The sequence below is a fragment of the Pleurodeles waltl genome, chromosome 9 (genome assembly GCF_031143425.1).
Source record: "Pleurodeles waltl isolate 20211129_DDA chromosome 9, aPleWal1.hap1.20221129, whole genome shotgun sequence".
In the NCBI taxonomy this organism is placed as follows: Eukaryota; Metazoa; Chordata; class Amphibia; order Caudata; family Salamandridae; genus Pleurodeles; species Pleurodeles waltl.
In genome coordinates, this window is record NC_090448.1 from 929,173,268 (window position 1) to 929,317,446 (window position 144,179).

Sequence of the window (144,179 nt, forward strand, 5' to 3'; positions counted from 1 at the left end):
TATGATTTAATTTTGGAATAATGGTTTATTATTTTATGGTGTAAAGGTTAGCAATATTAGAAGACTTTTTAAAAAATAGTTTCACTATATATAGTAACAAGCACATATTGTTTTATTTTAATATTTACATTTGTATATACAGGTTTGTAGGTTAGGGTATTTTGTTTTAGATCATTTATTTATTTATTTTATACTGGACAAAATGTGTATGAGTCTGCAGCATTAATTGTGTTTTGAAGTTGCCCAATATGTACTACCTTGTTTAAAATTATTTATATTAAAGTGCCTGTTGTAAAATTCACCTCTTTAGTGCCCAATATCTTTTTCAAATAGCCTTAAATTGGAGTGGATTTTCGTCCTGATTATGAGAGCAGTAGTCCTGGGACTTCTGTTCTCACTGTGGCGGGCCAACCGCCACATCTTCGGAAGTCCGACTGCCAGATTACAAGCATTGAAGCGATATATAGAGTGCGTCCTTATGATCTGGCAGGGCGTGAAACTATGCTGACAGAATTATGTCACTGACTCAATTCCATTGGCAGTGCTCTTCGATTTACACTTACAGGTAAGATGATCAGAGATTGTCTTTTTGGACCTCCTTATAAGAACACATGATGGTGAATTATTCACATCACTACAGTGCAAACCCACAAAAAGAAACACTCTGCGTTCATACACCATCTGAAAGAATTGACAGATTTGCTACCGTTCTCTCAGTTCCTTTGTATTTGCAGGAACTGTTTTTTGAACAGGACTTCTTTGTGGAGGCAAATACCTTGGCCAATAAACTCCATACCAGAGGGTATCCACGTAAATTAGTGAGACAATCTATGAAACAAGCATGGTGTTGCCCAAGATAAACACTCCTTACTCCTAAAATAAAAGTGAACAATAACTGACCACTTTTGCTTCAGTTTTAAATCAGTTGAGAAAATGTATTCTCAAACACTATTCTGTTCTTAATGCTGATGAACTTAATCTCAGACGCCTTCTGTTCACATTTTGCAAGGTTAAAAACATTAGAAACCATTTGGTCAGAGTGAGGTTACCCCCCAAAAAGGCAATCAAACACTCACTGTGGCCCCTTGTGTTGGTAAATGTGGTAAATTGTAATGTATGTTAATTCACAATTGAGACTAGAGAGTTTGTACATGACAATATTAGAATTATTTTGAATTAATTTTCAAATGGCAATACTGCTAATGTTGACTATGTGATTAAGTGTCCATTCAACAAAATCTATATTGGCCAGACAACTCAGAAGGTTCGCATTTGCATCTGGCGACATAGGAGCCGCTTCTGCTGTGAAGTTGCCAATGCACACCTCCTTGACCATTTCATGGAGAAAGGACACACTGAAAATCATCTTCAATGGCAGATAATCACATAGAGGTGCTGACATCACAGCTATACTCAACAAGGAGGAACTTAACCATTTCAGTGAGGGCGTTGTCCCACTGTCCCACACCCGCACTGCCTCCCTGGTGTGGGTCACGACCAGAAGCCGACAGCAGGGAGGGGGTTAAAAAATCCTCCGATGCATCGCATCATAGGATTTTTTAAAATTATAATAACCCTGGGAGACACAGAAGATCTTCCCACTGTACCATCCTGGGGAGTGCAAAGCCACAGTCTCTCAAGTCTCTGCAGTGGGTGGTTTGCCCACTGTACCATCTTGGGGAGTGCAGAGCCACAGTCTCTCAAGTGGAAAACAGTCTCCACTGGTTCTGGAGGGGGCTTGGTGCCCAGAGTGCTTCATCCTGTGCAGGACAGATGTAGTGGATGCCTTCCTCCACTGGTTCTGGAGGGGGCTTTGTGCCCAGAGTGCTTCATCCTGTGCAGGACAGATGGAGTGGATGCAAGTCTCCACAGCTTCTGGAGGGGGCTTTGTGCCCAGAGTGCTTCATCCTGCCAAGGACTGAGGCAGTGGATGCCTTTCTCCACTGGTTCTGGAGGGGTCTTTGTGCCCAGAGTGCTTCATCCTGTGCTGGACAGACGAAGTGGATGCAAGTCTCCACTGGTTCTGGAGGGGGCTTTGTGCCCAGAGTGCTTCATCCTGCCAAGGACTGAGGTAGTGGATGCCTTTCTCCCTTGGTTCTGGAGGGGGCTTTGTGCCCAGAGTGCTTCATCCTGTGCAGGACAGACGGAGTGGATGCAAGTCTCCACTGGTTCTGGAGGGGGCTTTGTGCCCAGAGTGCTTCATCCTGCCAAGGACTGAGGTAGTGGATGTCTTTCTCCACTGGTTCTGGAGGGGTCTTTGTGCCCAGAGTGCTTCATCCTGTGCAGGACAGACGGAGTGGATGCAAGTATCCACTGGTTCTGGAGGGGGCTTTGTGCCCAGAGTGCTTCATCCTGCCAAGGACTGAGGTAGTGGATGCCTTTCTCCACTGGTTCTGGAGGGCGCTTTGTGCCCAGAGTGCTTCATCCTGTGCAGGACAGACGGAGTGGATGCAAGTCTCCACTGGTTCTGGAGGGGGCTTTGTGCCCAGAGTGCTTCATCCTGTGCAGGACAGACAGAGTGGATGCCTTCCTCCACTGGTTCTGGAGGGGGCTTTGTGCCCAGAGTGCTTCATCCTGTGCAGGACAGACGGAGTGGATGCTGTTCTCCACTGGTTCTGGAGGGGGACTGGTGCCCAGAGTGCAGCACACACCCTGTGACGGTCCCAGTTGCGTAACTGCCCCTGCCGCAAATGGGCAAGCGGTGCATTCCATTGTGGTCTTTGCCCTGTTCAGCGGTCACTGGCCTTTTCAGCGATGCTTGAGTTGCCAGTGTCAGACCTGTTCAGCGGGCATTCCATGGCGGTCTTTGCCCTGTTCAGCGGTCCCTGGCCTGTTCAGCGGTGCTTGAGTTTCCAGTGTCAGACCTGTTCTGCGGTGCATTCCATGGCGGTCTTTGCCCTGTTCAGCGGACCCTGGCCTGTTCAGCGGTCCTTGCCAAGGCGGTCCTTCATTGCCCAGCAGGGCTGTGGCTGGCGGTCCTTCATTGGTCAGCTGGGCTGTGGCTTGCGGGGCCCTGCTGGCCAGCTGGGCTGTGGCTGGCGGTGGCCTTCTGGCCAGTGACGATGGGGCTGGCCTCCTGGGCAGTGACTCTGGCGGTGGCCTCCTTGCCAGTGACGATGGGGCTGGCCTCCTGGGCAGTGACTCTGGCGGTGGCCTTCTAGCCAGTGACAATGGGGCTGGCCTCCTGGGCAGTGACTCTGGTGGTGGCCTCCTGGCCAGTGACGATGGGGCTGGCGGTGGCATCCTGGGCAGCGGGGATGATGGCGGTCTTCTCCGACGTGCTGCTCCTCCCAGACTTTGGAGATTTCTTCTGCCCCTTCCCCACCTTGGGAGGAGTCACAGCTGAGTCGACACTCCCCCCGGGACCCTTGTGAGTGGCTTTGCTGGGTGGAGTCTTCCCCCTCTCCCGCCGGGCACTATCCAACTTCTGGTGCTTCACAGGGGGGGGACTGGCTGTGCTGTGGTTCCGTGCCACACTGGCTGTCCTGGTGGGCGGTGCACTCCACATACCTGTAACAACAGGCACCACTGGTCACGGAGATTTTTGGGCCGAGGTGCTAGTACGGGACCTATGAGTTGGAAGGGGGGGGTGGTGGGAAATAGGTTAAGGGGGACAGGAAAAGTTTTTGGGAGACACTGGGACGGGTAGCTGGAGGGGGTTTGGGAGTGGAGGACGAGGTGGTGGTTGTAGGAGGTGTAACTTTTGTGGATTTGGGTGCAGGTGCATGGGCTGGACGCTGTCGTGAGGTGGATGGCTGTTGGGTGGGTGTCTGCCTGCGTTTGTGTATCTTCGGAGGGGGCGTCACAGACACACTGGGAGAGGACACAGGGGACGTGGAAATGGTAGTGGGGGTGGTGACTGCACGTGAGCGGGGTGTGGTGGTGGGTGTGCTGGTGCGGGATGTAGTGGCTATAGTGGTAGTGCATGCAGGTGTGAGTGTAGACGAGACTGGGAGGGAGGAGGGAGACGAGGAGGAGGGGGACACAGTGGAGGCAGTGGATGTTGGTGTGTCTGTATGTGTGTGATGCTTGTGTGAGTGCCTGTGGGATGTGTGGTGCTTATGTTTGCCTGAGCTTCCCTTGTGTGATGAGGTGTGTGCAGGCTGGTCTGATGGTGTACTTGGGATAGGCTGGGGTACAGGGGATTGGGTCTGGGTGGAGGAAGTTGGAGGGGGGAGGCTAGATACAGGGACAATGGCTGCTATCAGTGCTGAGGCCAGAGTTTGCAGGGTTCGATGAAGGGCAGCCTGACCAGAATGAATGCCCTCCAGGAATGCAATTGTGTGTTGCAATTCCCTTTCTACACCCCGGATGGCATTCAAAATGGTAGACTACCCAACAGTGAGGGACCTGAGGAGGTCAATGGACTCCTCACTGAGGGCAGCAGAGGTGACAGAGGCTGAGGTGCCTGGGGCGAAGGTGATGCCCACCCGCCTGGGTGAGCTGGCACGGGGCGAAGGCTGAGGGGCTGCTGGGAGGGCGGTGCTGATAGGGGGAGTGGCGTCTGTACCTGTAGAAGTGGGGGGCACAGATTTTGCCGCCACCACAAGGGAGCTCCCATCGGAGGACAAGTCCGTGTCGCTGGTTGCAGATCCTGTGACCGCCATGGTGCTCCCCTCGCCCTCCGTCCCACTGGTGTATTCTGAGTCCGTAGTGTGGCCCTCCATGGCCATGTGGGATGCAGCTCCCTGGTGCTCCGGTGCCACTGTACCTCCGCATGATGATGCTGATGCACACAAGAACAGGGAGACCACAAAAAGGGTGGGACGACAGAAGAAAGACAGGTTGAGTGCATGGCTTACCGCTACTGTTGGCGGACAATACAGACACAGCAGCCCCCTGCACTACGTCGCGCTGTTGGGCTCTACAGATGCAATTCCTGGGATATGGCCTACATGGCTATGGACGACATCTGCACACATAGATGACACAGGGGCATGAATACCTGTACTTGACACTCTACAGAGGTGGGGTGGTGTGCCACATGGCCTGCATTACGGAGGGGCCTAGCCTACGGAACTCGCCCTGGCCTAGGGAAACCCACAGCCCTCCTCCCCCACCTAGACACCTTCACTGCGCACAAAGTCCGCTGAATGATGTTGTACGCACCCCCTTGTGTCTGCTGTGATGCCCTCAAGCGCCCATCCAACTCAGGGTAGGCCACCGCCAGGATCCTGAACATCAGGGGGGTCATGGTTCGAGAGGCACCCCTCCAACGTTGGGAAGCCATACCCAGCTGAGTCTCCGCCGTCTTCTTGCTCCAGCGGCGAATGTCCTCCCATCTTTTCCGGCAGTGGGTGCTCCGTCTGTGGTGGACCCCCAGGGTCCGGACTTCCTTGACGATGGCACGCCAAATATCTTTCTTCTGGTGGGCGCTGACCTACATGACATGTACAGGGGAAGAAGAGAAGTCATTACCAACTGCACCGTCTAAGTGAGTGGCCCACATCCCTACCCTTGCCATGTGGCACATGCATTCACAGTCCTTCATGCATGCAGAACTGTGCCCCCTTCATTCTTACAACCAGCCCTCTCCACACAGGCATTGCCCATACAACGTGCTCCCTGTGTACTTACCTGTTGGTCTGGAAGTCCGTAGAGTAGCGTGTACTGGGGGAGGACCCTGTCCACGAGCTTCTCCAACTCCTCTGCAGTGAAGGCAGGGGCCCTTTCCCCAGACGCACGAGCCATTGTCTCTTCCAGACCGAGGTCACAGCAGCACTTGCAGTGTAGGTCCTCTCCTGTCGAAGATCAGGTATTGAGTGACTGAACAGATAGAAAATGTCGGTCACGTCCGCGGCGGTCACGTCCGCGGCGGTGCGTACCATCACCGCCGGCGTACATCGTCATTGGCTCCTGGGACCTATAGGGTCCAATGTTAACCAATGCAGCATTGCGCCACGGTCTTCGACCGCCTACCGCGACGGTGTACAACGCCAGCGCAGTTACCTCACATACCATTGTCCCAGTTTAGAGGTCAGGCATCCGCCATTTCAGGGGCCCACATGGCCTAATTACCAACTGCGTCACACATACCTAGGCCTTGTCTCACAACACAAATACAGGTCACATTTTGTGTATGAATGGTGTTCTGTGTAGACTGTGGGTACATACCTCTGAGTTGTTTGACTCTGTGCTTGCTGTTGTCCTTCCGAGGCACCGTCCGCTGGGACATGTGAGGAGATGGCAGAATCCTCCGGTGTACCGACCGCTGGTGGACCTGTCGACAATGAAGGAAATAAGTTTGATCATCACCTACAGTTTGACCGTGCCACAATCCAGGAACTGTGTGCCCAGTTGGAGCCTGACCTGATGTCAGCAATCCGCCATCCCACAGGAATCCCACCTCAAGTGCAGGTGCTATCAGTGCTCCACTTCCTTGCAAGTGGGTCATTTCAAACAAGAGTGGCCATGGCATCAGGGATATCCCAGCCTATGTTTTCCAACGTGTTGTCCAGAGTGTTGTCTGCCTGTGCTGAAACACATGCAGAGCTACATCGTTTTCCCACAGGTGAAGGATTTGCCTACAGTTAAAGGTGACTTCTATGCCCTTGGACATATCCCCAACATCATAGGTGCCATTGATGGGACCCATGTAGCTCTGGTCCCCCCCTACAGGAGTGAACAGGTGTACAGGAACCGGAAGAGTTATCATTCGATGAATGTACAGATGGTATCTTTGGCAGACCAGTACATCTCCCAGGTAAATGCTATGTTCCTTGGCTCTGTGCATGACGCCTACATCCTGCGGAATAGCAGCATCCCTTATGTGATGGGTCAACTCCAGAAGCACCGTGTGTGGCTATTAGGGGACTCTGGTTACCCCAACCTGTCATGGCTACTGACCCCAGTGAGGAATCCCAGGACCAGGGCAGAGGAACGCTACAATGAGGCCCATGGGCAGACTAGGAGGGTGATCGAATGCACCTTCGGCCTCCTGAAGGCCAGGTTCAGGTTCCTCCATATGAAAGGTGGTTCCCTATTCTACTCACCAAAGAAGGTGTGCCAGATCATCGTGGCCTGCTGTATGCTTCACAACTTGGCTTTGCGACGACAGGTGCCTTTTCTGCAGGAGGATGGTCCAGATGACGGTGTTGTGGCAGCTGTGGAGCCTGTGGACAGTGATGAGGAGGAAGCAGCGGAAGAAGACATTGACAACAGGGACTCAGTTATCCAGCAATATTTCCAGTGACACACAGGTGAGAAATCATTCCTGCCTTTCACACTTCTACCTCTATCCTGTCTGTCGATTTCAACCAGTATATGGTCACTGAGTTGTACATTTCCCTTACGGTTTCACAGGTGTGGTTTCCAAAATGTGTCATCTGTTTAGATTCCTCATGGACTTGAGATATGTGAGATAGGTATGTTGACATTACATTTGAAAACGCATTTTGTCACTGTCATTGCTAATACACATTTTCGAAATCACTGACTGACTCCAGATTGTTTTGTGCTTCAAGGGTGTTTATTGAAGTGCTCAATATTGGAGGGGGGTTGTAAAATGGTGAGGGGTGATGGTGGAGGAATGTCCATGGCAGAGTCTCGTCTATTAGTCTCACAGGTGCATTGCCCATATGGGCTTAGGAAATGGAGCTGGGGAAGTTCCAATATGGACAGGGTTACAAAGTGGGACAGTGGTTTGACAATCAGGGTGGTCTCATTTCTTGGCGGGGGTCTTGGCATCGTGCTCTGTCTTGTTCCTGGATCTCAGGGACCGCTTGCGGGGTGGTTCTCCGTCTACAGGGAGTGGGGTGCTGGTGTGGTGGTCCTGTGGTGGTGCCTCCTGTCCACTAGCGCCGGCGGAGGTGGTGGGCAGTTCATCGTCCATGCTAGTGTCAGGGGCCCCTTGGAGTGCCTCAGTGTCCCTCCTGGTGTTAAGTATTTCCTTCAGCACCCCTACAATGGTGTCCAGGGCGGAGATGATGGTTCTGAGTTCCTCCCTGAACCCCAAATACTGTTCCTCCTGCATGCGCTGGGTCTCCTGAAACTTGGCCAGGACTGTTGTCATCGTCTCCTGGGATTGGTGGTATGCTCCCATGATGGAGGAGAGGGCCTCGTGGAGAGTGGGTTCCCTTGGCCTGTCCGCCCCCTGTCGCACGGCAGCCCTCCCAGTTCCCCTGTGTTCCTGCGCCTCCGTCCCCTGGACCGTGTGCCCACTGCCACTGCCCCCAGGTCCCTGTTGTTGTTGGAGTGGTGGGTTATCCTGGGTTCCCTGTAGTGGTGGACACACAGCTGATTGACGTGTCCTGGGGACGGAGGTATGGGCCCGCTGGGTGGGTGCTGTGCTGGTGTTACCAGAGGGTGGAAGGTCTGTGGTGGGCTGTGCCTTTGTGAGGGGAACCGACTGTCCCGAGGCCCACGATGGTCCGGGCTGGTCATCTAGATCCAGTTGGACAGAGCTGCTGTCATCACTGTGGGCCTCTTCTGTGGGTGGGGTGGAGATGTCTGGACCCTCCTGTCTGGTGACGTTGGGTAGTGGTCCTGCAGGGGTGTAAAAGCATGATTATTGCATCTGTGTGTGTCATGGTGTGCAATGGGTGGGTGACTGTGTACCCCAGTGCTGGCATTCCTGTGTGGGGGCTTGTGTGATGATAGTTGAGGGGGGTGTTATGGGTATGTGCAGTGGGCATGCTTTAGTGATGGGTGTCCATGCTTTGTTGTGTCATGCAGGGCTTGGTGTTGGGATGTGTGGTTTGTGTTATTAGTACATTTGTGAGGAGTTGGAGTGATAGGGGAGGGGGTGAGGGTGGGGGTCTGTGATAGCATGCAGGTAGGGTGGGGGATATGATAGTTAAAGGTTTGACTTACCAGAGTCCATTCCTCCACCGATACCTGCGAGGCCCTCAGGATGCAGAATAGCCAAGACCTGCTCCTCCCATGTTGTTAGTTGTGGGTGAGGAGGTGGGGGTCCGCAGCCAGTCCGCTGTACTGCGATGTGGTGTCTTGAGACCACGGAACGCACCTTCCCCCGTGGGTCGTTCCACCTCTTCCTGATGTCGTCCCGATTTCTTGGGTGCTGTCCCACTACGTTGACCCTATCGACTATTCTTCGCCATAGCTCCATCTTCCTAGCTATGGAGGTGTGCTGCACCTGTGCTCCAAATAGCTGTGGCTCTACCCGGACGATTTCCTCCACCATGACCCTGAGCTCCTCCTCCGAGAACCTGGGGTGTCATTGCCGTGCCATGGGGTGGTGTAGGTGATGTGTGGAGTGGTGTGTGTGGTGATAAGTGTGGTGATATGTAGTGGTGTGTGGTGTTTTGTGCGTGGAAGTTGTGTGGGTGATGGTGTTGAGTGCCTGTGGCTGCTAGTTTGTTGATGGTGGTGTCTCTGGCCTTCTCTCTGTAATTGTGGTCGTAGGGGTTTGTGGGTGATGTGGGTGTGTGTTTTATATTGTATTGGGTGTGTGGGAGTGGTGTGTGTATGTGTATCAGGTGTGTGTATTTCAAATTGTCCAATGTGGTGGTGTTTTGGAGATGTGTGTGTATTTTGAGCGTGGCGGTGTGTACCGCCAATGGAATACCGTGGTTGAAAGACCACCGCGTGGATTCGTGGGTCGTGATAGCATGGGCGTATTTCTGTTGGCGTGACGGTGGAGGTTTTGTTTTCGCCAGTTTATCACTGACCTTTGGTGTGGCGGACTTGTGTGGGTTTCTGGATTTTGTCGGATTTCGAGATGTGGGTCATAATAGCTGGGGGGGATTTCCGCAGCCACGGCGGTGTGTTGGCGGTCTTCTGCACGGCGGTAAGCGGCTTTTATCGCCAATGTGGTAAAGACCCCCAGAGTGCTTTTTTCACATCCCTATTAGAAAATATCTGTATTGTTAGACATCCAGAACAGATGTATTTATGCATTTATATGAATGGCTTATCCTAGTGCATGTGGTGTTCATTGGTCCTAACCCCTCTTTATGGACTTGTATCGTATACAGAGTTCTTAATATTGGTGAGTGGAGTAATATGCATGAATGTTTCTGTACCCCTCTAGCATGGTGTGGCTATTGACCCTAAACCTTTATGGTTCATTTTTTTTTTCACTTTGCTCCCCCTCTACCCCTCATTTCTCCTGTCTGTTTTTCACTTATTTCCAACAGGCATCTTGCGGTGTCTCTCAAGAATAATTTCAAATGTTCTGATCATGATCCCCATATGGTGTTAAGGGATCGAAATGTCATTGACAAAAGTACTTTCACTAAGACCATCCTATTTTTTATATGTTGACATGAGCATGGGTTCTGTGGATTAGTGACTTCAGTATTATGTTATTTGAGTCAGTTGTGTAATGCCTGAGTATGGAATTCTTTTATGGTCTTCTGTGTGTTACCCCCACTACAATGTTTTGATATTCTGATCTAATAAATGCATAAATGTGTCCGTTTAGACAATTTTGATAGATTTCATTGAATTTCTATAGTGATTATTTTCTATTCTTCACACTCAAGAAATCTTATTTCCTTCAGAAATAATGAGAATAGCATATATCACCCATTTAGTGCCCATAATCGTCCTCAAATTGGTTTAGGTTGAAGTAGGAATAGTAAGTGTCACCCAAGTATTTTCCAAGCCTTCCTCAAATTGCTTTAGATTGGTGTGGGAATAGTAAATATAATTCCTACAGTTTCCAGCACCTTCTACAAATTGGTTTATATTGGAGTGGGAAATGTAAATGCCACCCCTTCGGTGTCCAACGCCTTTCCCAAATTGGCTTAGATTTGAGTGGGAATAGTATAAGTCACTCCTATCATGTCCAACACCTTCCTCAAATTGTTTCAAATGAAAGTAGGAATAGTAAACTGAATCCCTTTAGTGTCCAGCACATTCCCCAAATTGGTATAGATTGGAGTGGAAATAGTAAATGTCACCACTATAGTGTCTAATGCCATCCCCAAATTGGTTGGATTGAAATGTACCCCTTTTAGTGCCAACACCTTTTTCAAATTGGGTTAGACTGGAGTGGGAATAGTAATTGTATAACCCCTTTAGTTTTCAATGCCTTCCCCTAGTATGGTTTGATTGAAGTGGGAATAGTAAATGTCACCCCTTTAGTGTTTACCGATGTTTTACTTTTATTTGCATATAGTACAGAAGTTTATGCTATTTTTTTTACTATTGTTGGTGATTTTAAATCGAATAAAACATAATTAGTTGTTTGTTTGTAAACAATACTATTGTTAACCCCTTCGCTGCCAGGCCTTTTCACCTCAGGGCCCAGGCCTTTGTTTGGCTATTTGGGGCAGTTTGCGCTTAGGCCCTCATAACTTTTTGTCCACATAAGTTACCCACGCCAAATATGAGTCCTTTTTTTCCAAAATCCTTTAAAAAAAGGGAAAAAATGCTGCGGAAGAAGGCTTGTGTTTTTTTAATCTGAAAATGGCATCAACAAAGGGTTTGCAGTGCTAAAATCACCATCTTACCAGCTTTCAGGCACAGGCAGACTTGAATCAGAAAACACAATTTTTCAATACAATTTGGGCATTTTACTGGGACATACCCCATTTTTACTATTTTCTGTGCTTTCAGTCTTCTTTCAGTTAGTGACAGAAATGGGTGTGAAACCAATGCCGGATCTTGGACAGCTAAACATTTCTGAAAAGTGGACTAAATTCTGAATTCATCAAGGAGTAATTTGTGGAGATCCTATAAGGGTTTCCTACAGAAAATAACAGCTGAAATGAAAAAATATTGAAATTGAGGTAAAAAAACAGCCATTTTTCTCCACGTTTTACTCTGTAACTTTTTCCTGCGATGTCAGATATTTTAAAGCAATACACCGTTACATCTGCTGGACTCTTCTGGTTGTGGGGATATATAGGGCTTGTAGGTTCATCAAGAACCCTAGGTACACAGAGCCAATAATTGAGCTTCACCTTGCAATGGGTTTTCATTCTATTCAGAGTTTACAGCAATTAATTTGATTCACGGAATCAGAGCACAGAACAATGCCCTGAAAGACACCACTCAGCCATTTATAGCATGTCTACTGCAGCATCAACACAGATCCCAGATACAATTTATTTCTAGGAATCATGAACTCTATCACTACAAAGATCATAGGATTTTTTTGACAGATTTTTCTTATGAGACCAATATTCTTCATAAGAAATTCTTGGTGCTACATCCCTCACTCATGGCAACAGAAATTAAATATGGATTACGGAGGCCTGCTACAATGTTAGTGAATGTGAATAGAGTTACAAGAGGCTCTGTGATCCAGAGGAAATGGAGAGGGTACTGGAACCTCCAGAGCACTGCCTACAGATATGAAGAAACCGGTCCGAATTATGACATCATCATCCACCACGGCCAGAACATTCCTCAAGTGCAGAGATACTAATCAGGATTGAAACAGGGGTGGGTCCCCTGCAACTAAAGAAAGAGACAAATCCAGGTCCTCTTTGAAAGTTTAATCCCTATACGATTATAAGATATGACCTGCTTCAAAGCCATGATAGGCTGGGTTTTAGGGATTAATTCACATCCCTTTCCATCCCACTCCCTTTCTCCTCTGTTCATTCAAATCTGAAACTTTGTGAGAACGTACATTGCTGCTAGTTTGAGTTTTGAAATGTAGACATCCTGGAGACGGTCATTTCCACTCTCCAATAAAAATTGTTTTTATTTTCCTCACTGGCAAGTGTTGCCTGGGAAACTACCTACATTACCCAATTTACTACACAGCTTTTAGTCTCAGATGATTTGTGAGATATCCAGGGTCTCCTTTCTGAGAACCATATCCGCAAGACAGTTAGAAATATGACCTCCCACGTGACAAACGCCCTCAAAGTATATTTGATTTATGTAAACAGAATGATCAATTTTATGAAGAGGAAGAAAGTGCTCTCCCAGCTAGTATTCAAGAAATCTGATGTTGCTCTCTTACAGGGGATCCACCTCTCCTGACTAGAATACAATAAAAACTGGTGCTTGGACCGAATATCGGGAAAAAAATATTGTTATGCAAAAATATTGTGCCAAGAATATCAAGGTATCAAAAATATCGTCAAGAGGAATACTGAAGGTAAAATATCATTATTAGTGTTGTTTCACATTTCGTTATCAAAAATATCGTAGCACATATCATTGTAATATCATTGGACAAAAAGAAAAAATGGAGCACACTGACTCAAACTCCAGCAAAAAGTTAGCCCCAATGCATCATGGTAAATGCAGACACTTTGTTTTGTGTTGAAAAAGTAATCAAAAGTCTTTCACCTAAGTAGGTGCAGCAAGTGCTGTGTATCTCTGGACACGTGTTTCTAGGTTTAGCCCGTCATCAGCAGAGAGCAGCCAAGTCAGTGGGGTTGCTTGAAATGCCGCCAAAAGTCTTCTCAGGTTTATGTACCACTCACTGGCGCACAGGGGCCTTACCAGAGCTCGTCAGCTCGTTAGCTCAAGGGAGCTGTCATTGGACAAAAAGAAAAAAGGGAGCACACTGCCTCACACTCCAGCAAAAAGTTAGCCCCAATGCATCATGGTAAACGCAGACACTTTGTTTTGTGTTGAAAAAGTAATTAAAAGTCTTTCACCTAAGTAGGTGCAGCAAGTGCTGTGTATCTCTGGACACGTGTTTCTAGGTTTAGCCCGTCACCAGCAGAGAGCAGCCAAGTCTGTGGGGTTGCTTGAAATGCCGCCAAAAGTCTTCTCAGGTTTATGTACCACTCACTGGCGCACAGGTGCCTCACTAGAGCTCGTCAGCTCGTTAGCTCAAGGGAGCAGTCATTGGACAAAAAGAAAAAAGGGAGCACACTGCCTCACACTCAAGCAAAAAGCTAGCCCCAATGCATCATGGTAAATGCAGTCACTTCGTTTTGTGCTGGAAGAGTAATCAAAAGTCTTTCACCTAAGTAGGTGCAGCAAGTGCTGTGTATCTCTGGACACGTGTTTCTAGGTTTAGCCCGTCATCAGCAGAGAGCAGCCAAGTCTGTGGGGTTGCTTGAAATGCCGCCAAAAGTCTTCTCAGGTTTATGTACCACTCACTGGCGCACAGGTGCCTCTCCAGAGCTCGTCAGCTCGTTAGCTCAAGGGAGCAGTCATTGCACAAAAAGAAAAAAGGGAGCACACTGCCTCACACTCAAGCAAAAAGCTAGCCCCAATGCATCATGGTAAATGCAGTCACTTAGTTTTGTGCTGGAAAAGTAATCAAAAGTCTTTCACCTAAGTAGGTGCAGCAAGTGCTGTGTATCTCTGGACACGTGTTTCTAGGTTTAGCCCGTCATCAGCAGAGAGCAGCCAAGTCTGTGGGGTTGCTTGAAATGCCGCCAAAAGTCTTCTCAGGTTTATGTACCACTCACTGGCGCACAGGTGCCTCTCCAGAGCTCGTCAGCTCGTTAGCTCAAGGGAGCAGTCATTGGACAAAAAGAAAAAAGGGAGCACACTGCCTCACACTCAAGCAAAAAGCTAGCCCCAATGCATCATGGTAAATGCAGTCACTTCGTTTTGTGCTGAAAAAGTAATCAAAGGTCTTTCACCTAAGTAGGTGCAGCAAGTGCTGTGTATCTCTGGACACGTGTTTCTAGGTTTAGCCCGTCATCAGCAGAGAGCAGCCAAGTCTGTGGGGTTGCTTGAAATGCCGCCAAAAGTCTTCTCAGGTTTATGTACCACTCACTGGCGCACAGGTGCCTCACCATAGCTCGTCAGCTCGTTAGCTCAAGGGAGCAGTCATTGGACAAAAAGAAAAAAGGGAGCACACTGCCTCTCACTCAAGGAAAAAGCTAGCCCCAATGCATCATGGTAAATGCAGTCACTTCGTTTTGTGCTGAAAAAGTAATCAAAAGTGTTTCACCCCACAGACTTGGCTGCTCTCTGCTGATGACGGGCTAAACCTAGAAACACGTGTCCAGAGATACACAGCACTTGCTGCACCTACTTAGGTGAAAGACTTTTGATTACTTTTTCAACACAAAACAAAGTGTCTGCATTTACCATGATGCATTGGGGCTAACTTTTTGCTGTAGTGTGAGGCAGTGTGCTCCCTTTTTTCTTTTTGTCGATTGACAGCTCCCTTGAGCTAACGAGCTGACGAGCTCTGGTGAGGCACCTGTGCGCCAGTGGGTGGTACATAAACCTGAGAAGACTTTTGGCGGCATTTCAAGCAACCCCACAGACTTGGCTGCTCTCTGCTGATGACGGGCTAAACCTAGAAACACGTGTCCAGAGATACACAGCACTTGCTGCACCTACTTAGGTGAAAGACTTTTGATTACTTTTTCAACACAAAACAAAGTGTCTGCATTTACCAAGATACATTGGGGCTAACTTTTTGCTGGAGTGTGAGGCAGTGTGCTCCCTTTTTTCTTTTTGTCCAATGACAGCTCCCTTGAGCTAACGAGCTGACGAGCTCTGGTGAGGCACCTGTGCGCCAGTGAGTGGTACATAAACCTGAGAAGACTTTTGGCGGCATTTCAAGCAACCCCACAGACTTGGCTGCTCTCTGCTGATGACGGACTAAACCTAGAAACACGTGTCCAGAGATACACAGCACTTGCTGCACCTACTTAGGTGAAAGACTTTTGATTACTTTTTCAACACAAAACAAAGTGTCTGCATTTACCATAATGCATTGGGGCTAACTTTTTGCTGGAGTGTAAGGCAGTGTGCTCCCTTTTTTCTTTTTGTCCAATGACAGCTCCCTTGAGCTAACGAGCTGACGACCTCTGGTGAGGCACCTGTGCGCCAGTGAGTGGTACATAAACCTGAGAAGACTTTTGGCGGCATTTCAAGCAACCCCACAGACTTGGCTGCTCTCTGCTGATGACGGGCTAAACCTAGAAACACGTGTCCAGAGATACACAGCACTTGCTGCACCTACTTAGGTGAAAGACTTTTGATTACTTTTTCAACACAAAACAAAGTGTCTGCATTTACCATGATGCATTGGGGCTAACTTTTTGCTGGAGTGTGAAGCAGTGTGCTCCCTTTTTTCTTTTTGTCCAATGACAGCTCCCTTGAGCTAACGAGCTGACGAGCTCTGGTGAGGCACCTGTGCGCCAGTGAGTGGTACATAAACCTGAGAAGACTTTTGGCGGCATTTCAAGCAACCCCACAGACTTGGCTGCTCTCTGCTGATGACGGGCTAAACCTAGAAACACGTGTCCAGAGATATACAGCACTTGCTGCACCTACTTAGGTGAAAGACTTTTGATTACTTTTTCAACACAAAACAAAGTGTCTGCATTTACCATGATGCATTGGGGCTAACTTTTTGCTGGAGTGTGAGGCAGTGTGCTCCCTTTTTGCTTTTTGTCCAATGACAGCTCCTTTGAGCTAACGAGCTGACGAGCTCTGGTGAGGCACCTGTGCGCCAGTGAGTGGTACATAAACCTGAGAAGACTTTTGGCGGCATTTCAAGCAACCCCACAGACTTGGCTGCTCTCTGCTGATGACGGGCTAAACCTAGAAACACGTGTCCAGAGATATACAGCACTTGCTGCACCTACTTAGGTGAAAGACTTTTGATTACTTTTTCAGCACAAAACAAAGTGTCTGCATTTACCATGATGCATTGGGGCTAACTTTTTGCTGGAGTGTGAGGCAGTGTGCTCCCTTTTTGCTTTTTGTCCAATGACAGCTCCTTTGAGCTAACGAGCTGACGAGCTCTGGTGAGGCACCTGTGCGCCAGTGAGTGGTACATAAACCTGAGAAGACTTTTGGCGGCATTTCAAGCAACCCCACAGACTTGGCTGCTCTCTGCTGATGACGGGCTAAACCTAGAAACACGTGTCCAGAGATATACAGCACTTGCTGCACCTACTTAGGTGAAAGACTTTTGATTACTTTTTCAACACAAAACAAAGTGTCTGCATTTACCATGATGCATTGGGGCTAACTTTTTGCTGGAGTGTGAGGCAGTGTGCTCCCTTTTTGCTTTTTGTCCAATGACAGCTCCTTTGAGCTAACGAGCTGACGAGCTCTGGAGAGGCACCTGTGCGCCAGTCAGTGGTACATAAACCTGAGAAGAGTTTTGGCGGCATTTCAAGCAACCCCACAGACTTGGCTGCTCTCTGCTGATGACGGGCTAAACATAGAAACACGTGTCCAGAGATACACAGCACTTGCTGCACCTACTTAGGTGAAAGACTTTTGATTACTTTTTCAGCACAAAACGAAGTGACTGCATTTACCATGATGCATTGGGGCTAGCTTTTTGCTTGAGTGTGAGGCAGTGTGCTCCCTTTTTTCTTTTTGTCCAATGACTGCTCCCTTGAGCTAACGAGCTGACGAGCTCTGGAGAGGCACCTGTGCGCCAGTCAGTGGTACATAAACCTGAGAAGACTTTTGGTGGCATTTCAAGCAACCCCACAGACTTGGCTGCTCTCTGCTGATGACGGGCTAAACCTAGAAACACGTGTCCAGAGATACACAGCACTTGCTGCACCTACTTAGGTGAAAGACTTTTGATTACTTTTTCAGCACAAAACGAAGTGACTGCATTTACCATGATGCATTGGGGCTAGCTTTTTGCTTGAGTGTGAGGCGGTGTGCTCCCTTTTTTCTTTTTGTCCAATGACTGCTCCCTTTAGCTAACGAGCTGACGAGCTCTGGAGAGGCACCTGTGCGCCAGTGAGTGGTACATAAACCTGAGAAGACTTTTGGCGGCCTTTCAAGCAACCCCACAGACTTGGCTGCTCTCTGCTGATGACGGGCTAAACCTAGAAACACGTGTCCAGAGATACACAGCACTTGCTGCACCTACTTAGGTGAAAGACTTTTGATTACTTTTTCAGCACAAAACGAAGTGACTGCATTTACCATGATGCATTGGGGCTAGCTTTTTGCTTGAGTGTGAGGCAGTGTGCTCCCTTTTTTCTCATTGTAATATCATTTGTAAGTTAATTAGTGTGTAATTTATTGCATTGTTTTTTATTGTATTTTTTATATTTGTCTCCTTAGTAAGGTTGTTTTTTAAGTGATGAAATTGCTGCAATTTGCATATTTAGTTGTTTCAATGTATATTCATAATTGGTTTTATAGTAGTTGGCTTTTAGGGCATAGGGGTGGGGATTTTTTTTTTAATGTTTATGTTATATTAAAATGTATGTTATTAATTTTAAAGATAAATAAATTAATACCTTTGATATTTAAAACGTATTTTGTAATATTAATATTTTTTAGAAATTTTAATTTTCAATTTAATAGATACATGAAATATTGGCAAAAAATATTTTTAAAATAAAAAAATTAAGATTGTATAGGAAAAGTCATAATAACATAAAATATTAAGACTTAAAAAAAAAACATTTTTATTTTTTTGCAGAAAATAAGTGTAAAATGTATTACATCTTTTTATATTTATGATTTCCTTCCACCCAGCGTTCCCCAAAGTCTCTTGATAAAAATAACACCTCACTTGTGTGGGTAGGCCTACTGCTTGCGACAGGAAATGCCCCAAAACACTATCTGGGCACATCAAAATTATCAAACACAAAACTACCTGTTTTTGAGGGGGGCACCTCCGTTTTTGGTTCTGGGCTCAGCAGCCACCTAAGGAAACCTACCAAACCCATACATTTCTGAAAACTAGACAGCCAATGGAGTCCAGAGAGTGGTGATTTGCGTGGATCCCCGAATGGTTTTTTTACCGAGAATCCTCAGCAAACCTCAAATTTAGCTAAAAAAACAAGTTTTTCCCACATTTGTGTGGGATCACTGCACTGGGACTAATTTCCTACCACCCAATATTCCCCTCAGTCTCCCAGTAAAAATGGTACCTCACTTGTGTAGGTGGGCAAAGTTCCTGTGACAGGGAAGAGCCAAAAAACATGTCGAAATTGTGGGGAAACCAAAGCGGGTCCAAAAGGGCAGTTTGAAAAAAAAACAGTTTTAGGCTGACACATGCAGCAGAATTTTTATCGGTGTAGATGAGACAATGTTGGGTGGTAAGAATTTTGTGGATTCCTGCAAATTCTTGAAGGTTCCATCACAAAAATGTGGGAAAAATGTGTGTTTGCAGATGTGTCTAGGTCTTGTGGATTTTTCTACAAGGCAGCATCCCAAAGTCAAAAAAGTTCAGCCCTCACCATTCCAAGTGGGACAATTTTGAGAGTTACCAAGCTCTCATGGCCCAATGTAAAACCAAAACCCAAAATAATCAAATGTCCTCTTGCTTACTGTGGGATAAAATGTTTTAGTGTGCGGGGGAGAACTGAAAGACTGTTACCCCCTTTAGTTGGGGTGGGGGGATAGCCAGGCCCATACTGGTTGGTAGCCACCTGTATTGCTACATGCACTACGTGCAAGGTGAACAGTGGTGTAGTGTAAGGGCAATGAAATATACGATGGACCATTGGCCTCTGCTTCCATTTTACATTGGCTCACGACTCCATCTTGTCAAGTCTGTGTTTTCCCACAAGTTTCTGCAAGCTGCAGGGTGGGGTGTTTTTCTGCTCAACTTCGCTCCATCTGCCTGGTACGGAGGGTGCTATTTACATTCCACGAGCCTATCAGTTAGGACTGGGGGGAAGTGCCTGTACTAAAGGAGAAATGCAAGCTTCACCTTGGAGCCCTCTTCTGGGAATCTGGCCCATTCTGAGGAGACGTCTCGAAGGGTGAACAAGGTACCGCCGATTGCACAATTTGTAAAGGAGGCGGTCTTTTTCTCGAAAAGACTCCTGGGCGTTAGTAAATACTATAAAGGTCAGGAACCCTTATGGACTAGCTCAGGAACTCTCTTCTGGGTTGGACACAACGCCAGGAGGACTGATTGTTTCGAACGAGACTCTCTACACAGGTCGATTTGGGTTCCCCAGCTTGGTGTACGGCGGAGGGATGTAGAATCTCTTTTTGGTGATACCTTTCATTTTATAGTCATTTGAGCATATTGTGTGTGTATGTGTTGTATGCATTTGTTCTTGCAGTTACTTTCAGGTTATTTTTCATGATATCACAGAGTGCCTATAGTCTTGCAGTTATTCTCATGTTATTTTTCATGATATCACAGAGTGCTTATATTCTTGCAGTTACTCTCATGTTATTTTTCATGATATTATAGTGTGGTCAGTATTGCTATATGAGAACTTGTCCCATAAATAAACTTGATTATTCTACTTATTAAGGTGTTTGAGAGTGATTGTTTCACGTTGTGCCCTAAATTTTTCTGAAGTGCATAGTTCTGTTATTCTGAAGTGTCAAGCAACACACCGCCATCCAACAATTTTTTTTCTTTTATTTCCCTGGCATCTAATAGACTTTCTGCCCCCCCCGGGGTTTGGATTGCGGGTAATTGCCCAATCTGCCCACTGGTGGGCAGAACAACTTTGGCCCCATTTATCTGGGGTGGGGTATGGCCATATCCCCACCCTCTTATTTTGAAAACAAATCTTCCCTGGTCTCTGGTGGGCTTTCTGCCCCCCTTGGGGGCAGATGGGCCTTCCAAAAATAGGCTGATCTGCCCTCAAGGGGAGCAGATATGGCCAACAGTAATGTACCCCCATGGGGAGTGACTCTTGCCCAAGGGGCTGCCTCCCACACAAAGCACACACATACACACACACCAATTCCTGGTGTCTAGTGGTTTCTGCCCTCCATGGGGGCAGATTGACCTAACAAAAATAGGCAGGTCTGCCCCCAAGGGGGGCATAAATGGCCTAAATACAACTTATAAAAATAAATAAAAAAACAAAAAAATTATCCCTGGTGTCTAGGGGTTTTCTGCACCCCCTGGGGCAGATCAGCCTAATTATGTTATGCCGATCTGCCCCCAGGGGGGCAGAAATAGCCAAAAAATAATGTGCCATAGCCCGGGGAGCGACCCTTGCCTAAGGGGTCACTCTCCACATATAAAAAAAGATAAATAAACAAAAAACTATTATCCCTGGTGTCAGGGGTTTTCTCCCTCCCTTCCCCCCCGGAGGCAGATCGGCCTAATTATATGGCCTAAAAATGATTTGGCCCCATGGGGAGGGGCCCTTGCCCAAGGGGCCAATCTCCTTATTGAACTCTACAAATCGCGATCGGGCAGCAGTAATGCTTCGAGAGACATGAAAGGAAAGGAAAGGTCTTTCCCTTCATGTCTCTCCCGCCCCACCTCCTGGTCGGAAAAGAAATGCATTTGCATTTGCTTCCAGCGCGATCCAAGGTGACCTCTGATAAGGGGGGGAGGGGGAGTTAAGGGTGGAAGGCCAAGTGATTCCCCTTCCAGCCCTGCCTGGGGAGGGTGGGAGGGAGGCCCTCAGGTGGAGCGCCAGCGCTTCCCCACAGGGCCGGGTAAAGGACGTAATGGTTACGTACTGGGCACACGAGTGGTGCTGCCCAGGACGTAACCATTACATCACAGGCATCCAAGGGTTAATTACATTGTTTATGTAATAAAGACGTCACACATCTTTGTATTTCATTTATTTTTTCAAAACTGTATATTTTGAAATTTTTAATGTTATATCTTTCATGTGAAAAACAAACATTTCCATTAAGTTAAGTAAATAAAACATTTCTTATTTGCAAATAAAAAAATGTAAAATATATATACATAGTATTGTATGTTGTACAAATTCAAGTTTTATTTTACATTGTTTAACAGTGTTTAAACAGGCTTAACATTTTTAATGCGTATATTTTCAATACTGTTTTATCTTATGTTTTTACGTATATATTAATTAGTCGCATAAACTTTATACTATTCTTTAATTTGGAATTTATACATTTCATAATAATAAATTTTGACATGTGTTAAATAGTTCATATTTTGAACATGTTTTTATACATTTATTCAACATTTTTACAATATTTCCTGTTCATTTCTATGGGGAGCTAGCCTTTTGCCTAGTTTTGTTTAGCGGCCATTTTCTACCACTACCATCTATTTTGTAACCTATTCGTGCTATTCGTAGTCTATTTTCCCAGGATGTCGCTGGTCGTCGGAACAAGTAAGTCCTTCTTTAAGTATTTTTTAAAGGTTTTGAGGGTAGGGGAATTTATGCGGAGGTAGTTATACTGTTGTTTTTGAAGATTACCTTTATTGTTTTTCAATAGTTTGTGGATTTGTATTTTTGTGTACTATTTTGGTGATGTTTTGCTTTGTTATATTAAATTAAGCCATGTTAATTATGTTTTGATGATGAACTGTTATGTATATGTATTTTTGAGAGAGTAATGTGTTTATGTGGGTGGGTTGTTTATTATACTTTACATCTTCTTGTATACGATTGTGTGCTATGTCCATTGGAGGTTTCTGTTTTTTTTTAAGGAAATAATTGTTAGTTCATTATAAGCCAATGCAATAACATTTGATTTCCTTTTTTTCGGTTTTCCTGAAGTGTTTATTTTTTTTAACACACTTTGTCAGGTTTCAATGGTTTCCTCATACTTTGGACTGCTTTGACAGACTTTTATTAGATTCATTTCATTTTTGTATTTTTTCTTTGGGCTGTTTGGACACTATTTTATCCTATTTTTTATGATCGCTGATTTTTTAATACTTGGATACAGAAAAATATCTGCAGCTACAAAACAGTAAGTATTATTTATTTTACTGCACTTTGGGTGGGAATGTCATTTTAAAGTGTGTGTGTAAATATTATGTGATTGCTATGTGTGTGTAATTGTTTGATTTATGAGTTAAAATTAATTTACATGACGGATTGAATTAGTTTTTTATTTTTTAGTTGGTAATAGTTGCATTTTGTTTAAATCATTTGTATACAGTTTTAGTATGTCAGTCTTCATTAATACTGTTTTTTAAATTATTTTTTGACTAATATATTTAAATATGATATTTATTATTTAAAAAATTGAAAAAATGGTTTCGAAATTGTCATACTTTTTAAAGATTTTACAATCATTTCTAAGGGCCTGATTACGACTTTGGCGGTCAAACAGAGCTGACCGCCAAAGCCACAGGGAGGATGCTGCCATCATACCGGCGGCTTCCACGCCAGTCGGATTACATTGTTTCCACCGGCCTGACCAGCAGGAATATCATAATATGATGTTTCCGATGGTCAGACCAATAGAAACAGTGCAACGGCATTGGCCTTGACTCCCTTAATGGAGCCGAGGCCAACGCCATGGCACACCAGCATCCTCATAATACGCTCTGTCTGTGGTGCAGACACTGCACATTCCAAGGGTGCTGGCAGGGTGGCTACTGCACCGTACATGCCTTGTGCATTGCCAGTGCTTGGCCCCCCTGTGGCCCCAACCACTGGCTTTCCGCAAGCCTTTTAATGGTGAGGACCCCACCATGAAAAGGCTGGTGGAAAGAGGACTCATGATCAGCATGGTGGCACTGAACTCAGCACTGCCATGGCTGACCAAGGCTCTGACCACTGCCACCCAGTCAGGAACCACATTCCTGGTAGTGATGGCGGTCCCCTGTTGGACTGACCGCCAGAGTCGTAATCTGGTGGTCTGACAACAGGGAATGCGGTGGTCCAACCGGCATCGCAAGGCTGGCAGTCTTATGACCGCCAGACTTGTAATGAGGCCCTAAGTAATGTACTCCTTTGTTATTTATGAAGAGTTTGACTTTAAATTGTAGCATATTGTACATTCTTTTAATTTGTTTGCTAAGTATACGGACAATTTGTGGAACAAATTGTTCCATTCTTAGTTGTTTGTAACTTTGCTCATTTTGTAATGTATCTACAAATATGTATAGTGTAGGATGGGTTCTGCCTAATTTGGATTGGAAGGCATTGGGCCAGACTTTCACTGGGTTGTATTTTTTTGCTTCCTGTACCAAGCTGCTGTCATAGACATACAACCATGTTTTTTGGAATTTGAGTTGGTGTCTGTGTCCTGAGCAATGGAGTTTGCCAAACCAAGTGTCTATAATTTTTTGATTTCAAAGGCAAATAGGCTGTTTGAATATTCCACACAGTGCAGATTTTGACAGGTGTCTCTGTATACTTTGATTGAAATGATACTAACAACCTTGTGGGGGTATAGTTTTAGAATGGTGTGAATCATGGCTTGCTCAAAGTTTATGACTATTTTTTTGGGTTGTAATTATTTGTTTTATGTTTGAAATGGTTTAAAAGGTTCTAGTAAATGCTGCTTTGTTTATGTGGTAGTAGGGCATATATGAAAGGGATATTTGTGTTTTTTACATTCACCATGTATGGTGTATATCCGGGTGAATGGATTGGGACACATTTTGAAAGTTCCATCCATCATCCATGTTTGACCTTGGCTAAGCTTTAATAAGTTATCTTTTGCTGAGAATATTAGGATTCATTTTTCATTGTTTAGATTTTCAGGTGAAAGAAAAGGTTCTTCATTATGGGCCTCATTACGACCCCTGGCAGTCTCACGGTGGTGGTCTGACCACCACCAGAGCGATGGTCTGACTGCTTTGGGGGCAGCCTAACCACCACATTACAACCGTGGCGATTGTGCCACGGTCAGACCACCAACACTGCCAGTTTAACTCTACAGGAGGAACTGGTGGTGCTGGTGGTCCTAATCCTCCAGGGCAGTGCTGCAAGCAGGCCCACCCTGGGGATTACGCCCCCCCTCTCCACCAGCTTTTACATGGCGGGAGCACTACTATGTAAAGGCTGGCAGTGACAGGGTGCAGGGGGCCCCAGGAGGGGCCTGCACTGCCCATGCACTCTGCATGGCCAGGGCAGGAATTCCCATTACCAGCCCCGTCATGCTGTTCACTGTCTGCAATGCAGACAGTGAACAGCGCGATGGGTGCTGGTGCACCCTACTCACTGCAACATTGCCTCCTGCTCATAATTGTACAATGTTGTAGGCTGTTCTCGGCTGGGCCAGTGGATGGAAACAACATTTCCACCCACTGACCTAGTGGGGAACTTGTAATAGGCCCGTGGGAAGACAGCCCCACTGGCGGCAACCTGACCGCGGGATTTTGGTGGATGGCCTTTTCTGTCTGCCAAACTCATAATGACCCCCAATGTGTCATTGTTAGATGCTCAGGTATCTGTATGTCTTGGTATCGTCTAGAGACAGGTGGAGTATCAATGGTGGCTTTTTTAACTCATTAAATTAAACATTTTAAAGGGGAGATGGTTGGCCTGTGATGTGTTCAGTAACTTTAGATGTATATATTTAATAATTGTGCTTATGGGTTCCTATAAGCTAGCGCTTGCCTCTCTTATGTCCTGCAGTATCGCCTTTGTTACATTTGGAGAATGATTGTGCTCTCTTACATGAATTACATCATTGTTAGTAGTGACCCTCCTATAGCATACATTAGAATAATAATTAATACATTTTCAGTTTATAATTTCTATTGTTTTATTTTCGTGGCTATAGGGGTAGCCCAAGTGATTTAATAACTGATTTCCTTTCTGAAAAGGGGTGTATGTGGGAGGCTGGCTCTCTGTGTATTATATGAAAATTATGTGCTCTGTGCAGTGAGTCAAAGCAACCATACTATAGTATCCAGAGGTAAAAAGCAGACCACCTAATGCTCTGTTTTTGTGGAAGTGTGGGAGAGCAGTTAGACTTATCTTGGAGACGTGTTAAACATTTGTTGTACTTACAGTATCAATAAATGTGGACACATGCTCGGAAAAATAACTTGTGACCGATTTACAAAAATACTTCAGATTCTTATTTTAAAAAAAGTAAGACCAAGGTCAACAATACATGGTAAGTATGTTTGTCGTTATGATTTTTCAAAGTTTAGAAATATTTGTTTTTTTGTTCATCAATTAGAACCTTAGGAATGAATGGGAATATTTTTTTAAATGCATAAAAAATCAGGCAATGCTTTCACAAGTATCAGCTTCTATTTTTAGGTCGAGGTCTTTGAGATATCTTGGGGGCCAGACAGAGAAGTTCAGACAGTTCCCAGTTCAAGCGGGAGCAGCCACTAAAGGTCTTGAAGCTGGTGCATAATGGAGAGAGGGACAACTTGGAAACACACTTAAAGGTAAGCCCTGTGAGTCCCCTTGAAAGGTAGAGGTCACAAGGGGTTAGGAACTCCTAGAGCAGAGCTGGTTTGTCAATGCATGGGGCAGGGAGGCCTGGTGTAGAGCAGATAGGTCAACCAGGAGTTGAGTGTCTTGGAGTCCTTGGAGCCAGGAGGAGCTCACTTGGAGGGTGTATTGCAGGGCCACTCTGAGGGGTAGTTCTTAGGTGTCCTGAAGTCCTTCGACTGGTACTTGCTTCTGGACTTTTGAGAGTCCAGAGTGGACTTTGCTTCTGGGTGTCTGACGTTGTGAGGCCAGTACCCTGGGCTATGGTACGTCTCATGCCCTGAAAGTCTGAGTGCGATCAACCTTGGCACACTGGTAGGTTTTGTTCTTTGAGTCTGTCGTGTGGATTGTGGTTGGGCTGCTGGGTCTGGTTCACTGGTTCCGTGCTTCCAGGGTGCAGGATAGTGATACCTTCATTCTGAGGGAGGTTCTTGGTGATTTTCAGAAGGCCAGAAGTGCTCTCGGTTTTTTAGAGTCCTTCAGGTTTCCAGGCAACACCTCAGTGGTGATTGTCGAGTCCTTGGAGTAGCAGGCATTGTTTGGTGCATTTTGTTCTTTGGACAACAGGACTTCTGTTCTTCTGCCGTGGGTCTTCTTTGTTCCTGGTCTCCTTGTTTGCATCACATCTGATCTGTTGGTCTAGGGGTGCCCACTAAATATTGCATTTAGGGGGCTTTAGGAGGTGTACCTGGTAGGTGCCAATGGACTACCTACCCTAGGGTGGCTACAGCCAGTAAGTGAGCACTTCCTGTGGGCAGGGGTCACGTCCCTAACACCAATTGGCTGTTTTCCTGCCATCCAAGATGGAGGAATTTAGAATGGAGTGGTCACCTCACCTGCCACACCAGAGGGGTGGTGCAGGCTGGGGTTGGCCACTCCTCCTATTCTTCTTAGTGTTCCTGCAGGTTTTCCCACCTAAAGTGAGAGCAAAACCATTGGACGGTCATCTGCTGTTAGCAGCAGAGGTGGACGTCAGATTTTAAAGGTGGTAAATCCTTTGAAGCTGACCTCTGGTGCCTGCCTGGAGAGGAGGTGTAACACCTCCACCTAGGGAAGGCTTTGTGTCCTGGTTCCTGGGAACAAAAGGCTCTCACCCCAGGAGTCCAGAATTGTGTCTGGTGGTGGCAAGCTGGTTAGGACCAGTCAGCAACCATGCCAGGGCTGTTAGTTTTTACAGGGGGCACCTCTAAGTTGCTGTCTGGGTGCATTTTATCATAAATCCAACACTGACGTCAGTGTGGGTTTATTACTCTGAGTTGTTTGATACCAAGCAAGCGAGTCTTCAGAGAGGCCATCATGTAGCAGGGGAACTCCAAATGGCCAGTGTCCAGCACATGCATTTGCTACGGCTTCCCTGTACCCTTACTATGTCTGCGAATTTAGCAAAGACACAGAAGATGCATATTTGCTCATGCACACATATGTTCTCACATGCATTATAGTGCACCCTGCTATGGAGTTGTAAGGCCTGTCGGAGGGGTGCCTTACCTATATTGTACGCTGTGTTAGTGGACATGGCACTCTTGGTGTTGAGTTTGCAACTTTTGAATACATTTTGTCATGAACTTGCAATGGCAGTCTCCATGAGGCTGGTGTGGGGCCTCTCAGAGTGGCATAATTGGTGCTGCAGCTCTGGGGGGGGGTCCTCTTCAGTACCCATGTCCTAGGTACCAGGGGTACCATTTACTAAGGACTTACAAAGGTGGCTTGAGTGCCAAACATAGCACAGCTTTGGGGAAAAAGATCTGGCCCTGGTAACCTGTTTAGCAAGAGCTCAGGGCACTTACAGTTTGAAACTACATAATGTTCTAGGCAAAAAATGGGGGCTACAAAATCAAAAGAGGCCCTTTCTCATGGTACACTTTGTAGCTTCTGTCATTCTGTCTGAAATGATTGTTATAGTATAAATATATAGAATATTGTAAAATGTGCATATTTGTTATTTATGTGTTAAACATAGAGCTATGTCTATTTTGTATACTTACATTCATTTTTGCAGTTTTTCCGGTGAGGGTGTTCTAATGCGGAGCAGTTTCTTTCTTTTCTGTTGGATTGAAAGAAATCTTAAGTTTCATTTTAAATGCTAATTTGTTGGTAGTTGGTAGAGGTTGAGGTTATTTTAGCTTGCTATTTATGCACATTTATACTTTGTATTAATTTATTAATTTATGTGTACTTACATTCTGATATCTTTCAGCTGTTAGTGATAATTTGTATTTTTCTGGCAGTTTACTGCTCTTCAAGTTGGGTGTTTTTGTTTTATGAAGTCCATGTATAATGATATAAGTTGAAGTGTACTTTATTAATTATTTGTTATTGATCATTTTGAAGTTTAATAATTATTACATTTTATTTCAATTAAGGTTTACTTATTTGGTTAGGTAGTTGTTCAAATGTATCTAATTCTTCTATAATGGTCTGGTGAGAATATCTGGCAGAGTTTCCTCATCTTGCAGCATTTGTAGCCTTTGAAGTTGTGGTTTGTTTAAATTATTGTGCCATTTATTTTGTTGATTTAATTGTTACTTTGATATTATCAGTTAAAATTGTTTATAGTTTTATTTTATTGGTTGGTTTAGTTTTAGTATTTTTTCATCAGTTCAGACCTTCTAAGCTAAATGCTAATTTAAGTATTTATTTATATATGATATCTAGTTTGATACTTCTGAAGAAAAGTTTAAATATGTATATATATTTATTACAGATTTAGTGCCTAATTAAGAGTATGTCTGACCACCACATTACAAGTTTGGTGGGCAGTCCCGCCAACCTACCGCCTTCTCCACCAGGATTGGAGATCCCGATGGGCTAACGGCGGTGCAGGTTGGAATCAGCCAGGGTAGCGCTGAACTCAGTGCCGCCCGGCTGATTACAACCTGGTTCTCTGCCAGCCTTTCCATGGCTGTTTTACCACCATGCCTGCAGCATGGGCAGTGTAGGGGTCACCCTGCCCAGCACTCTGATGTGCAGACACTGCATATTACAAGGGTGCTGGTGGCCCCTGCAGGCGGCACCATTGTGAGCCGGCGACAACGCTGCTGCCACTTTCCACTGGGGAAAAGTCTTAATGGGGCCAGGGAGGAGGTAGCCAGCACAGTGGCAACCCCCCATCGGGAGCTTGGAGGGCAGGTTTTCCCTGCAGCCAACTCATAATCAGGCCCTTAGACAATGTAAATTATTTTTACTTAATTTAATTATGTGTATAAAAAACACTTTGGTTTTATCAGAAGTAATTGCTCTAAGGAAGAAGTGTTACTTTGAATATAATTTAATGATTATTTAATTATTTTGCTGATAATATCAATTTTGTGTCAATTTATATTTTTAACACATCATATTTTTAGTTAAAGCTAATGATACCTTTGTATCTGATATTTTTGTTAATTAATAATCAATACATTTAGAAAAGATATTTGTGTTCTCAATATTTTTGGATTTACTAGTCAAGTATTGGAAGTCAATTTCTGTGTTATTGATATTTAATTTCTGATATTTTTGTGTTTCAATATTGTGCTTCAATATTGTGCACATCAATATTTTGCCAGTTAACCAAAAATTAAAATGGGAGTGGCTGGGCAAGGTGTTATCCTCTTCTGATTGTGCTAATTGAAACCAAGACCAGCAAGGATAGATGGTCACCTTCAGAAAAAACAAAGTGGATATCCTTATTCATAAGAATCTTGCAGCATAAATAAAAAAGACATTGACTGGCCCAGAGAGACATTTTATTTGATGAGAAGATGTCACCCTCGTAGTGTGACACATACATGGTCTCAATGGTCATTCGTAGGACTTCCCATCCTGGTTATCCTTTTTTACTTACAGAATTTGGTCAGATTAAATTATTGTGAGGAGACTGAAAAATAATGCTATAAACTCTGATCCCTGACATGACTGAGACAGATGTGTATAGAGAGACCCAATGTTTGATTAATTCTTTCTGCATCCATGGTGTTTCTACCACCCTATGGCTAAGGAATACACCTATCTCTCTCTGGCACATGGACAGAATAGAAACGAGACCTTTTCCTGATGAACAATACCTCACGGTCCAGGTTTCTGTAAATGTGGATCAGGAATCAGCAATTTCTTGGTTAATGCACATATGTACTTGATTCTGTATCTCCATCTAATGAGCCCCAGAGCATGTACATAGAGGATGAGTTCAACAAAATATAATCTGGCAGATGAGAAAAAGAAACTGCAAGATAGGGTTAGGGTAAGAGAATGTTAATATCTTAATGAAAAGTCAGTTACCTCGCTACAACTCCTGAATGGTGGGGTAATTCAACCTGAGAGAACTGCTAATGAGAGACTCTTTAAAAGACAGGCAAGAGGCTACTAGTAAAAGATTAGCACTGGAAAATGAAAAAGCTCCACTACAGAAAAGGTACAGAAAATACCCCTCAGGAGAACTTATTCGAACATTAACAAATAAGAAGTTTGAATTGAGCTCTATCATCTCTACTACAGGGAAGCAGGCCCTGCTCTGATTCAAAGGTAAGGCTTATGAACACAAAGTGAAAGCAGGAAGACTTCTAGCCCCGCAGCCAAAACAACATGACGGAAGAACAGACATTCCTGCAATTTGTGACCATGGTGGGAGAATGCTGATGCATCTGTTGGCTATCACAAACATGCTCATTTTATGCAAAACTGTACTTTTCCAATTAACCTGATGACAATCCTAAGCAGGATGCTTTGATCACCATATTATCCATTCCAAAATGCCTAAGTGAGGAACTGGACGATGAGATATTATACAAAGAGATTTCAGAGGCTACTAAATTGATGGTGATAGGTACACTATGTGTATTTGTATATGCATAACCTACACAGAAAGGTATCTTGGTGCTGAAGTGGAGTTATGTGAACCAAGCCCGGGTCAGGACTCGGTGAAGGGCCATGTCTTAGGGTTCTTTTGCAATTCAAGAACAGATGAGGTGCCTCTGAGGTTCAGAGGTGGATCATTCCACGATATAGGAGTGAGGTGGGATGAGGCACAACCATCCAAACTGGTTCTGACTATGCAGAGTGTGTGTGAGTAGGAGTCTGCCTGAGTGGAGGTGTCTGGAAGGTTTTTGAAAGTGTGTGCAATTGTTGAGGTACGTGGGCCAATGTTGTGTAAGGTTTTGTATGTTTTAGTGTGAGGAGTTTGAAGAGTGCTTGTTTGGGATTGGGAGCCAGTGAAACTCTTTGAGGTACGGTGTGATATGAATGTGGGGTGGGAGGTTGAGCATGGCAGAATACTTATGTATGGACTCTGGAGTGTTCTGGTCTGCTAAGTATTGATTCCAGCGTAGAAAGTGATACAGTAGTCCAGCTTACTAGTGATGAGGGCATGTGAGATGATTGCAAGTAATGATGGGAAGCCATTTGAACACTGTGTACTTCCGTCTTGTCTGTGTTGAGCTTGAGGCAGTTGGTTTTAATCCATCTGATGACTTTGGTCATAAAGGCCTAGAAACATGAGCGTGTTAGGTGTCTTGTTGGAGATGGAGAGTATGAGATGTGTGCTGCCAACACAGGATATGGTGTTGATTCTCTGTGTGCATGGATGATGCTGTTGAGCAGGGTCATGTAGGTGTTGAACAGAGTGGGACTCAGTGATGGTCCATGTGGAACTCAGCAGATGAGGTTAATGACGTCCAAGGTGAAAAGGGCCAGGCTGACAGGAAGGAGCAAATCCTGACAGGAGGGATCAAATCCAGCAAACTACTGGATCTTGGATGCCAGCTTCATGCAGTTGTTGGTTAAGGATAAAGTTGGGAATGGTGTCTAAGGCTTTGGAAAGATCCAGTGGGATGAGGGCTGAGGAACCACCTCTGTCCATGGTCATTTGGATGTCATCTGTGGAAGCAATGAGGGTAGTCTCTGCACTGTGTTTGGGTTTTAATTCAGATTGAGTGGTGTGAGTGGAAGTGGTTGTCAGTGAGGTGGGTGGCTATATGTTTGCTTATCATCTTTTCTATGACTTTTGCCAAGTAAGGTACCAGGGAGATAAACCCATAGTTGGGCAGCATCTTCAGATCTTCTCAGGGTTTCCTGAGGAGGGGGAGTACTGTGGCATGTTCCCAAGCATCTTGGTAAGTGACTGTGATGATTAAGTTATTTAGGATTGGGGCAAGGGTTGCACTGATGGTGCCCAGTCCTTTGTTGAAGACATGGAGAGGGTTGTAGAATGTATTGGCCGCAATGCAGTTGCCATTTTTTCAGTGGTGATAGTGGGTCAGGAGGGTTCTCTGGGTGTTGGTAGAGATAGGCACTGGATGTGCATGTACTGAGAGGGGGTGAGACTCCCAATTTATGAGTATCAAGGTGCTTCTTTGTCTATGGCATACAGTGCATTGTGGGGATGCCCCTGGTTTCATACTGGACAATTTCTCAAGGGTGTAATAAATTCTATGTAGCAAAATTGAATGAAATGAAGGAAAGAGGGGGTTGGCAGTGCACTCAGGCCATCGTAGCATGTCTCCAAACATTGTTCTCAACTGTGTCAATTCTGCTTCAGTCTAGCTCGTAGTTGTGTCATAGGGTCTGAGATATTAGCTATCAAAGTATGGTATGTTGTCAAGATGACACTTCTCCAAAAAGATACTATTGTCACCTCGGCGTCTAAAGGATTATAGTCAGGAATGTGCATTGAAGTAAGTTGAGATGAGCCCAGTATATGTCTCAAATGTAAAAATAAAAAAAGCCTGTGATATGTGCATATGCAATTCCTTTCATGGAGCAGCAAAGACTTCATGACATTTTCGTCTGAGATATCGCTCAACCTTGGCATTCCTATATAGTTGCAGATCTTGCATTCTGATGTGATCTTAGTGGTTGGAAGCCAAACCTCCTGCCACAGTGGGGTTTCTAATGTGAGTCTTTGAAGTCAAGCAACATATGATAATACATTACACCAGGCTGTTAGGACCAGTGCAGTGGACTCTGGAAGGTCTTTAGGAAATGCAGAGTAGTATAAAAGGTGAGCAGGATTGGTGTCTTGATAATAGATCAGCTCCAATCAATGTGCTGGATCATCCCTGTCTCCAAACATCCAGTCATTTATAATTGAAAGCTGGGAGGCCAAGAAGTATAGCTGAAAATCTGCCATGCCAAAACCACCATCATGTGTGGTCTGTGTACATTTAGCCTAGGCTATCCTCTGTTGTTTCCCTAGCCACATGAATCTTCATAGGGTGGCTTTCAGCTTGGCAAGAAAATATTTCAGAATGGTTTATAAGACTACTTGCATTACACAGAAAAAATTGGGGAAGGCTATCTTTTTTGAAGAGTACCATTCTACCAGTTATTGGTAGTAGGATAGTAGTCCACTTGCAGATGCTGTGTTGTAGTTGTGTCAATAATGGGGAGATGGTAAGACTCCATGCCCAATGTTGGATCATGTCAATTTGGATCCCCAGGTATTTCAAATTACCTGTATCTGAATTTGGGGTTGCCAGGAGATGTCAGCTCGCATTGGACACTAAAATGGATGTGTTGCAGTATTAATCCACCTGAACATGCGTAGAGATATAGTATCTGCATTATTCGGGCACCAATCCTGTGAGGATTATACAGGAAAAGGAGAACATCATCCACATACAGAGATGGATGGAATTCCTTATTGTGAAAGAATGCCTCTTTTTGCATGGTCACCCACATGTTTTTGTGGACTGATGACGGTAATTTTGACACTGTGCTCAGGGACACAGCTAACCAGGCCCCAGAGCATGTGCCCTGACCCCCTTTAACATCTTGAAACTGGTTAACCCAATTGGCATATATAACTTATGTCCCAAAATACACCCATGGTATAGAAAGTTAAATTTCACCTATGGTTTACAGTACTACTGTACCATCCACTAGCGTGACAACACAAACATGCCTACTACTTTAGCCTGGCTGCTGCAGTTTTAATACTGAAACCCGTCCTATCAAAATAAATAATGATGTATGGAGAAAACCTACCTTTTAAACATTCATTAGATACCCCTGTGTAGGCCTTGTAGCCCTCAAGGTGTCGCGTAGGCTCTCATTATCCTAATGAGACTACTGGATTTTGAGCGGCAAGATCGTTCACAGTGTGGGGGACTGAGTCTGACACACGGTGGATGACACTTGTCACTCTAAATCCGGGTTTTTCTCCGGCTAACTAGCAGTGCCTCATCTCTCCCAAATGGTAGTGACAATTGGGCAGCCGAGCACATGACATATTAATACTTCTCAGGGAAGTCGTGGTCACTCAGGTAAAAAACGATTCTCTCATACACAGTGCGGTCTCATATATAAATGACAATAGAAGGAGTATACGTTTTAAAGATTGGTTTAATAAAAGAACTGCATTTTAGATAGCAAAGCGTGAGCTGCAATAACCAGAACTACACAACACAGTAATATTAAAATAGTAACGATGAGAGTGAAGCACAAGAATAACGCTATCATAGTGCCGCTAGGTTATTCTCTCTCTAAGTTATATTTTCGACCACAGCATCTTAAGCTCTAAGCCTGCCTTTCAGGAACCCCGGGAGGACATCGACCCTAATACCTGAGCAAAGGCCTGTAATCTGCATCAGCATCTGCAACGGGGCATTCAGCATACAGTTGTGGGTCCCTGGCTGGAATCTCCCGCTTGACGTGTACTAGGACTAGAAAGTGTTTTTATAACTAACACGCAGATGTTCTAAGAAAATGTCCCTACGTAAGGATGTGTATTTTCTACGAATGCTAGAGACTAAACTTCTACCACGTTTACCAGCAATGTACCAGACTGTGGCCTTGACTGAAGCACAGGGCGATCAAGAATGCATTATTTGAGAACACAGTGCTGAACTAAGCTAAACAGTGTGATAGAAGAAATTAAAACAAGACCGTAAAAACTGGTTATTGTAAAATAACGGTGCAACGCTGAATAAAATATATCTAGGTCAAAGTGCACAGCGGCCTAGTATGTAAAACCAACATGCAGTAAGCTATATTAAAAATGGCTACACTAAAAAGGCAGATAGCATGGTATTTAAAAGAGGGACATTTAGAAAGTTAAAGTTAGCATATCCTTAAAGCAACCAACTAGCACTCAATAGCTATTTCCACTGTAGGAAGGTTGGCAGGCCATTGAGAAACACTAGGAAGCAAAATTAAATATTAATTCTAATATTTCAGGCTAGGGACCAGCTGGAATTTTTTTTGAAGGGTTGGTTTTATTAATATTTATTAAAAGAAGGGGAGGCCGATAAGTTCCACTCCGCCAGTAGAGTTGGTAGAATTTTTGCCACTCTGCATTAGGCTTGTTTCATGAAGTCCTAGCCCAATTCTGCCAACTGCCATGAGGCAGAGGTTTTTCTCATGCATGGATCACCAACAGTGAGTTGGTGTCACCTAGCATGATTTTCAGTCACTAGGAGGGCACCTGGTGTGATTTTTCCAACACGGCCAGTTGCAGGTGGTTGTGACCATTCATGATGAAAAAGCTACTGTTCAAACTCGAGCAGCAGCAAAATCAACTCGAGAAGCAGTTTCCTCTGGCACACCATGTGGTGTTGTTCACACTGAATTTTCAGTGCAGAATGAGCTGCTGGTGTTAAAAATCAGAGTGAGAAGCACAACCTGCCTATTTCCACCCTTCCCCTCATCTTGAAGAGTTTTAATGCAACTTCACAGAATTCCACGGAGTGAAACACCGAGAGTTTCTCCCACCCCTAATTAAAAGCCCAACTCATTAATAAAAATTAACGAAAGGTAGTCTTCCATGCCTGAATCTCCTAGAAGCTAGTTTGTATTAGTCTCTAACTGCCACTCAGATGGTGAATGGTCCTGATGAGGTATGTAAACTGTCCCCAGAGCAGAAAGAATAGCCTGTGTGTGGGGACTTGTTTTGTTCCTCTAGCAGGAAGACCAGTGGGCAAGGGCCAGGACCTTACTTTACTTCAAGGGGCCTCTCATGTCACAAACAGATGTCAGATGACACCTGCACAGGCCCATTCTTTTGTACTACCAATTAAGCAGGCACCAAACTCAATAGAGGGGATGCTGCCCCTAAACTGGTGTGGAGTGATCCGAAAGGAACAAAGAGCTCATTATTGTGGCCACACCTCTGGGAGAGAACACAGGCTCTGCACCAGGGTAGAAGGTTTTCTCCATCTTGAACTTAGTGAGTATGGGGAACGGTGGGATTGTTTGCAGTAGAGCACACAGGAACTTCGCAAATAACGATTATCTAAGTAACAAATCAGCTCACAAATAGCGAATAATTATTCTGCTCCTGTCTGATGGTGTCACATTCAGAAAGTAGTTCATTAATGAATTGTGGCATGGATTGCTCCTGGAAGTGTGAGTGAGAATCTATTCTCAATCTCCCTGAGGATTTGCCATCCACCCCTAAAGTTCTTGAAAATGTCAGAAAAGAATACAGACACGGAGGCTGGGGCCAGAAAATGAAAATTAACTTTTCCGAAAAAGAACTGGAGATACTTATCGATGACGTGTCTTCCACCATGATGAATTACATGGAAGACCACCCCTTGCAGTGCTAGATTCCCCTCCAAAAATATGGAAGGCACTGCAGCCGAAAATTAATGCAGTACGAGTCACACAAAGATCAATGGAGGAAATCCGTAGAAGATCGTATGACCTCAGAACCAGGCCAGAGCAAAAGACAGCAAGCCACTTCATCAAGGGCAGAGGACCTGGAGGCGGTCCACCCACTGTTACACCCATCACTGCCCTAGAAAAACAAGCAGAAACAACTTTGGAACAAGAATCAGTAGAAGGCTTTGGTACAATTCACACATCAGAGATTCCCAGTACCTCTTGACGTAAGTTATCTACAAGACTCTAATAACTATACCAAATACGTAATAGGCTTTGCCTAAACACATTAAATACAGCATACAATTGTTTAAATGTGAATATATCAAACAACAAATATTCCCACACATAAATTGTAGTGAAACTCAATAACTCCTGCACATTCACAGTGCAACATGGGAGAAGTAGTGCATTCACTACAGGCTGATGTGGTTTTTACAAAGTAAATTTTCTAACAAAACAAAATTAAACACACATTACTTCGCCATAGTGCAGAAAATAATACTTTTTCCACTTTCAAATAGATATCCATGCATATGGGAGCGATCTTTCTGAAGGCGAGAGGCTTGAGGATTTCCAAATGCAACTTGATGATCCACTGGATGATGAGAGCCATGACACAACCCATTAAATGAAACCAATTAGTCCCACAATGCAAGTACTCCCACAGCCAGCTCATATAGTAGGTGCAGGAAGTGCACATAATGTGACCTAGGAACCTATAGTCAGGCCAACGGAACCATGGGGAAGATGTAGATGTTGCACTAGGTATGTGAGATTTCACAACATTTGCGGCTATTTAATGGCTTGGAGGCACTGATGCTCAATGTTCAGAACCTGCAACAGAGGAGAATAAAGCTGATTAACAAAAACTTCCAAATATTGAAAACACTATCACCACAGATTTAGAAAACATTGCAACAGCCCTATCTGATTATCTACAGAACATGAATGCACAGATTGACATTCTTGCGGAAGCTATGAAAACCCTATGCATAGATAGAAATATTGACCATGTACAACATAGATATAGAGAACATTCAATAGTCTACCCACATTGATTGACTCACAAGATCAATTAACAGATTTGCAATTGCACCATCTGCGTTGTCAAGATGTACTGTCAACCTCCAAGTAGAAATAGAGCACTAGAGTGGTGAAGTGGCTCATGGACTCATATAGATTACGAATGTTGTAGAGACATTACAAATCACTCACATAGCCGGTCCCAATTGGATAGTATGTAATGAGTGAGGATTGCTCTAGTGTCAGTAGCATTACTGTCTGTGACTGAAGGCGTGTGTGTGAAACTAGCTCTTCTGTTCATAACAAATGCAAATCATAGCCTGATATCCTCATGCGTTTTTTGATTTCCTGTGTGTCTGTTCACATATGGCAGAGTATATTTCAAAACTCATTTTGACATGATGTAATGTAATTTACTATGCTTACAATCCTAGCAAAGCATAGGAATTAAGGTTAGTATATGTTTGCTTTCAAACATGCCTTTGAGTTTAATTTAATAACAGTGTGTCCATAGTTCAGTATTCAGAAAAATATTTATGACCTATGGTAGCACAGCACATTTGATCCTCTGCTGCTATCACTCATCATCAGTTTGAGAGTTAGATACAGTAACTGAATAAGCTCCTTGCGAGTTGCTACATTGTGGATTATTGCACATGTGGCTACAATCTTTCAACAGATTTCTGGAAAGTGCAGTAGGGCACCACCACTCTTGTGCATGCATCTAAATCTACGTTTCAGTATTCCAAATATGCGCCCAACCATACCTATGATTTTCCAATATGCCACATTATAGCAATGCACGCTGTGTGTGGGTGTATTCATGTATGGAGTCATTATCCATGGGTTTATGGCCTATGCAATATCACCTGAAATAGCAATGTATAGTTTTGCTCATCAGAGATACAATGTTCGGGCCTTCATATTGTAACAAAATGTTACATGGGCTTATTACCCAAAATGTATACACCATCAAATTCTCCACCTTGACTTGCATGAATGCTGCTGCCTGAATATGAATGAATTATGGGTGCTCCCTGGGAAACGTTCTACTATGTCTGTAATGGCAAGTTTTGTATAACCCACCACTTGTAGATTCATAGAATGAGTATTTTTCTGTTGCCGAATAGGTACTCAATGGTGTAGGGTGAGCACATTGACATATCTACCATCTTCACAATGACATTGGGAAAGTTGGGTATGCAATAAAAGTGGAGCTTGGTTGTATGCAGCTCCTGTTCATTTCTAGGGAGATATATGTAGGTATTGATTCACATCAACAAATCATTAAGGAAAGTACAGAAGAACCACAACAGTGAACTCTGGGACACACCACCAACTACTGCAATCACACCTTGATAGCTATCAGACGCAACTAGGTGCAGACGGCAGAAGACCGGTATATTGGTGGGGATGGACTTTCTGCATAAGGTGTGTCTCTCAAGCTGAGGCTTTACATTACCAATTAGTACAAGGATTACTGCACGACTTACACTATGCCTGGTGTATATCATTTTATCTGTTTGTTGAAAAAGTGTGATCCTCCTCTCTTGTCTTCTCTGCCTTCTCTGCAAGCCAGCGAAAATCCTCATTCTCCTTCCCATGATACACATAACGGCCATTTTGGAAAAATCAGATACACTCTGGGGCACTTTATATCGTTTGCACATGATTACCACCTGGGTCTAGGTGCTGGTAAATTACATGTGCAATTTGCTGTTTTTATGACTATTCAATAGGAAATCACAAATAATGATTAATTGTTTGCAAAGTATTACTAGGAGTCAATAACTTACCCAATCAGTAAAGATTTGCTAAGCTAAATTCAGGGATGCAAATGCATTTTATTCATACCGATTTAATAATTTTGTGACCGCTACTCAATTTGAGACAGAATACCAATTCACGAAGGTTTTGCACGTATGGCTTTAATTTCTTTCATACAACTATGAATGTAAATAGATCACAAAGTGATGTACCTTTCTCTTATCTGACGGCACACACTTGGTGTAGTACTTATGGCTGTGTCTCTGAAATCTTAATCTCACACTCTAACTTTTATTTGAATTTACATGAATAGAGTGTGTCTTTTAAGGTAATGGGGTTCAATTATTTGGCAGTAAGGGCAGAGAGAAACTGTGCCACCATTCCAAAAATCAAACCCTAATTGTTGCTAAAACTAACTCAAAAAGAACACCTGAAGTTGGTTGCCTTCTTGTAATGTGGAAAATCAGTACTTAGTTTGAGCTGGTGGTTGCAGGTGGGATCCACCAGCTCTCATATTTGGGGACCGGCACTTATTTTTCCCCAACAAATTCTGATCCAGAACAAGAGAGAGAAAAATACAAAGGGGGAAATGGAGGGAGAAGAGAAATGCAAAAGAAACAGTGACAAAAGGACAAAGCACAAATGAAAAAGAACCTGCAAGGGTGTGCGAAATAGTGGAGACTGGCTGATGATGAATTAAGGAGGTATCAGGTGGACTCCTGACTATGAGGCATTGGTATTCACCACCCTGTTCCTTAACAGAACTGTCTGCAGGCTTCTGCACAAAACCTTGAGTCCAGGGACAAGTTATTTTTCAAATTAATGCCCAGGAGTAATTCAACCACTGGATAGATATAATGTTTCATAAGGTCACATTTGAAGAAATGAAAGCTTGTGTTAGAAATACGAAATGTTATTACTTTTGTCTTTTATTGTTAACTTTTATTGTATTTACTTTTGAATATATCAAAACAGCATGAATTCGTCATTGGAAACCAATTCCTACCTGTGCCATGAGAAAGGTAAAGGCTGCATAAGCCTACAAAGGCAATGCAAAGTAATTTTTTCATGGAAAACAAATCCATATTATAGAACTGCAGAAGGAAATCAGAGTCAAAAAGTTTACAATGGTTAAGTTTTAGAATACACTGCTGTTTTAAACCACAACAGGTGGAGATCCATATTTTGCATCAACTTAAATTGCCAGTTTCAATTTGACTCACTAATCTTTGTGTGATGTTCAATTTATGGCAAGCTTGGTCTATTCCCAGGGGCCTTGTAAATCTGGCCCTTAGTTCAAGATTTAGGGCCTCAATACAAGTCTGGCGGTCTTAAGAACATCAGGTTTGAGGTGGTGGTCAGACCACCACACTTATGGCGATCCGACTGCCAGATTATGACCCTGCCAGTCAGGCCAGCAGGGGGCCACCGCCAGGACTATGGTTCCCAATGGGGTGGTGGCAGTTGAAGTAATGGTCAACCATGTCGGTGCTGAGTTCAGCATCGCTGTGCTGATCACAAGTCCCCTTTCAGCCAGCCTTTTCATGGCAGAGTCCCAGCCGTGAGAAGGCTGGCGGAAAGGCAGTGCTGGGAGCCACAGGGGGACCCCTGCACTGCCCAGGACAATGTCATGAGCACTGCAGGGCCCCTCTGTCCTGCACCCTCTGAAAGTGAAAGCGCACTGTCTGCTACGGCAACAGTGCACATTCTGAGGGTGCTGGGGCACCCTCTGTGCGAAGGAATTGGCCTCACACGGTTTCCACTGGGCTGACTGGTTGAAGCCTCCGATTCCAGAAGGTTCTGCTGGTCAACCCAGTAGAAACCTTGTAATAGGGCCACCGGGGAGCCTGCCAACCTCGCAGCTGTCTCCTCCCCACGGGGCTGGAGGTTCTGGTTTCAGGCTGCCAGATTCATAATGAGGTTCTAAGTGAACTGTCACGGAATGCAAAGCAGCAAAGGAACTTCCTATGCTGCAATATGAGAAAGGGGGATACGTTATGGCACAGTTCTGCTCTCTCCTTGCACTGGAGCACTTGTGGCAGCCTAGATCCAATGCAGACACCCTTGAGCCACAATACAATGGTGCACATTGTGGTCAGAATTGTTTTTGCCCCAGAAGGGATACCTTCCTGCACAAAAACTGTTCTTTAAGGATTATTTCCTTTTGAATGTGTGCTGCAGACTGCAGCACACATGCAAAGAAGAAGTAACAGTGAGAAAGAGAGGTATTTCTCCTTTTCACATCGGCCTCATGCACTTGCACCATTTTAGCACAAACCCAGGTTTACAGACTTTAGTAAATCTAGGTTAGAGTTATAATCCATGGGTTAATTCATGGAATTAACCATGCTCCACCCATATAGAGCCTCCTCGAAGCAACCTGAAGCAAGGCAGCTCTGTGTGCTGCCTTGTGTTACTTTTTTTCACTAAGCCACAGAAAGCCAAGTAAATCAGGTCTTACATGGCTTAATAAATACCAAAATAGATTTTGTGTTGTGGCTGTGCTTTAAAAAAGTGACACATCCTTAACACAAACTATTAGTAAACCTGGACCTTAATGACTGAGATGCCCGACAATGAATAACAAAAGACTGTGCTAAAATAGTCATGCCTTGTTGAAATGAGTACCAAAAACCAGCTGCAGTTCTTCTGATCCTTTTTGTTAGAAATTCTGGCTAATATTTTTAAAACTCTCTAGCCCCTGTATCTAGATGCACTGTCAGATTCCAGTCTGTAGCCGCAATTTTGATTTGAGGTGTGAATGAATCTCCCATACTACCAAAACTGCTGAAATTGAAAGGTGAAAAAATAGCACAGTATCACTAAAGGTTTTCCTGGTTAATGTTTGTTAGATAGGCTTCAGTAACAGGAAAATTTCAAAAGAAATGGTAAAGAAATACAAATCATAAACCTAACCATGAGCAAAGGTTTTCTTGGCAAGACACGTCTCTCTTCAAACCTCAAGCCCCACTTTGTAACCAAGTCAGCTTCACTCAGCAAATTAAAGGAATTCCAGCATTGGCCAGGGACATTTTAAGATAGTAACTCATACTGCAGCCTGTTCAGTATGGTCGAAATCCCAAAGAACAAAAGTCTAAATAACTGGGATAGCAGCAGGCAGATGGAATTTCTCACAGTTTGTACTTCACATTCCCTTTAGAAAAAAATGGGCCATGACAGTCTTCCTTTTTGACAGTGAAACTATGCCATCATGATTCATTAATTTAAATGGTGGCAATACAGTAGTGACCTAATGAAACTGGAGGGGGACCCCCTGCAAAGAACATGGAGGGGACACCCCTCCCAACTCACTCCGGCCAGGTGCTATGCTGAGGAGGCTTCCTTGGGCTTGCCCCCTCCTCCGTACTGAAGGGGCTGTAGAGGCCTTTTTTACGCCACTGCAACACAGCCCATGATTCAGAAACTACGTTTAAGCAGCAATTAGTGACTACCAGGAAAATATGTTTTCCATTGTTTACATACCTTGATATTCTATTGTGTTGGCTGTGTATTATCATTCACTGAAAAAGGGGAATTATATTTGCCCCACCATTCTAAGCTTCCTGTATCAATAGAGGCTTCCATATTTTTATGTTAAGTGTCATTTGAGGGAGCCACCAAAGAGGCACCACTATCTTAAAATGATTCACATCCTTATTGGCATTTACTTCATTCACTCCTTCCTAAATAGAATGCATATTTTTCTCACATAATGAAATATAGTTAATGAGACAGTTTTTCCTGTCAAATGAACTAGTTTCTCCTGAAGCAACCAAAGATTTCCTCTTTCAACAGGTTGTCTTTCAAACCAGCCTAATATCTTCCCAATCTTTTGTTTTTGATGTTGTTAAATATTGCAGCATTAACAAGATTAACCAACTAAACATTTTAGTACCTAGAACCTTTAAGTTTACAAAATGGATCCATATTGCTTAAGCATGTTTATCACAACTCTTCACGCCACAACAATATGTACTTGCATTGTTCAGTGAAGGACACAGTGACTGTCAATGAAAATTCAATTCAGTTCAATATCATTCATTTGGTGTGGTAGCAGAATATCATTGCCAGAATAATGTCTGCCATACATATTGTCTCTTAAATATAGTCTGCAAAACATTATTTGGAATTAATAATAGAAATTCCAAACCCAATGCAACTGTTTTCTCTATTCGATATTTAGGACATAACATTTATGTAAGGCACTATTTCTGGAGATGGCTTACTCACGCATAACCCATTTGTTGCTTTGTGCTAACACTGTAACCCGAACATTAAGTGATAAAAATTAAGGGTTGTATATTGGTCATAGCAATATCAAATGATAGAACCAGTAATATTTAGTCCTCAAAACAGGTAAAATTGTTCTGACTAGACCTTATCCTTAAAATTAAAAACATTGTCAGTTCTCAAATCCAATAACAAAGTACCTCCAAGACCTTAGGAAGGTATTTATCCAGAGAACCCCAGAATTTATATACATTATGGGAAGAAATCAATAAATGATTATGTCTTTCTTCAACATCTCCACTTCCAGGACCAAAAACAGTTGTGTTTGTGCAAAGCCTCTTTCATTGTGATAGGCTATCCATAAGCCTGATGACGTATAAGCAATGCTTTTGATGGTATTTAACTACAGTCAAAAATGAAGTCATTAGTGTGATGCGTCTATGTTTTGTTGCTGGATCAGCTATGATATTTTCCATAAGACTGTTTGCCCATACCTGTATCAATATTTAGGGGTGTGCCTTTAATGCCCTGCTATATCTGGGCATGAAAAAAGCTAAATACCAATATGGTATATCATTGGAAAGGATCATGTATCACTTAGTGCTACAATTAATTCTTCACTTACTCACTGGCATAACAGTATGATTCTAGAGTATATGAATTATTTTACTTCTTAAGAGCATAATAATCCTCACTCTTGGTAAAGAAAACTAGAGTATGCTTTTGTTACAACACAAAACATCAAAGTAAATACACACAACAAAAAATGGAAAGCATTCATAAAAAGGAAATGGGGATGATGGAGAGAAGAAACCTTAGAACAGGGTGATTTCAGGACCAAGAGGAGGATATACTGGTGTTAACAAAACCAACAACACTGTTAATGAACCCATCTCCATATTTATTTTGTTGAGTTATCAACTGACTGAAACAGAGCAACTAGTTTTTAATAAAAGGCATTTGTTTATACCCCTGACGTACAGGATTCAGTGGAAACAAAAACAGAAGTCTTACTATTTCTACATAAGGTCAGATTCAAGGCATTTTTTCTGGCTATACTCATACAAGAAAATGAATGATAGTGGGGTCAAGAATAAGTCATCATTTTGCTCAGAGAGTAACAGCATGTCCCCGAGGGTCTTATGTTTGAAAACACAGACATGAGGGAAATAGATCCACTTAACAAGAAAAATATGCTCTTTAAACAGAACTGTAACAAAGTGGAGACCAAGCCCATTCACAATTTGGCTATCAACAAATTCATTGTGATCAACCCCATGGATAAAGGGGAAGAAATAGTAATATGGGACATCTCCAAATATGATCAGGAGTTAATGCAGCATCTTAACAACAGGGCCATTATTGTTTGATAAAAGAGAATCACTCTAGGGAGTTAGCGGGCAAGATCAATGAGCTCACTACAGAAGCAATAAAAGAAGGGTGGATCTGCAAGAAATAATTTGATTTTTTAAACCAGAAAGATTGCACAACCACAGTGATATACACCCTCCCCAAAATACACTAGGATCCAGTCAACCCTCCCAGTAAACCCATTATTTCTGCATGCGTGTTCCTCCTAGAACCTTTGGCACAATACATAGATGTCTTCTTACCACACATTTGTGACTAAGACATAGGCTTATATCAGGGACTTCTTGGGCATTATAACAAGGTAGAGGTTCTTCCCTTTGATGAAAATAAGGAGTATTTAGTGACTTTTGACATCAATGCACTCTACACAAATATCCCGAAAAATGAAGCCTTACAGGTAATATGAGTTACCTTAAAAAGAAGACCTATGACTCACAATATCCCAATTGAATTCTTGGTGTCACCCACTATTTTATGCTTGAAAAACAACTTGTTTGCATTTAAAAAAGACCTACATAGGAATTATAGAAAAGCAAGGGAACTTGGAAGTCAGTCTCTACACCAAGCCCACTGACCGTAACACCCTGCTACACATTTCCAGTAGACACCCTGGAACTGTGAGAGAAAACCTGCCATAAAGATAATTTCTCCGCATTCAGAGAAATTGTTCTGAAAAGAATGACGACTTTGAGAATGCCAACATCCTGATACAGAAGCTAGTTAACAGAGGTAACCATAAAGAATTTAGTCAAACTTGCTTCTAAACGAGCCTGGTTTACATCCAGAGAGACATTGCTTGTCCTCAAAATATGTCAAGAAGAAACCTCTCCCACTTGTGTCATCACTTACAATTCTAAAGTGGCAGAGGTATGCACCTTATCCAATTAGGGACCACAACACTAGTCAGGGTAAGTTACACACCTTAAATTAACCTGTGGTCACCCTCTGATAGCTTGGCCTAGAGCAGTCAGGCTTAATTTAAGAGGCAATGTGTAAAGTATCTGTGCAACACACACACACTAACACAATGAAAAGGCCACAAAAAGGCCTCCACACCAGTTCAGAAAAATAGAGAATATTTATGTGAGTAGAACAAGACTAAAATGACAGAAATCTCCTCCTCTCAGTTGACGTGTGTGTTTGACCCACCGTCTTGGGCCGGACAAAGACACATGTGCACTGAGCTCTCTCCAACCCGGCACTGTGTTGCTGGGTTGGAGACAGCAGGCCCAGGCTCCCAGTCTGCATGAGAGAGCAAAGCCAGGGTGCTCCGGACAATCCTAATGCTGCTTTCATGCTGTCAGCTATCGTTACCTTAAGTGGGCACTCCCAGGCGGACTAGGAGGCTGTGCAGGCTGGAGAGAGCCTACAGCGCATGTGTGTTTGGTCAGCCCAAGCTGTGCACTCCTCCTCAATGCTCGTCACCCCCAATGCCCCGCCCCTTTTACCAAACAACGTTAATAAACACAGTTCATTATCGTTGTTTGGTAAAGGTTTTGCAGCTGTCACTGCTGGCGGGAAGGGGGGGTGACGATCCCCCGCCCCCATGGAGGAGCCATCCCTGGTCTTAGTGTGCAATGTGAGGTATTGGTATAAAAATCAACCAGGAGAAATAAATATTCTGTTTGCTTTTAGTATTTATTATTTTACATAGAATTGCTGAGCTATTGTGTTAAATGATTCCTCTTTATCAGGTAAAATAGAATCTGGTAGAATCAAGAAGTATTTTTTAATTATTTAAATAATCAGATGTACAAGTGTACACCTTGCACACAAAATGCAATGCATGTGATCTCAATCTTCTTGCCAATAAAGAACAACACCTGAAAGCAAAATGTAACTAAACAACAGCACATACTCAAAACAATAAATTATACCACATTCATAATCATCTCTGTCAAAGTGGTTAAGGGAAATTTGATATTTAATCTCATCTGTAAGATGATTTACAACATTTGTAACAAGATGTGTTACATAAAGAGTGAGCTCATAAGTGCTGTATTTAGTCTTTGGTTTGAATGCTTTTTAGAGATGTGTATTTTCTATTTTAAATCATAAACATAACAGAACTTTAACTGTACTTTTTAAAATGATTTCTACCTTTTTAATATATGGGTGAATATGCAATAGTCACAGATATTCATAGCACTAACCATAACTTCTCTTTAACCTTTGTTTTTTCAGTGAAAATATGTGCTATATCTTACCATTGATGAGTATGGGAAAGGGCATTGAATCAAGAGAGGTGAATCATTGAGTGGGTCATGATGCTGCTATCACCTCCCTGGGGCTAAATTAAATACATTAAAGGAGGGGGGCGCATGGACCCCTGTACTCCAGAGACCACCATCTCTCTGTGCCCTACTAAAAAATAAAACTGGGATGGGGGCCAGACGGCCCCCCTTCCCAGGCTGATTTTGCCCCCGAGCGACCCCATCCTCCAGGGCTCGGGAATTAATAAAATGGGAGGCCCATGACCCCACTCAGCCCCAGGACCCCATCCCCTGGGGCCTGTTTACATCTACCTGGGTTCCCTGGCCCCACCCAGGACATTCGGTTTGCAATGATGAGGACCGCAGGGGGAGCCTGAAGACTCCTGCAGTCTCAGCTGGCTCCCTACCTCCTCCAGGAGCTGTAATTGCTGCATCACACAGGGAGCGGCTACATATGCAGCTCCATGCATGCGGGAGCAATCTTTCATCTGTTTTGAGCAGGGAAACAGATGAAAACTCCACTCCCAGCACGCTGGAGCAGTTTTACAGCTCCTGCTTTCTGGGAATGGAGTTGACAGCTCCTGCAAAGCGAAAGCAAACAGCTATCTCCTGGGTTGGGCACCTTGGAAGACAGCAGGAGCTGGCCCTGGATGAAGGCGGTTCCCAGGGCCATTAATGGCCCGTCGTCTTTAAGTGGCACAGGCCGGACCTGGGAGGGGGGGCGGTGCATCTCACCTCCCCGTTTAAATTATGTTTTCTTGCCCCAGGGAGGTGATGGTCTACAGTGACCTGTGGGTCCTCGCAGCCTTCCTAGAAAGTTATTACATTTATCCTCCTGGGAGGTAGTGGTCTACGGAGCTCCTGCAAGCCCAATGGAGGGGGTTTGCATGGCTATCTCAATATTTCAATAAAGCCCTGGGGAGGTAGTTCTCACCAGGGCTCAAATGAGCTCTAGGACGGGGGGCATGCTCCCACCTTTGGTGACTCAGCTGAGTTTGAGTCCCAAAATGACTGCCAACACTGGTTAAAGTGTTGGCAGCCAATCCGATCAATGCATGAGATCGGGAGGATTCACAAAGTATTCACACCTCTAGGAATACATATTTGGTTTTCATTTATAATCTCAAAACCTACTGAACAGATTTACAACAAATACCAAAAAGGGCTCTTTGTGGACCAAGAGTTACCTTTCTGCAAAATTTGATGCAATGCTGTCCAGTGGTTCAGACTGTAGTCGCGTTCAAAATCTATATGTGAACTGGCACGAGGAAAAGCATTTTGGGATCCCCTTTTTCTCAGCCCGCACTTGACAAATCACCCCAAAACTTCCTAGACAGCAGCAGTAAGTGGCAAACTGGTGTTGAAAATGTTGTGAAGATTTGGCAAATGGCCTCAAAGTTATTGGCAAAAGAAAAAACATGTTTTCTATGGAAACTATGTCTTAACTTTAACAACCTGCTGGTGACGGCAATATATATATATATATATATATATATACAGACACATATACGCACATTCATATACACACACACATATATGCATATATATATATATATATATATACACACATATATATGTAGAGATTGTGCGACAAGATCAAGGAAACAAAGTTGAGGGGAGTGATAAAACAAGTGATTTCCCATTTTTAGCTCCCATATGGAACTTTTCTTACATCTTCAACCTAAAAAGCTGAACTAATTTTCACCAAACCTGGTTTAAAATTAGAACTTTACCCAGGCAGCAATACTTTTTTGATTTACTGTAAATCTGTTCAGTAGTGTTTGAGATATATGTGTTAAAACACTGCACAGGTTTCAGGCAATGTAAAAAATGCACAAGCAAAGTTGAACACTATAATGAGCCCCTGTCTATGCTCGAAATGGCATAAAGTAGGGCACAGTGTATTGCAGAGTGAATGAATAACAGCTATGTAAAGAATGCTTAAGTCTGCCTGACAGCCAGTCTCCCAGAACTGAGAGGACATTATCTGAAATATGCACTTTCTCCTGGAGAAAATAAGGGTCAACCTAGTGCCTGACTGCCTGCTGAGAGGAAAAGATTGTCCGTGGCAGTGAAGGAGGATAGAGTGTCAAGGAGAAGAAATGCATTGTGTTCTTTGTGTGTAGAGCATTAAAAAAATAGATAGTTTCAAGACTGAAAACACTAATAGTGACATATTTTATGAGTGTGTCTTCCAGTCTCTTTGGATGCTTCCTACCTGAGTGTAGCCCTAAAGAATGTGTTGAATTAAGCATGGCCATCTGGACTATGAAATTGTGCTGCCAACACCAGAAAACCACAGAGACATGTTGTTGCTGTGTGAGTTGTATATATTTGAGAGGCCAGAGTTTCACATCAGCACTGTGACCCTGATTGGCCTTGAAAATCATAACTGCACATTGCGACTATGAGTCATATTGACCTGGGAGGCTGTGCCTTCATGTTACTACTGTGAACCTGATCAACCTTGGAGGACACAACTGCTCAAAACGTTGCCTTGACACCCAGACCTGCTGACATAGCCACAAGACAGAGGCAACTATGTTGATGGAGAGCATAGGATGTGCTCATCTCCCCACATCTGCTCTGAGAACAGGTGCATAGCTATCACAAGTCTTCATATGCAATCAGAACAATAGGATTAAGATGTGCTCCAGGAAAATTGATCATTAGTTTTGAGACTTGATGCTCAAAGCAAACCAATTGTAAGAACACGTGATTGAGTTGCGCTTCTGAGCGCTATCGGGGTAACACTGATATAATCTGTACACATACCTATTTCATTCCATTACTTCCAGATATTGGGGACTGTTACTTTTAAGGTTACCTGAGTGGCAGAAAGGATAAGGATCAAAAGGGTGTAGCATCTTCTGAAGAATGCAATAATGGATACATCCCTTTATTTGTTTACCGCACTTAAACTGTGTAAAATTGGATTATGTTGTGTGATTAAAGTTCTTGGTTTTACCAAGAGACAAACGCTGGGATGGACATTAAGTAATAGTGCATGTTGGTTGATGTTGAGTTCAGAGCTCTTGTTTCCCATTCTTCTTCCCTGAGAAGCTTGTGGCTGCTTGCCCTTGCTACGCAAAGTAAAGTGTAGAATGCGTTATGCTTGTCACAGTTTGAACAGCCAGAGTAGGAAGGACCCCAGAACACAAATGGCTAACAACCTCAACCAGCATGGTTCAGACCCATGATGTCCTGTGTGTTCAGTGGCCCACTTTACAGGCTCTGATAATTAAGGCAAGCAGTGTGATATATGCAAGTTCCAGGTCTAACTTTATTGAGAAGAGCAGTAACTTCAGCTTAGGCACAGTTACCTAAATATTACAGCGGCACATAAAAGGTTAGTGGAAATAAAAATAAATGCCTTGCCTTAAAATCATTTGGGTTGTCTCTGTTTGTAGAAAGGGTGGCATGATCCCAGAAACAGAAATAGGGAGATTCATGTTAGGTCTGTTAAGGACTGATTAGAAAGATTGAATTGTAGGGAAGAAATTATGATGGACTCTAGAGATGGTACCATGATAGAAAGCCAGGAAGGGAAAGTGATGGTGTTAGGCTTTTTAGCCTTTTAGCACAGGTTTTCCTCTGACACACTCTGAATATATACCCTTAACTTGCTTTCCAGTTTTTCCCTGATGCGATCTGTTTCTAAGCTAAACCTGAGTAAGAGGACAAAGGCCAGGGAATACTAGAGAGAGAAGTTGAGATTAGCTCACCATGAACAAGAGAAAATCATGAAGGATAGATAGGAGGAATGTATGTATTTAACATTATATGGTACATGTGTGTCCTTACTTACCACTGGTGCCCTTATTGCTGCCTGGCACCAATGTAGACATCCTTGCATCATGTTGCAAGGATGCCTGAATTGTAGGCAGGATTAGTTTTTAGTAGGAAGGGATACCTTCCTGCACAAAAACAATCCTGAATTGTTTTCCTCTTTCTATCTGTGCTGCAAAATACAACACACATAGAAAGAGGAAGAAACTAGGCAAAATAATGTGACTTCTCCTTGTTACTGCTCACCTGGGGAGGTGTAGCATTTTGGTGCATTCCCAGGTCTACCACGAATGGCAAACCTAAAAATGTGGTAAAATCCATGGGTGGATGCGTGGGAACACCCATTCTCCAACCATGGAACACCTCCCTGAGGCAGAATAATGCAAGGCAGCAATTTGTGCTGCCTTTTGTTACACTAGATTTATCAAGCCATGCAGTGCCACGAAAGGTGGCCTTGTGTGACTTGAGACACTTAGGTTTTGCGTTGCCGTTGCCCTTGCCCCCCCCACCCCATGTGGTATAATGGTGATGCAGAACCTTGATAAATATGGGCCTAAAAGTCCAAGCACACATTCCTTCCAGGATCGTGTCTCTACAACAGCACTACCTGTTTGGTGCCCTGCAAGGCCTCCTTTTTAATCCTCTGTTGTCAATCTCTCAGCGTGATATCTTACGACATTAATGAATGATCATTCTTCACAGCTTGTAGTGACTAAAATTATGTGTTTGATGTATTTATCTGCTATCCGCTTAGATATTTAATTCATGCCTCTGCCACAACTTAGTTGGGAGTGTAGCACCTAGAGTTAGTCGGGTGGGGAGAGGCTACTGGAGCGGGTGGGTGTGGCACTTTATGAAGAATGCAGCCTGATACAACTCTCTACTCTGGTATCATGATGGAACTGTGCAGTATTTAGTTTTCTAGTTGTCTGATTAAATTACTTACTTTAACTAAAAGACGAGCAGTGGGTCAAACATTAGTTTATCATTTCTGTTTTGAGTTATGAACTTTAGTCCCCCCCAATTATAACCTTGAGAAGCCGATGACTGCATTCCCTTGCTACCTTCAGAGTCCACTGTAGAAAGAGTTGTACTTGGCCCACTTTGCTGAACAAAAGTAGGAAATCACCCAATCGCAAACAACATGAAATACCATGGTTTGTGCCCTGCAGCCCTTTTCTGCCTTTAGGCCCCGCATGGAGTTTGAAATGTGGAAAATGGAAATTCTACAAGTTTAATTAGTTTCTACCTACGAATCTCAGGATCAGCTGTAATCAACACAACCATTAAATACCCATCCTTTTGAAAATGATATATACTCAGAGCAGTAAGTGTCACACCTTACACCTACCTACTCAGAATCAAGGCCTTAGGTCCTGGAAAAGACAAACAAAAAAGTGTAGTAGCATCTGTTGCGTAAAATACGGATTCTGCGTGCTATGCATCATTTCCAAGTGCAAAGCTTTGATTCGGAGGTTTTTAACACCTCCAGTACATAGCTCACACAAGGGCGAGCAACGGTGTTTATCAGGTGACCTCTTCTGATATATTTGAAATCGGGATTTATACTGAGAAATAATGTCTGGAACGTTTCCAGAGTGCAATGGTTATGCCAAATATTGGGCATGCAAAGACATATGCAACTGGGTCCTCGATTTGATGTCCGTCTGTGATAAAATGCAGTCCTAGAAAAAGTAATGTAATTCAACCTTTATTTGAATTGATTTAGTAACAGTTTCATTCTGCCAATGAAAGACTGCCCAGCATGGGAAAAATTAAGTTCTGATAGAAAGTCTGATGTAGTCAGTCTAAATTACTTATTGTGGTCTTCTTTCTATTTTTAGGCTTTTGGGTGGCAGGGCTTATGTTTCTCTGTCTTGCCGAGAAGCAGCAAAACTGTTAGTTCCTAAGTCCAGATCGGTTAAATACGAGCCAAACTAGAGAAACCTCATAAAGGCTCCATGGCTGAAGCCGTGGAAAATAGATTTTGCTCTGAATAGGGAATTTTCAGATCAAACGTTTGCGCAGACTAAACATTTTTGACAATAGGTTTAAAGTTTCATGAAAAAATAATTTCATCAGCAGTTTTTAGCTCTAATTTCCCAGGGGGCTAGAGTGATGTTTTTGGCAATCATGCGTGCAATTATCTAAGACAGACATTTGAGAATTAAAAATTGCAGCACACTGCAGTTGTACTAGTGTCCAGTTCAGAATCGTTTTCATTTAGTATGTATGTATCTAAAATTATATCATGATCAATGTATTTAACTCATGGTCGTAGCTATCAATAAGGCAGTGGGGGCCCTTGCCCCGAAGCACAGAACTCAGAGGGACTCATGGAACTACACCCTAAATATAACTATATTTTTCCACCAAAGCGGGGAATGGAGGGGCAATTTACTGGTTTGCATTAGGGCTCATTCCACCGTTGCTATGCCACTGAATCGACGGCTTAATTAGTCAAAATCGTTTAGGTTTTAAGATTGGGTAAATCTGACAGATCAGTTTATGAAACACAGAGTCGGAATCATGAGGGATACACATGACAGAACCGTGATTTCACTCTTGTGTGTTAAGAAGTTAGCATATGTTGATAAAGAACATGTATTTCAGTTGGGTTATTAACTGTGTAGCTAGGACATCACCTTATCTATTGGCCAGCACTAGAACTAGAACATTAAGGGAGGTAGGGATGCAATAACAAGCACTGTTGCACATGTATTTGATCGCACTTTTAATATCTGGACACTAGTCCCCTATGTCCTCCTCGATCTTCTCTTATTTCCCACCCAACACTTATACTTAATCACAAGACCTAATGAAAGTATTGTCTTCTGAAGACTGCTACCCATTACATAATGAAAACAACGAAGGTGAAGGTGATTGGTGCAATGCTTACTAAAGTTTCAGCCAATGCCAATCACTTAACCAGCCATAAGTATGCATGTATGTCTATGATATTTCTATAGCTCTATCCTGGCCAATAGGTAATGGAACATTGTACATGATCAAAGGCAAGCTTAAACTCTGCGGTAATAGGAGACAAACCTGAGCGGTGGACAGTTAATGCATTGTGATGTAGTCTTCTTTAAAGAGATTAATCTTCAACGCTTTCATAAATTAAAGAAGCATTGTGGCGGTGTTGATGCCTCAGGTATGTTGTTCAAGGTGCTGGTGATTACGTGGAAAAGGCCTGTTGTCTTATTTTTCAGTTTTTACACTTCTTAGTCTGCAGTCTATTGGTGTCCTGGCTGTGCTGAGAAACACTGGAGATGGTGAGCCCGTCTGTGAGTGAAAGGGGGGCACTGGTTGTGATGGCTTTGTAAATGATTCAACGGTTTTAAAAAAGTTTGAGGCTGGCACTGGGGCCCATTAATGTGTGGGTGAAGCAATCATATTACTTCTGGCCCTGGATAAGACATGCTGTGGTGTGTTAGAATGTCTCTAATTGGTGCCAGTGTGGAGCCTGGGAAGAAATGGCATAAGGCATTACCGCCATCCAGGTGTGAGAATACAAGGGCTGCAACAGCAGTTCTGAAGTTGGTTTCTAGCAGAAATGGTTTGACTTTCTTTCTGGTACCAAGCTGTCTTTGTCTTTTGGTTAATGTGTTCATTGAGGAAGGTGTCAAGGAGAGTCCGGTTTTGAAGTCTTCAAGATTAATGTCCTTCAGCCAGGTTTGTACTGTACCTGTATAAGTGAAATGGGTGAACTAAGACATGGGTCACTTTCAGCGTGGCCACTGCAAATCTCCTGGGAGGGGCAGGTGGGGAAATAAAACAATGATAATAAAAAATACTTAGCTGTTCCCGATGGTGTTGGTGTCCCAGCAGTCCCTGGGACACCAGCAAAGGCTCCCCCACAGAATTCCAGCACTGCTCTCATGCTATATGTAGCATGCTATACCTAGCATGAGATGAGCACCAGGATTGTCCTGAACGGCTTAGTCTGCCGCTCAGACGGAGAATTGGAGTCTGTGCAGTTTCTCCAACCTGGCTGTGCAACACCTCAGCATTGGAGAAACCTAAGTGCGCATGTCAGTTTAGCTGGCCTAAGATGGCCGGCCAAACTGACAGGCGCACTTAGTGCACTTGACCCCACATCTCCTTCCCCCTCCCATTGCCCAGCCTCCCTTCCCTCCACATGTTGGCTGAGCCAGCAGCTGAAAAATAAAAAGATAGGAAAATATTGCTTTATTTTTAATATGTTGGCTGTTAGCCAATGGGACGACGCTCCTTCGATAGTGCAAAGGAGCTGCCCCTGGTCACTGTGGCTTTGGACACAACTGTATTTCACTGCTGGGGACCAACAGGAATGGAACTGATCTGGGTTTGTTTATGTTCCTGACTTGAGGGATGGTTCCTGGCAATTTGGCCTGCACTGTTGCTTTTGGACCAGGACCAAGACTGATATGTATATTTTTGCTCCCCTTCTGGACTAGGTTACTGTGCAAATAATAATGGAGACATGGCCTGAGCTACTGCAAGCGACTGAGATGTTTTCAAGCAGTCCAAACACCACAGTTTGTAAACTTAATGTGATGTTCTATGAGCAAAAGTTATGTATGAAATCAATCATGTGTTTTCTTTACAGGACTGAAGCTGCATAACACTGATGAAGCCTAACAAGGCTGAGAAGGGTTTGGGGTTGCTTGTGTTCTTTATGTGAGGTGATGTGGCCTGGCAGTTTGGGATGAGCTGTTCCTTTTTATTGCAAGTCCAAGAGAGATTTGCACAAGGTACCACCACAAATTGAATGATAAGTGGGGGCAAAAAAACACAAAGATTAGAAATGGTGTGTAAGCAAGTGCAAGCATTCCCCCCATTACTTTCTTTGTTTTACTTTCACACTCCTTTTCATCCTTGTCAAAAATCTCTCCTCAATCTACCAGCACCTGATTTCATGCAGTTGCCTCAAACAAATGGGCATTCCGGGGGGGGGGGGGGGCAGGCCATAAACTCTCAAATACCCTTAACCCTCCCCTCAAAGCAAAACCTAACTACCGCTCAGTAGAGGAAGTCCTTAAAACTGAACCATTTAGAAGTTTATTGTAATGACGACTTATTCTGTCATCAAATGTTTAGTTTTTCCAGTTTATACAGTGACACAAAGTCAACAAATGGCAAATAGGGTCAAAACACATAGGCCCTCATTCCAACCCAGGCGGTCTGTGACCGCCAGCGCAGAGGGCAGCGGAAGCACCGGCAACAGGCTGGCGGTGCTTCCTGGGCTATTCTGACCGCGGCGGGAAAGCCGCGGTCAGAAAAGGGGAACCGGCGGTTTCCCGCCGGTTTTCCCCTGGCCCGGGGAATCCTCCATGGCGGCGCTGCTTGCAGCGCCGCCATGGGGATTCCGACCCCCTTCCCACCAGCCTGTTTCTGGCGGTTTTCACCGCCAGAACCAGGATTGCGGGAACGGGTGTCGTGGGGCCCCTGGGAGCCCCTGCACTGCCCATGCCACTGGCATGGGCAGTGCAGGGGCCCCCTAACAGGGCCCCATACAGATTTTCACTGTCTGCTTTGCAGACAGTGAAAATCGCGACGGGTGCCACTGCACCCGTCGCACCCCTGCAACTCCGCCGGCTCCATTCGGGGCCGGCTTCCTCATTGCAGGGGCTTTCCCGCTGGGCCGGCGGGCGGCCTTTTGGCGGTCGCCCGCCGGCCCAGTGGGACAGTTTGAATGGCCGCCGCGGTCTTTTGACTGCGGGGCGGTCATTCGGCGGTAACCGCATGGCGTGCGGCGACCGCCGCCCGCCGCGGTCAGAATGACCGCCATAATCTCATCTTGACATAAAACATCAGACAGCACTTCAAAACGGCCATGATGAGCCATCTATTTCCTCCAAACCCTCTCATGTTTTCAGGCATTTCAATGAAGACTTTACCTTAGTCTGTGATTTGTGAATGTCACATTGGTGCTTTCTCCACCTTCAGTGAACCTATTTTTATCTTTCTGATTCTGTATAATTATAAGCTTGCAAGTTATCAATATGTGGCACCCAGTGTTGTACTAAAGACCTTAATTTATAAATAAATGAATATACTACCAAGCCTTCTCACCAACTTTGCTCTTCCTCCTTGATCAGCACTTCTTATGAATCAAGCTCTTCACCCATTCTCCTTAATGTACTCCACCAGTGCCATCCAAATTTCACTCACCCTTTCTGCTCTCCCTTTCAAGCTCCTGCTGTGCTTATACAGTGGGCAAGCAGAATCTCAGCCACTTGATGGACACTAAACTCACTAATGGAAACTTTTTCCTTTACAAGTGAAGAGGAAGAGGATTAATTACCTTAAACACAAGTCCTTGTGGATTAGCTGATCCTGTAATGTGTCCTAGATCATATTGCCACAGAAATCTAAGCTCATGGATAACCACTGATAGGTTCTAACAACAATTCAGAGTTTCTAATTAAATTTCAAGTTCTCAGTGTTCTATTTAGTTTGTCAATTAAGTTCATACCTTTACACATAGTGTATGATTTAGTTTACCATTGAAATTAAACTGCTTTATCTGCATTATTGCTCCTCTGGTTCTTGAGATAGTTATTTGGATTGAGAGACACTAGTAGAGTTTTATGAGTAACCTGCAGTTCATGGCATCAAAATGATGGTTAAATCTTATTGGATACCATAGGAGGGTTCATGTCAGTCACACAAGTTAAATGGCTCTTGAGTAAGATACATGAAGAGGTCTAATAATGTTGTATTCATACATACAGCACTAATTAGACAGAATACCAGTGGCCTATATAATGCTTTCATGGATTTAAGAGATAATCATCAACCGCAAGTAAATCATGCCCGCCCCCATATTACTCTAATGATGGATCCTTTATATCTATTATGCAAAATGCCCTTTATGAATCAATTCTATTTTAATATTATAAAGTATATACTCACCTACTACCATGGACTGGCGAGGGAAGAAGTGAAAAAACAGAAAACTAACTGTTCCCTTGTCCCAACTCCCTGAATCAAAACACCGCCTTTCCTTAAACCATGCAGGCTATCGTGTCTGAATATATCAGAGATACATGAGCATGCACTGTATATGGGAAACTCCCTATGACTGTGGGCTTCCCTTTCCTAGTTTATTTCCTCATCTTATTTGTGGGGTTATATATCTTCTCCTCTTTGGCTCACTGAATGAATGAATGACGTAGCTTGTAAAGTCAATTTGCTGCCTAAACACCTAAGCTGCACAAGGAGAAGATTCCATATTTTGGCCATACAGAACAGAAAAGATACACCACTGTGTCTATTTTTTTAAAGTGGGGGGCCAATATCAAGTGAGCTTTGCTCAACCCTCAAATTCCTATTTGGCTAGTACTCCTGAATATTTTGTTCAAATACTGACGGCCAGTAATATGAAAGGCCCAATGGATAAGTGCTATGAAAATAATCCTTTTGCTGACAGGTAACCAATGGAGTTGGTTGAGATATGGAGATGTAGGAGTACTCTTCTGAAGGTTAAGTAGCAGATGAACTGCTGTGTTCTGGGTTACCTGTAGGCAACAAACCAAGTAGGAAGGTAAACCCAGGTACAAGGCATTTGCATAGTCTAGTCAGGAATGAATCATGGCGCAGACAACCAATGTACAAGCCTCCTCTGGATGAAGGGCTAAGAATTTGCCCTTAGAATATGCTTGCAATTTTTGGATACTGAATACATCTGGGCCTTGAAGGTCATGTTTTTGTTAAAGATTACTCCCAAATTTCTAACTGCTTGTGTAGCAGGGGGAGTTGGACCACCACCAGACCATGATCCAAACCAACCTGAACCAGGATTATGCCCAAAGAGTAGAATTTAGGTCTTTCACAGTTTCCATGGTAGCTTATTGTCCCTGAGCCAGCCTATAACTGCCCTTATGAAGTCTGAGAACATCACCTTGCTAATGTCCGTTTCGCCCTCATAGGAGAACACTAACTGTGTGTCATCAAAGTAACAGATGATGTTAATGCCAAATGATTCCACTAGGGCTGCAAGTGGGGACATACAGATATTGAACAACGTATGGCTCAATGCGGACCCCTGGTGTACTCAGCATTTGAGGGTTTGATCCTCAGAAAAATATGGCTTAGTCCACACTAACTGTTCTCTAGCAACTAAGATTGAAAGCATCCATTTTAAGGTTTTCCCCCAAGTTCAATATTAGACAGGTGGTACAGGAGTATGTCATGAGAGATGGTAATAAAGACTGCCGACAGATCTAATCAAATGAGGGCGGAATTCTGGCCTTTGTCCAAAGATAACTTCAAGGACTCTGAGATTTCTAGCAAGATGGTTTTGGTGCTGTGACGTGTGCGGGAACCAGATTGAGATGGATGGCGAAGGTGGTTAGAATTCTACATAGTCTGAAAACTGCTTACTTACAACCATCTCCAAAATTTGGGTACCTGTAGGGAGAAGAGAGATGAGTCTAAAATTAAATTAAAATAACACTAGCCTGTTTCCTTATATTTAGGACCATTCCTGTCTTTAGGGAGGTGTCAAACACCTTTTTCCTACACAGGACCAATAACATCTATGATGTGTCTTAGGATGTAGGGGTGGGGGTCAAGGATCTAAGGGAAAGCTGGATTTGCAACAGACAAAGAGAGTTTTCAATTTATCCTCCCTCGGAGGTGTGAAGGAGACAAGTGGGTGTGTGTCAGAGTAGACGCAGGAGGCAAAGAGGTATGCACCAGAGGTGGGTGGGGATAGAGATGCCCAAATATCTGCCTGTATTTTGATGATTTTGACTTCAAAGAAGCTACTGAACTCCTGGCCTAACGTATGGGTGATCTCTACTGGTGGGGTGCATGCTTTAGAATCCTTAAAGCAGGGTACAATTTCAAAATGTTCTTTAGGACAGTTATCAGCATCTGTAATTTTCAAAGTGTAAAACCTGCACAGAGCTAGTTTGATATTATTGTGATACTTTTGAGGGCCTGCTTATATATTGCTTTACCTGCATTCAGACACTGTCGTCTCCAAATTTCCCCAAGCCTTTTACAATCTTTTCTTTCTAAACCAAGTTCAGAGGAGAACCAAGGTGCTCTATGAGTAGATCTCTGCTTAGATATAGTAACAACCTTGTATTGGGCAGTAGTGTCTGCCACCCCAAGGCACCATTGATTGACTAAATAAGTATTCTTGTTGGCATTACCCGGTAACATGAGTGTAGAGAGTGCCAGAACTTCCCGTAAATTATGTATGCAGATCTTATTCCACGGTATTGAGAAAAACCCACTGATGTTATGTTTAAAGCTTCTTATCCCAAAAGAAGCCCAGGCACACAGAATGGTCAGACCCTATTACTTTGGACGGGGTTTCCAAGATAATTGTTGTATTTGAGAGACATAGGTCACTTAGGCCCTCATTCTGACCTTGGCGGGCGGCGGAGGCCGACCGCCAAAGTCCCGCCGTCAGGTTACCGTTCCGCGGTCGAAAGACCGCGGCGGTAATTCTGACTTTCCCGCTGGGCTGGCGGGCGGTCGCCTTCAGACCGCCAGCCAGCCCAGCGGGAAAGAGGCTTCCACGATGAAGCCGGCTCGGAATCGAGCCGGCGGAGTGGAAGCTGTGCGACGGGTGCAGTTGCACCCGTCGCGTATTTCACTGTCTGCGCAGCAGACAGTGAAATACATTTAGGGGCCCTCTTATGGGGGCCCCTGCAATGCCCATGCCAGTGGCATGGGCACTGCAGGGGCCCCCAGGGGCCCCGCGACCCCCCCTACCGCCATCCGGATCTCGGCGGTCCGACCGCCGGGATCTGGATGGCGGTAGGGGGGGTCGGAATCCCCGCGGCGGTGCAGCAAGCTGCGCCGCCGCGGAGGATTCAATGGGGCCGCGGTACACTGGCGGGACCCCGCCAGTGGTGCCGGTCCGACCGCGGCTTTACCGCCGCGGTCGGAATCCCCATTGGAGCACCGCCGGCCTGTCGGCGGTGCTCCCGCGGTCCTCCGCCCTGGCGGTCAAAGACCGCCAGGGTCAGAATGACCACCTTAGTGTGTCCAGCCCCATGTGTGAGACTCGATTCTTTGTGTAATATGTAACATGTAAAACATTTGGGCAGGTCAACTGGCTGAATTCATTAGAAAGAAAATAGTGAAGTGTTCCCATATGTCTTCGAAGACTTTTCCTGAGTAATATTTTTCATGTCTATCATGTCCCATTTTTTCTATATCCAGCTTTTGTTCTCTGCAATTTTATTAGTTCCCCACTGTGCCCTGATAGCTTGAATCACTGTGCATAGGACCAGTAATATCTGCCCGACTTTTTGACAGCAGAGGGAGAATGTCTGTGTATTAGGAAGTCCCAGTACCTTGTATTCTGAGATTCTGAGGATTTGTGTGTTGAAAATTCTGTCATCTCCTCATCATTCTGCAGGACGCGTTTTAAAATCAAAGTTGCACACATTAAAGTGGTGCCTCTTTTCCAAATGGTTCCTAAGTAATTAGCAATCAAAAAGCGCTTTGACTATGGACTAGCAGCTACAGCAGTAACTTTAGATTCACAATTGCTGACATTGTATGGAACTAAGGCCCTCATTACAACCCTGGCGGACGTTGCAAATAGGGCGGTAAGACCGCAAACAGGCCGGCAGTCACTACCGCCCCATTATGACATTGGCGGTTTGGCATATGCCAAACCGCCAATGTCCCGCACCATCCGCCATGGCGGTAACAACCCGGCGGCCGTCACTAGTCCACCGGCTGTATCAGGACCCCACATACCACCATGGATTTCCTGGGGTTTTCAACCGACACGAAATCCATGGCGGTATGCACCATCAGTGCCAGGGAATTCGTTCCCTGGCACTGATTGGGGTCCCCCCCTCCACGAGTCCTCCCCCAACACCCAAGAACCCCCGACCACACCCCAAAAGTAGTAGGATCCCCTCCCCACCCCCACCCCCATTGAAACCCCCACACATACCCCCACACTCCCCTACACACACACTCACACCACTCACACACATACACTCGCACATACATGCACACATGCACACATACATACAAGTTACATTTCCACCACACACATTACACCCCTGCATGCATACACGCACTCACACAACCCCTCTACACACTTACACGCACACCCCCATGCACGTACACAACACCCTCTTACCCCCCCTACCAGACGATCACCTTACCTGTTCCGGCTCTTACGGTGGGTGGTGTTCAAATGACGTGGCGGTGACGGTGGAGCAGCCTCCACTTCACCGCCGACCGCCAGAATGGCTGCTGGCGGCGCTCCGTACAAAAAAGGGCGGAGGGTTGCCAGCAGTCATAGTATGGTTGGCGGAAGACTGCCAGCACTGGCGGTCTTCGGCCCAGCAGTACCTCGGCGGTCTCTGGAGGAGACCGCTGAGGTTGAAATGAGGGCCTAAAACTGAGCAAGTGCTCGGCATAAGTGAGAAATCAGTTGTTTAATGTTGCCTACAGAATGTCTTTGTTCCGATGAGCAGACGCAGTTTTCATTCAATTTCAAAATATTAAGTTATATAAGATAACATATTTGTCAGTGATATTATGCAATATGATTGGGATGGAAGCGATTATTTAATAAATATATAATCTATTCTGGAATAACCAATTACCACTTACCATAGCTTTAAAACTGAAAAGAGTAGGAAGAAAATTAAAATACCCCCAACTTTGAACCAATGCTGATATGGCACCAAGCCCTCCCCAGAAGAGCTTTCTTGTCTCTTATAGCCAAGTATCTAGACATTCATCCTTTCATCCTTCCATCCACCTGCTAATGTCCACCATTTAACATTTACATCCTGTCATCCATTCAGTCTTTCACCCATCATTCAGTTTGTCATAATTTCTTCCAAACATTTATCTGCCTCTATCCATATCTAAATCTGTCAATCGATCTTCAAACCTATCTATCCATCCATCCACCCACCTTTCCACTCAGTCATCTATCCTTTCACTTATCCATCCACCCTTTCATCCATTCATGCATAATCCTTTCAATCATCCATCCTATACCTCATTCATCCACCCTTTACTTGCATCCATCCATCCATCCTCTATCTCACTTCATCCATCCATCCTGCCTTTCACTCATCCATCCACCCTTTCACTAATCAATCTGCCTTTTACTCATCCCTCTGCCCTTCCATCTATCCATCCATTTACCTTTTTACTCATTCATCTTTCACACACTCACCCATCCACCCTTTCACTCATCCATCCATCCATCCATTCACCCTCTCACTCATCCATTCATCCATCCTTTCATCTGGCCACCCATCTATCTCCCTTTCACTCACCCATCCTTACAGCCATTCATCCTTCCACTCAGCCTTCCATACTTTCACTCCATCCATCCACTCCAGCCATTCACTCCATCCATCATTTCACTCAGCCTTCCATCCATACATTCATCCATCTATTCACTTTTATATGGATCCATCCATCCTTTAACTTGTCTATCCATTCTTTCATTGTCCATCCATCCAGCCTTTTACTCATCCATATGTTCACCCTTTCGCTCCTCCATTCATCCATCCATCCTCTTTCTCTTAGCCATCCTTTCACTCATTTATCTATGAATCTATCCATCCAGCCTTTTAGTTGCTCAGCCTGCCACCCTTTCACATTAATTATGAGTCTTTTTTCTGCGAGCTGCTGACAGAAGAGGTCCATCAAGAACACCATTTCCTCATAGCTCCTAAAGCGGGTAGTATATAACGCCTCTGATCAGAGCATAATAGGCAACGTTTCCCATGGATGATTGTTTTTTTAGAGTGATTTGGCAACAGTCGGTCCCCGAGCATTGCTCTGACTAGATCTGAATATGACGTATTAGAGAGTAAATGATCATGTTTTATTGGTTTCCTCATAGCTCCTAAAGCGGGTAGTATATAACGCCGTTGATCAGAGTATGATAGGCAACGTTTCCCATGGATGATTGTTTTTTTTTAGAGTGATTTGGCAACATTCGGTCCCCGTGCATTGCTCTGACTAGATCTGAATATGACGTATTAGAGAGTAAATGATCATGTTTTATTGGATTGATATGTGTTGGTTCGAAGCTAGTTCTGAAAAGTAATACGCTTTCCATCTAAATATGAAGGAACCAAGAGGCTTTGAATATATGAAGCAAAATTGATGTGCGATTGTGAGATGGTAAATACGCTAAGATTTCCTAGTTTCGAAGTAGGGGGATAGACTATTTTAACCCCTAAGTGTTGTAACAGAATCTCAAATTCAATCCACTTCTCACCTGACAGTAAAAGTAGCTGACATAATACAGGTGTAATATGGGCCATCCAATTAGTATTCTGATTACTGCTTTTCTGATTACTGTCTGTTGAACCTGCCCCTTTCTGCAGGGTCATCTCCAGACCTTTTGCCTTTTCCCTCCACTTTATGTCGACCTGCTTTTGTTGGTTTTAGGATTCTGAGCACTTTAGCACTGCTGAGCAGTGCTAAAGTGCAGGCGCTCTGTACTCTAAACATGGTAACAATGGCTTAGCCACAAATGGCATATTTAATTAACTTGCAAGACCCTAGTAAAGTGCACTATATGTGCCCAGGGCTTGTAAACTAAATACTACTGGTGGACCTGCAGCACTGGTTGTGTCACCCAATTCTATAGCCCTTTAAACATGACCCAGGCCTCCCACTGCAGACTCGATGTACAGTTTTAAACTGCCATTTCGACCTGGCAAGTTCACTTACTTACCATCCCAAATCCTCCCTTTTTTGACACAAAAGTCACTCCTAGGGTAGACCGTAGGCAGCCCAATGGGCAGGGTGCAGTGTACGTAAAAGGTAGGACATGTACTTTTGAGTTTTAGATGTCCTGGTAGTGAAAAACTGCAAAATCTGTTTTTCCCTACTGCACGGCCTATCTCTCACACAGTTTAACATTGGGATTAACTTGAAGCAGCCTTTAAGTGTAAGTTCCAATTAGAAACAATAGAAATGCAGAGATTGGTGTCTCTGGACTCACAATTTACAATCACAACTTGTGCTGAAGTAAGATTTTAAATTGAAAGACTGAAAACACCACTTTTAGAAAGCTGGCCTTTTCTTTCTTTAACCATTTTGTGTCTCTGCCTGTCCCTGAATAGACTTTTGGGTTGGGTGACAGCTGGGCTTTGTGCACTCCCTTTAGACAGTCACCCAAAGGGAGCTGGGGTGCGTCATTTGCATCCTGATGGCCGTTCACCAGGCTGATGGGCATTCCTGAGGAAGATTGGGAGAAAAGAGCTGACACTTGCACCTGAATAGGATGGATTGTTTTTGTGTAGGAAGGTCACCCTTTCTCTACAAAAACAAGCCTGCCTGTAATGCAGGCACCCTTGCAACATGGCTTAAGGGTGTCTGCATTTACACTTGGTCTTCACAAGTGCACCAACACAAAGAGAGCATGAATGTGCATATAAGTATGAATTGAAATACAGTGGGCAGAATATCCGTCACGTTTGTGATGGAGTAGCCCCTCTACCAAACTCTAAATCAAGCCCATAATCAATGGTGGATTCAGCTGACAGTGTATTTGTAGTCATTTGTCTATTTTCAACAGACACTAATCAATCAAAAGAAAGAACTGATAGTAAATGGCTGAATAATTTTAACTGTACAATACTTCAGGTATTGTTTGTGTTACTTAGACACAAAATCTGAAAGTATGTGACTGAAGCAGCCACTGGCCATATGGAACATGGAAAAGTCGTATCAATGATGGAAAATCCAAAATGGCCCCATATATTTCACAAATGTTTTACTGCAATGGAGGCAGAGCAACACAGAATGTAGAAAATAGTTGAAACATTTTAGAACTAAGGTTAACCAGCACTAGCATATACAGCTGACATATTTAGTACAGCTGTGGACAATGGTTTGGCAATCACTGTTCTGGCTGGGCATTGAGATGGCATATGAGATAAAAACGCATAAAATGACAAGCGAAATTCAATTCTGAAAACCTGCTTAACTTAATGATGTAGGTAAGGTTTTCTTTGCTATTTAAAAAAAAAACATCTGCAAGGTAGTTGAGTAGAGCGAATTGTTCTCATGTCCATATGTAATAGAGAGTACACAATGTCAAATCTGTTTTTTCCCCAAGGACAAATAAAAGTCAGCCAAGTGTAGTGAATGAGTTGTTAAATGTTTGCAGTTTTGATCTCCACCAACCACTGGGAAAGGAAAGAAGGGAAATTAACTTATAGACACATACAGAAGTGAAAATGTTGAGTAATAATTTGAGCATACATTTGTCTTGTATCTAGTGCACTACAACTTTTTAAGCAACAGCATGGTCAGTTGATGACCAGGAATGTACACCATGTGAAGAACTGTACACCTGAGCTGCATTCCAGATATCAAGTGTTGAGAGGCTTTGAATATTAATACCTGAAACAGAAAGGGAATGAAAAGATGGATGCCAATGAAGATACTCTTTGGTTCAAACTTCATTCAGGAACACAAATTAAATGACATTTCACCTCCAATCAATGTAAAGCTTTGGTCAATGTTTCCACCAAGTTAAACTAAATCACAGGTCACTAGCCATATTATTTTAGAAATTTCTAACAACTTAGCCATTTCTAGGCTTCACTACAGTTGACCTTCTCACAATGGTCAAAGGCAAAGGTGGGTGGAGCTATTTAGTATTTGTTTTATTAGATTATTGAGTCTTGATGCCACAACTGTAAGCTAAATATCCCTTCACAATATTGATTTGGCTCTCAGTGTCAGTGTCTACGGGGAAAAGTCTCAGTTCCTGATACCATTGTAAAAAGAATAAATGTGACACCAAAGATCCATGGAAATGTTTTGGTTAAGACTCAGGCTATAGAAGGAATTTGTAAATAAGTCTAAGGGCCTCACTGCGATTTTGTCGGTTGGACCGTCAGAAGCCATAGCCAGTGCGGCAGATATCACAGCAGTTCTGACTGCTGTGGCCAATGTTGGTGATCCCAGCATTGGGACCACCATGGCCATTACGACCTGCAGGACTTCCAAGCTTTCAATTGGCAATCTCACTGCAATGGAAAGCTTGGTGGTCAGGCAGGTAAGGGGCTCAAAACAGGGAGCCCCAGGAAGTACAGCCGCAAGGAGATTGAGGTGGGGCCCAATGTAGGCCACCCTAACAACTTAGGGTTCGGGGCGCACTGTGTCCCATGCACGACATGGTGCATGGGCACAGTCTGCCCGTCGTACCGACAGGCTGGGATGCATGGCCAGCAGTAGCTTCATTATGCTGCCCCCACCATTCACACCAGACCATTGGGGAACTTGTAATATGGCGGTCTTGGGATTGTCGGCCTGGCATGGTTCAAAAGACTGCTGCCATGACGGTTTGGCGGTTTGACTGTCAAACTTGTAATGAGGCCCTAAGTCTGTTTAATTAACTGTGCTGTTTTCATGTAACCTGGTTAGCAGTTAGAGTCTTCTGAGATGCACATATTAGTTCCAATAGTCTGTCATGACTCCAGGTGACTGGTGGTTAAGTAGAATCAAGATTTTGAAAACAGTGGGCTCTCCCATACATATCATAAATCAGAGTCATTTGCAAACTACTATGTTTATAATGGTGTGTGCAATATTCCAGACAGGGCATATAAACAAAGATATAAAGTGATCTTTGATGTCACATTGAATTAATTAATATAGCGTGTGATATCACTTTGACTACGATCTGTACTCTTTGGGTGGAAATAAAAAGAGCAACATGACGACTATCAGTGCTAAGCTCTATGATAATGCAACATCAATGTATGATGACTATGACTGCTGTATGTTTTAAATAAGTATGTAAAACAGGGTCTAGCACAGTTATTAAACTATCTGAACAATCCAGTGTGTGCCAAGGGGTGGGAATCCGTTGTCATTGTCTCCCTCAAAGAACATTCCCTTTGTTGTGTTGAAGTGGTTTGTTAAATTACTGAAAATAATTAATTCTGCTGGAACAAAAGGGCCCTTTTTCCTGTGATAAAAGCATTTCCCTTTCTTTTGATGGGCGTCAGTTTCCACCTTATTAAGAGTTCCACAAATACTTGTGTTTAAACATAGGAGAAGGATCTTATTCCCCCACTTTCTATTTTAGCATTGCATTCTGCCATGTAATGAGCCATTTACAAAACCAGATTCACATATTCTTTACAGATGTTGGTCTGAGTTGATATTGGCCAACATTTTCTTTAAGTCATTCTACAGGCCACAGTAAAAGAGAGAAGCCTACTTCACAAATCAAATGGTCTCCATCACTCATGGGATGAACGTAGGTATCTATAACAAAGTATTGTTGATCCTCTTCTTTAGCACTTGAAGGACTCAGCTGAAATGTTATGGTCTCTCCAGTCAAACGGGAAACATCCTGAACAACTAGGTCTAAACCACTACTTTCCTGAACCACTACTGCTAAACAACTAAAAAGTCTCTACAACTAAGTACTGAACAACTACTGTCTAAACAACAATTGTGCCTGAATAACAATTGCCTGAACAACTAATTTTAAGGTAAGGTTTTCCTTTTGGTTTTTATGGTTTATTAGTTGGTTAGAATATATATATATATTAGCTGTTCAGGCAATTGTTGTTCAGTACTTAGTTGTAGAGACTTTTTATTTGTTTAGCAGTAGTGGTTTAGGCTATAGTTGTTTAGGACCTAGTTGTTCTGTCACATATTCCAGTCAAACTGTTTAATCACCAATGTGCATTAATTATACAACACGCTATTGTCTTCTGAAAATAGCAAGGTTATGAAAGAGGCTGTACATCTCCTCAGATAAGATGTGAAGAAGGCTACTTCAAGTTATCATTCCAGACATTTTCAAAACCATCTGAAAATGTACTTTACAGGCATATTATGTTATGCATTTATCCACAGTGTTCTTGTGCAGTTTGTATCAGCACATCCATGCTTTTTCACAGAAAGTAGTTCACAATGTGAATTAGTATTTGGATACAATTTTAAGAGTTATTAAGTATTAAGAGTTAGTGTTATATTGCACAAGGGTATAACCTATTTGGTGCAGTTCATGGATGAATGGAGGGTTGGTTCAATATATTTTTTTTTTTTAGGCATCTTGGGTATGCTACGGGTGGTTGTAACTGGAAGGATATTCCCCTCATTGTCTCTGTTGAGATCAGTTTAGTGCAGAACATTTGTGTGTAGAGCAATGATGGTTTGCCTTCATTGGTAGTGGTGATGCAAAGATTACTCTAAGAAATTGGGTAATTGGTTATGGTGCGTGCAAGGCCCACTCAAGCAACAACCACAACACAAACGTCACTGTATTAACCTGTTCTTAAACCTCTGGTATCTTGGCACAAAGCAGTCAGTCAGGTTTAATTTAGAGGCACTGTGTGAAGTATTTATGCAGCACATAAATAGAGTGAAAACCAATAATAGGGTGAAAACACTTTTCATAAAAAATCCCAATTAAACTATACCAGAACAACAAAAATTCAATCAATAGTCCTACCAGAGATATTGGTTTAAAGTTTTTAGTGAAAATAGCAGGAAGCAGCAGAAAGCACAAGGTGCAGTTATCTGGTTGCAATAGACTGGGGGAAAGTCACAAGTTCAGGTCCACCACAATGGGGCATGGGTCAGATAAAGGGACCAGGTTTGTCCCACTGAACAGTTACCTTCTCAAGTCGGGTGCAAGCAATTCTGTTTGTGTTGGAGGAAGTCACGAGTAGGAGGCTTTCATCGTGATAAGCAGGTCAAGCATCAAAACCCGGTTGTTGCTGGAGCTTTGTCTTGCTTGTTCTTCACAAATGGTCACTGTTGGCACAAAGTGCAGGTCTCAAGTTGTCATTCATTGCAGGTGGTCACTGTCAGAACAAAGAGCAGGTCTCACCAGAACTTTGCATTTGTGGTTGTTGCGGTCGGCAAAGTTGTGGCACAAACAAGTGCGTTCGCAGTCGCAAAGAGTGCCAATGTCAGGATTTTCATCTTTTTCTTGTGGAAGAACTCCCACTCTCTCAAACCTGGGAGGCATCTTTTGGGGATCCGGACTCACTCTAGGAGGGGCCAGCAGCAGGGTTTGGTTAGATCCAGGAAGGCCCAGTTGCAGGTGGTCAGCTGAGTAGTTGCATGGAGAACTTAGCTGAAAAAGGTTGTCAGCCCACTGGCCCTTTGAGTCACTCTGCATAGTCTGGGAACAGTCCAGCCCAAACTGCCAGACCAGGTCCTCCCTGGACCAGAAAAAATGTATCTTGGGACTGGTTTAAGGGTATCACCCTTCATCAGCGAGGCTAGCTTGAATCTGGTGGCATAGTAAGCACGGGACCCACGTCTGGGCATACCCTTCCCACTTGGGGCAACAAATGCAAAAACAACAGATGATGGATGGAATGCGGAGCAAATCAAACTTTCACCCCCAGCCACAGATCTGGGTTTAATCCATCAGTTTTGTTTTTCTTGCCATGCTATTGCAGTATGGACCTAGCCATATGCAAATCAGAAAAAAAACATCCTGGAACCTAGATCATTGTGATTGGGGTGAATGTCTACATTGTTCAGCATTCCGTCCATCATCTGTTCTTTTTGCGTTTGTCCCCCCAAGTGGGAAGGGTATGCCCAGACCTAGGTCCCGTGCTCACTGCACCACTAGATTCAAGCTAGCCTGGCTGATGAAGGGTGATACCCTGAAACCCATCCTAGGATGCTTGTTTCTGGTCCAGGGAGGACCTGGCTTGGTAGTTCGGGCTGGACTGTTCCCCTGGGGAACAGGGTCAAGACTGATTTGCATATGTCTGGGTCCAAACTGGGGTGGCCTGGTGAGCATTGTTCAGCATTCCGTCCATCATCTGTTCTTTTAAGTTTCTAAAAGTGGCATTTTTACATTTGTGACTTGAAATCTGACTTTAAAGTGGACTTTAAATTACCATTCATTTGAGTGTCAACAGCATATATCTATCTGCCTCCAATCTGAAATTGACACTTATCAGATGTAATAGGGTAATTCAGTGTCAGGAGACCTCAGTGGCTTTTTAAACACCCATGTCCTACTTTATAAATACCATGCACCATGCCCTATGGGTGGTTAGGACCTACCCAAGGGGAGGCTTTTAAGTTTTAAAAAGGAAGGTTTACGCCTGGTAAAATGTGTTTTTTTTTTGCCAGGTCAAAAAGGGAAGTTTAGACCTACACAACAAGCTGCCGTGGGAAACCTAAGATATGTTTTAGAAAGTTACTTTAGAGGGTGGAACAATGACTGCTGGCCCACAAGTAGCATTTAATTTACATTCTTTGGGTACATGTAGTACCACATACTAAGGACTTACAAGTAAAATACATGTGCCAATTAGGTGTAGGCAAATTTCACCATTCAGCAACTGGTAGCAGGGGTAAAGTGCACGGAGTCCTTATGCCAACAAAATGTATTTCCTTTTGCAAAAGATGATGTGAACTATATCTTCTTATATCTAATGTAGTTGTTTGCGAGGTCGTGTAGTCCTGCTGTAAGTGTCCATATCAGTGTGTGATGACAGTAGAATGTGTTTTAGCCAGAATTCCACAAAAGTCTATTAAGAACTTAGATCTAGACTGGGTGAGCAAAGAACAATACTGCTACCCGTAGGGCGCCACACACTTACTATAAACCTCTAGCAGAACTATATTTAAAGAATATGTTCACATTGAACTTTCCATCCTGCGTGAACTTTGAGATATCCATACAGAGTACCATTCTCTGAAGCTACCATCTAAATACATAACATTGGTGTACGAGTCCTTCTACTCAAAAGTTGGCACTTGACCTCTTCACACCTCATCTATATACATTATTAATGCTGGAAGCCAGAATACAGGTGAGCACCCTCCTTTATGCTTCTTCCAAACAAGCAATACCGGAACAGAAAATGATGATCATCATATTTTTTCAATAGGACCTCTTACAGTGTGTGCTGTTCAAAATGCAGGTGAACCTCTTCTTGCACTGTTTGATCATGGGAAATGTAATCATAGTAATAACTCTACTGAAGAGAGCATATAGGAAGAAGAGAGCTTATTGTTTACATTCATCCTAACAGTGAACCATTCTCCTAACTTGAGGGGCTCGGGATGGGAGTCAAGTTGAGTCGCTTTGCACTGAAGGAAACAGTCCCACTGATAGGTTGATTTCAGGGGCAAGCAGAACAGGCACATCCGATCACAAAGCAATACGTTTAGAGTTGAGACATATCAAAAAACGTTTTCCTTAGTGTTACATCATATGTAAGTCAACCAAAGGACAGGTCTGAGTGTGACTAAGTTCGAGAAATCCATAGGGGACGTAGTCACCAATAAACTCAGAAATAATGCATCAACATAAAATGCAGCTAATAATGAAACAGTCAGACCTGTTCGTCAAGCATGGTTATTTGCAATGCGAAACCTCAAAGCATTTGATAGATGCATTGACAACTGTAATAAAGATGACATTAACCAGGACACAACCGCAGTTTCCTATTCGATGAACATCTGTCAAGTCCATAACATATGATTTTAGACTTGGGTATTTGAAAAACAAAACTCTTCATGTTGCGCAATTATTTACTTTGCAGATATGGACCGGCTTCTCAGAGCTTTCCAAGTGTAATTATTGTATTTCAGGGCAACATTTGTTCTAAGTGATATAAAGTCACTTTCAAACAAATTGTGACATATCGCATGTGAAAACATTTAGGTCATCAAGAAGTAATTGAAGGAAGTGTCATTGGCATTCGGGCAAAGACACAGAGTTCTCTCTAATGGCCTCTTAAATTTCTAATTAAATGTTGCATTACATCTGTACAATGAGTGCCTGGTGGATTTATATAGTATACACCTCCATTCTGACCATTAAACACAAGAAATATTCAAGAATAAAAATGAGCAACGATGAACAACTTCGCTCACCAGACCATGTCATTGGTCAAATCCCATGACAATTTATTTGATGTAAACGGTTGAAAGTAAATGGCAGCGCCATTGTGGCCTCTTATTGACTAATAAGTAAGGAAAAGTTTAATGTTTTTAGGCGAAATGCTTACAGAAACAAAAAAGAAAATCAGTTTTATCCCTAACAGTGCCTAAGTTGAGCCTACGGTTGCTGGTGAGGGCCACCCGGGCTCGTATTTGAGGACCGACACTCGTGTTTCCTTATCGTATATTTTTGGAGAGCATACGATGAAAAAAAATGGAGAGGAAAGAAAGAGAAAGACAGAAAACCTGTATCAAAGAAAGAAAGAAAGCAGGACGGAGATAAAGGAGCGTGGAGTGTATGGTAGTGGATTAAAGAGGAGTGAAGTGGATTGAGCACTACTCGGTGGTATATAGCAAAGGCAGCGACTTTCTGAGCAGAGAGTTGGGCACCGATAGTCTTTAATTTACAAATTAATCACTGACCGCACCTTGAACCCATGTAAATTTGACAGTGACGAATAACCAGAGGTCTACTCAGAGAAACTGCCTATTGGTCTCTATCCCAACACGCCACAGGTTTTAGTCTAAAACAGAGAGAATCTGGAAAATCTGAAATGAAGCTTCACAGTAATGGACTTCCCAGCGTCAATTGTACGATGAGGTATTTATATGTAATTGTCGTTCGCTGTTATTGAACGCACCTGAGAGCCACTCTGATGTCGGCATTAGCTTACCTGAACAAATGAGCAATAGTGGAAAGGCATGAGTGTGGATGAGCTCTTGAATACCATTTGGTGACTTAGATGACACTATTGAAGACTGTATTGATCTCAGGAAATGATGAATTTCATTACAGAAACAATATATTAAATCGATATTTCTGTGATTTTTCATTTAAAAATAATAAAAGGATTGTTCAGTGGAACTGCTCCACACCATGCAATCACAGTTGTTCTTTCTCATGTTACAAATAACTTAGATGAAGCTTTGTTGTATGGTGGTCATCCTCTACTCGAGCTGCCTTAGTTATTGGATGTACAGGCCGTAGTCAGTTGAGCCTATTCTCTTAAACATTTTTGACTACTACGCCAATAGTAACACTTTTACGAACACCATTCAGGAATCTCCAGCCGGAAATCTCTGCCTGCTCCTTTCCGATCATTTTGGTTTGGGATCTGTACCACGAGTGTTAAGATCGAGCACACAGAGCGATAACATTTGTAGTAAATGCAGAAAGTGGTAAAAAGTGTGGAATTTTTACTACTACAAATATGGGCTGAAGAGTATTTCAGGTAGGTTTAAGCAAATAATCAAAAACACCCAAAAAAGAATAATACCATTTTTTTATATATGAAAGTTCGGGGCAGATTTATGAAAAGTGGGGCTGCACATACAGTAGTGTAGCATCACTTTTCTAGCGCCTCTTAGTGCCCCCCTAACGTCACCATGTGTGCGCTGTATTTAAAATACGGCGCACCATGACGGTAGTTAGGAGACTAGCATAATAATTTTTTACTCTAGTCCGGAGCTTTGCAGGATTAGCATAAAAAAGTTTGATGCTAATCCTGCAAAGCCCGTTGAGGCCCATTGGAATCAATTGTGTGCCTCCTTTTAATGCCTGCTCTGAGGAGGAGGTAAAAGTGGTGAATAAAATGGCGCAAAGAAATCTCTTTGATTTCTTCGCACTATTTTTTCGGTCCCTCTAATGGGGGAATGCCCCCTTTGCATACATTATGCCTGGCGCAAGCATAATGTAGCAATGGGTGAGAAAGTGTCGCAATGTATGCATTGCCCCTCTTTGTAACTTTAGCTCTGCGACTATGGCCTTGTTGGGCCACAGTAGCATTAAAAAAATGATGCTAATGTGGTGCAAGGGGGCACTAAGGGGCTTTTAAATCTGCCCCTTAATTAGTGGCTCCTCACTGTCTAGGATAAGGAAAGCCTGGTGTCAGGTTTCTTTGTGCAGGCCTTTTGAAGTGAGAGTAGTCATTCTGTCATGGTGGCCTATACTGTCCACACGTAAGGCCCTTATGTACAATGTCTGGAAGGAATTCACATCCCACAGCAGGAGAACATTCAGTCATGTGACTTGGCCACTGGCAGAAAGACACATTGGTTTACAGCAGGAAAATGCCAACTTTCTGAAAGTGGCATTTTCAAAGCTGTAACATAAAATCCAACGTTACCATTAAAGAGGATTTTGAATAAAAATAGTCTGAGTGTAATCATCATTTTTCTATCTTCTCCCAATCTAAAGTAGCGTTTATTAAACATAACAAGGAGGCCCAGTGTTATCCTGTGGCAGGGATTGGCCTTACACCAGTGAATGACAACTTTAGGAGTTTTGACTGCCAGGGCATGTAAAATATAAAGCCATATGTCCTACTTTTTAGATACAATGCACCTTGCCCTAGGAGCTTTTAGGGCCTACCCTAGTGGTGACTTTAAGGTATTAAAAGAGAAGGTTTTATCCTGGAAAAAGTTATATTTTGCCAGGTTGAAATGGCAGTTTAAGACTGCACTATAGGCTGCAGTGGCAGGCCTGAGACATGTTTTAAAGTATTACATTAATGGAATTTAAAACTGCTTACCAAACCTTAAACCTCCATTTTATTACACAGTAGTCACCACTAATGTAGGCCCTAGGTAGCCCATAGGATAGGGTGCTGTGTAAATAAAAGGTAGGACATGTACTTTTAAGTTTTGCATGATCTGCTAGTGAAAAACACCTAAATCCCTTTTTCACTACTGTGAGGCTTACTCCTCTCAAAGGTTCACATTGGGAGATGTTAATGCACTTTTAAGCTGTAATTTCTGATTAGAAAGAAGTAGCTGTGACATGTTTCACATCTTTGGAATGTTAATGATCAATCCCCTTTACTGGTAAAGTTGGATTTAACATTGCTATTTTAGAAATGCCCCTTTTAGAAAGTTGATATTTCCCTGCTCATAGCACTCTGTGGGACTGCAGCCTCTTTCCAATACACATATGGGGTGAGAGACAGCTACACTTTGTGCATTCCCTCTAGACAGCCACAAACACAGGAAGGTTAGGTGTGTCTGAGTGCTCGTCTGTATTCGACTGTATTCTGAAGGCTCTTCCTGGGCAGGATGGGAGGAGGGAAACTCACACTTACACCTGACTAGGCAGTGCCTGACCCCACAAAGGGTTGATTATGCCCTACTGCACCCCCAGTCTGGAGCCAGGGCTGAGGAAGAAAGGATATTAGTGCAGTCACTCCACTTCGAAGGTACATTGGTATAAGTACTGGGTCTCTGACCCCATAAAATCAGACACTTCTGGACCTACAGCTTGGCAGAAGAACTGCTGTGCTGCATCAAGGGCTGACACTCAGCTGGACTGATGACCTGGAAGGCCTACTTTTCTGCTTTGCTGCCCTGCTGCCTGCTGCCCGCTGCCTGCTGCTCTGAGATCCTGCTGAAGGAGAGCAGGACTCTGCTTTGCACCCCAAAGTGATCTCCAAGGACTTGTTGCCTTGCCTCCTATTGCTAGAGACTCAGGGATATCAAAGTCTCTACTCCTGCTCCTGTGCTTAATTCACTAGAAGTGGACCCAGAGTCTTGCTGTAGCAAAATCGATAAATCTCCTGCCTGCTGGAAGCAGCAACTGACGCATTAACTCTGATGCAGAAGTAAAACTAGTGCATTGCACTTGGGGCTGGAACAGCACCTCCGGAACCCTTGCATTGACCAACGCATTTCCTGCCTGGTGGAGGTGGCACCTGGTTCATTGACATTGACGCAGCTTCGGCATGCAGCTTCAGAAACCAATGCATTGCCCTCAACGTATGTGAGAATCAACGCATCCCTCAGTTGTGGGAGTGACATTGACACATCCATCGATGCATCAACCCCACATCTCATGCTTGTGACCAGGGCCATAGAACTCTGTTCACGGGACCTGCCCATGGTCCATTGTGGTGGGCTTGAAATGTTGACTTTACCCTGGTCCAGCATGAACTCACATATCCCCTAAAGGGTTATTTTCTTCCAAGTGCTAGAACTCTATTTATTCTCTAAAAGTTCACGTCTCAACTTCTACTTATTCGATTTTTGTCATTTTTGTCTTGATTATTGTCTATTTTTCTAAACCTGGGTGGAGTCTTTTTTTGGTGTTTTCATTGTGTTATTATGTGTGTGTGTTGCACAAATACACTACATATTGCCCTCTAGGTAAGCCTGACTGCTCTTTTCCACACTACCAGGGAGTGAGCACAGGTTATCTTTTAGTGTGTATCTGACTTACACTGACTAGAGTGATGGTCCCTACTTGGACTTGGTGCATACCTCTGCCAAATTGAGACCACATTTCTAACAATAACCATGTCGCAGGACTTATGTGTGAACATAACCCCAGAACTATAATCCCATCCAGGTTTGTGGAGTGGGACAAGTTTCAGAGACTCTGGTCTGCAGGTCGCAAGAGCGACTACATTAGTTGTCAATGATGAACCGATTACACAACAAACGCCATCCTGAGAAAACACTGTTGAGCTATAATTATGTCACAAGCAAAGAAGTAAATAAGCAAGCAGTAAATTATTGGTATTTTATGTTACAACAATATATCCTCATTGCTGTCTGCATGGAGTAGAAGGGAAACGTCCGGAACAGCGATTATGTTGTTAACGCAAGTGGAACCATGCTTGGAACCATGCTTGCGTTAACAATGATTCTCTTTTTCTCTGCTTTAACCATGCATGTGCTGAACAACAAACATGCATGGTTAAGGCAGGGAAAAAGAGAGAGTGCATTGTGGAGCAGGGTTGGGGGTAGTTTTCAGGGGTGGATTAAGGGCTTGGGGCGGGATGGGGATAGTTTGGTATTTTAGGGGTGGGGGATCGGAGTAGTTCTAATTTTTAGGGGTGCGGTGGGGGTCTGGGTAGTTTTGTTTTGGGGGTAGGGGGTCAGGGTGCTTTTGTTTTTGGGGGTGGGAGGCGGGGTCATTTGTTTTTTTGGGTTGGGGGATTGGGGTAGTTTGGTTTTTGGGGGTGGGTTGTGGAGGGATCGGGGTAGTTTGGTTTCTGAGAGTGGGGGGATCAGGGTAGTTTGGTTTTTGGTTTGGGGGTTGGGGTACGTTTGTTTTGGGGGTGGGAGGTCGGGGTACTTTTGTTTTTGGGGGTTGGGGTGGGGTAATTTTGCTTTTGGGGTGGGAGGTGGGGGATCGGGTAATTTGGTTTTTGGGGGTGGGGGTGGAGGATCGGGGTAGTTAAGTTTTTGGGGGTGGGGGATTGAGGTAGTTTGGGTTTTGGGGGTTGGGAGGATCAAGGTAGTTTGGATTTTGGGAATGGGGATTGGGGTACTTTTTTTGGGGGGTGGGGACAGGGTAGTTTGGTTTTTGGTGGTGGGGGATCAGGGTAGTTTGGTTTTTGGGAATGGGGGATTGGGGTACTTTTGTTTTTGGGGGTGGGGGACAGGGTAGTTTGGTTTTTGGGGGTTGGGGGATCAGGGGAGTTTGGTTTTTGGGGGTGTGGTGGGGGATCGGGTAGTTTTGTTTTTAGGGGCGAGTGGGGGTCAGTTGTTTTTAGGGTGGGTGGGGGAGGTCGGAGAAGGGTTTAGGGCTCAGGGTGGGTAGGAGGTATCCGGGGTAGTTTTGTTTTAGGGGTGGAGGGTTGAGGTAGTTTTAGTATTAGTGGTGGGGTACTTCTGGGCCTTAGGGCAGGTGGGGGGGTTGCATGCTAGAGCCACACATGCTGTTCCCACACATGCCTTACTAGGAATGTTTTTACAACGAAAAATCATTGTAAAGGCATGTGTGGTAAAGGCATTTGTGGTAACAATGTGGTCGTTGTTCCGACCGTGTTGTTCAGGCATGCGTGGTTCCAGCATTTTTATGGTAATTTTAGTGATAGATGTGACACTGTGGTTGGTGTTTTGATACGTGGTAGGTAGTAAGAGAAACATATTTGCACACATACATACAAATTGTTTGAATATCAACATAGGGCTGTCAGGGTACATTCATATACTAATGCGTATTTATATGTTCAGGAATACAATGCTATCCGATAAATACTATGTTTTACAGTTCTGGATCACCTTTTGATATCAACAACATTTAATATTTAAATATTTAATATTTAATATGGAGGTTATTTAAATGATTATAATCAATTAATGGTCAATAAGTGTAATTAATATGGATATTTTAGGAATATAATGGTATCCAGCATATACTATGTCTTTAAAATTGTTCTGGACCATTTTGGATATCAATAATATTTAATATTTAATATATTAATATGTAATATGGAAGCTATCTAAATGACTACAAGGAATATAATTAATTTATGTTTAAAGTGAGCAAATAATGTGGATAATTTTGTAACTGTAAGATTACTTTTAGTATTGTGGATGGGTTATTCTGGACATTCCAAGATGGGACTGACATTCGCACACATTGCGGGATAGTCATGCAACCTGACAGTCCTTCTTTTATTTTTATCCTTATGTGTATGTTAGTAGTGGTATATAGTTGGTATGTGAGACACTCTCAAGTGTTACGTGATCAAGGCTACGGCTGAAACGCGTTGTACTGGGAGGAAGCATTGGTGAACAAACTCTCTGTATGTAACAGGAGAATTGTTGGCAATATGTATATATATATATATATATATATATATATATATATATATATAATGCAAACAAAACAAAAAAAAAACATTTAGAAAGGCAAAACATATTTAACCTAATTAAGCCTTTAACCGGTTCTGTGCCGAGGACGTAATGGTTACGTCCTGCGGCACAGTGCTGCTGTGCCCAGGACGTGACCATTACGTCCTGGGCGACCAGCCCAGAGGGAGCGCTAGCGCTCCCTCTGTGGGATTCCCCCCCACCCCGCCAAGTCAGGGATGGAAGGGGAAGCCCTTCCCCTTCCACCCCAGACCCCACACACCCCCCCTGTGACGTCAGCGCGCTGATTGTCACAATGCCTCCTCCTTTGAGCTGGAAGCTCAGCTTCCAGTGCGATGATCGGAAGAGAAATGCAAAGCATTTCTCTTCTGATCACGTGGAGGAGGCAGAGAGGCTTCGAAGGGAAGGAAATGTATTTCCTTCCCTTTGAAGTCTCTCTCTGCGTTTCGGCAGCCGGATTGTAAAGCAATCCGGCTGTCAAAACGCCCACTAGACACCAGGGATGTCTTTTTTCAAAATGAAAGTGGCATAAGGGAGCGACCCCTTGGGCAAGGGTCGCTCCCAAGGGGGGCATTTTTTTAAGGGCGGGGGGCAGAAACCTCTAGGCACCAGGGATAAAAAAAAAATAGTTTTTTTTTTTTTGTTTAGTTTTTGGTTTTTGAGATGGGGAGCGTCCCCTTAGGCAAGGGTCGCTCCCCTGGAGGGGCAAATTGTTTTTAGGCCATTTCTGCCCGCTTTGGGGGCAGATCGGCCGATTTTAGGTCAATCTGACCTCAATGGGGGCAGAAACCACTAGGCATCAGGGATCTTTTTTTTGCGCTGTCACGCAAGGGGAGCAACCTTGTAGGCAAGGGTCGCTCCCCAGGGGGAGTGGGGGGGCAAATTTATTTTAGGCCATTTCTGCTCCCCCTGGCGGCAAATCGGGCTATTGTTATTAGGCCAATCTGCCCTCAGGGGGCGCAGAAACCTCTAGGCGCCAGGGCGAAATTTTTTTTTGTTTGGTTGTTTTTTTAGAGATGGGGAGTGACCCCTTAGGCAAGGGTCGCTCCCCTGGAGGGGCAAATTGTATTTAGGCCATTTCTGCCCGCTTTGGGGGCAGATCGGCCGATTTTAGGTCAATCTGCCCCCAAGGGGGGCAGAAACCACTAGGCATCAGGGATCTTTTTTTTGCACCGTCACGCAAGGGGAGCGACCTTGTAGGCAAGGGTCAATCCCCGGGGGGGCAAATTTATTTTAGGGCATTTCTGCTCCCTCTGGGGGCAGATCGGCCTATTGTTATTAGGCCGATCTACCCCCAGGGGGGGCAGAAACCTCTACGCGCCAGGGCAAATTCTTTTTTTTTGTTTGTTAGTTTTTTTATAGATGGGGAGCGACCCCTTAGGCAAGGGTCGCTCCCCTGGAGGGGAAAATTGTATTTAGGCCATTTCTGCCCACTTTGGGTGCAGATTGGCAGATTTTAGGTCAATCTGCCCCCAAGGGGGGGCAGAAACCACTAGGCACCAGGGATCTTTTTTTTTGCGCTGTCACGCAAGGGGAGTGACCTAGTAGGCAAGGGTCGCTCCCCAGGGGGATGAGGGGGGCAAATTTATTTTAGGCCATTTCTGCCCCCCCTGGGGGCAGATCGGCCTATTGTTATTAGGCGATCTGCCCCTGGGGGGGGGCAGAAACCTCTAGGCGCCAGGGCTAATTTTTTGTTTGTGTTTTTTTTTTTTTTTTTTTTTTTAGAGATGGGGAGCGTCCCCTTAGGCAGGGGTAGCTCCCCTGGAGGGGCAAATTGTATTTAGACCATTTCTGCCCCCCTTGGGGGCAAATCGGCCAATTTCAGGTGAATCTGCCCCAAGGGGGGCAGAAACCACTAGGCACTGAGGATCTTTATTTTTTGCGCCGTCACGCAAGGGGAGCGACCCCGTAGGCAAGGGTCGCTCCCCGGTGGGTTGGTGGGGGGCAAATTTATTTCAGGCCATTTCTGCCCCCCCTGGGGCCGGCTGAGCTAGAGGCCAAAATCCACAGGTAGGCACTTTGCAAAAAACACCTCTGTTTTCTGTGAAAAAATGTGATGTGTCCACGTTGTGTTTTGGGCCCTTTCCTTTCGTGGGCGCTAGGCCCACCCACACAAGTGAGGTACCATTTTTATCGGGAGACTTGGGGGAACGCTGGGTGGAAGGACATTTGTGGCTCCTCTCAGATTCCAGAACTTTCTGTCACCGAAATGTGAGGAAAATGTGTTTTTTTGGCCAAATTTTGAGGTTTGCAAAGGATTCTGGGTAACAGAACCTGGTCAGAGCCCCACAAGTCACCCCATCTTGGATTCCCCTAGGTCTCTAGTTTTCAAAAATGCACAGGTTTGGTAGGTTTCCCTAGGTGTCGGCTGAGCTGGGGGCCAAAATCCACAGGTAGGCACTTGGCAAAAAAAACCTCTGTTTTCTGTCAAAAAATGGGATGTGTCCACGTTGTGTTTTGGGTCATTTCCTGTTGCGGGCGCTAGGCCTACCCACACAAGTGAGGTATCATTTTTATCGGGAGACTTGGGGGAACATAGAATAGCAAAACAAGTGTTATTGCCCCTTGTCTTTCTCTACATTTTTTCCTTCCAAATATAAGAGAGTGTTTAAAAAAGACGTCTATTTGAGAAATGCCCTGTAATTCACATGCTAGTATGGGCACCCCGGAATTTAGAGATGTGCAAATAACCACTGCTCCTCAACATCTTATCATGTGCTCATTTAGGAAATACAAATTTTTTCTTGATAGCTATTTTTTACTCTTTATATTTCATTAAATTAATTGCTGTATACCCTGTATAGAATGAAAACCCACTGCAGGGTGCAGGTCATTTATTGGCTCTGGGTACCTAGAGTTCTTGATGAACCTACAAGCCCTATATATCCCGCAACCAGAAGAGTCCAGCAGACGTAACGGTATATTGCTTTCAAAAATCTGACATTGCAGGAAAAAGTTACAGAGTAAAACGTAGAGAAAAATTGCAGATTTTTTCACCTCAATTTCAATATATATTTTTTCAGTTGTTATTTTCTGTAGGAAACCCTTGTAGGATCGACACAAATTACCCCTTGCTGAATTCAGAATTTTGTCTACTTTTCAGAAATGTTGCGGTTTCTTGGATTCAGCATTGGTTTCATGCCCATTTCTGTCACTGACTGGAAGGAGGCTGAAAGCACAAAAAATCATACAAATGGGGTATGTCCCAGTAAAATGCCAAAATTGTGTTGAAAAATTGGGTTTTCTGATTCAAGTCTGCCTGTTCCTGAAAGCTGGGAAGCTGGTGATTTTAGCACTGCAAACCCTTTGTTGATGCCATTTTCAGGGAAAAAACCACAAGCCTTCTTCTGCAGCCCCCTTTTCCCATTTTCTTGAAAAAAACGAAATTTTCACTGTTTTTTGGCTAATTTCTTGGCCTCCTTCCGGGGAACTCACAAAGTCTGGGTACCTCTAGAATCCCTAGGATGTTGGAAAAAAAGGACGCAAATTTGGCATGGGTAGCTTATGTGAACAAAAAGTTATAAGGGCCTAAGCGAGAACTGCCCCAAATAGCCAAAAAAAGGCTTTTGCACATGAGGGGGAAAAGGCCTGGCAGCGAAGGGGTTAAAATAAACATAGTAAAATTATTTTTTGTTTATTTACTCTATGCACTAAATTTAGAAATAAAAACATTTATTTAATCAATAATAATATTTTATTAATTTTACAAATGATACAAACAAATCAAGTAAAAGAATATTTATATAAAAATAACTAATCTCATACAGGAATATAAAAGAATAATAATAGAAACAGTTCTAAAAACAAAGTATTAAAAAATAAACAACAATATTAAAAATGCACTCTAAGCAACAGTAGGAAACCATTGGACTTCGGAGGGTTTACATTTACTATTCCGACTCCAGCCTAAGTAACAGTAAATTAAAGCGTTCAACTTGGATGGTTTGGTTAGATTTACTTTTCTGACTTCAGTCTAAACAACAGTCGGAAAAGTGTTACACTTCGGAAGGGTACGATTTATTTTCCCACCCCAAACTAAGCGACAGTGAGGAAATTGTTGGACTTCAGGAATGAACACATATGTGGACAAGTTCTAATCATTACATAAACATATTTCAATGTGTAATAAAGGAACTAATTAATCATAGTAAGTGAATAATATTATAGTACATGGAAAAAACTAAATACTATATTATTTAAGAAATTTTTCTTTTTAAATCCATTGCTCTGAAGTGCTATATCAGAGCATCCATCTCAAATTTAGTCTGTGGAGGGTGTGATATGGGGTAATTTACAATATAAGCTGGGTGTGATATGTGATGAGGAGTGTGATACATGAAAATCAGTGTCTGCCTCAAGCCTCCTGCTATTGTTTGGGTATATCATTTCAACGGTTTGTCGAGTGGTCTGTCCCTATTCAAAGGAAGAGCTGGATGTCCCTCGTCAATTTTTGTAATGTACTGGTGAGTATTGCAAGTGATAGCATACTCATTATTTCATTAAATCTAGGGGGCTTTCATCATTTTAGTCATCTTTACTTACTCCAAAGTGGCAATTTGAACATCTTTCAATGAAGAAAGCTCATTTGATGTATCAGTGAGTTTATATTGTCCAGAACCACATCTGTGAGGTCTGTATTAATTAGTGTTCCTAAATACTTTATACTGAAAGAGACGTGCCTACACATGTATCCCCCTCATTGTGTCGCAGTGGTTTATCTCGACATATAATGTTATGATATCTTATGTTATGGTGAGTTGTATGGACAGCTTATCTCCCCTGAGGTTATCCATGCTCTGTGTTGAACAGCCAGGTCTCCAGTTTCTTGTGGACATTGAGAAGTGAGGTAGCTATCCTGATGCTTTGAGGAAATTCATTGTAGTACTTGGTGGCGATGAAGGAGAAAGTGGGACCTCCTAACTTGCTTCTGCAGATGCAGGGGACTTGTGTGAGGGAGAGAGAGGTGGAGAGCAGCTGTCTAGAAGGCTTGTGGGTTAAAGACGGTTGGTTGTGTGGTTTCTGGTGTGGTCTGAGAGGAACTTAATTCAGATGGCCAGCAGGAAGGTTCCCAAGGAGAGCGTTTCTTTCCAAAGATCAGAATCTTTGTTTAGTCTGTGTTGAGTTTAAGAAAGTTCTTTCTAATCCAGTATATCTTCTACCCATGAAAGCCAGAGAAGATGTCTATCAATGACAGGATAGCTGGCAAAGGCAAATTTGTTTCTGTTAATTTAAGCATTATATCATTGCCATACAATAGTGCATTCACCTCCCCAATGCAGTCCTAACTTACCCAGTTTCAGGTGTTTTTCATATGGCCTTTGTCAATTCTTTTAGCACCAATAAAAATAGGAGAGAACAAGAGGGCACAACTGAAACTGAAATATGCATTTTGAAATAAAATAGTTTCTGATGAAAAATGTCAACTGTTAACTTGGAACATATCATTATTATAGAGTCACTTAGAGCCTCAATACAAATTTGGTGGTCGGACTGCCAGTTCACCATGGTGGCGGCCACCCAAAGCCAGCCATGTTGATGGTCATACACACCGCCATATTATGAGTTACACAGGCAGGACTGACAAAACGGAAGACCTCCAGTCCTGTGGAGGGCATGAAATAGGTGGTCTGACCACCAGCACTGATAGATTGTCGACCAACCACCGAACATATTTCAAGTAAAAAATCGCACTATAGCAGTTTAGCCATGGCGGTCAACCAATGGCAGTCCCAACCATGGTGGTTTGCGGTCACCACACTAATGCAGAACACCACATTGGATAGATTTGAAAACAACACAGCTGACACATATTGCCACACTCGACACACCTGCAAAGCACACTATAAAACACACCCCTCTACACACCACAATCCTTTCCATTTACAATGCCAAATACTGTAGCTAGAGTGAACAATAGAATAAATATAGAATTAGAATAGGCAACCCTGCAATTTTTCATACATCACATATAACACCCTTCATACTTTTGTTTTCAAGGCACATCCATTTACACTTCCCAACTTCACAAATTCATAGTCACCTGTTAATTTCAATCCTTTCCCTTAGCATCACCATGTCATGCCAGACAAATCCCTGTTTCACTGACAATGATTTAAGAGTCAGGGTGGATGAAATTATAAGAGTAGAGACACAAATATTTGAAGCATTAGTCCAGCACAGTACTGTCACCAGGAAAATTACAATGTGGCAAATGATAGTCAACAGAGAGAAATCTGAAGGCCCTACCCCATGCACAAGAGGTGGCATCAGGAGGCGGAAGAACGATCACAGAGGGAAGGTATATTCATGGCATCCAGGAGCCAGTTGCATGTCCAGAATACGAGCAATGGTCCCCCCATATAACTCACACCCTGCGAGGAGAACGTCTTGGCCATCCTGTATCCTGAGGGTTTGGCAGGAATACCTGAGGGAGTGGAGTCTTGTAAGTCACAGCACTAAAATATCACCAAAATGTATTGCCAAGCATGTCACCTTTGACCACCTTTACTGTCACCCCACTCACCAGTCCAGTGTCCACCTGTCCATAGACCACTGTCCGGCATATCACATGTGGACTAGAATCACCTGGGGGAACAATAGCTGTGTACATTGTATGTAGTACAGGGATTCCCACTACAATTCCCAGCAGGCACTGTTCTCCAATTCCAAAAACCAGAACAGTGTATCCTTCTCAAATTTACCTTGTTTGGCAAATTCCTAGTGAAGCGTACCCACCTGAAAGGATGACATTTGTATAGTGTGTGGGTAGTACAAGCACTGACAGGACTGCTGAGGCTAGGAGACACTGCCACTGTCACTCCACTCAGCCAACACTGTGTCCTCTGCTCCAATGGCCCTTGTCCCTGAACTCACCATTGAAGGGTCTCACCTGAGAGGTTGATATTTGTATAGTGTGTAGACAGTACAACCACTGACAGGACTGATAAGGCCATGGGTCACTGTCACTGTCACTACAAACACCAGAACAGTGTCCCCTTCCCTGCAGACAACAGTATGTCAAAGCACATATCCTGTGTACTCACTGGGGTAGTTGGGAGCTGTCAGGTTGTGAAGCAGTGAAAGTGACAGGGCTGCAACTCACAACAGGTGCTGCCCCTGAAATGAAGACTAAAAACGGTGTCCTCCCCGCAAAATACCCTTGTGTACCAAATCATCACTGAAGTGTATGAACTTAGGAGCCAACCATCAGTATAGTTTGTGTAATACAGGGAGTTACATGGCAGCAACTCATAGGAGGCTCCCTTACTGTCTGCACCCAAAACACATGAACCAAAGGCTTCAAGATGCATCACCTCAGTCGTATTAGCAGCAGACACATTCACAATGCACTGACCACATAATGACTACAATCACATATACAACAATGTCCAGGGTGTGCCTGCATAACAGTCAACTAGGTCTTAAAAGAATCGAAGCTACATCCTGCCCAGCCACTGTTTTGCTGGTAAAATGTAAGTCCATGAACATCCTCCCAAGTGCTAATGAACCCATACATTCTGCAGCTGGATGACTGACATGAAATTGCCATATCACCCTAATGTCTGGTCTATATACTTGATGGCATGTGTACTAGTCACATAAGGAAAAACTGTCAATCCAACGTGTACACAGCCTTGGCTAAATGGCACAACCTGTATTATTGTAACTCTCACATCAACAGGTCCCATGGATGAAGTCCTCAGTGAAGACAACATTCTTGGAAATCTGGACGTTGAGGACGGTTCTGGCCCATTCGGGCAACCAGGTCAGACAACACCAGTGAGCCTCACCATGACTGCATCGACTCCTCCCAGCCCAGATGTATCTACATTTCAGGCAGCAATGCCCCCCAACCTGTGTCTTGAGGACAGTGACTACCATCTTGTGCCCCCCAATCCAAGACCCTGAGTCACAGCAACATACCTCCCACAATGATCATCCTGGAGCCAGTGGCAGGGGGCAAACTGTGCCAAGGGTGCAGACATACAAGTGTCTGGTCAAACCAAACATTTTATTGCACTGTGCAGCACATAGGTTGTCAAAATGTCTGGACTGTCATTGTCAAAAATGTCTGAACCATATTGAATCAGGCTAAATATGCAAATCCTCAGAAGAAAGGGCTTTGTCAGATGTTGTCCCGTAGAATAGACTAACATATTAGTGGATGTTGTCACCAGCTTGAGCTTTATCACATACTAAAACTAGGTCTGCCAACATTACGTAAGCCATGGCACTGACAGAAGGCACTACAACAGTCCCTGATTATGGGTTCATCCCATCACAATGACAAAGTATCTGTGGGTATGATACAACCTATGTCCGTGTTGTGGCACAGGCACTCTGGCCTGCAATGAGGAAACATATCTACTGCTACAGAGAGGTCATATAGGATCATTGTCAACACAATGCGAAGGGAGAATGCATGGACTGCACTTGATAAGAACATATCTCAAGTCCTCCATACGATCGCACACATGTGACAACTGGACCAACACACCACATCAAAGCAGTGCATCCTGCACTTAAGATTTGCATGCACACACTGTCCAAGCTACCTTGGCACAGTACTCATACACCCAAAATCTGTGGCAAACATTACCTGTATCAATCCATGTCCTTTTCCTATGTCAGAATAGCATCATATACCAGTCAATATCACAACTCTGAAATGGCCACATGAGGATTGCATGGTGAAGGTACCTGGAAAATGAAAAATACAAGGAGGTTAGCTTGGGAAGTTATACCTATGACTATAGGCTCATATCAAACATCAGTGGATACACTTACATTGCAATGAGAATGACACAAACCCTGCAGATAATCAAGGTAGTAAAATGTTGAAGTCTGACTTAGCAAGCAAAGCTTTGATGTAAACAGCAAAGCATTACATCCACAATCTGTAAGAAAAACACTGTAGTCCACACATCCTGACAATTGCTGTTCCTCATACAGTCACAGTGAAAACATAACAATGCTTACTTTAAGGTAAAGTAGTGATTAATGAGATCTGCCCTCAAGTCTTTACCTTCCCCCTCATCACTTGGCATTTCATAATTCTCATCCGGTGGCACTGCTGGCTTCCCATCATCTGGAATGTATGGGATATTCCCCCGCAGGGCAATGTTGTGGAGCATGCAGCAGGCCACAATGATCTTACACACTTTTTCGGTTGAGTAGAGGAGGGCTCCACCTGTCTTGTCCAGAAAACGAAATCTGCCCTCAGAAGTCCAATAGCCCGCTCCATGACACTTCGTGTTCTTCCATGGGCATCATTGAAACAGACTTCTCTTGGCGTAGTTACGTTCCTCACTGGCGTCAACAATTATGGGTGGTTTGGGTATGCAGAGACCCCTGTTATGGAACAGCACATATGTGCAACTATTAGTCCCTTTCATTGGATTTGTTGCAGCAGACATTGAACACACAAACAGGACAAATTTGACTTACCAATCAGCCAGACCCTCTCTGGGTACAGTTGTGACATCATTTGGGGGATTGCGCTGTTCCGCATTATGAAGGCATCATGGACTGAACCCGGGAAACGGGCACAAACTTGGGAAATGTAGAGATCCCCCACACAAACCACTTTGACATTGATGGAATGGTAGCTCTTTCAGTTGCAATACACTTGTTCATTGCTATGCGGTGCGACCAAGGCAGCATGTGTGCCATCAATGGCTACCACCACATGTGGGATGTGTGCCAAACCATAGAAGTCAGCCTTCACATGGGTCAAAACCTCATGCTAAGGAAAGTGGATATAGTTGCCCAGGTCTTTCAAATTTCTGAGAGTACATCCTTCAAAACTAGACTCAACATAGGCTGGGACATTCCAGCATATAGGGCCATTACAATTTGGAAGGACCATGAAGCCCAGCAAAACGTCCATAACTTGTGCAATGGGTGGGATACTATTTGGATGATGAATGGCAGGCATAAGATCTGGCTTCAACTGATGACATAGGTCCACAATTGTTACCCCATACAGACGGTAGGTCCGGATGATGTGGAATTCTTCCATGGTCTGAAGGTCTGGCAGTGGACAATGGAACGGAGGTTGTCTGTTCCTTCCCCTCCCTGGGTACCTAGGTACGACAAGACATGCATATTGCCATTATTTAATGTGCCCCTTGCAACATACGGGATGCAGGTCAATGTGAAAAATGTGACAAGGCATATATTGAGGTTTGGACATGATACACAGTACTCATCAGAACTGACAATCACATAGCTGTCACATCACCCTCTTGCTTAGACATACATGGATACACATCATGTGAATGATCATTAACAATTGTGCAACAAAACTTGCCTCTAAGACAGTGACTTGATGTCCCAAACATTAAAATGACCTTTGTAGGGGGTGGGGGGATGGGAGGACTGTGCCCCAAATCAAATCGCCATATATTCCTAGGAATGCACAACAATGCTGCCTGAGTAATAGAAGCTAAATGACTGGAAAAGACAAGCAGTTAATTGTAGGAAGCTGGCCTGGTGTGTGGTGGGTACCTAAGGTACTTACACATTATACCAGATCCAGGTATCCCCTATTAGTGTAGTGTAGGCAGTGTCTAGAAGCCAGGCTCCCTAGAGGTAGCTGTGGATGAGCAGCCAAGGCTTATCTAGGAGACATGCAAAGTTCATGCAATATCACTGTAGTCACACAGCACTTATACACATGAAAGAAAAAACTCAGTGGTTAGTGACACAATTACTGAAATTTTTTAGAGAGGCAACCTTCCAATAAGAGGTAAGTAACACACTAGATATGTACCCTAGTAAACAGAAGTAGGCATAAACAGCAATAGAAAGCAGTACAAATAGCAATAAACCCAAGAGGGAGCCCAAAACATATATAATATAAATATAATATAATATAATAATAATAATAATAATATAATAATATATATAATATAATATAAAAATGGAATGCGAATGCAGGACCCCCACCTAGGTAAGTGGAATGCGTAGAGGGGAGCTGGGGGAACTAGGAAACTCCAAAGGTAAGTGCGAAAGTGCCCCTCAGCGACCAGGAAGAAAGGAGTAAGTTAGTGGATTTCCCCAAACCACCCAAAAGGACTAAAAAGAAGATAATGCAACACCCAGGGAAGACTTCAAGAAACAATTGGTGGATTCCTGAAGAGAAAGACATGAAAATCAAGGTGACCAAGTCCAGAAGTCGCAGGAGTGTCCGGTGGTGTCAGGAGCCACTACCCACCCGTCTCTGGTTGCAGGAGTTGGTTGACAGTAGGACGAAGACGGTCGGAAATGCAATCCTGGCATCGGTGACAAGTTCCTGGAGGATGCAGTCGATGTTCTGCGCTGAATGGAAGATTGCAGTCTGTCTGTGGTGTAGAAAAGCCACCAACAAGTCTTGGCAAAGGCAAGAGTTGCGGTAGAAGAAAAGTGGAGCTGGCGTGGACCAGCAAGGCCCAGGAGGCCTCAAGCCACAGGGGGAGTTTCAGGGGACCCTCAGAAAGGCAGAGAATTCACAGAAGAAAAGGCAGCCCCCACAGGAGACCCACTGGAAAAGGACCCTGGAGTCACGGAGGAGCCCACGCAGCACAACTGAAGACAGGTCTCATGCCGCAGGAGAAACATGCAGAGGACTGCGCATCACAGGGAAGAGTGCTGTGGACTGGGGCTACACAGAGCCTGAAGATCCCTTGGAGGAGATGCTAACAAGCCTTGGTAGCTGCAAGAGATGTTATGCATAGGTGTAATGTCCTGCATGGCAAGGCAAGGGCTCACCTTCACCAAAGTTGGACAGCTGGCAGAGAGGACCAAGGGGACCACTCCAGAGTACCACCCGTAATGCAGGATCCATGCAGCTCAGGATAAGAAGAGATCCACACAGCCGTTTGCTGTTGGTGCCTGTGAGTGCAGGGGAGTGACTCCTTCACTCCAAGGGAGATTCCTTCTTCCTTCTCATGCAGACTGAAGACTTGCTACTCTCAGAGGATGCACAGCCAGGGAAATGTTTCCAATGCTGGAAGGAGCTGTGGAAACTATGTTGCAAACAGAGTCTTTGACATAGATGCAGATTATCGGTTCCTGGAGGATCCGATTGCAGTTCCAGTGGCCAGAAGTCAAAGTAGAAGTTGCAGAGGAGTCCTGCTGGAATCTTGCAAACCAAATCTAAGGACTCACCCAAGATGGAGACCCTAAAATACCCCTGTAAGGGGGATTGGTCACCTAGCCAGGTGACCACCTATCAGGAGGGGGCTCTGACGTCACCTGACTGACATGGCCACTCAGATGCTCCCAGAGGCCTCTGCCCACCTTGGATTTAAGATGACAGAATCAAGGAGCTCTTGTAACCACCTCTGGGATGGTGATGGACAGGGGAGTGGTCACTTCCCTTATCTTTGGCCAGTTTTGCGCCAGAGCAGGGACTGGAGGTCACTGCACTGGTGCAGACTAGTTTATGCAAGGAGGGCACTAAATGTGTCCTTCAAAGCATACCAGTGGCTTGGCGAGGCTACCCCTCCCAAGCCATGTAACACCTATTTCCAAAGAGAGAAGGTGTTACCCCCCCTCCCAGAGGGACTCCTTAGTTCTGCCTCCCAGGGCTTGATCTGGTCTAGTAGCAGGAGGGCAGAAACCTGCCTGGGCGGTGGGAGCAGTTTGGGCTGCCCGGAACACCCCAGAAAGCTGGTAGGGGCCATGCTGGGGATCCTCTAAGGAGCCCCCAGAGTTCATGGAATCATACTTCCAATACTGGCAACAGCATTGGGTATGATTCTGACATGTTTGATACCAAACATGGCTAGGTTCTGAGTTACCATTATGTATTTGGCCATAGGTAGTGACCTATGTCCAGTACAAGCGTAAAATGGTTTCCCCGCACTCATGACGTTCATGAAAATGGAGCTGGACTTCGTGGGGACACCCATGCTCACATAGGGGTGTCCTCATAAACAGGTTCTTGCATCCTGCCCTCTTGGCTAGGTGGACATACCATGGGGGTGACTTGCAGTGACCTGGTGCAGTGACCTGTATTGAAAAGGATGCAATGGCAGGCCTGCAGATACACTTTGCATGGGCACTGCATTGGTGGCATAATACATGCTGCAGCCCATTGGGAACCCCTGGTAACCCAATGCCCTGGGTACCTGGATACCATATACCAGGGACTTACAAGGGGGAACCAGTATGCCAAATGTGGGGTGCGTGTGGTCCAAACAACCAAGTTTACAGGGAGGGAGCATAGTCACTGAGGTCCTGGTTAGCAGGATCCCAATGAACAGAGTCAAAACATACTGACAAAAGGCAAAAAAGGACGATAACTATGTCTGAAAGAGGGTACTTTCCTGCATTAATGATGCAAAACCAACAATTTTGGTTGGACATTTGTCAGAGTCATATCACACATTTCAGGCCTATAAAATGGTCTATGCCTGACCTACTCCACAGGACATTGGGAACCACCCTTGACTTCCGGTGCAAGTTGTCATAACAGTAGGCAGTTGCGACCACAGCGAGCACAGCCATAGGCTAACATTAATGCCAGTGGTGGTCGCAGGCAAATGGCTTTGTCCGGTGACAGTGACAACTGCATACGTGGTGGACGTGACCACCTTCACTTGACTCCTGACACTGCTGCTAGCAAGACCTCCTCTATCTGAGCTGCTGTGTATCACCTCTGGGAGCAATCATGCAACATCCATTAGGAGATAGGGCCCCAGCCTTCTTACTAGAGGAGCTGGAGAAGCTGGTGTCTGAGGTCCTACTCCTGTATAGACATATGGTGCACCAGAGGAACAAATAAGTGCCTCATGTGCACAGTTTACTCTGCACTGTGACATATATTCCCTCCTCGCAGGCTAGAGTGTAACCATATGTGGCAGAATGTGAACTCTAAGTTCTGTAGGTACAGTCAGTGTGCATCAAAGGGTGAGTCAATGTGCATGTATTTGTGTTTAGTGCCAGGTGTTGAGTTCTGATATATTGTGGTGTATGTGAATTGAGTGTACCCTGGTCCTCCTTGTGCTGGAGGCACATAACTAGGTGAGGTGACATAACAGCCATCCCCAGATATTTCTTACCTCATGGATGTCATCAATGTGAGGGCACATGTATTTAAATGACAGCATTGTATGCATGTTGTATATGTCAGCTGTATGTAATGTGAGCTATGTGTATGGTGCTATAGACATTTCAAACCACATCTGCCCTTGCTAAACTGTTGTTTGGTAGGCATACCTTGGCTTACTCTGCCCTTCACATTGGCAGAAAAACACAACATGCCTATTGGCTACATGATGTACTGTCATGCATCGAAGTGATGGAAATGGAGTTTCAGGTAGATCTTTCTCCACAGCCTGCAGAGACTGGGCCTGTCAAATGTATCTCACTGTATTTGTCCAAGTCTGGGCTGGGGTTGAATCACTTTTCTTATGCACCTGTGGCACTGTGCCCAATCCACTGCATCACAGCAGAACATGTTATGAGGCCAATCTGGCCTCAGTGCTAATATGCAGTGTATCATAAGATTGTAAGAATGTACATGGCATTAGGGGAGCGCTGATGATCTGTGACAAATGTGCACTTGACATCTCTGTCAATGTATGTTTCAGAGCCTTGACAGGTCCCTTGATCTCACAGCCCGGTTGTCACCTTCATAAGGGTCACATGTGCCCTGTGCAGGCTCATTGCATTTCTGACATTTCATAAGTGCAAACTGTGTGATGTTTACTAATAACTCGTGATATGTGACTCAGTTGTCTGGTCACATTGTAGAAAATGTACAATGCATGCCTATGTTATTCTAAAGGTGATCTATGTATTATGTACACATATGTCAAAAAGTGTGTTTTGTGTTGATGAGACACACAGTCCCCCACCCCCTGAAGTTGAAATGAGTCTGCATCTGTATTTGCACACATCCACACATGGACAGGCTGGATTCTTTCTATGCCCACAATGCCAAACCCTTCATCGCCTACCCATGTGTGATGTTTGAGTTTGTACCTTGGCAGTAGCCTGTAGGGACTGTATGCTGAGGATCATTCTCACAGGTTGCTAGTGTTTTAATGCAATAAATGGCTGAGGAGTTTTCCTTCCAGAAGCCACATATGTGTGGTGTGTTTAATAGTGTTTCTGATCTCTGTCAGATTGCTAGATCATGCCCCACAAGACGTCAGTTGACCTACCTAGTCATTGCAGGGCCTGAGCTGGGTGGTGGGTAGGGCTGCATATTGGGAAGTTTTTGTAGTCATCTCCCTGTTTTCAATAACTGCCTTCTGCCACACTGGGAAGGATGTTCTCATCTTGGTATACTGACATGTATGTGACTACGCCATTTTGGATAAGGCTTTTCAACATAATTTTTTGAGCTGTCTTTTGCATCCATGCAGATCAACGCCCATCAGAAAAAGGAATCTGGAGAGCCATCGCCAAGAAGGTGCAGATCATGGGGTTCCAAAGCCGGTGTAGTGCCCACTGATCTTGGTCTTTAAAAATGACATAACAATCTGAAGTATATTTATAAATTTGTCTCAAGATATTCCTTTCAGTGTATGAGAAGCTAGATTGGTGCTGTGAGTACATCAAGTGCGTTGCACTTCGCCAAGATTGGCCTAACTCTTCGACCAACCTACCTTAAAAATTATAGCATTAGTTGGACTAGTTTTTACCACTGTAAACAAATGTGTGGTTGCCTGGAACCCCTGCACAGTGTGCCTAGCTTTGCACACTTCATAGAGGGCCAGTCTCCTAGATCCACCCAGACCTAAACCAGGCCCAAGCCCTTTTCAGGCTTGAGGTCGCTGACATTTTTGCCTTGTTTGAAAATGTGTGCAGTGAGTGGAATACTAGTCCTGTCTGCTTCTGTAAAAGCTGGGAATAGTACCTTTGCCACTGATGAACCTCAAATGTTATAAAGTTTCCCGAGGTGATTTGTTGTTGAGTATGTTTGCTATGGCATCTGTTTCCTCCTCTGGGGTAATTTCTCACTTTAGTAACTCCCTTCCTACCACAGGAAGAGTGGGAATTTAATATTTGGCAAATATTTTATTCTCAGTGATCTGCTTACTGTGCTTTGTTCTTATTGATATGTGTTATGGAAAGTTTATAAATGTTTTTACAATGTCTTCTTGATGTCTTCAGATCCGATTGTCATTGTTATATGTCACATGAATCATTATTAGTGACTCCATCTGTTGCACCTGAGCTGCTAAACATCTACCAGACTTCTCTTCTTGTTTGTAGTGGTGATATTGAAGTTGTGCAAGGTATATTCAGTGTTTTCTTGGAATATTGAGTTTAAGGCAAATTTATCTTTTTTCCAGATGTTTTAGTAGTTCCTTGGTTGGGTTTGATGTTTTATCTATTTAGCAGTTAGTTTATGTCATTCTCCAGGGCCCATCACCTTGCCAGCTGTTTTGGTAAATTGATTTATGCCTTATTATCATACCTCTCATGATAGCATTCTCTGCAGCTCACAATGTTTGCGGTGAGGCCAAAGAGCTTTCATTGTCTTCTAAAAATTGTTTTATAAGATTACATAGCTGCTTTTTTATCTTCATGCATTCTATACTTGATTAGTATCATCCCCACACCACCTCTCTAATGTTTGTATTGTGCTGATATCGATTTCTCACAGAACTGTGGCTTGATCAGACTGACTGTTTTCCATGACTGTGCAGCGCAAAATCTTTGTTGCAACTAGACCAGTGAGACGATACACTCAGATATAAAAGGAGACATGAGAGGAGTTAGGGACATGTTTAGACCCAAAGATGATATAAAAATTGGATAACTTGGCTTTAATGACGACATAAACCCTTGGTCATTGTACTATACTGCTAATAACCAGAAGAAATGAACCCTCATACCATATCATTCCAGGCCCTCTGAGATCTTTTTTAACAGACCCCCAACCATGTATTCTACCCTCAATAGTTAGTTAAAACTCAACTCACTTTCTTTCCCTCACCTTCTCACTGAAATATCCTTCAGTTCATTTGGATAACGGGATACTGAAGTGAATGGAGACCCTTTGATGAAACTACCCACAAAATCACTTAAGGTTGGTAACATTCACCGTTGAGGGTAGAATATGTGGTTGAGGGCCTGGAATGATATGGTATGAGAGTTCACTTCTTTTGGTTATTACCCCACCCCCCCAGGGGTGGGGCCCAGAGCTCCTCCAGAGTGTCCCTGGGTTCTGCCATCTTGTTTCTAGGATGGTCATGGAACTCTGGGAGCATTTGAGAGGTCAGTGCCAGCAGGTGACGTCAGAGACCCCTCCTGATAGGTGCTTACCTGGTTTGGTGACCAATCCCCCTCTCAGGGCTATTTAGGGTCTCTCCTCTGAGTGTGTCCTCAGATTCGGATTGAAAGACTCCAGCAGGAATCCTCTGCAACCTCTGCTTCAACTTCTACTGTTGGATCAACCACAGAACTGCTCCAGGAACTCTATAACTGCAACAAAGTATCCAAGAAGGCTATTGCAGCTCTGTAACTTCAGCTACTGCCAGCAACTTCACCAGTTTCCAGGTCATGCATGCTATGAGGACTGCCTGTCTTCATCCTGCACCAGAAGGACCAAAGGAATCTCCTGTGGATTGATGGCATCACTTCCCTGCTTCAGCAGGCACCTCTCTGTAGCTACGACCTGCAATCTGGATCCCCTCTCCTGATGACAAGCATGGATCCTGGAACACAGGTGGTGGACTGAATTTACCCTGACTGTGCAAAGGTCCAACTGTCAAAATTTGGTAGAGGGATGAGCTTGCCTCCCCGAGCCAGAGAGAATCCCTGTGCTGCATGTGTTTTACAGCTCCTAAGGCTTCTGTGTGCTTCTCCAAGGAATCCTTCATGCACGCTGTAGCCCCGGCACTCTATCCTGTGACGCTCTGCTCCCTGAGTTGTTCTCCGACAACTTTGGATCCCTTTGTATAGTGCTGCGATGACTGTGATTTGGAATTCCTTTTTCTCCATGTCCTGGGACTCCTGTGGGTGCTTCCTGGTCTTCTGGGGCTTTCTGAAGTGTTGCGAGCCCCCTCTGTCTCCTCAGTCTGAGTTGAGACCTCCAGGTCCCTCCTGGGCCAGGGTAGCATCTTTTCCTGCCAAATACGTCTCTTGCATGAGCCAAGGCTTGTTGGTGAAATCCAATGACAAAAACAGATTGCATCCTTCTACTCAATGTGAGACATCTCTTGCACCAAGCAGGAACCTGCAGCTGTCTTCTTTGGTGCATCTCAGACTTTTTCTTCCAACCGGAGGTTACACTTTTACACCTTCATCTGGGTTTAGCAGGGGCTCCTGTTACTCCTGGACTCTTCAGCTGTTCTGGACTTGGTCTCCTCTCTCCACAGGTCTTCAGGTCAAGGAATCCATCACTGGTGTCTTGCAGTCTTGCTTGGTTTGTGCATAATTATTCATCACGACTTCTAGTGTGTTCTGAGGAAACTTGGTGTACTTTACTCCTGCCTTCCTGGGCTCTGGGTTGGGGTACTTTACTTACCTTTGGTGTTTTCTTACACTCCCAGTGCCCCTCTACACACTACTCTTGCCTAGGTGGGAAACCGACATTCCCATTCCACTATTTTATCACATGGTTTGTGTTCCCCCGGGCCCATTGTAACCTATGGTGATTTTCACTATTTGCTCTATTTTATGACTGTTTACTTACCTGATTTTGGTTACTAGTCTAGATTTAATGTATAATACTTACCTCATAAGGGAGTATAGCCTCTAAGATATATTTGGACTTATGTCGCTAAAATAAAGTACCTTTGTTTTTGGTAACACTGAGTATTGTCTTTCTTGGGTGTGAGTACTGTGTGACTAAAGTGGTATTGCAAGAGCTTTGCATGCCTCCTAGTTCAGCCTTGGCTGCTGTGCCTACAGCTACCTCTAGACAGCCTGGCTTCTAGACACTGACTACATTTCACTAATAAGGATAACTGGACCTGGTATAAGGTGTAAGTACCTTAGGTTCACACTACAAGCCAGGCGAGCCTCCCATATAGCTCTAAGTGTTTTTAAAGTTCTTTGTGTGATTATATTGTGTTATAATGTGTTATGCATTGAATTTATGTTTGATTCTTACCATCGGGCGTTATGATTTAAAAAGTTATTTGTTTGGTTTACACTTTATCTTTTATTTATTGATATATAATTAAGCAATTTTAACTTTTCAGTCTGACTGGGATTTGTTTAAGGTTAAGCCTCCTACAATAGAGAAGAGGAGGGTCGCATGTACTCGCTTTGCACGTTCTGTCTGGTTAGAGGTATGTTTCCAGTCGGTGTATTTTAATTTTCTGGCTACTTCCTTGAAAGTGAGTAAAGTATTTTTACAGCGCTCAAACAATAATAAAGTGAAAACACCACACAAGAAACATCCCAAACTAATTAAGAAAACTAGAGTATATTTTAATAAATAAAATGACACCAAAATTTCAAAAATCGAATAAGTAAAACTGGGGATGGAGATATGAGTTTTTCTTAAAAAAAACCACCAAAAAGGCACGAAGCATCAACCACAGTTATCTGGTCACACTACACTAAGTCAATGTATTAAGTAAGGTTGACCACAATGAAGCAGGAGTTGCATACAATGACAAAGCTTTTTCCGGTGGAATGTTTTCCTTCTGACTTAAAAACCTTTAAGGAGAAAAGGTAGTCATTGACAATTTGTCGGAGGCACAAGCTGGCAACTGGATCCGAAGGCAGGCTCGATGATGGCAGGTTGCTGAAGATTGGGTTCCTGGTGTGGTTATCAATAAAAGTGGGAAACACAGAGAGGGTGAAGCCCAGAAATCATGCACAGGAAGGCCTCAAGATCGATTAACTGCTGCTCAGCGTCTGTCCCAATGAAGCTACCTATTTTCAGACTTAGAAACGTATCTGAAAATCAGATATTTTTCAACAGGGCAAATCAGCAAGCGGAGGCCAACTGGTGATTTGTTGTCAACAGCTGCAACTTTCAATGTTGTTCCCAGTCTCCATCAGTCCTAAGGACAGAAAGTTGACAAAAAGTTTCTAAGTCCCACTATTTGCAGTTTGTGGACAGGAGGAATACAATTTAACACAAGACAGCAGTCCTAGACCTGAGGGGTGTCACTTACTGGTTTGGACTCACTCTATCAGAGGCAAGTGCCACGATCCAGGGCAACTAGCTAACCCTTGGAGTAACATCTGGGGTCCTGGGTTCAAGGTAAGCAGATCCAGTCTTCCTTCGGGTTCTTCAGACAGAAGCATTACTGCTTCTGATTCTTTACATGTTGAGTAGTGTTCTGAAAAGAGGTGTGTAGGTTCTATGTTTATGCCCAGTGCCAGCCTGTGGGTGAAGGGCAAACCTTTGTCCACATAAAAAAACAGCTCTGGTCAGTTTCTCCCCTGTCAATTGGTTTAGTGCCAGCCTGACTAAAGAGAGAAAAGCGGGACAGGCCTAGGTGTGAACTTCATCTGCCAGTGACAGTGAGGCATTCTTTGAAGCTAAGTAAGTGGCTGGGCCCCCAGGCCATTCTGTCAAGGAACGACTCCCCCACTTCACACCCAGAGCCCTTTATCCACACTTTGGCTGTCTGGGAGAAAGACACATCTCACCAGCAGGGGAGTCATCAAGGGCCTGTTGACAGCTGGACACTGCAAGAAAAGCCTTTTGGTTTTAGATAGGAAAATTACTACTTTCTAAAAGTTACATTTCCAAAATAGTAATATAAAATCTATCTTTTCCAGAAAGCTGCATTTGTAAATACCATTAAAAAGAGCCCTTGAAACATTTTTTCCAGCTATTTCCAAACTGAATTCAGCACTTATTAATTGTAGAGCCAGCCTTGCCATGGTGAAATACAACCATCGGGTGTTTTCATTGGACAAGTACAACATTAAGGCCCAGATTTAAGAGGACCTAGCACCAGTCTAATGACACATTATTATAATTTTTTTACACTAATGTGGTGTTAGATGACCAAAAATGCTGTGCCATATTTACAATGCATGCATTGTACCACTTTATAACCCTTTGCACTACATTCTGCCTGCGCCAGGTTTAATATATACAAAGGGGGCATTCCCCCATTAGGGGTGCCAAAAATATGGCACAAAGAAATCTAAGAGATTTCTTTGCGAGATTTGTTTTGGCACTTTTAACGCCTGCTCTGAGCATTGGCTGCAATGGGCCTCTGCGTGCTTTGCATGATTAGCACCAACATTTTTTGGTGCTAATCCTGCAAAGTGCCTAACTAGTATCAAAAATTCTGACGCTAGTTCCCTAACTACTGCCATGTTGTGCCATATATGAAATACTACCCACACATGGTGGCATTAGGGAGGCACTAAGGGGTTCAAGAAAAGTGACACTGCACTAGGTGCAGTGCCACTTTTCATAAATACGCCCCTAAATATATATGTCCTACTTTTTTAGTACCAGGCACCCTCCATATTGGCTTTTTCTGCCTACCGTAATAAAAAGGAAGGTTTAGTCATGGCAAAAGCCCAAAACTGCACACCTAAACTGTAGTGGCCAGCCTGGAGATATGTTTTACAGTTCTGCTGTAGTGGGTGGCACAATGAATGTCATAAACCAAACGCAGCATTTAACTTATAAGCCTGGGTACATGTAGCACCGTATAATAGCGACTTACCAATTGTACCATGTCTAACAGGGAGAGCACAAGCACTTTACCACAGGTTCTCAGAAATAAAATGCACAAAGTTCTACAGCCAACAAAAAGAGGGATCAATAAAACGGCAAAAGACTCCTCAGTAGGGACAAATTTCCAACAGTCTTTAAATGTAACTTGTATGTAAATTATCTGTTATCAGTTGCTCCTACTTGTTACATTTTGATGGGCACAGTTCTCAACATAAGCTTATCCAGGCTGCAAATATCCTTATGCTGCCATTGGGTACTCTTTTGGGTCATCGTGTCCCACAACTCAAACCAGAAAATAATTCTGAACTGGTCCTGGACCCCAGGTTAGTTATGATACCAGAAATATCATGGCCTAGATATCATCTGAGAGAAATATGATGTCTTAAATATTTTTTACAAAAATATGGCTGCACTGGAGTTAATAATCAAAAGTCTGCACCCAAAAAGTGATATATTTGTAAATGAAATATATGCCATCATATTCATTTCAAAGGGTATTTTTGTTATAGGTAGTCTAACATACATTTCCCAGTGGAGTCATCGTTGTGATAGTGGTTTTGATGCTTGAAAATCTGTCTTTTTGTGGTTGCTGAATCTTGGCAAGGTTGAACCAAGTACGGATAGTCCATTCTTCTGTTTAATAGAACATCCCCCTCCTGCCAGAAACATGAGCAGAAATAAACTCTCGTTGCAGAAGACTAGGTTCAAGTGACTAACCTTGTGCTCCCACCGTGTGACCCATCACCCCATCCCTGGTGTGGCGAGGTCAATAAAAAATCGATGGAGGCACGAAACAACGCAGCAGGCATTGTGCAAGCATCAGGTCCATCATGTCTTACACTGGTTCCCATTCATCAGATGACCACAGATGTCAGAATATTTACCACAACAGGCCATCGAGATAAACACTCGGTACAAGGTGGCAAACTAAGTAAGGAACTTCTTGTGTGATTAATTAAAATCTTTACAGTTCCATTATACTACATGCAGGAGGCAGACGATAAATCCTATGAAGGCCACAAGTTAAAATAGCTTTTAGATATCTCTTCAGTAAAAGCAAAGCGTTCAGTGCGATAAACACCATGCTTAATTTCCGTGTCATAGAGATGCAGTGCTTAATTTGTGCTTGTTGTTTCCGGTGCTGAGCACCTGTACTTATTTTTGAGGGCCGGTGCTTATTCTTCTGACTCAAGCATTTGCTGCAAGCAAAAGACACATATGGGAAAGACGGAGGAAGGGGAAAACGAAAAATCCTCACAAAGGGAGAAAATAGAAAGCTGCTAGAGTGAGCTGAAGGGGCTTTAAATGGATTGAAGAGGCCCCAGATGGCTTCATGATTGCGCTGCCTCAGTATTCCGTGTTCCCACATTTAATTGCAGCAGCCGCGTGTTTAAAAGGAGGGCTTTGGGCACCGGCACGTTTTTATTTACAAATTAAGCACTGTAGAGATGTCCTGTGAATCAGGCAAGCGCAGATGGATTCTCTATGAAAGTGCAACGTTCGATGCAGGTAGCCCGAAAGCCATTGTTATCACATTCACTAGCACCAATCATTTGTCTCAAGGCTTGGGCACCAAGATGATTGGGCATAGCGCAAGTATGTTCTAAAGTGCAATGCGCCGTACAATTAAACCAATACAGGTCTCTCCTAAAAAGCAAGTTCAAAAAGACCAACATATAAAAGGAGCAATAAAAACAACTGAAACTGTAAAATACAGGCCCTGGCTAAGGGAATTCTACTAGTGCAGGATGCAACATGCGGTGCAAATAAGTGCAAGTGTGCTCCAAAGTGTAACATGCGTTCAAACAAACCAATACAGATATTTCGGAGAAACAGGTTAAAATATGTCCGACTTAGAAGGAACAAAAAAAACAATAGAAAGAGTGTGATAAAGTCTGCAAATCCTCATGCCCACAAGTTCATGGTTGATGCAACCTGGTGGAGTATACCCAAGTATGGACTACCGTATGTCAGTGACCGTCCACCTGTTCCAAAGAACTTGCCAAGTTATGGTTACTCCTGGGGACTTGAGACGAAAAACATAAGACACTGCCTCTTCGCATGTTCTTATTCTATGCTGCAAGAATACTGTCTTGAAGCAGTTTTGCCTTTGGGGAAGCAGCGCTGGCCTGTAGCATAATAAGGGCCTGATTTAGAACTTGGTGGAGAGGTTACTCCATCACAACGGTGAGGGATATCCCGCCTGACGAAATCTAAATCCCATTGAATTTAATGGGATTTAGATTTTGGTAGATGGGATATCCCTCACCACTGTGACGGAGTCACCTGTCCGCTGGGTGCTAAGTCAGGCCCCAAGTGTTCTACAGATTTCAGGGTGTAAGGCCCTGCCTGCGCTGCTTTTGCTCTGGAGGTTTTGCTTTCCAGTGAGTCCTGTATTCCCATACGGGCAGTGTCAACAGTCTAGTCAACAGTGTGTTCCTTGGGGCTTGTCTTCCCATGAACTCTCTCAGGTATGGTTGGCAGAGAATGTCTTGACGGGGGTTTGTGGAGCCCCATGGTGCCTAGGTGTGTGTGATTACTTTTATAGCATGTTCCATTGACTGGAGCTTACCATATTTCTTTAGAATGCTCTCCAAGTGCTGAAGCGTTACAGCTGCATTGGGGAGGCATTCTTTGCCTAAGCTTAATGTGGTTATAGCGCTGTTAAAATACCTTACCTATTTGCTCTTCTCGTCCGGAAAGATCCCTTGCAGAGCTCCTTTCATGGTGTCTGCATCTGCTCTGGCCACCTGGTGATAGTATTTAATTACATCCTTGGTGCATTCAACGTCCATGTTCACCAACCCAAAGTTCAGCTGGATCAGTTTGTGTCTTGTTGTTTTGGGGACCCCAAATATTTTCCTGTATACAGCTATGGGACAGTTCTTTAGCGTCTTTTTTGAGAATGCCAGGGTATGGAAGGTGCCCATATCTTACGGTGGGAAGCAATTTAGCACGCATTACTATTCAAATCCCCTCAGCGACTGGACTCTGTAATTTATGGTACAGTTTGACTAAAGCAAATGATGTTTTGACTGCCTTTTGTTCAAGGGCCTGCCGGAAGAGTCTGCCTTTGTCTGACAGCCAGACACCAAGAAGGTGGGGCTTACTAAGGTGAGCAAAATGGAAGCCAACCACATGTAACTTCTTATTACAACCCAATCAATGATCTATTCCATGACCCACCACACAAAGGTCATGGAAGTTACCACCATTAAAGGCAAGAACCCCTGCTATTGAGTGAACCCCTGCTATTGAACATTATCCACAGGTAAGAACATAACCAATGCCATCCAGCAATCAACCATCTGCCCTCCAGACAAACTGAGCTATATAAACCCTCTGAGACCCCTTTCAAAAAAACAACTTCAAGTCCTTTGCGCTTATGGAAAGATATGACTACCCAATTTCATTTATTAATATGACTCATCCCAAGTGTCCTAGACAAGAATAGACCTTTCTGTGACCAAGCATGATCCTCAGGGGCGTGTGTTCCTATGTTTGATCATGTGCATTGACATAAGGCATTGCTGTAAGACACAACACCGTATAAACAGAAAAAGGGCAGCCCCAAAGAAGCCATACTCCAAAGTCAGTATCCAAGAGCTTCCCTCGCCTCCAAACATGAGCCACTGTAGGCAGAGACGGGCAAAAGAACAGTTCCATTCAAGGCTGCACCTAGAGGGATAAAGGCAGAGGAGGTGCCGGAGCCCAATAATCTGAGCTACAATCAACAGCTGAAGGAAGGCAACATGACCTGTGACTAGCTACCTGGTGACACCAGCAGCGTTCAATATCCAGAGGCCAGCATCAGTCATCCTTCCAAGCACAACCATCATTCCCACACTATTAGAAAGCAATTTATCCTTGTTTCCAGAACAAAAGGCCAGTGAAAAACAGTATCTGAATTTGTCCCCTGCTCTAACCTACTCATTGGCCCTTACATTTGTGCCTTAGCTGCTGGACTCCTCCTATCTCAGACCTCCACCCACCTGCTTTCTCTCATCTAACTATCCAGTCCAGGGCCAATAATGGCAGCATACCCTGAGGCACTGCCAGGGTATGAGAGGAGTCTTGAGACTCTTATGAGACCTCTGCTCTGCAAATGATTTAAGTCCTGTGCACCTTGACTAATCAGTGAAATTTGTTTTGGCAGTTTAATGACACACAGTATGATACATTCTACAATTCTCTTATCAAGATGATTAAGGAATATCTGTCGATAAGTTTACATGAAAAACTCACTACACCAGACAGTGAGCAGCTAACTTTATGTGACTGAAACTCCAAGCAACATAATTGAAAGCTGAGATAGCATCACTAACATATGTGCAAAATCTGTATAATGAGATTAGCGTTGGACTGGCAGAGTGAAGTTAGACATGACAAACACACAACAACAAAATTTGAAGAGCCTGAGACTATGAATCTGGTGTGTTACACACATAAGATTGCTCACAGCCTTCTTAGTACACTGCTTCTCAATAGTAAGGTATAGCCAGGAAATGACTGTAAAACATCATACAGCTATGCCCTATATGCAATGGTAACTCTGATTGTGCATTGTGATATACTTGGACTATGGCGATCAAAGAGATGCACACTACTCAATGTAGTATTCAGCATGCACATCTTAGTAATGTGCTTTGAAGCTACTTATGACCTGTCTGATGGTCATACTAAGACCCTAATCAAGCATACCTAACCCACCCCAACCCCCCAATGAGTTAGTAATCTTACAGGAAACGGCATATGTCAGATGAAGTACTGATTGATGAGATCTGCATGGATGTCTCCAGATTGATGCTCATCATAGTCATCCTTACTTAGCACATCTGCATTCTCTCCCGCTATAACTACTGGCTCCCTCTCATGTGGTATAAATGGGATTTGACGTCTCAGGGTGAGGTTGTGGAGCATGCAGCAGGCACCAATAATTTGACACACTTTGATGGGTGAGTAGAGGAGGGTTCCACAATGCTTATCGATGCTACAAAATCTTGCCTTCAGGAGCACAAAATAACTCTCCACTACACACCTTGTCCTTCCGAATGACGAGACGGGCCACTCACCTGAAAAGCAGGATGTCTGCAGGGGTGATAGTATGCCCCGACCTCCTGGAACACCTCTCAGCACTTCCTGGTGGACACAGAAATCCTGGCAGGTGTCCCAAAAGGAAAGAGAAGTGAAAGAGAAAGAGACAAAACACTGCCACGTCTTGCCAGTCCTGCCGGGCACCCTGTTTCTTCGGGGGCAGGTAGTTGTTGATAGAGTAATAGTAGAGTTTGTGCACTCAACTTCCTTGAAACTGAATCGTGAACTGCAAGGACAGAATCATGTCCCCAATGTAACACTGTATCCCGTAATTCTTTGGAAGAGACGTACAAATGATCAGCATGGTATAGTAAACCCTCTTTTTCATACACATCAGTTGAACAGGGAACCTTGTGTTGGGCTACCCTTATTTTCTCAAGGAACTCTTGGGAAGTGCACACCACCAGGATTTTTTCTGGGGGTATAATACTTCTGACCTTTTCTAGCGCAACATCAGAGGAGAAACCCATCCTAGATAACATGTCTGCCTTTTGTTGTGTAGTACCGGGCCTCTATGTGATTAAGAAGTCAAACTTGTTAAAGAATAGATGCCAGCGTAATTGATGAGGAGTCAGGGCCTTGGCTGCTTGAAAAAACTGTAAATTACAGTGATCTGTGTAAATAGTTACAGTGTGCCTAGCTCCTAGTAGATGGTAACGCCATTCCTGGAAGGCAAGCTTGATGGCCAGAAGTTCCAGCTCCGCGACCATGTAATTGTGCTCTGCGGGTAACAATTTCTTTGAGAAGTAAGCTACTGGATGGAAATGCTCAGACTCAGGATCTTGTTGGGACAAGACACCACCCACTGCCATTTGGGAAGCGTCTGCGTCCACGAAAAATGACTTAGCCGGGTCTGGATGATGGAGAATGGGTGCTTCAGTGAATGTGTTTTTAAGATATTGAAAGGGTTTCTCAGCTTCTGCATCCCAGAGGAACCTACCCCCCTTTCGTAGGAGACGAGTTATGGGAGATACCACGGAAGAAAACTGGGGTATAAATCTCCGATAAAAATTTGCGAAGCCCAAAAACTGTTGTACTTCCTTGATGGAACTTGGGGCTACCCAATCCACGATGGTCTGTACCTTGGACCTAGTCATGGAAATTCCATCGGGAGTGATCACATATCGCAGGAATTCTACAGTTGTAGCGTGAAAAACATATTTTTCCAGCTTGGCGAAGAGATGATGCTCACAAAGCCATTGTAAAACCGCTCTTACATGCCCTATATGTTCCTCAGTGGAAGACGAATAGATCAAAATGTCGTCTATGTATACCACTACACAGATATCTAGAAACTCCTGCAGCACTTCATTGATGAAAAAATGAAACGCTGCAGGAGCGTTACACAACCCGAAGGACATGACTGTGTAATCGAAGAGCCTGAATTTAGTTCGGAACACTGTCTTCCACTCATCCCCCTTCATCAATCGGATCAAGTGGTAGGCTCCCCGGAGGTTGAGTTTAGTATAAATGGTCGACTGACGTACCTGATCCAAAAGTACCGGGATCAACGGAAGTGGATACCGATTTTTTTATGGTCACTTTGTTCACTGCGCGATAATCTATACAGGCACGCAGCTCGCGATTCTTCTTGGGCACGAAGAACAAAGACGACGATACTGGTGACGTTGTATGAGAATGAAACCCTTAGCCAATAGATCATCCAGGTAGTCTTGCAGGTATCGATTTTCAGTTTTGAGCACCACTAAGTTCACTCAAGCGGTGATCCAATCGTACCACCAGGTCAATGAACTCCAAACACTCCGTAGGAGGCTCCACAATTTGGGCTTCAACATCCTTGAGATCATCCCGAGGGCCACATTAGAAGAGGGAGGTCCTCTTCTCCTCGGGCCACTCAGTCTCTGCCACCAACCGATTGAAAGAGGTGATTTAGGACAGTAGATCCTTGTTTCCCTGGCGCAAATTCAGCAACTCTTTGTCACTGGCTTGCACGAAGAGGTGTGTGGCGAACAGTTTCCGCAAGGCTTCCTTGAACCGATTGAAATCATATAGTATAGGGTCATTACGCTCCACCAGCGGAATAGACCAATTATCTGCATTGCCTCCCAAATAAGAGATAATAAAAGCTACCTTTACAGCATCGTTGGGGAATGCAGCTGAACAACAAAAAAACTGTAGCTGGCACTGGTTAAGAAAAATTTTGAACTTAGCACTATCTCTAAAAATCATTTCTGGAGGAGCTAAGGGCACATGGGTTGGTGTTGTGACCATTTCCTGCATGGGTTGTGTGGTGAAAGTCATTGGGCCTGAATTGGGTCTAGGAACATGATTAGACAGGTCAAACCGAGGGGTCCGTAGTACTGGAGATCTTTGTTTTAGTTTGAAACCTCTCCAGGGGGTGTCTTGTGGTTTATACCGCTGTAGTTCAGTGTGCAACTCCAGGTTCTCTTGCTTTAAGGAAAGAAATTCCTTCTGTAATCCCACTAGGGCCCTAGTTAAATCTAAAAAAGATGGAGCATCCTGATCAGCTGGTAAAGCCTGTGCTAAACCTTTGAAAGTACCCATAGAGGAATCCATTGCCCAGGCATCCCTGTATGCTGTGGCTTGGCTTTATGTTGAGACGGGGCACTGCCCTGAAAAGCAGACTGTCTACAGGGGCGATTGTATGCCCCCGACCTCCTGCAACACCTCTCAGCACTTCCTGGTGGACACAGAAACCTTGGCAGGTGTACCAAAAGGAAAGGGGGAGTGGAAGAGAAAGAGACAAATCCCTGCCACATCTTGCCAGTCCAGCCAGGCACTCTGTATCTTCAGGGGGCAGGTCGTTGTTGACATAGTGATAGTAGAGTTAGTGCACTCAACTTCCTTGAAACTGAATCTCTCTTTCTGATATGGGCACGGGAGCGGGAGAAGAACACTGGGATGCTCCAGCACTTTTCTTGGATAATAATAACTGTTGGCACAATTACTAACACTGCATTACCAAAAACCCAACCTGAGTACTGCAACACTAGGGCTGGCTTCACAGAGATTTACTGTTGCACACTACAATTAGAACTGTGGTTGCACTTATCATGCACAAGAAAGACAAACAAGGGCATTCATTATATCACATATAACTTTCCTGCATGCATAGGGTTAAACTAAAAGGATCAAAAACAATCCAAGAAATACAAATGTCCACTCTGGGTTCAAACAGTTAGGGTGGCACAGTTTGGTTTGGTTTCACTGTGTGTGTGAAAAACCCTTCAAAAAGTAAATTCCTCAAACCTGAAACACAGGCATGAATGACACAATTTAAATCCAAGAGTTATGCTATTAGAGAAAGAAAAGTCACGTAAATGCTCTTTTAAAATTGCACTGTCACTTTTTGTAGTACTTGAGCTCAAACAGATTTCCTGAAGCGCATTTAGCCAAGTACCAACAATAATAATGTAGAATGTTCAGAAATGCATTTGTCTCTTCAAGATAAGCACTTTGCAGGAATACGAGGTCTGAAATACACCAGCTGTTCTAGGACAGTGTGGCGTTCAAGGAACAAACTCCCTGGAGAATACTAGTCACTTAGCTGCAGTCTTTTCCGGAGTGCTGGAGGAATGCATGGTGTCAGCTGGTACAGGAACAAAGAAAAGAATTGACTCAAAAGTCCTGAATACGAGGATGACAGCAGGTGCTTTACTGCCAAGTCAGATGCTGAGATCAGGAAGCAAAACAAAGCCAAGTAGGGAGGCATGCTTTACTCTGCTATTTATAGCCAATCAGTAAAGCAGTTGAGTTTCAACATGTGGATGAGTCTCCACACCCAATTAGAAGCACATCTCTACACCTGCTCACAATAGCAAACAAGCATTGGTAAAACAAGCATTGATAAAACCAATTGTGTAACACAGCACATTATGTTTATTTAGAAACATGAAGGTCTAACCAAGAACAACAATATGATTTAACCCTAATCCCTGGGGATGCTGACAGATAATGCAGGAGGCACCTTGGGGATTCCTGACACTGATGGCCTCATTGAAGCGGACTTCCCATGGCATGGTTGGGTACCTCACAGGTTTCAACAACCAAGGACGGTTTTGGGTAGCCACAGTACTCTGTACGAAATAGCTACAAAGAGGCATACTTAAATCTTGGGCATTCTAACATTGGATAGCAAAAACAAGTTGCAGAGAGACATGACATATATGACTAACCAACCAGCCAGGTCCTCTCTGTGTACTGTTGTGTCATCAGTAATGGGCTATTGCTGTTCCACATAATGAAGGCATCATGGGCTGGGTACCTTGCACAAACTTGTGAAATGTAGAGGTCAGCCAAACAGACTACTTAGATATTTAATGTAGTGGAAGTTTTTCCTGTTCTTATACACCTGTTCATTGGCTTTTGGGGGAGCCAAGGCTACATGGGTGCCGTCAATGGCACTCACCACATTTGGGATGTGTGCCAAAGCATAAAAATTAGCCTTCAAATTGGCCAAATCTTCACACTGTGGGAATCTGATGTAGCTGGCCAGGTTTTTCAACAATGCAGACAGTGCAGCCTTGTAAACCAGACTGAACATAGACATCCCTGAAGTTAGGGCCACAGTATTTTGAAAGGAGCCGGTGGCCAGGAAGTGCAGCACTTACATGACCTGTACAATGGGTGGTATGCCATAGGGATTACGAATGGCAGGCATCAGATCTGGCACCAACTGATGACAGAGATCCATGATTGCATGCTTATCCAGGCAGTAGATTTGGATGACATGTTGATTCTCCATGGTCTGCAAGTCTGCTAGTGGATGGTACACTGGAGGTTCTCTCTCTCTGTTCTCATGCCAGGGTAACTATGTGAGATAAAACCAAGATGTATGTGTTTCAATCATTGTGTCCATTGTAATTGTTAAAATACATATGTCACACATAATGCTCCGACATGCGTCATGAAATTGTAGAAAGATTGTATACAGTACATAGCTAGGCAAATAATGGCTTCTTACTGCAATTCCATTCCCTTTCCTCAGACCTGATTTAGAAATGGAGAAGGATGTAACTAAAAATCTCTGTTATAATGACATGCATGCCATGTTTCACATTGATAAGACATATTTCTGATTGACATTGGTGCACTAACTATGCCACTAAAGTTACTTTAGTATTAACTCATCAAGTTTACAATCTGTACATAAATACTGCATTTTACACACAAGGTCACAAATATGTCTCACACTTTGTGATGTCATTTTGATCTAACTTTACCGATTAGCTACAAGCCTTAAAATAGCAGCTTCCTGACCTACTGTACTTGACATTAGGAAATGACCTAACTCCACCGGCAGAAGTCGTCAAGGTGGTAGGCGGATACAAGCTCAGTGGACATTGCCATTGTGACACAATGCTGCCTTTGGCGGTCTTGCGCCAATGGCGATGTCTGCCAGTGGTGACGGTGTCTTACGTGGCGACCGTGATCGCCATCTCACACTTCATCTCTTACTTGACTCGTGCCAGCAAGACCTCCACGGCCTGTGCTGCCATGTACTGTTCCTTGGAGCAATCATGCCATGTTCTACAGGTAAATGGACCCCTGCCTTCTACCCAGAGAAGTGTGATAAGCTGGTTCAGGAGGTTCTACTCCTGTATGAACAGCTCTGTGGTGCACCAGAGGAACAGGTACGTGCACAATGTCCACATATGTATATTTCCCCATTTCCTTGCTATAACAAGGAGTGGATGATAGGTTAAGTTTGTGAGGATGTCCATGAAATGTGGAAGAATGAAGGGTTGTGGTGCTATATGTGGATAGATGGACATGTGCATGTGTTTTGATAGATTTTGAGTACTTAAACATAGTAAAGAGCGTGTGATATATGTTCCCTGAACTGCCTAGTGACTGTAATACATGAACAGTGAAGGTGGTATGTCAAACTTTGCCAGGAAGACCATCTTTACAGAAATACATGTGGTATGGTCATATGTAACAAGCTGCCACCTGCTGTTGGATATGCATGTTGTATGCCTGATCCAACATCACACATGGCCTGACTGCATATGTTCATCTATCATTGAAGGGGATGTTGAAGACAGTCTGTGTATGGCTATGTGCACTAACTTGTTTTTCATCCTGTTTGTTTTGAAATGGTGCATGTGGATATGAGATTCAATTCTTGTGTCATCCATGCAGGTCAACGCCCATCAGAAGAAGGGGATATGGCGTGCCATCACCAAGAAAGTGCCGACCCTGGGGGTCTTGAGATGGCAGAGCACCCTCTGTAGGAAAAGGTGGGAGGCTGAGCCAGGAAGACCACAGAGGCCCAGCTGAGATATCCTTCCAATGAGGATGGGGTGCCGGTTGAATCTTGACGCCTCTAAAGGACCACATATTGGCAGTGGCCTACCCGGAATTGGATGGGCATTTGAGGGCAGCGCAGCAGCCACAAGGCGGTAAGTAAAGACGCAACACAATTTCATCACTTTAGAAGGTTAGTGTCTAATATGACAGAATGTTAGCTCTGACAATTCTGGCAAGTGCAAAGGGTCAAAGATCTCCAGTCACAACATTAATGTACAGTCGCTAACAATAGGACACAGGTGTGCACATTTTAATGTGTATAGGGACATATTATTCACCTATGTTGTCCCCTCTGTACAGAAGCATATGATGATGCACATGTGACAGTGTCATATGTGTACCGCAACCACCTGTTCATTTCCAACTACGGATCAATAATCCCAATATCATGATGGTTAGTTGTCCAGGGCCTTGCTCTCTGTCTATTGCAATCTCCTTTGATCTATGTCTATGTGCAACATTAAGTCAAACAATTTGAAGTCATTCCTTCTTTTCAAAAGATTACAGATGAGTGACAGTATCGTGGGAGGCTGTGATGGCCGTTTGACATTTCACATGACATACTTGCTTCACGTATTCAGACCTGTTACAAGGTGAACCCCTTTGGTAAGAGAGGGATGTACATAGACTTTTGCAATGTCTCTTTTGAGTGGACAACCTACATGCTGAGAACCATGGAGGTATTGCTAGACTTCTATTTGATCACATACATTGGTGTCAGGACAATGAATGTTACAACCATGTTCATGTTCAGTAGGTGGCAAGTGGCTACCCAGCATTTTACTTACCCTTACTGTTGTAGGCATGATAAATAGTCACAGAAATCTTATTCACAGTTAAAATCTTATAATTGTTTGCCAACATCAGGTGTAAATTGAAATGTTCTGCCATGATCCCATATTGGAAAGAGTTATATACCTACATACAGTGGCTAAATAGGTTATGTTTACTGAGTCCTGGCTGTATGGAAAGCTATTGTTTTCACTGACACCAATGTGGTGCAGGTGTGGTAGTTCACATACACATCTGAGAAGCATGCTATGTGTATTCAGACATTTGACTTGTATCATGGTGGGTGTACCTGTCATGGTAGCATTAGATGTGACTTCTCTCTCAGAATGATGGAAGGGTAGTCATGTCTGATGTGTGGATAATGATGTTGCCACCCAGTCAGTCATTGGCCAATTGATGGACTGATTGCATGATTAGGTAAATCTGAAATCTAAACATCACCTTCATGCACATGACAGTGATCTGTTGACTAGAAACAGAAGATATACTAGCTGTTGTTGTGTGTGGGTAAATGCTCTATCCATATTAGGCCCTTATATGACTGATATACTTTGATTTCAAGAGGACAATGACTTAGATGCCTTGGTCCACAGTGTATTTGCAATCCTTTCAATCATCACTATTGGTAAATGTGTAGTTGATATGTGTTTAGACTATTTTATCTAAAAAGATTTAGGGTGAGGCAATTAGAGCCGTTGCATGATTGTATATATCCATTGTGCATGTTGTAATAAATGTGACATGAAGTGGTTATAGCTGTCCAGAGTATACTATACAATATGTTTAATTGCCTGGTACATGATATAAGGCTTATTTGTTAGTATGTGTTGAGTTTGTGTATTTGAACTGTGGAACTCATTGTCACATTTCTGAACTATTGGTTGATTGTTGCTTGACTATGTTGCTGTGAATACGGACCCTGTCGCATGTGGCAAAGACACCTTCTCATGGAACGGTCAGTGGGATAGGTCTACTGATATCATGGTCTTGTAAGTGTGAAATAGGTAGCTTAGCCGTTGCGTAAAAATGGTTTTATAGAGGGACATGCATTATATCTTGTTGGTGCTGGCACTTAACTGGTACTACCTGGAGGTGTTGATCAACTTGATGTAATGTTGCTGGTGTGTAAATTATGATAGAAGTGGTATATAGAGAATGTGATGACTTTCTGTTTTGCAACATCAGCATAGGCAGGCGAAGGAGCAGTATATGAGGGTGTGTGCAGTGCTTTTGTCCTCCAGGGATATAGGCCCTCATTACGACCATGGCGGGCGGCCGCCAATGCAGCCGCACTCCCGCTGCAGCCATCAGGAGATCCCCGCTGGGCCGGCAGACAGAAACCTAGTTTCTGCCCGCCGGCCCAGCAGGGATCTCGGCCGCAACACAGGAGCCGGCTCCAAATGGACAGCAGACAGTGAAAAGCTGCACGGGCCTGTGTCAGGGGGCCCCGCGACTCCTTGTACTGCCAGACTTTTCCTGGCGGTTCAAACCACCAGGAAAAGGCTGGTGGTAGGGGGACTCGTAATCCCCTGGGCAGCGCTGCTAGCAGCGCTGCCCTGGCGGAATAAATCTGCCAGGACCAACGTGGCAGTAAAACGCTGGTCCCGGCGTTGCGACCGCGGCGGATACCATGGGACGTACTGCCAGCCTGTTGGCGGTGCTTCCGTCAGAACAGCCCTGGCGGTCTTTGACCGCAGGGTTGTAATGACCTGCATAGTGTGTGTTGTATGATGAGCATGTGTATATTGCTGACACGTTGTCATGGTGTTGTGTCATGTTTGTTTTGACATGTGTTTGTTGTTGTAGTGTGTGGCTTTGTTGTGCTTTGACTGTGTGAGTGTGTGTATTGTGCATGTTGCAGTAAGATATGCTGTGTGTGTGGTGTGTGTGTCAATTGCTAAGTTGCATGAGGGTGTACTTGTGTGTGTTCATTCCCAGGTGGCTGTACATATTGCTGTATGTGTGATGTGTCCCTGGCTAGTGTTGGTTGTGATAGTTTGACAATGTGTTTATGATTGTGCAGTTGTGGTGTGGTTGTGACGTGTTGTTATGTTGTATGGGATTGTTGTGAGACTAGCCCTGTGCTGTGTTGCCGTGCATAAGTGTATGTTCTTGACGTGCAGTGTGTGTGTATACTGGCTGCAGTCTGTGTATTGTGTAGGTGTGGGTGTATTTGTTGCTGTAAGTGAGTGTGCATGTCACTGTACTGTTACGTGTGAGTATAGCCCTTGTACCCCCCTCCATGTGGTATGTTATGTGTCTATACAAAATTTGCCAATATACAAGTGTAACAGGTGAGTGTGTGTACTTATGGTTGCTGTCGTCCCCATCAGCAATGATTCTGTTCTCTTTCAGTGGGAAGGAGCAGCGGGATGACATCTAGTTGTTGTTCCATAGTAAATACAGATGAGTAAGGCTTCCTGGAGGTGAGTGTCTCCTCTTTCCAGTTTGTTTCCGCCTGGGTGTCCATGGTGGCTCGAAATATTGGCGGTGTGCAACCTTGTAATGAGTTCAGTGGAAACATGGTCTCCGCCGGCTTGTTGGTGGGTCCAATCATCAGCTGCGGTCTGACTGCACTGGCGGTGCTGGGGTCCTTTGGCTCCTATTCCATTGGCATCACCGCCAAACTCATAATTAGGTGGACCTATTCGCCAGCCTGTTGGCAGTCTGACTGCCACTGCCAGCATGGCGGCCTGACTGCCACCGCCAACATGGCGTTCCTCGGACCACCAAACTCTTAATGAGGCCCTGTGAGATAGTAGCCTCTTTCTAGCATGGTTACCCCCACTCAGACTGCCAAACTCGTAATGAGGCCCTGTGAGATAATAGCCTCTTTCTAGCATGGTTACCCCCATTTTTGGCCTGTTTGTCAGTGTGTTTTGACTGTGTCATTGGGATCCTGCTAGTCAGGACCCCAGTGCTTATGGTTTGTGGTCTACTTGTCAGTATGTTTAACTGTTTTCGTCAGTATGCTTTCCTGTGTCACTGGGATCCTGCTAACCAGGACCCCAATGCTTATGCTCTCTCTTGTTCCAAATTTGTCCTATCATACTGGTAACCCAGTATTTCACTACAAATTGGCATGCTGGACACCCTTTTTAAGTCCCTAGCATATGGTACCTAGGTACCCAGGGCATGGCGGTTCCATGGGATCCCTATGGGCTGCAGCAATTCTTTTGCCACCCATAGGGAGCCCAAGCAAAGGCTTCTACAGGACTGCCATTGCAGCCTGTGTGAAATAGTGCATGCACTATTTCACAGCCATTTTCACTGCACCAGGCCACTTATAAGTCACCTGTATGTCAGGCTTTCAGACCCAGAAGGCTGGGTGGAAAGTACCTGTGTGTTAGGGCACCCCTGCACTAGCAGAGGTGCCCCCACATCATCCAGGCCCATTTTCCCAGACTTCATGAGTGTGGGGACGCCATTTTAAGTGTGCACTGTACATAGGTCAATACCTATAAACAGCTTCACAATGGTAACTCCGAATATGGCCTATTAAGGTGTCAAACAACTGGGAATTCCAGTATTGGTTGCACAATCCCAAGCACTCTGGGGGCTCCACAGTGGATCCCCAGTACTGCCATACCAGCCTTCTGAGGTTTTCCAGGCAGCCCCAGCTGCTACCACCTCACAGACAGGCTTCTGCCCTCCTGGGACTTGAGCAGATCAATCCTGGGAAGGCAGAACAATGAATTTCCTTTAGGAGTGGGGTGTTACACCCTCTTCCTTTGAAAATAGGTTTTACAGGCATGGGAGGGCTCTATACTGGGTCAGGGACCCCTAGTCCCTGCTCTGGCGTGAAACTGGACAAGGGAAAGGAGAATGATCACTCCCCTGTCCATCACCACCCCAAGGGTGGTGCCCAGAGCTCCTCCTGAGTGCCCCTGGGTTTTGCCATCTTGGATTCCAATGTGGTGGGGCACTCTGGGAGCATATGAGTGGCCAGTGCCAGCAGGTGATGTCATAGACCCCTCCTGATAGGTGCTTACATGGTTAGGTGACCAATCCCCCTCTCAGGGCTATTTAGGGTCTCCCCTCCAGGTGTTTCTTCAGATTTGTATTGCAAGACTTCAGGAGGAATCCTCTGCATCCTTTACTTCATCTTCTACCAACTTATCAACCGCTGACTGCTTCAGGAATTCTACAAAACTGCAACAAAGAAGCAAAGATGACTCCTACAACATTGTAACTGCAGCAACAGTTTCCAGGTTGTACATCCTCCGAGGACTACCTGTCTTCAGCCTGCACCAGAAGAGCCGAAAGAATCTCCTGTGGAGTGATGGAGTCACTTCCCTGCTTCAGCAGGCACCTCTCTGCAGCCACAACTGGTGGCTTGGGTCCCGTCTCCAGACAACAGGCGTTGGTCCAGCAACATAGATGGTGGACTAAAGTGACTTCAACAGTCCCATCGTCCAGCTGTCCAACTTTGGTGGAGGTAAGTGCTTGTCTCCTGATGCAAGACAGTACCCCAGTGCGCCGCGTGACTTGCAGTTGCCAAGGCTTGTGTGCGACCTTCCAAGAAGTTCTTCGTGCACAGCACAGCTTAGGTCCCCAGCACACCATCTTGTGATGCACAGCTTCCTGAGTGGTTCTCTGGCGGCGTGGGCCTCCATTTACACCTCCTTTGCTTCCGTGATGTGGGACTCCTGTGTGTGCTGCCTGGTTTTCTGAGGGCTTCGGAGTTGCTGAGACCCCCCTCTACCTCCCCCTCCTGGGTAGAGGCTACCAGGTCCCTCCTGGTCCCGGACAGTGCTATTTTCTGCCAACCGCGTGTTTTGCGTGAGCCAAGGCTTGTTGGCAGAATCCAGCGATGCAAACTAGTCTGCATTCATCCATCTTCTGTGTGGGACATCTTCTGCACCAACCAAGAACCCGCATCTGTCTTAGGTGCAATACTGAATTTGTCTTGTCACCGGTGGTTCTTCTTTTGCACCCTCATCCAGGTGACCAGGGGCTCCTGTTCTTCCTGGACTCTTCAGTGCTTCTTGGACTTGGTCCCCTTTTTCTTCAGGTCCAGGAATCCATTGTTGGTGTCTTGCAGTCTCTTGTAGTTTTTTCATTATCTTCTTTCATGACTTCCAGTGTGTGTATTAGGAAACTTGCTGTGTTTTACTCCTACTTTCCTAGGCTCTGGGGTTGGATGTTTTACTTACCTTTGGTGTTTTCTTACACTTCCAGCACCCCTCTACACATTACACTTGCCTAGGTGGGAAATAAAATTTTGCATTCCACTATTTTAGTATATGGTTTGTGTTCCCCCAGGCCCATTGCAACGTATTGTGATTTTCACTATTTGCACTGTTTTTCTACTGTGTACTTATCTGTTTTTGGTTACTAATGTATATATTGTGTAATTTACTTACCGCCTAAGGGAGTATAGTCTTCAAAGTAGTTTTGGAATTGTGTGACTAAAATAAAGTACTTTTATTTTTGTAAAACAGAGTATTGTCTTTCATGTCCGTGAGTACTGTGTGACTACAGTGGTATTACAAGAGCTTTGCATGTCTCCTAGTTCAGCCTTGGCTGCTCATCTTACAGCTACCTCTAGACAGCCTGGCTTCTAGACACTGACTACATTTCACTAATAAGGATAACTGGACCTGGTATAAGGTGTAAGTACCTTAGGCTCCCACTACAAGCCAGGCCAGCCTCCTATATAGCTCTAAGTGTTTTTAAAGTTCTTTGTGTGATTATATTGTGTTATAATGTGTTGTGCATTGAATTTATTTTTGATTCTTACCATCGGGTCTTATGATTTAAAAAGTTATTTGTTTGGTTTACTGTTTATCTTTTATTTATTGATATTTAATTAAGCAATTTTTACTTTTCAGTCTGACTGGAATTTGTTTAAGGTTAAGTATATATTTAGGGCCTGATTACGGCATGCTGGCGATCTTAACAAGCCAATGACGGTCGAAAGCCACGGTCCGCTTCCAACAAAGTAATAGACAAGTGTACATTGGATTAAATCAAAAACAGCACAGCTGACACATATTGGTCTAGTGGATACACCTTCTGATCATAATTTAAAACACACCCCTCCATAGACCACAATCCTTTGCATTTCCACTGCAAGACAGACCACACATCTTGTCATCCATTTTTCATTATGAGGCAACCCTTTTTTCACCATTGCATTTTACACGCTTCACACACATCGTCTCTTTTTCCCAATATTCACTTGTCTTGTTTAGTTAGTCACTGCCACCCCCTTTAATTTTTTGTCATGTCATTGTCAAAAGATCCATACTTCCCAGAGGATGAGTTGAGAGTCATGGTGGATGAAATCACTAGTGTAGAGCCACAATTGTTATGGAACCCAAGACCAGCACACTCCTCTCAGTGGGAAATTGGAAATGTGGGACAGCATAGTTGACAGAGAGAATGCTGTAGGAACCACCCTGCACACCAAGGAAGACATCAGGAAGAGGTGGAATGATCTCAGGGCAAGGTCCATTCCCTGGTCTCCAGGTACCAGTTGCAGGCCAAGAAGATTGGCGGTGGCCCTCCCTGTGCCCCATTAATACTATTTACCTGGAAGAAAAAGATCTTGGTCATCCTGCATCCTGAGGGCTTGACAGGAATACCTGGGGGGTGGAGTCTGATAAGTTACAACACAAAAACTTTCACAATACAGCAATATCTCACAGCTCAGCTTTTGCCAGTGTCTTGTTCATGTACTTCACCAGCATTCAATAACCAGAGTATCAGAGTGTTATCAGTGTCATGTCAATCTGTACTGTTGGACCCAACATCACAGCTACCAAGGCCCATCACATGCCATATGTCCAAACGGTGCCTGTAAGTCTTACAATATCAAACAATCATCCCATGTTTCATGGTATGTCTCACCATGAAAATGTATGCCCAAACCTAAATGTAGCCTGCATACAGATATTTAACGCCCAAAATATGTCTAGTGTGTGTAACAGAGATAGTTGCCTGGCTCCCAGGAGGCCCTGTTTCTCTAACTCCAATCCCCAACCCAGTGTTCGCTTGCCAAAATACCTTTTGTTGTAATCTCAGAATTGAAGTGAACTCACCTGGGAGAATAATGTTTGTCTGTGTAGAAGAGGGAGTGACCTGACTGCAACACCCAGAAGGGCACTGTTTCAGTAACTCCAAACCCCAGCCCAATGTTCACTTTTCCAAATACCCCTGTTTGCTAACTCTCAATTGAAGTGTACTCACCTGGGAGGATACCATTTGTATAGTGTGGGGAGTAGAGAGAGTGACCTGACTGTAACTCCTAGGAGGCCTGTGTCTGTAACTTCAAACACCAGCCCAGTGTTCATTTATCCATATACAGTGGTTCCTCAACTCTCTATTGAAGTGTACTGATCTGGTAGGATACCATGTGCATAGTGTGTGTAGTAGAGGGAGTGACCTGTCTGCAAGTCCCAGGAGCCCTGTTTTAGCAACTCCAAACACCAGCCCAGTGGTCAGTTGCCCAAATACACCTGTTTGTAATCTTCCTAATGCTCTTCACTCACCCGGGAATATACCATTTATCAAGTGTTGGGAAGTATACGGAATGACCTGACTGCAAAGCCTAATAGGCCCTGCTTCTCTAAATCACTTGCACAAATAACCCTGTCTGTCAACTCTCAATTTAAGTATACTCACCTGAGAGTGACCAAGATGCAGGTCATTCTCAACTCAGAGATGTGTCTGTCTACCTAGCTGCCTCTTGTCTTGATGACCCAAGATGGAATTATTGAGAATAGGAATGACACCATATCCAGTGTGTACAAATATTCCTAAGGCCTCAAGATGCATCACTAGATTGGTATCAGCAGTCGACACATTGATACATCACTGTGCATATGATGACTCCAGTCACATGTACCTCAGAGTCCTGGGTTTGCCTGCATCCCACTCAACTAGGCCTCCAAATGGTCAAGGCCATATCTTGGCTCTCCACTGTGTTGGCTGCACTGCCGGGAAAATGTTGTTTTTTAGACCATCTTCCAAAGTGCAGCTGTTGTGTATATCTCATCAGCTGTTTGAGTCAAATTGGGTTGGCATGCTTCACACATGTCATGTCAAATCACCCAGTACCATGGTTACTTGGCACAACTGGATTATCTAAAACATAACTTTGTCCAAGGTCTCTGTTTACTGTAACACAAAACCTTTGGAGGTAGATGTCTCAAATCAACCAGTAACATTGTATGTTTTTCTTCAAAATGTCGAGCTGCCCCTGGGAACACATAGACTACGGAATAGACTACCACTACTACCCTGGGTGAAGCCCACAGTGACGACGACACTCCTGGACTTTTGGACGTGGAGGATGGTTCTGGACAATCTGGGCAACCTGGTCAGACAGCAACTGTGAGTCTCACTGTGGTCACAACATCACCTCCCAACCCTCTTCCATTAACATCACAGGAAACTATTTGCCCCCCAACCTGTCCCTAGCAGAGTATCCACCATCTTGTGCCCCCAGACACCCCTGCCTCCGTAGCAGCTGATCACCTCCTCCCCCCCAAGTGGGCATGTTCAGCAAAGAATCCAATGGTGTGGTATCTACTCCAATGAGTTCATTTACCATGACTTACCCTTCACATATTTTTTTGGTTCATTCATGGCACGTATATTTTCTGTTATTCATAACTTCACAACAAAATCACCCATCACTGATTCAGTGCTGATTTAGCCGTGTAGATGTGTCAGACCACGTGCACAATACGAAGATGATCTAAGGTACTTGTTCAAGATAGGATATGTTGCATGTAACAGTTTCCGGCTCAGGATTACAACCATCCCACACAAACACATACATAAAAGTGTCTGATCAACTGAAAAATGTATTACAGTGTTCAGCACATAGGGTGTTAATAAGTCTGAACTACTGAAAACTTAAATGATTGTCTCATACTCAGTAAATGAACTTATTTACAGGTACAGATCTCCAGACCACAGAAGGAACGGATTTGTCAGATGTTTTCTTGCAGAATAAGCAAATGTTAAAGTGGTTGATGTCATCTGCTCGCGCCTTATCACATGCCACACCAAAGTAATCCAACATCACAGTATTCAATATTCAGACAGATAGAAGTACAACAGTTCCTTATCACATTGCCATTATAATCCAATGAATCAGGAGGTATGACACAAACATTTGTCAGTTTGTTGGCATACACACTGGCCTACAATGATGAAACACATCTACAGATGTGTACAGGTCATACAAAAAGAGTGTCTAGCCAATGTGAATGGAAAATGGCTTGGTCGTAAGCTAGGACTACATATTTTATGAACACATGATGACACACATGATGCATCATGCCAATCACAGGACCAAAACAAGTCCAATGGGCACTTCTGAACTTCCCTCCAAACACTGTGCAAGAAGTTTTGGCACAGTTCTTATATACCAAAGGTATGTGACCTACATTACCTGGAACAATCAATGACCACTTTGTATGTCAGAACAGCATCACAGACATGCCAATGTTACTACTCTGAAATTCCTATAAGAAGATGTAATGTTGCAAGTACCGGCACAAAGAACAAAACAAGGAGTATAGGCTTGAAACCATACATATGACACAAGTTACATAGCAAGCATCTGGAAAACAAAGTGCATTGCTACAATTATGACACAATAAAGCAACATCATCAATGTGGGAATGTGTCAAAAACTATCTTAGCAATCAGCCTTTGGCTGATTTTTGCAGTGTATCAGCTCCCTACCAGTTTGGAAAACACTAAACTCCACACATTCTCACAACTACAGGCCATTGTACAGTCACAGTCGTAACATCACATGGCATACTTACACTCATGAGAACTAGCTCTTGATCAGATCGTCTTGCAAGTCAGCTCCTTCCTCTTCATCACTGTCAGCTTCAGTTGGAATTACAGGATTCTAATCCAGTGGCACTGCAGGCTCCCCCTCCTCTGGAATGTACGGATATTCCTCAGCAGGGTGAAGTTGTGGAGCATGCCTCAGCGATCTGACACACTTTTCAGGGTGAGTAGAGGAGAGCTCCACCAGTCATGTCCAGACAGCAAAATCCAGTCTTCAGGAGCCCAAAAGCCCAGTCCACTGCCCGCTATGTTCTTCTGTGGACCTCATTGAAGTGGACTTCCCTTGGTGCAGTTTCTCAGCGGCATCAATAACCAAGGACGGTTTGGATATGATGACTCTCCTGTTAAGGAAAAGGACATACAATGAGTCACTGAATTCATGATTGTAGCACCTGACATTGCACACACACAATCAGGACAGACATGATTTGCCAACCAACCAGGCCCTGTCTTGGTGCAATTGTGCCATCAGGTGGTATATGGTGCTGTTCCGCATTATAAAGGAATCATGAGCTGATCCAGGAAAACAGGCACACACTTCCGCGATTCGTCAATCAGACAACTTCCATGTTGATGGAGTGGAAGTCGTTCCTTTTGCAATAGACTTGTTCAGTGTCCTGTGGTGGTACCAAGCCAACATGTCTGCCATCAATGGCCCCCACCAGATGTGGGAGGTGGGGAAAACTACAGAACTCAGCCTTCACATTGGCTAAATCCTCAAGTCAGGGGAACCTGACATAGCTGTCAATGTGTTTCAACATTGCTGATAGGAAATCTCTCAACAGCACACTGAACATAGGTTGGGACAAACCAGCAGATAGGGCCATTGTATGTTGGATGGACCCTGTGGCCAGGAAGTACAATACTGCAATACTGACTTGATTTGTGCAATGGGTGGTATGCAGTATGGAATACCTTTACCTGGCATCAGATCTGGCTCCAACTGATGACACAAATCCACTTTTGTTGACCTATTCAGACTGTACAGCTGGATGGCAAGGCGTTACTCCATGCACTGAAGGTCTGGGAATGGACGGTAGACAGGAGGTTATTGCCTCCTCCCTCTCCCAGAGTACCTATGTGTGAAAATAAATGGTTCAGGACATTAGTCACTGTGTCCACAGCAACAAACATCCCAACTATATCATGTGACAAAGCATTTCTTACTGGATAAACATGACACTCAGTACACATCACTGCTGGCAATTACAAAAAAGCTAAAATGTGACCCCCATGGTTGTGAACACATCTGTCCACAACATAGACTTGGGTGACACCCAACTATCTGCTAGACAATTGCCTCTTAAAATGTGACTGTATTTTCTGATGGTCAAAAATACCTTCAGTGGTGGTGGACAGTGCACTGCTGTCATATGCCACCTGTGCCCTGCAACACACTACACTGGTGGTTGTATAGCAGGACCTACATACCTAGACAGAAAAAGGATGTTTGTGATGATCCTAATCATATATTGTAGGTGTGACATGTTTTTCAGAGCCATGTACAGTATATCAGCCCACCAAAATGGCAAATGCCTGACCTACTCCACTCGACATTAGGAACTGCCCACGGCTGCTGGTGGAAGTCACCTGCTCGGTAGGCAGTTCCAACTGCAGCAGACACAGCCACATATGTACCCGCCATATTGTCACTTTAATCAGTCACTTGACTGCTGACACTACTTCAGCTGCTGTATGCTGACCCTGGAAGCAATCATGTCATGTCCAGCAGGTCAAAGGGCCTCTGCTGTCTCTCCAGAGGAGCTGCAGAGGCTTGTGAGTGAGGACCTCCCCTGTATGGATTGCACTATGGCTCACCAGAGGAGCAGGTAAGTACCTCATGTGCACAATTGACTCTGTTCAACACCATTCTTTCCCTCCTTACAGGCTAAAATGTGCTTTGTGTGCCAGTTAGCCTTCTTGTCTGTTGTTGTGGTTGTGTGGCATTAATGGGATGTACACGGTGAAGGTATTGGTGACCAGTACTATATGTTGTGTTCATTCACATTGTATGTGTGTTTTTTGGGGTCCTAGATCCTCCTTTTGTTGGACGCCCATAAATAGGCAAGGAGACTTTACTGCCATCAAATGACATTTCTTTGTTTTAGATGGTTGTAAATGTTAAACGACATGTATGTGCATGACAGCATTAGCTGTGTGCATCTTGTATGATTCATTCGAGGATCTTGTAAGCAATGTATATAGTGCCACAGATCTTTCACACCACGTCTAGCCTTGCCAAACTGTTGTCTGGAAGGCATCTCATCACTTACTCAGCCCTTCAGGTTGCCAAACAAGCCATAAGCCACATTGATGATGCTCACATGATGTACGGTCATGCATGGAAGTGGTAGAAATGTGAGTGACATGTATGCTCAGCCTGCAGAGACCAGTGCCTGCCAAATTTATTTCCTATTACTGGACATAGTCCAGGCTGTGGGAGAGTCACTGTTGCTATACAACTGTGGCACTGCATTCACTCTCTGTCATGTGGCCAGCGCTTGTGGCAAAATTCGCCCTAAATGCCTCAGTCCATTGACTAGATTAGGAATGAGTACTGAGGTAAATCCCTGAAGCAGTCATGTGTGCATTTTGCATCATTGTCAATGTGTGACTTTGACTCATGACAGGACTCTTACTCCCACAGCTCTGTTGTCACCTTCACAGTAGTCATATTTGTCCAGTGTAGGCTTATTGCACAAATGACAGACCCACAGTAAAGACAGTATGTAGATTCTTGGAAGGCCATGGCATGTGATTCAAGTAGCTTGATAACATAGTAGAAATTGTTCAAGAAATACCTTTGTAGAAACATTTATCCAAAGGAGTGTTCTGTGGTACATGTGCATACCACAGAGACCCCCCCAAAGTGGCATGAGTCTGCATTTTTATAGGCCACATGTCCACACCCTGCCCACTATGCCAGCCCTTTCATTGTCACTCAAGTATAAGGGTGAAGTCTGTACTATGGCAGTTGCCTGTAGGGACTTTATGCAGTGAGTTAATCTTGCAGAGTGTAAATGTGTGTCTGTATACAGTCAGGCCTAAGGAGTTCATACTTCAGACACCATATTGGTGTGTAGTTATTCATTGTGGCTCCCATCACAGTGCATGTTGTTGGATCCTGGGCTACCTGAGGTCAGTAGGCTTGCTTAGTCATTGTAGGCCATGAGGAGGGTAGTGGGTTAGACTGCAGATGAATCCAAAAGCATGTAGTCATGTCCCTGTACTTATTGGCATGTGTGCATTATACTTGTGGTATGTTCACAAATTATCCATTTTGTGCTTGGTGTTTTTGACATGCGTGTGACACAACAATTTATGCCAAAAGATGTGTATGTAATCACTTGATTTGTCTTTTGCATCCGTACAAGCAAACATCCATCTGAAGAAGGAGATTTGGAGTGCCATCGCCCAGAAGGTACAGACTCTAGTAGTCCGTAGCCAGTGGAGCGCCCATTGACGCAAGAGTCAGGAGAACCTGAGATGCTGGGCCTGGAAGACAGCTGGGGCTGTCATCCTAAGATGGGCGAGGCGCACACCGGAGCATGACCCCCGTAATGGCCCACATTATGATGGTGGTGTACCCAGACCTTGATGGACATTTGAAGACAGCACAACAGCCACAAGGGGGTGAGTACAGGGCATACTCCTGCCTGTCACACAGCCAAGTTGTTGTGCTAGGTTCAGACATCTCCCTCTGACCATTGGGGATGGGCCATGTGTGACACTCAAGATGAGTAACTGTTTTTGTAGATATGTACTATGGTGCATACTGATGTGCCTTACCTATTAGACCAGGGACCTAGGACACAACTGTGGACACTCCAGAAATAATTTGCTCTCCAGGGACAACACATGGCTGTGTACATTGACCAATCAGGTAATGTTTATTGTTGTAGTGTGTGTACTACTCCTCAGTGTTACAGGCCAAAGAAAAAAAAGTCATGAATCATTGTCCTCAGCCATGTGTCTGGTCAAGTGAGTAAATTGCCATCTGCTCTCCAGAGACAACTTGTCTTCAGTGTGTGACAAGTGCTGGAGCTACACTACTGTCCGTCATGTGAAGGTGGCCACCATGCATGTGACAGAGCATACATCGTTCTTTGGGTATAGATATACTTGCCTTTGATGAGTGGGGAATGCCCTGACATGTTAGCATGTGTCCCTTTCACTGTTGACAAAATGTGTACACTGCTGTTTCATGCATGGACTACCTATATCAATGTGATAATTTCTGTATTCTCTCACATATATGTGCATGCCAGGCATGCTTGGAATAGAACATATGCAATTGGGTTACATTTCATGTGGTGCCACAGACAAGCGTGTCATCATTGTTTGCTGGTTCACACATACCCTCACCCATCATTGCATGTCAATTGGCATGTACAACTGCAGGAGCAGTGAGGTACATAACAGGTAGGCCTAGGGTTTTTACACACAATATGCATTTCTATGCCATTGATGCAGCATCATGTGGAAAAGTGCACTGCACATGTGTCATGGGGAAGGGTTGTTACCTGACTGTTGGCATGCACCTTGGAGTGACTTGAAGTTATGTTGGATTCACATGTGGTTGGGTACAACCATTCATCCACAGACATCTGGGTTTACAGGATCAAAATAGAGACAGCAATGTAGCTTCCCATTGGGCAACATGTTTAGTGGTTTATACTAATACTTGCAAATCCCTGGGCCTCTCGGACATACAGAAGATTAATGGCTTCTACTGATACAATCAGAGTATATCATTGTAAGGGGTGCCATACAGTAGTGGTGATTTCCCTCTGGCTAGCTGACTCATTGTGTTGTTGATTTTAAAGACATTTCTCCCTAACAATTTGCACATTTCCATGGCAAATGTGTAGTATATCTGAGCAATAATAATACTACCTCCATGACTCCATTAGGACAAATTACACATGGTGAAGTGTGCATTGTTGATAATTTCCAGTGTGACATGAGTAGTTCCAATGTCACCTTCTTCAGGCTACTGTACTGTTGTCAGCAACATGGCAGGATTTTGGAGCATTATTTCTTATTAATGTGTTAATGTGTGTGTGACAAATAGATGTATGCATTACCTTGTGTGGGATCTGTGGAAATGAAATTAGCATTGCCCTACTATTGTATAACAACAGATAACTGAGGTATGATCCATGAGGCAAAGCTTTGAAGGTGATGTGGTCTCCCACTTGTTCAATTGTTAATGCGATTGCACAACTTCACCAGGCAATTCTAATTGTCTGAGGTACTGATTTTCCTGTGGGCAACTGTTGACAATTCATGTGGCAAGCATGCATATCTATGGTACATGTAGGAGCCACTTTGAGGTAGTTGGTTGCTGGGATCTGCGTTATGGTACTGTTTGTTAATTACAGCTGTTGTAAAAGTGTGATTGGGAACATGTGGTGACCCTGTACCTCTTTGTATTTGCAGCATCATTCCAGGCAAACAAAGGAAATAGAGTGCAACCAAGTAGGGAAGCATCTGGCCACGGTACCTCCAGTCATGACAACACCAACATGGAGGTATCCAGTGGCCCGGAGGTTGAGGGGAGTGCCACGGGGAACACGGGATCAACTTCATCATCATCAGATTCTACCTCCAGTGGCCACTCCTTAGTGGTGGTGGACCCATCAGGACCTGCTCCTGCACCACCCCCAGTTCTATTGCCACCCTTCTTGTTGCTTTCCACCCAGTTGGCCACATCCGCTCACCCAAGAGGGTAGGCGTCTCCTTTGCACCAAGCACCTCACCTCCAGCCCCTGTTACCTGTGCTGCCCTAAGTGAGGATACTATTGCCCCCCTGAGGAGTATCTCTGTGGGTCAGACTGCCATTGTGAATGCCATCCAAGGGTTGGCAAGCCAACTTCAGCAGACAAATGCTTTCCTTGAAGGTATTCAAAGTGACATGTCAGCCCTACAGAGATCTTTTCAGACTCTGGCCTCCTTGATCGCGGCAGCCATCCACCCCCCAATCCTCCTCCCACCGCCTCCCTCTTCCCAGTCCAAATGCCCTATTCCCCCACCTATCTCAAGCACATCAACACAAGCAAGCGGCACACATTGATACAAACAACACGAGACACACCGGCACGTGGGCACTCAACATTCATACCCAGACACCACATCAGCCACAATTCTACAGACACCCATACCACCATCACCATCCACACATCACATCCACTGTAACCACAGACATCACCACAACAGCCAGTGGCACATTCACCATACCTACCATACACCCAGACAACAGCTCACAACCCAATAGACCCATGGACCTCAGATACCATACCCCCAGACTCCAGCACAGCACCCACAATCACACCCATCACATCAACCATACCCGCAGAAACAACCCCACCACACACAGACACATCCACCATACCTGCAGACACCACACTAATACATACACACATTCACCACATCTAGCATACCCACAGATATCATCCTAACAGACACACACCTCTACCACTCCCACATCACCCAGCACTTCCACTTACTGCCCCCCAAGATCCACAAATGCCCACACTCACATACACACACAGACACCACCCAAAGAGAAGCATATCTCACATGTGCACATACCCACAGCATCTACACCCATACACAAGACGGCCACTTCTTCAACCTTCTCATCCCCAACCACTTCTGATGACCCTACCCATTTTCCCAAAGAGAGTTTTCTTTAAAAACTTGCCCTTTACCCTTTTCCCTCAACCCCCTCCCAAAACCAAGAGGCCTCACCAACTTCCTAACCTATCCCTTCCACATCCAAGTCCTCCCCTGCCATATCGGTCTCCCTGCAAGCATCTATACCCCTCCCCCCAAGAAGAAGCCCACCCCTCCAAAGAAAAAGATCCCTCCCATGCCATCCCATCCAAAATCCAATCCCACCCCAGCCAAGGATGATCCCTGAGGTGCCTGCCTGCCCAATTGATGCCCCTTCCTTTGGAGGTTCCCTGGCAATGATAGGAGTCAAATCTAGGCACAGTAATGTACATGGCCATTTATGGACTGGCCAACGGCCTTTGCTCTTAAGCATTTGGATACAAGAAACCCAAGTTGTTTGTTTGGGTACACATTTGTCCTACTATTACTTTTCTACCTTTATGTTGTTCCTGTGTAATTTGTGTTGTATGCCTACAGCTGTGTGTGTTTCACCCTGGTTGCTGATCCATTTGCTGTTGTTGGCAAAATCTAATATTATGGGCAGTGCTGGTGTCACTCAGAACAAGGGTAGATGTTCACTGTATGGATATGTGCGAGTTAATGCAATTCAGTTGTCATTGCATTGTGTTAAGTTTGCTATAATATTTCATCTTGTATTGTGGGCCCCATATCATATCATGTGGACAAAAGCGTGACAATCTGTTGTTGAGATTAATTACACTTACCATCGGTTGCATCCACAGTGGCTTGGATTTTGTGCATCATCGATAAGCAACGGCAGGACATGTGTAATGGGCTCCATGAGGCAGAGGATGTGTAATGCTGCGTGAATTTGAAGCATGTAGGGTGGCTTTCTCCTAGTGTCTCATGGAAGGAATTTTGCAACTCCTTCACTATATCATTTGTTTTTGTTTGTTGTGCCATGGTGTTGTCATCAATTTTGAACACTTATACGTTACTTGGACTGGCATCTGTGACTTGAATGGTGCAGTCTACCAACCCAAATATCTTTAAAATAGTTAATTAGGGAAATTAATATGTCTTATTGTCTTTGAAAGTATGGTGAGTCAATTAGTATGTTATAGTGCTTGACTACTTCAGTTACTGGGACATATACTAGAGCAATCAATTTTCTAACTTCACGGGTAATTTGCGATTTGTTGAAAATTCAACACAGTGCTGTTTTCTTACAGTAGTCTCCATATGTATGGGCAAAATAACACTCCTCTGAACCTGTGTGTGGGTATATTTCTAAAATGTTAGACATCATTGCATGCTCAAAGACACTGATTACTTTTTAGGATAGTAAATGTTAGCTTTGAATTTGAATCCATTTAGCGGTGTGTAGTAAGTTTCACTTTATTTGATGAAAGTGAGTAGACTAACAGTTTATGTTGTGGTATTAATTCTGCAGTGCTTAATTTCTGCTTGTGGTTTCCAGTGGGGAGCACCAGCACTTATTGTTTAGGGCCAGTGAATATTCTTCTGTCTGAAGCATTTGCTGTGAGCAAGAGACACATATGGGAAAGGCGGAGGAAGCGAAAAAACAGAAAAGGGTCACAATGGGAGAAAGCAGAAAGCTGCAAAAGTGAGCTGCAGGGGAAGGGAGCGGCTTTAAATGGATTGAAGAGGCCCAAAGTGGCATCAGGATTATATTGCCTCACTATTCTGCATTTGCACATTCAAATGCAGCAGCCGCGTGTTTAAGAGGATGTCTTTGGGGACTGGCACATTTTTGTTTACCAATTAAGCAGTGTATTTCTGTATTGTTTACATTTATTTGGATGGTGGAGGACATGATTTAAATGTGACATCCGTCATCCTTGTGTTGCTCTGACTGAGAATTAGCAGTTTATTTTCATCCTCATATGTAAATATTCTCCTACCCTTATTGGTGTTATATCAAAGGAAAAGTTAATTGCTCCATATAAACATTATGTTTTCTGGAATATGTATAACTTGGAATCTTTTTTGAGTAGCTTGGGTTTCTGTTTGTGCTTTTCTAGTTTGGGCTGTGAGGTTTTAAAAATTAGAGACAAAGTGAAGCATAACGAGGAAATTATTATAAATTTGTTATTGTTTGTGTAGGCTCTTGTAAGCTCTTGCTAGATTTCCATAGGTCGTGTAATACAGTCCTGACTTTGAATTCAATAATATTTTGGAGATGAATGTCCTCTCTAAAATGTTCAACAATTTTGCATTTTGTTATAGCCCTCCCAAAGCATGCACTGCTTGTACTTTCTTAACTGCAGATATGTCCATTTAAACTCTATATTAATTTACCTTTTTGACATTTGACGTATGTGGCTCTTTCTGACATTTTGTCTGTGGGTTTTGGATTATACAACTATTATTTTATCTTTAAAATATTTTTAAGTAGCACTACATTCACTATAACTTGCACCTTCTCCATGTACCGGTTATGCTCAATTACATTGCTTTTCCCATTTAAAATAATTGCATTAACAATAACACATATAGCAAATTCCAGTCCTTCCCTCATGTGCTGGCGTACAATGGGCTGCCTAGCGCCAACGCAGGCACCCTTGCACCATGGTGCAAGGGTTCCTGCATTGCATGCAGGACTGTTTTAGTGCAGGGAAGGGCACTTCCATGCACACAAACAGTCCTTAGAGGGTTATTTCTCTACCTATGCGTGCTGCAGGTAGCAGCACACATAAAAAGAGGAAGTAACTAGGAGAAATACACTTATTTCTCCTCTTTATGACACTCTTGTGGAGGCGTATCTTTTTGACACTTGCTCAGGTTTACTAGGTTTGGTAAACCTGGGAATGTGCCAAAACCCATGGGAGTTGTATGGGAACACCCACACAATGCCCATGGAATGCCTCCCCTGTGCCGAGTAATGCAACACAGCAATTTGCATTGCGCTGCATTACTCCAGATTTTTGAAGACACTCAAAACCATGCAAGGTGGCTTTGGTGTCTTCAAAAGTCTGACTTAGAGGTTTGTGTCATGCAAGTACCACATTGTGTGGTGCAAGCATGATGCAAATATGCCCCTGAAGGTATGAGTATAAGTTTAGAATTTATAATTTTTGTGTGGTTTGAATTTAGATCGAGAATAAAGAAAAGCTATAGTAAATTAACAGTCATGCATTATAAATAAATTTGGGAAGTAACTATAGCTTTACAATTTGCAATAGTTATGTAGTTTAAGTTTGGTTTGTATAGAAGGAATAAATAAAGTGTTCCTAACTATAAAGTATTAACCTTGTTTATTTTTTTTATTTTGATAAAAATATATATTGTTCAGTGTAGTTTTGTTAAGTTGAGCGTTGTACAGTAGAGCTGAGTGGACTAGAGTGCAGTGGAGTAGAGTGGAATAGCAGAGAGTGTTGTGTTGCAGAGTGGAGTGGGGTAGAGTGGAGTGGGATTTAGTGTAGTTGTGTACAGTGGAATAGTGCAGAGGAGAGTGGTGTGGAGTGAAGTGGTGTAGAGTGGAATAGTTTTCAGTGTAGTGGGGCACAGTGGAATAGTGCAGAGTGTAATGGCATAGAGTGGAGTGGCATACAGTTGAATAGCATATAGTGGAGTATCATAGAGTAGAGTGACACACAGTGGAGTGGTGTTAACTGGAGTGGCAAAGAATGGAATGGTTGAAAGTGCAGTAGCGTAAAGTGAAATAGCGTACAGTGGAGTGGGGTAGAGTGCAGCGAATCGAAGTAGATTGAAGTATTGTACAGTGTAATAGTTTAGAGTGGAGTGGAGTACAGTGATGTGGTGTAGAGTGGAATAGCTTAGAGTTTGGTGGCCAAGAGTGGAGTTCCATAAAATAGAGTTGAATACTGGGGAATAGTGTAGAGTGGAGTGGTGTACAAAGGAATATCATTGATTGCAGAGATCTCCCAGGAGTAAAGTAGAGTGGAGTGGCATACAGTGAAATAGCATGGAGTTGAGTGAAATGGCATAGGCTAGAGTGAGGTAAAATGGAGTAGCAAAGATGGGAAAAGTTACAGGGGAGTGGTATAGAGCGGAGTAGGGTAGAGTGGAGTGGAGTGCTGTAAAGTGGAGTGGCATAGTGAGGGATAGCGTGCAGTAGAGTGACATAGAACACAGTGGGCTAGGGGAGAATGGCATAGAGCAGAGTTACTTCCAGTGTAGTGGCATACAGTTGAGTGGCACACACTGGCTTGGCATAGACTTAAGTGCCATAGAGTGGAATAGAGTAGATTGGAGTGGCATAGATTACAGTGGCATAAAGTGGAGTGGTATACAGTGGAATACCATACACTTAAGTGGGGTAGAGTGGAGTGGCATATAGTGGAATTGCATAGAGTGGAGTGACGTAAAGTGGAGTGGCATAGAGTCGAGTAGAATGGCATACAGTGAAATTGCATACACTGAAGTAAGGTAGAGTGAAGTGGCCCACAGTGGAGTGGCATAGAGATGAATAGTGTAGAATAGAGTGATGTAGAGTTGAGTGATGTAGAGTGGAGTGGTGTGGAGTGGAAGAGCATAGAGTAGAGCGGTATAGAGTAGCGTGCCATAGAGTGGAGTGGTGTAACTAGCATATGGTGGGGTGGCTTACACTGGAGCAGTGTAAAGTGAAGTGGCATGCAGTAGAGTGACGTACAGTGGAGTGGCATAGAGTGTGGTTGAATACAGGGGAATAGCGGAGACTAGAGTGGCATGGAGTGAAATGGCATAGACAAGAGTGTGGCACAGTGGAGTAGCATAGCCTGGAAAAGTGTACAGGGGAGTGGTCTAGAGTGGAGTGGCATAGAGTGGAGTGAGGTACAGTGTAGTGGCATACAGTGGAGTGGCATTCACTGAATTGGCATTGACTGAAATGGCATAGAGTGGAATGGAGTAGATTGGAGTGGCATAGAGTGGAGTGCTGTAAAGAGTAGTGGAGTGGTATACAGTGGAATAGTATGCACTTAAGTGGGGTAGAGTGGAGTGGCATTGAGTGGAATAGCATAGAGTGGAGTGATGTAGAGTGGAGTGACATAGAATCAAGTAGAATAGCATAGATTGGAATTGCGTACACTGAAGTAAGGTGGAGTGGAGTGGCATAGAGTTGACTAGTGTAGAATGGAGTGATGTAGAATGGAGTGATGTAGAGTGGAGTGGTATGGAGTGAAGTGATATACAGGCAGTGGTGCACAGTGGAATAGCGTAGATTGGAGTGGCATTGAGAGGAGTGTTGTATAATGGATTGGCATAGAGTGAAATAGCGTAGCGTGAAGTACCGTAGAATAGCTTAGACTGGAGTAGTGTACAGCAGAGGGTCATATAGTGGAGTGCTGTAGAGGAGATTGTGATAGAATGGAGGAGTGTGAAGTGGAGTGGTATAGTGAATCAATACAAGTACACTGTTCCAATCAAAGTCACACCAGGAAACCTGAGATTTCAGGAGCTGGAACCCTCAAGCATCACTTAGGATGACAGTATCATCATCGGGAATAGCTCCTCACCAGGCTGGCACTGCAATGCCTGGTGGGCACCCCGATGTCGGGGGCTCTCAGCCGGATTAGCGTGATAGTGACTGGTAGGTTCGCCTATCTAAGCTGTGATGCTAGAAAGTCACCACCAATAAACAAAAAGTGGTTTAAAATTGGTTAACCATCCACTAGACATCATCATTTATTCAATCGAATATAGCAAGGATGAAGACCAAGGTTAAAATAAGAAGGCATGAAAGGAACATGGAGGATTATGCTCAAAGCCTTTCAAAAATACAGGTGTAGTAGAGAGTCCAAAAATTAGAGGAATCTCTCAGTTCTGGTCGACATGTTTCGCGTTTGTTGGTCCACACGGATCCATTGACGCTTCATCAGGACCTACATAGCTCGAAAATCAACCTCATCAGGATGTATATCACTAAGAGGGATAAATAAATACCGATCACTTACATTAAAGATAACTGGTTAACACAGGTACCCTGGAAGGAAACAAAAAGACACAAAAACGTGGAATGCATCCAAGAGAATTGTGACAATTTATAATCTGAATATACATTATCGTGAATAGGTGAAGAGAAACGAGATAAGGGACACCACACGTCAATTTATGCTTACCAACCCCTAGTTGGAATCAGGTTCCTTGGGTGGTGCGTTTCAGGGACTTGGGTGACACTAAATATAGAGAGGCATAACCATTATTTAAGAAAACAATTACAGTTATGAATTAGGACTGCAAAGAATAATTCTCTGAAAAAAGTCACATAACAAAATTTTCGTTAATTAAGGGATCAGGCGTCTCTGCGTGGTGACAAAATGCAGCCAAAACTACCACCATCATAACTATTCAGTTTGTATATTCTAAATAATCGAGTAGTGTAAAAAAGCCACAACAACTAATTTGACGCTAAAGGTTGTGTACATTCTTAAAATAACCACAAACACATCCACCAATCCCACCTTATCCATCACCTCCACCTCACGGACCCCCAAGAAACACAAATGCCCCCACTCACACATGCAACAGAAACCACTCAAAACCCAAGCATTCCTCAGACACACACACACAAGCAACAACAACACTGACGGGCAAGACAAGCACTTCCTTAACCTCCTAACCCCTAATTTCTTCTGCAGACCTTACTCATTTTCCCAAAGAAAGTTTCCTGTTTGACCTTGCCCTTAGCCCTGTGAACCCCCCTCTCAAAACCAAAAGGACCCTGCTCACATCCCAACCCATCCCTTCCACGTCTAAGTCCTCCCTATCACACCTACCCTTGCCCACCCTGAAACCAGCCCCCGCCCCAAGAAGAATCCCACTACTCCCAAGGTTAACCCCACCCCTCTCAAAGTGAATCCCCACCCTCCCAAAACCAAACCCATCCATCCTACATCTGACCCCACCGAAGGGGTCCCTCTGATCCTGCCCCCCCCCTATTCTGCAGGTATTGTTTACATTGTGAGCTTTGTATATTTGTTTCTCAAAATATTGTGTATCCCATTTGCCTTTCATTGTCTTACAATGTGGGTGAGATCTGAGGGTCCATTACAGGGATGTTGCTTGGCAAGGGGTCTTTTGGTTCAAAGGCACATCCATACATATGTGTCTTCAATGTCATTGCAGGCCATGGCATGTGAGCAAAGTGAGGATGTTAGTTCAGTAGGTGTAATGTTGCTGTTGAGTGACACAATGTTATGTACACTTCAATGTCCCTGAAACTGGGGTATGCAGACATGTGTGATTTTGTGGGGTGTGGTGTGCAGTATCAGTGACCTGCCCAAAGTGGGTGTCATGGTGCTGTGATTGGGTCATACATTGTGTACATCTCTGACCCAGGACACACAACCTTATACTTGGTCCACGGAGCACAGCCCCCGCACCAGATTGATGGAAATGTATTGTGGTGTTTGAAGATACTGGTAGGTGGTTTGACTTACTGTTGGTTGCATCCACAGTGGCATTGATTTTGGGCTCCATCTATCAGCAGCAGCAGTGGCAGGATGTGAAGGATCGGCTCAAAGGCAGCATATGATGTGTGACGCTTCCTACAGATGAGTTCCTGCCTTGTATGCCTGTTTCCGCCAGCAGGGACATGATGTTTGGACCGCCACAGTCACATTGGCAGAAGGCAACATCATAATCTGTCTGGTGGAAACAGTGGCTCCAACAGCCTCTTTGGCCTATCTCATGGCCACGGAGGCCTTTCATCTATGGACCTGCATGCATAGTATTACGGTGACCTCACCACCAAATAGACGGTTGTGAGACCTCCGCTGCTGCCATGGCAGTCCAGGCACTGCCAAATTTGTAATCAGGCCCTAAGTCTTATTTTGCTTCAACTGGATTAATTGGACCTACACACCCATCAGCAATGATTGTGAAAGAAAAGTCTCAGTGTGGAAAAATGATGCCCTGACAACATAGATCTATCAACCCGATGTGTGGAAATGATTACTCATTGGTATCGATTAACAAAATAGGAGGTGTGACTACAAAATTGTGCTTGAATTTATATGCATGGGACACCATATCACTAAACACTGGAAATTCAAAGTTCAATGTGAGAATTGGACTAAATCACTCCAACGTTTATTTTCCTATTTCTGACACTTTTTTGGTATTCATTAGGCCTGTGGGGAGTTTTCAGTGTTCTGCTATGCAGAACTCCTTGAAGTACCACATCACTACAGAAAGCTCTGCAAGTGGCGGAGTTTGGGTAAGTTGCGCTGTTCGTGCTGATTTTCAGTGCCAAGAGTTTCTCCCACGCTGTAAAATCAGCACAAAAGGCATCATGCAGAGCACCATATGGCGCTAATTTCTTTCTGCAGCTCGGGTAGATTATCTACTCGAGCGGCAGCTTCCTCAAGGCGAGTGGCAGCTTTCTCCATACCGGTGGGCGCGACCTGCTGCGACCACCCGCATTCAGAAATCTTCACCAGCATAGTGATTTCTCTCGCTCACCGACTTAACGTTGGTGAGCTTTGGGAGAGAAAAAACTCTGCTCCACATCACTTCACAGAGTTTTTCGGAACTCCGTACTCCGCCGGGGAATAGCTCTATGATCCCTGCTGACAGAGTGGAATTCTTCGCCCACCCCTAGTATTCATGTTATTTTCAGACATATCTTGAACAATAAGAAAAAGGAGTAGCTATGAGTGTGGTATTGATATTGCTTTCACTGCAGAGAGCGAAGTGGGCGGAAATGATGTTCTCAAGCTTTTTTAATTTTACCAAAACAGTTTCCATACTTTTTGTTCAAGAATAATAATTTCCTTTTGACTAATGATGAACATGATTTGTCTCAAATAGAAAGTAAAGAAGGGGATGTGTGCACTGTGAAGATTAGTTTAACTTGCATTTGTTTTTCAATTAACGTGTATGCATCATATTCTATCTGCAGTCACCTCCTGGTTAAAGACTAACATGCGTCTGTCCCTCCCCTCCCTCATTGACCCTGTCACCACTGTGCCCAGGATTGCAGTTTCCATACGTTTGTTTTTTATAAAGTTCAAGGGCGGTTTCACTTTTTTTTTAAGTAATACATTTTACAACTAGTTTTAGGTATGCTTAATACGTTTGTGCAGTAGGGCATGTGGGTTTAGAAGATCATAGCCTATCTATTATGACAAATCCTCTGTATCTCTTTGGTATGCAGTAACACGTAGCACTTTCAAGATTTCCTAGGAATCACAGTGCTCAAAACTGTTTTTATATGAGAAATCATCAATGTTTTATTTCATGTCACAAGAAAAATTCTAACATGCCCCTCATGTTCATATACTCCTACAAAGGAGATTATTCACTGTTGCAGTATAGGCAGCTTAAAGTGTACATGTGGAATGAACAGTAGCTTGCTGAGGTTGATCCATTAGACCTATTGTTTTCTGCAAAAATAAGTCAGTCGCAGGTGTAGCACCATTAATTAAGCATGTGCCATGTAACCTAGGCTACAGGGTCCTAGTGAGTGACTGCACCCCAATTTCCCTCATCTTTTACAACAATTTAACCACACTTGGATTAGGGTTCTAAGGAGCCTTGCTGTTGCACTCAGCTCAATGGGTTAATGCAAACACAGAGGCACCCACAGTAACAAAATCATTGAGGGCTCCGGTGGGGCCCCAAGTCCCCTACAGCACTGTGGTTGGAGCCAGCATTTCTTTAAGAAATAAGTGGCCCGTGTAGGATAAGCCTGCACATTCCCAGGCCCAAGACGGCAGTATCCTGGGGGGTGGGGTCATCAGGACACTGATTAGATCTGGCTTTGAAGGATTGGAAGAATCTAGGCTCAGTGAGGGGGAGGCTTGGAAGGTCCCTCTCCTGTAAAAAAAAACACTGGCCTCAGGGATGGGGTCTCTCTGGCCGTATTGTGAATCAGGGAGGGGGACTGCATAGCTCTCCTCCCCTCAAACTGAAAATGGCCCTGGGGGATATGGACTCCCAGGGATTCATAGAGGTGCTGGGAGGGGAGGCAGCATGCCTCCTCACCAAAATAAAACAATGCACTGCCCTACCATCCCGTAGACATCTTGGCCTAATCTATGAAAACAGCACCTAAAAAAATAAAATATCCTTTTGCTTGCCATTGGGATGAGATGCTTTATTCCACAGGGGAGCAGAAGGACTGTTTCCCATTTTTGAAGGGGTGGGGCATGACCATGTCTGTGCTGGGCAGCCCATACCCCTACAAAAAAGTAATCTCTGGTGTCTAGTGGGCTGTCTGACCCCTGGGGGGTAGATGGGGTAATTGTCCCATTTGCACCACAGAAGGGCAGTGAGGCTGTTTACTTTTTATGAGGGGGACATGGCCATGCCCTTGCTGGGCAGCCCTGCCTACACAAATAAAAACCTAAACGTAATCCCTGGTGTCTAGTGGGCTTTCTGCTCCCCCCAGGGAGGGGGAAGATTAGGTAATTGCCCTGATGTGCCCACCAAGGGGGCAGAAAGACTGATTACATTACAAGTGTAAAACAAGAGTAATCCCTGGTGTCTAGCAGGCTTCTGCCCCCTGGGGGGCAGAAGGGGGTATTTGCCCTATCTGTCCTCCCAGGGGGAGCCGAAAGACTGTTTTCCTTTTTTGGGAGGGGTGGGGGCATGACCATGCCTATGCTGGGCAGTGGCCACTCCTACAAATAAAATAAAATATTGCCTGGTGTCTAGTGGGCTTTCTGCCCCCTTCCCGGGGAAGCAGATGAGGTAACTGCTCCTGTCTGACCAATCAGAAGAACGGAAAGACTGGTTCCTTTTTTGGGGTGGGGCATGGCCATGCCAGGAAGCCCAACCTCTAACAAGAAACAAGTTAGAGCAAGTAATCTCTGGTGGCTAGTGACTTTCTGTCCCCCAGCGTCAGAAAGTCCTAAAATTAAGGCCAATATGCCCTGGGGGCAGAAAATGGTCAATGAAATGCCTTCATACTGAGGAGTAGCCCTCGCCCAAGGGGCCACTCCCAGCTACAAAAATAAATCCTTGGTATCTAGTGGGGTGGATCCCTGCTTGGGGATCAGCCTCCTTGGGCGATCCCCAAGCAGTGATTCAATTGCAAAAGTTACCATTAGAAAGGGGAGACTCTCCCCTTTCCAATGATACTTATCTCGTGTGATTCGGTGCTCAGGGGGCTCAGGTAGTCTCCGAGCACTAAAGCAGGGGAAAGTGAAATGAGCCAATTGGTTCATTTAATTTTATTTTTCACTGTTATGACATCAGTGTGCCCTGCAGACTGATCGTCATTACAGTGAGAAAAAAAATGCCTTGGGCCGCAGCAGAGTACACACAGTGGGATTTAGTACACATGTGCAGAGGATGAAACGGTTCCATCCTCAGCACACAAGCACTGCTATGAGGATGGAATGGTTCCGTCCTCAGCACCAAAAGAGTTAAAACTTCCTGTAATTGAATACTTTTCATAAACATAAAAGTGTAACTTGGTTTTGTCCATTGAAATAAACGAAGGACTTCCTCTATTGCAATGAGCAAAATGGTATTGCTTACTGGCCGCCACTTAAAGGGATCCGTCACAGGGATTTCATTGGGGATTGGCCAGGGGAGGGGGGCTGTGTGGCCCTCCTCCCGCACTGAATTTTGGGAGGCGCCAGGGGACGGGGTCCCTGTGGCTGAAATCAGCCCGGGGTGGGGACTGCGTGGCCCCACTCCCCCACTGAATTGGCCCCACATCATCAACCTTATTAACATGCAAAGGTCTTTTCCGCATTTTGCCAGGATGATGGACAGCTTTCCAAAGAGCCCCACAGTGTGTTTCACACTAATTTCGTGGGGTGTTCTTAATGCCTAAGAACATGAGGACATGTTAACCAAACAAAGCAGCACTTATGTCATATAGCAAAGAGGAAGGACCCTGGTTTGTTGGAGATATACGTCTTTGTAGTCTTGTTTGCCTCTCTATAGGAGGATTCATGTTATCACAGAATTCTGGTGAAAGAAGCATGAGGAATAATTGTATTGCTAAACGCACACAAGGTCACTGGAGACATTTCCTCATGGTCAATTACACAGCTGTAGAGTAGAATGCACATCAAACATTTACCCAACAAGGTACCACTTGCTAACTACCCAGTAGAAAGCAGTCCAGCTGGGTAGACATTTTGTGAAAAACTGTGGACTCTTGCTGGATAAACGAGCAAGTTAGCTTCCATTCTGGCCATAATTCTCATTGTTACAAAAATGTTACCTCAACAGGAAGCACTTACAAATAAAAACGTGGCAGGTGCAAAGGACAAATGATCCTAACTCCTGGGCTTGGCAAAGGCAAAGCTAGTGTGTTTACTCAGCGATTCCATAAGGAAAAATTATCGAAAATCCTTTGTGGAAGTGAATGCATCTTTGATCTATTGGAGCACAATCTGTATGTCACTGTGACGAGTGGATCCTTTCCTGTCCTCTCCTGGTGAGAGCAGCGTCCATGGTTCTCCCTTTAAATTGCTGCAAGTATGCAAATGTGAAAATCACCTGGAAGCTCCACCCACTTGGGCTGCACCATCCACTTTAGTAGTATGCAAAGGTTTTCCAGGCTTTTGCCAAGATGATGGACATATTACCAAAGAAGCACTTTATTCATATAGTGAAGAGGTAGGACCTTTGTTTGGTGGAGATTTACCTCTTTGTACTCTTGGGGCCATATTTATACTTTTTGATGCAAAACTGCGCTAACGCAGTTTTGTGTCAAAAAAATTAGCGCCGGCTAACACCATTCTGAAGCGCCATGCGGGCGCCGTATTTAATCAATGACGTTAGCCGGCGTTAGCCGCCGGCGCTGCCTGGTGTGCGTGGAAAAAAACGACGTACACCAGGCAGCGCCGGCATAGGGGGATATGGAGCTTGGGCGTCAAAAAATGGGGCAAGTCAGGCTGAGGCAAATTTTTTGCCTCAACCGGATTTGCGCCGTTTTTTTCGACTCCCAACCCCCATAGAAATGACTCCTGTCTTAGCAAAGACAGGAGTCATGCCCCCTTGCCCAATGGCCATGCCCAGGGGACTTCTGTCCCCTGGGCATGGTCATTGGGCATAGTGGCATGTAGGGGGGCACAAATCAGGCCCCCCTATGCCAAAAAATAAAATAAAAAAAATACTTACCTGAACTTACCTTAATGTCCCTGGGATGGGTCCCTCCAGCCTTGGGTGTCCCCCTGGGGTGGGCAAGGGTGACAGGGGGTGTCCCTGGGGGCATGGGAGGGCACCTCTGGGCTCCTTCCGAGCCCACAGGTCCCTTAACGCCTGCTCAAATGACGCTAACGAGGGTAGATGTCATTTTTTTTGACCCGCCCACTCCCGGACGTCATTTTTGCCCAGGAGTATAAATACCACGCACATGCCTTGGAGTCATTTTTTAGTAGGGAACGCCTACCTTGCATATCATTAACGCAAGGAAGGTGTCCACGCTAAAAAATGACGCAAACTCCAAGATCTTTGGCGCTCGACGCGTCTAACGCCAAAGTATAAATATGGAGTTAGTTTTGCGTCGGATTTGCGTTAAAAAAAACGACGCAAATCCGGCGCAAACAGAGTATAAATATGCCCCTTGTTGTCTTCTCTAGAGGAGGATTCATGTTATCACATATATCTGCATAAAGATGCACCAGTACTCGATACCCACACAAAGTCAATGGTGATATTTCCTTATGCTCCATTGCGTAGCTGTAGTGTAGAACATATGCTGGACATGTACCCAAGGGGACAGAAAGAACTCCACTTGGATAGATATTTTGTGCAAAACTGTTGACTGTTGTTGAATAAAAGGGCAGGTAACTGTAACTGCTGAATTTCACTGGTTTTGTATGAATGAAATGTGAGCCTAACTATAACATCCCTGTTACTTTTGTCTTTTTAGTGAAAAAAAATATATGTGTAAGTTAAAGTAATGTTGTAGCTACGTGAATATGTCAGTGACAATGTCATACGGACTCTCACATAGTAACAAGACTGCGGAATTTGGGTCTGTCGGACCGACCCTCCTTGCTCACTGGCAGCACCTCACCAAAACCCAACCGATAAATGTAATTTGTGGCAGAGTGGAACTCTGAAATCCCCTCAAGAAAATCTTGGTGGAAACAAGCCTTATCTCTTCTCTTCACATAAAAAGTCTCTTGCACACACATAGGCAAGAAAAGAGATGCAGGACAGTTTTCATAAAATTTAATGGAAAGAGTGCACTCTATGATGAAATGTATGAGCTGAAATGATTAGGATAGTGAGGAATAACAAAATCAAGATTGTGAAAATGTAAATGTAAACAACCGCAACATTTTGTCATGACATAAGTATATGATTCTAACCTAAAAGCCTAATCTCTAGCCCGTAAGTGAGAGCATAGTGATGTAAGCCAAATCTGTCCATACAGTGTCATTGAGAAGCGCACCCCACCCCCGTTACCTTGCTACAAGGTCAGGCTGTCAGTCTCCAAAACAGGATCCGTGGAGACACAAAGGTTGAGGCCGACTCAAAACCAGCATGCAGTATGGATGGAAATTCTGTCTGGAACCCCCTCTAGTGCCCTTTGTCCTACAAGATGTTTTTTTAGTAGCATGTTTATGTTCATACACGGAAGCCTGATGCTGGTATGCACCTAAGCACTGGACTGTTTACGCAGGC